This window comes from Eucalyptus grandis, chromosome 11 (assembly GCF_016545825.1).
Source record: "Eucalyptus grandis isolate ANBG69807.140 chromosome 11, ASM1654582v1, whole genome shotgun sequence".
Taxonomy (NCBI): domain Eukaryota; kingdom Viridiplantae; phylum Streptophyta; class Magnoliopsida; order Myrtales; family Myrtaceae; genus Eucalyptus; species Eucalyptus grandis.
In genome coordinates this window covers 17,221,554-17,365,732 of record NC_052622.1, presented here as the reverse complement: position 1 = coordinate 17,365,732, position 144,179 = coordinate 17,221,554, and the positions used below count along the sequence as shown (strand labels likewise).

Here is a 144,179-nt window from a genome sequence, read left to right as displayed (position 1 = left end):
GCATAACATGATAGCTCAAGGCAAGAAGTTGTGGTTTCATCAATGGGATTTCCAGCTTTGACAAGCCCAGAAGCACATAAAAGGAATTTCTTCTCTTCCTTTGAATTGATTACTGTCAATAGGGAGAAAATCTAGATAGTTGAAACGATCTGTAGCCTTTATTTAGATGATGACTTAGGGCCTAGAAACCTCACTTTGTGCTCCAGATGCATGCTCTCCCAAGAAGTGATTACCATCAAAGAATTGGAGGTTTTGATTGTCCATCTCAGATTCCATAGAAGCTTGAAGTACATGACTTTGCCCAATGCTGCTAATGGTCATATGGTCAAAGACAAAAGAAAAATTTCACAGAAGGAAGGCGTTGAAGATAAATCAACAACCATCAATCATGCACATATGGCCACAAATGAGAAAGGCCAATCGAAAAAGATGTCGAACTGAGTCAAGATGAAGAGGTTGTCATCAACATTCAGAGATCACTAGGAGTCAACAAATACAAACTACGGGGAAGAGTAATTTGGTAACGGTTCCAATACTCCCAATATTTGAACTCACTTTTGACATATTTTCTCCTATTGACAGGAAGTGTAGGATTCAAGAAACAAGCTTAATGGTTAAATTGGGCAAAATCAAGTGACCCATATCAATTTACCTAACTTGGTATAAAAGGACGTGTTGTCTAGGAGCCGGTTCGGTTAAATAAAAAAGGCAGCGCCCTACGGACACCGTTGGCACCTCTAGCTGAATGGTACTCGGGAAGAAGCGAAATGGTCCGAAGTCGGGGGTTCGAATCCCCAATGCGGCAGTTAGCCGCTTGGTAGAAAAAAGAAAAGAAAACTAATAAAAAAAAATTTGCTTCTCTTGTGCCTGCAAATTATGAGAGAGAAGGTGATCTATCGAAGTGAAAAGTGTAAGACTTCCTGTCCCACTCGCACTTCAGGTTCATCCAATCATCTGCAAACCAGGGAAGGGTAATGTTGTATCGCTTTCAAGTTATTTGACTCTTGAAATAGCTTTTGACTAACATGATCTCTTTTATCTATTGCAAGATCACTTGACCGTAAAAAAATGCGGATAACAAATCAATGAAAGACATGTCAAACTCTGATAAGTTCTCTCAAGAGAAATGGCATCCTGAGCAATCACCAAAGCAAATGATAGAAAATCTTCAGGCCTCAACTCACATTTGATTTTGGCCAGACTAATTGATCTACTTGTACATCTTCTCTTCTGCAGAGGCAAAAGCATAGATGCCCGATCAGATTCCCAATCCTTGGCTGATCATTCATGTGTCATATCCCCAATCAATAGGGACAACCATTGACACCCATTTGTGAATAACCATTTTGATATTCAAAATTAACATATTTGGAAACACCATTATGTAAACCCCTAAAGTTGTCAATAGGGTATTTTTTTGGGTCAAAACCATTCACTTGTTTTGAGAGTTCAAAACTCCATCATATTTAAAATATTGCATGCCTTTTCCAAATGGATTTTGCATGATGATTTTGTCTATCTAAATCACTGATTCCATTGAGAATTATTAGAATAGGCAGCTAATTGAAGAATACAAGATTGATTGAGCATGCTGGATGAGACGCGTTAGAATGATGAAAGGCAAGCCATATCCTACACACAGTTCCCCATCTATACACTTGTGAGATGAGTGCAAAAGATTCCATAACTGCAGGGTAAAGAGTTCTCTCACGAATGGTACGATAACCAAAACAGTGAGAGGCATATCATTGCTCACCCCTTTGAGCTCCTTACACTGGTGAAGCTTCTCTCATACCCTCGTTAAGAACCACCCTACACTAGGGTAGATTGAAGGCGAAGTAGCATCACAAGGTGAGAAGAGAGATAGAAATTTTCTTGCTCGCACTTGCATCAATCTTCAGGTGTCTTTATTGCATATGAACACTTACGTTAATTTAAGTACCCTAGAATGACGAAGAGCAATTATTTATCTATGCACTTGTATTCATTGTACAACCCAATTGAGACTGTAATTTTACCCTCACATTGAGACAAAGCAGAAGTCATTGCCATAGCCTAGAGCGCCAACTAAATATGAAGATTCAAGAGTCTAAATAACGGTGCTTCGATTGAACTTGCCTAGGCTAGTTCCTCTAACGACAAAAATGTAAAAACATGGGCATAAAAAAACAGTGTACCTGGTAAAAGCAAGGCCAATGACCATAAATGAAGAACTGGAATAAAAAATAGGGGCATGAAAAAAGCAGCGTGCCTGGTAAAAGCAAGACCAATGCCCCCCAGTAAAAAATACAGCCAAGAAAAAGTTGTTGTTGTGGTCCATAGAACCTCCATATGACAAGAAAGACCAGCGACAAATGTTGAGACAGTCACAAACTCTTACCCTCTTACATGTGAGCTAAGTCTACATTACATTCCCATTGTAAAAGTCTCTTCAGACTAGGGGCACTTCAATTAACGTAAGATTTCATATGTTTATAAGCATCACTCGAAGAAGTACGAGCAAGATTATTCTATCTCTTTTTACAGGGTTCTTGACTTGTCAACCCAAAGATGATTGTGTAACATTTTTGTCCATCAGCTTTGACCTTGATAGTCCCTTTTGATGAGCCACTAACCAAGACTCCATCACAGTTTCGACAAAAGACCTCTTACATTGGTAAAGTCGTACTGTTTGCAAGAAGACTCGGACCCCTGTTGACATGATGATAGTGAGATAGTGTGGTCCTTATAAGTTCTACATCAATGGTCAGGATAGCCTTTTCCATGAGAGTGAGCGGAAAGTCCTTTCAGACTGAAAGTCCCTCATCTGGCATGCTCAAGACATCTACATTCTAAATAAAGGTTGTCTTTCAAAATTTTCCCTAGTGGAACTCATATGCAAAATTCATAAAATTATCATGCATGAATCCCATTTGAACTCATGAATTTACAACATATATAATCATGTGTGCATATTATGCAAATAGCAAACATACTCTAAAAAAATATAGATATTGCCAAGTAAGCATATCCCAATCCCCATTTGTCTTAAAGTACCTACCATTGTCCAGGTATTCTCTTATTGACACTCGACCTCTTTATCTTGGAGTACCCACCACTTGCCGGGTACTCCCTTTTATCGACACTTGACCTGTTCGAGTTGTACCCGGGGTATTGATATTTGTGACGATCTAGGTATCCCCCTGTTTTTGAGTGCCTACCATTACTCAGGTACTCCATCTATTGACACTCAACCTATTCGAGTTGTCTTTAAAGTTTGGATGCTCGTGACTATCCAAGTATCCTCTTGTCTTTGAGTACCAGCCACCATTCAAATACTCCCTTTCTGTGACACTCGACCTGTCCGAGTTGTCCTCAAAATTGTGTTATTGAATACTAGCAGTCGCTCAAGTATTCCACCACACTATGCGCTTGCGATTACCCAGGTATGCGTTCTTACACTTAGACCAGCTGAGCGGTCCCTGATTGTATCATTAAATATTTGTGTTCATCCAAATATTCCACTACTTTGTACATTTGTGTGCCTGCGGCCATCTAGGTAAGCCTCGTGCTACATTCAAATTCTCAATTACCAAGAGGTGGGAGACCTTCATGAATATCCAAGGTACATCATCGATATTCCAATTACCAGGAGGTGAGAGACCTTCATGAATATGCGAGGCAGGCCCTCAATATTCTCAATTGCTAGGAGGTGAGAGACCTTCATGAATATGCGAGGCACACCCTCGATATTCCCAATTACTAGGAGGTGGGAGACCTTCATGAATATCCAAGGTACGTCCTTGATATTCTCATTACCAAGAGATGAGAGACCTTCGCGAATATCTAAGGTACGTCCTTGATATTCCCCATTACCAAGAGATGAGAGACCTTCACGAATATCCAAGGTAAGTCCTCGATATTCCCCATTACCAGGGGGTGAGAGACTTTCATGAATATCCAAGGTACATCCTCGATATTCCCAATTACCAAGAGGTTGATATTTCCAATTACCAGGAGGCGAGAGACCTTCATGAATATCCAATGTACGTCTTCGATATTCCCAATTACTAGGAGATGGGAGACCTTCATGAATATGTAAGGCCCATCCTCAATATTTCCAATTACCAGGAGGTGAGAGACCTTCATGAATATGCGAGGCACTTCCTCGATATTCCCACATACCAGGAGATGAGAGATCTTCACGAATATCTCAGGTACATCCTCGATATTCCATCTACCAGGTACTCTTTCAACGGCTGCGAACATCCATGCATCCTTCATAATTTGTATTTGTGATCATCCAAGTACCCATTTGATGCCTGCGAAGGTCCAGGCATCCTTCAGAGTTCGTACTTGTGACCATCCAAATACTTTTCCGATACCTGCAAGCATTCAGGTATTTTCCAGCATCTAGTACTTGTGATTATCCAAGTACCCCTTCGTTACCTGCGAATGTCTAGGTATCCTCCAAGAGTTTGTACTTGTGATCATCCAAGTACCCTTTCAATGCCTGCAAAGGCCCAAATATTCTCCAGGTTAGTACTTGTGAATATCCAGGTACTCGTTCAATGCCTGTGAATGTCCAGGTATCTTTTAGAATCGATGAACTAAGAAAGGTCGGGGCATCTCCCGAGAAAGGTCGGGTACCAACCGGTGTCCTCGACTGAGGTCAGACACCCCAACAAATCGATGCCCTGAGAAAGGTCAGCGCATCCCCCAAGAAAGGTCGGGTACCATTCGGTGTCCTCGACTGAGGTCAGACACCCCAACAAATCGATGCCTTGAGAAAGGTCGGCGCATCTCTTGAGAAAGGTCGGGTACCAACCGATGTCCTCGACTGAGGTCAGACACCCCAACAAATTGATGCCCTGAGAAAGGTTGGCACATCTCCCGAGAAAGGTCGGGAACCAATTGGTGTCCTCGACTGAGGTCAGACACCTTAACAAATCGATGCCTTGAGAAAGGTTGGCGCATCCTCCGAGAAAGGTAGGGTAAACAACTTATTGCTCTAACAAGTGACCGAAGAATGGTTTAGGTCCTACAAGAGCAATTTCCTGTCAAGGCAACCGAAGAAAGGTTCGGGTCTTGGAGGAGCAACCTCCTCATGTTACCAGGCAAGAGCATGCCCTGATACTTGCCAAGCTTGAGATTCGCACCCTTATCTCACTCGTGCTTGGTAAGTAATTACAGGTATCTTCTTATATGTCTTACTACATATAATATTATATTACTCTACTGTAGATGAACATACAAAATTTAGGCATCAGTTTGTCTTTGAATGCAACCTCTGCGAGCTCACCTTCAAAGAGGGGTACTTGTTGAAGCCTAAATTTTGATTAGGTTTTTTAAATTAGGCCTTATTCTCTTTTAATCTTTATTTTTCCTTTTTTCGGATAATAAATAATAAATAATAAAAACAACAAAAAAATAAACAAAAACAAAAGAAAACAAAACAGAAGTAGCAACCTATTGAGACTGGGCCTTGCGCCCAGCCCCCTTTTCCCTTCCGCGTTGGCCCTCAGGCCCATTCTCTTTCTTTTCCTTGGCCCGGCCCTCCCTACTTGCCTTCTTCCTGTGTTGTCTTCTTCCCTGATTAGATAAGTAGCACACATCAAAGGCCAGACGTGCGCGACATCGGGAGAGGATGGTGACGTGCGACGTTGTAGGCGGAAAAGACGCGTCTTCGATGCAAGGCGGCCTAGCTAGAGCTGCCTCGATGGATGGGATGCTGGTTCAGCCGGTGGAGGCCGTTCGGCTTGTGAAGATCGGTGGTCGAAGCTCCGTCGACCGGCCACCCTCTCGCCTATAAGTAGGCCTCTCCCGATGACGGCAAGACACACATAGAGAAGTGGCAAAGGATCAAGGACTGCAGATCTTCAAAACCTCCCACTGAGAGACTTCAGAAGGGGGGCCGAGGACGAGCAAGCCGAGATCTGAGAGCTCATGGTCAGAGAGGGAGAGGGTCGGGTCTGAGCAAGAAGGCCAGAGAAAGAGGTCATTCTGGTGCCAGATCTGGGAAATCGGCGGGCGTAAGGCCAAACCCGAGGGGAGAAGACTTGTAGTCGCTGACGCAACCACCACTTCGCCACCGTTCTGAAGCCGTTCCTGCTACTATTGCAGTTGCCACCTAAGCCGTGCCGTGTCGCTGCGCTGTCACCGCTACCGTTCGCCGCCTCGTCACAGACAGGTAATAGTAGCCATCGCCGCTGTCGATCGCATCATCGTCGTCTAACCCGTTGTCGCCGCCGTTGTGGCCACCATTGCTACCATCGTCACCAGTGACACCTCAGTCCCCCTCACTAGCGCCGCATGAAGGGGAGAGAAAGCTTGGAACATGGTCGATTCGTGGGTCCGTCTGACCCAGTTTCCCTCTTTTCGGGTAGGGTTTTGCCAGGATTGGGTTGTTAGGTCGAGCTGGGTCATCTTCAAACAGCGGGCTCTGGGCCGCGATTAAAAAAAAAAAAAAAAAAGTCAAGCTTGCGTTGCAGGCCCGTCCGCGTTCTTGGGCGAGTGACCTGGGTTGGACCCAACCTAGGGATTTGACTCGGGTTGCATTTTAATAATATAATATAATATAATATAATGTTTTAAAAAAATATAAAAAAATATAAAAAATAATTTATTTTCCAGAAAATAAAAAAATAAAAAATATCCATACTTTTCCGAAAAAGCCAAAAAGTCAGAAAAAGCCAAAAAAGACTTATATTTTCCAAAAATACCAAAAAAGAAACCCTTTTATGTCCAAAAATGAGAAAAAGACCAAAAAATGTTTTTTTCTCTACAAATGCATGGAAAGCCCCTCAAAATCCAAAAAGCCTTAGGGTTTAAACAAGATTAGGTACCGAAAGGGCATTAGTGATTAACTAGTGTAATCAAGTCCTTGATCCTAATTTCTTTGGTTGCGCAGGAGCAACTATTTCTCCCAATACTTCGCTTGGGTTTCTAATCGACCCACCCCAAACCGATTAGTGGCGACTCCATTTTAAAATTGATGTTTAGGTTAAAAAACTTGGATTATTAAGTCGTGAATTGGTGGACTTGGGAGAGTTCGGGTTAAAATAGACATAGCCGAACCATTAGCCTCTGCAGGCGCCCGCCCCTGATCGAGTGCCGAAAAAAAGAGGTCACGACACACGTAATCAAAATCCATCGGTTCTTCTGAAATCCATCAAGTGTCGTCCCAGCCCATCAGGCACAACAATGTTTCAAAATCCATCGCTGACAACATTCAAAATCCATCGAGCTTCATTCCGAAATTTATCCGCGGAAGGCATACAAAATCCATTGATGACAGCATCCGAAATCCATATAACTTTGTTCCAAAATTTATCCTCGTGATGCTGAATGGGTGCGAGATACCTAGGGGGTAACAAAACTCCCAGGATGATGATAATAATAGCATGAAATTATATTGATTATGACTTTGGTATTTCTGAATTGAGCTACTGGTTATTCGTTGGAAAAAGTTATTACATGTACTAGTCAGTCATGTATTATGATAAGATTCACAAATAAGTTGATGTGCATTCGATTACTGAATTTTCTATTGTGCCTTTCTTTATCAGTGCGGTGATTGATTTGTGTGGTATAGACCGGTTGACCTTTTGTTTGTTGGGTTGTGACTCATTGTATGTTGACTTCATCTTTTAAATCAATAGAATGTTGATCCCACCTGCCTTCTTGATGGTCCGTTATGGGGTGCTAGTTGACTTCACATAGGAGGGAAGGAGGATCTTTTGGAGTGGGAGGATTCTGAGGATGTTAGGGGCTAGGATTAGGCGACATGTGTACAACTGGGTGGGGATAGGTGATCAATGTACAGTCTAATATAATCAATAATCTTGATCTTTTGAATTTCCCAATGCACGTCACTTGTCATCTAATGTACATATATAAATAAAAAAGAAATGAAGTTGTCATAGTTATAGAAAATAATGTGTATCCCTGGATTTTTTTTAGTTCTTTACGCTTCTTCATGCTTAAGAAAAGTAAAATGAGAAAGATAATGAAGTAGCAGAGGAAGCGGTTTGGATTAAGAAGTTCATTTCATAACTTGAAGTGGTTCCTTCCATTGAAGAGCTGATTATATTGTTTTGTGACAACAATTAGGCAATAGCTTAAGCTAAGAAACCAAGGTCTCACCAGAAATCCAAGTACATTCAGAGGTGCTTCCATCTCATCAAAGAGATTGTTGGGAGAGGTGATGTCACTTTGCAGAAAACAAGCTCATTGGAAAACATGGCAGATCCCTTCACTAAAGTGTTGTCCCAATCTTCTTATGAAAAATACCTCAACAAGATGGGTTTGATGCCTAAGATAGGTTGGCTTTAATGCAAGTGGGAGATTGTTAACTAAATGCCCTAAAGCAATCATGTAATAGTTACATGTTAAGGATTATTTAATGGCAAAGAAATATTCATTCATTGTTCTATTTATATAAATGAGTCCATAAGATCAATTAGGACTGAACCTATTCTTAAAGGGTTAAGAATATGTGTGACAAGTATACAATTATACCAAATCTTTAAACATTTCCCGATCAATGGATCATTGAAATGATATTGATGATCCTGTTGAGATCAGTTTGTTCACGAGCTTCACTATTCAATATTGGATACCCGAGGGGATGATGAGTCACAAGTCATTGACTATTATCATATACAAGCTAGAACACAGGTGCTTGTCTCGAATAAGTTCACTGAACATGACATGCATAGAATGATTTGCAATGTGGAAACTTTTAGCGAGGTCAATGACTAATCGTTTATGCTTTGGTTTGGTGTAAGATTCTTGGACCTAAGGCATGATGCTGACTTGTATGTTGGATGGCTGTGGTTCATAAGTGTACATATTGACACTTTGTCGAACCATCTTTGTACTTGATGGTCATAATTTGTTCACATACAAAAGCACAAGCGTGTGCAAATACAAGATTGATGTCCTATGCGATCTAATTGAGATATTGTATTGAAATCCTCGATTGATTTTATTGAAATCCTCGGTCGGGGTTGTAACTGAGAATGAATAGTTCATGTCTTGAAGAATACATGTCAATTATATTTGGGCATATGATTGAATTGGTGGCATGACAAATAATTTAATGGCCTTTGTTCTATTGGGACATTGTATGACAAAAGGATCAAATTACACGGTTGCCAAAGCTAATAGGTTCATTATATTCATATTCACATTGTCTGGGTAGCCATGACATATTGCTAGATGTCACTCATGGTTTGTAGGAACAAGAGACTAATTTGGATAATCAGTTCTCTTAATTGTGCTAATGTATTAGTGCAAGTCATACTGCTAGCTCAATGATGAACCTAGGGATTTCACACATCATAACCAATTAAAATGACATTTGAATAAGATAGACTATATTGCAAATGAGTTTGCAATTAAGCCAATCAGATTAAATTGGGCTAAAAATAAAAGATAGAGCTTCAACCTTTACAAGATCTGAAGCGAGTTTCAAACTTTACTACTAAATAAAATATTTGAAGTAAGTTCAGATTTAATGATCGAATTAATAATTTAAAGTAAGTTCAAAATTAATAGCCACATTAATGATCAGAATCAATGACATCATTAGTGATATGAAGTGAGTTCAGAATAAATAGTCAAATTAAAAATCCAAAATGGTTTCAGACCTAACGACTAAATTAAAGATCTGAAACAATTTTAGATTTAACAGTCACATTAATGATTTGAAATGGTCTAAGAATCAATGAGCAATTTAATAATATAAAACAGTTTCAAATTCAAAAAATCAATTAATGTAATGATTTTAGATGTACCGGTCGAATTAAATATTTGTAATGGTTACAAAGTCAATGTCTAGAATAAAGTCTTATAATGTTTAGAAATTATTACCTGGAATAACATTCTATAATAGTTACATAATTAATGTTTGAATTAGTGTTTGAAATGGTGTTAGAACTTATGTCCATCAGATGTTACGGTCGAATTAATTTTATGAAATGGTTTTAGAGTTAATGAGCCGATTTAAATATGATCTAAGATTGATTATAAATAGGCAATTGAGAGAGAGCAGATCATAGGATGATCGACAATCGACAATTAAGAGTGTTGATAGTGATCAACCAAGTCATTTACACACGAGAGTAATTGCTAGCACAATTGTAGTTATAGATCTAACAATTTCTCTCTACTATTTAACGTGAGATTGGTGGTGTGTCTGAACTAGAGGCTTGACACTTGTGGGACTAAATCTGAAGAACGTCAGCACTTGCATTATGAAGAGATTAGATGTTTGTGGTCTGGATCTAAAGAACGTCAAAATCAGTATTACCAGAAGACATTAGACATTCGTGGTCAGGATTTCAAGAACGTTAGAGTCAATGTTACTAGAAGATTAGGCGTTCATACTTAGAATCTGAATAATGTTGGAACCAACACTGTGAGGATATCAAAAGTTCGTGGTCAGAATTTGCAGAACGTTGGAACCAAAAATTTTGAGCAAGGACTAAAAGTAATGTGATTAGCCTCCTTCTCATTTCTACATACTTTTATTAAAATGAACGAACAATACTTTGGAAATATGTGTATGAGTTTTTAACTTTTGCTATGAATTGTTTTATTTATTTATTCATATGTACCTATGCACTTATTCTTGTTTATTGAAACAAATCCCAACAAAATCACCAAAGTCGCAACGTATTTGGTCGACCTAGATATATAAGGTTATGGTGGCTAGGTCTGGAGGGCTGATTCCTGTTATCTCTGACGTCGATGACCTTATATGTATCTCAATTTGATGACCCAGTCCTTAAAGTGCACCACATCTAGTTCGACCTAGATCTAAGGGCATGGTGGCCCGGTGGCTCAGAGAGAGAGAGAGAGAGAGAGAGAGAGAGAGCGATGGTCAACATGGCAACATGGTGATTGGCTCTGCAACAACGATGAGCATCGAAGCCTGTAGAGGACAGCGACTTCGTGGTTGCAATGAGGCAACAAGGTGGTGGAGACATGCAAAGGCAAGGGAAACAAAGATGGAGGGGGAATGGTGTGGAGGCCGGTAGGCTAGCCCTTGTTTAAGTTAGATTTTCGTATGCTTATTGAAGTTAAGTTTAATTAGAGATTATATACATGTATGCAACGCCAACAGGAGAATGGCCAAACAGAATTTTCTCTTTATTAGAGATTGAGGAAAAAGAGCATTAAATTAAAATTCCGTATTTTTAACTGATTTGAATAGGTAGTATTTTTACTTGCACTTTTCCCTACCATTGACGGCAAGTTGCAAATGTATGAGAATCGGTCTAACACTTTGACGGTTTAGCCAATATGGCTCCAAACATCAAGGAGTTATCCAAGATAAATAAACATCTAGAAAAGGACTTTCTTGACGCATTTCTAGAATTTCATCAAAGAATAATGCTTTTTTCCAGGGCAAAGTAGTTACGTTAGTTTAGTTTCTCCGCTTTGTTGACCATTATTACATCGCAATCTATTTCTCCATAATGATTAATAAGTCTTTGCAAAATAATAAAACAAGTTGTGATGTCAGTTGTATGGACCAGTAAGTATATTATTCTTAGTTAAACATTGTTAATCAATAAGTCCATTCGCATATTCAAAGCAAGAGGGTCGGGAGACTGAATCAGTTGAGGAAGACTTGATAAAACAGCTCCATATATCCCCACTGGTCACCTTTCAATTCCCACTTGAAAGTCCAATTGTTTGGCTCCCAATCCCACAACCATGATAATAATATAAAATAATAATATAAATTTAAAGTATTCCCACGTTAGGTCGAGATAATTGATAAACAAGAGGTGGGAGCGTTATTTTATATATCACCTAACATGGCTTCTTGAGGTCCTATCCGAAAGGAAATTGTCCAATTAATCTTAAACCTATCTTGTGGATATCAATTACATCCTAAACTTTTTAATTTTACCAATTTAATCATCAACATTTGTACAAAATTTCAATATAGTCATTTCAATTAATTTTATTTGAAAATCATTGATGTGATGGTGTGTCACATAGAATAACCAGCAAATTAGACTATCACTTCAGTAATTTCTAGCGAAAATTGACCAGAGTAATTACATTAGAATTTTAGACAAAAATTTTAAAATTATATTAACAAAATTGAAAATTTTATAATCATATCATCATCCAAACAATAAATTTAAGATAGATTGGATAATTTTATCCGACAGAGGGCACTGGGACAACCTTTTTACAGATGAATTGGATACCCAGGCAATGAGGAAGGAATAACCCCAATGTTATTGACTTGGTTCTTTACTCCATGGTCTCGATTTTTTTTCTCTATAAGTACGTCTCATTTGCACTTGGTCTATTCAAACACATAAGAGCCTAAAAGCAAAGAAAAGCCGACCCTGAATAACCTAAACAAGCTGTCACGGCCTCCTTTCCAAAACAATCCTCAATCGAATTTTTGTTTCTTTCTTGAGAGTTTAATCTACCTAAACCTAAACTAAACCTGAACTACATGCATGCTATCTAAAAGAAACTAAACTGATCGAGTACCAAGATTTAACACCTAAGTAAGACCTATTTTTCTAAATATTTCCTAATTTTTCTTTTTATTTTTATTATATATTATGAAAAAAGAGGGCACAGGCCGGGGGCCCAAGGGCCCAGTCCAAATATTGATCGTACTTGGACATCGCGGGTTCCTAGGCCGTGGACACAATTGGGCTCTTATATCTGACCCTCTCAATTGAACTAAATCCAACCCACTCAAAAGCAAACTGAGCCCAAACATTTATAAACTAAGTCAAACCCAAACCGTTTCTAAACTAAATCAAGCCTAAACTCACAAAACCAAAGCAAACCCAAATTTACTAAAATTCAACTTAAGCCCATTTATTATTTTCTTTTTCTCTATTTTGCATTACTTTTTTATTCTCTTTTCTCTCTGTTTCCCCTTTTTTTCCCTTCACATATCTATACTATGTCAAGCTTAAGAAACAAAACACTAAAATTACCGATAAATCTCCACCCAAATCAAAACCGTTAATCGGGTGGGTCTAACATTAGGGCCCACATAATCAATAGTCTAGATGATGCTTAGCAGACCATGTAGTGTTAGCCCGATGACATTGAGAAGAGAATCAAGTCGAGTTATTATGCACTACTCCAATAGAAAGTCTGATTGATTAAATAGTTTGGGCTTTTCTTGTGTGCATAGGAATATCATATGGGTATGCTCTTGACTTCCACATTCAATAGTGGGTAAAGGACACCCCATGTGTTACAACTTGGCATGGGGACATATAAGTGCCAAAATTTCCAAAAAGTATAATTATGTATCAACTTTTTTGAAAATTAGACACTTATGTGCCAACTCCGGAAAGGCTTACCAAAAATCTGATGTGCCGTTATTTGACTAATAAAACTAGTCTACGTGGTTCGCCGTTGGCATTTAAGTGTACTTTTTGAAAGTTTAAAAAGAGAAAAAAAAAATTAAACTGATCAAAACAAGCTCGACCCATTGCCGTTTGCATACATAAGATTAATGATCATTGTCAGGTCCGTGAGCCTTTAATTTTTCATCCATGCGTGTTATTAAGTGGAATCTCATATATTCATTATCGGTCCGCTTCCAAAAATTTTAACTGACCCGACATTTCACAGTATAGAATTAGACACTCCTTATTTCATCTCTAAATCTTTCTATTTTGCTCGTTCCTCATACAGGTTAGACGTTGGGCATGGTCCTATCTGTGCATCTCACATTTCACATGCAACGTCTTGCTTGGATGTGAGATGAAGTATAATCTAGCTCCAACGACGGAGTCAAGCCCCAAAAGATATATCTAAAGTAACTGGACAAAATGACGACTATTTATAGTCATGGCTATCAATTCTTCTATGCCGTCTTTTGCGGAGTGGAGGAATCTTCTCCAAAAACACCATCGATTCAAGTGGATGTGAACTCTTCGGTCACTCTCTCTTTCATCAATTGGATCTCGTACGAACTTTGAGGGTAACTTTCCATAACCAATGCTAACTTTTGAGTGTCGTTGACTTGCATCCTAGTCCTTACTCTAAAGAAGACTAATGAGTCTTTGCAAATAGAGGGCGACGCATAACAGATGTTCAGTGTTACAACTTGTGATGTGAGATGTGTGAAAACAATTCACAAGAAGTATCTTTCTTTGTTGATAATTGTTGGTATTTACTAGTCAAGTCCCGTCTACATATCGCAGTGCACATGTAATGCCTTACTTAGACAAGAGATGGAGTATGATCTAGCTCAATCCACATGGCGCAAGCCCCAAATGAAATATCTGAAGTAACCAGACAAAAGGATGACTATTTATAGTCATGGGTATCAATTCTTCTACATCGTGTTTTGCGGAGTGGAGGAATTTTCTCCAAAACCACCATTGATTCAAGCGGATGTGAACTCTTGAAAAATATGAAAAAAAGAAAAAATAGTGGATGTGAACTCTTGGGTCGCTCTCTCTTCCATCACATCCGATGTCGTACGGACTTTGAAGGGAACTTTCCATAAACAATGTTAAGTTGTCAGTGTTGTTGACTTGCATCTTGGTCCTTACTCTAAAGAAGACTAATGAGTCTTTGCAAAAAGAGGGCCATGCATATAGATGTTCGGTGTTACAACTTGTGATGTGAGACGTGTCGATCACAATTCACAAGAAGTATCTTTCTTTGTTGGTAATCATTAGTTTACTAGTCAAGTCCCATCTACATCTTGCATTTCACATGTAACGACTTCGATAGATGAGAGATGGAGTATGATCTAGCTCAATCCACGTGGCTCAAGCCCCAAATGAGATATCTAAAGTCACCGGACAAAAGGACGACTATTTATAGTCATGGGTATTAATTCTTCTACACAGTGTTTTACGGAGTGGAGGAACCTTCTCAAAAACCGCCATTCATTCAAGTAGGATGTGAACTCTTGGGTAGCTTTCTCTTCCATCACATCAGATCTTGTATGAATTTCGAGAACTTTCCATAACCAATGTCTAGTTTTATGTATTGTTGACTTGCATCCCGGTCCTTATTCTAAAGAAGCCTAATGAGTCTTCGCAAATAGAGGGCCACACATATCAGAAATACGGTGTTAAAACTTGTGATGTGAGATGTGTGAAAAGAATTCACAAGAAGTATCTTCCTTTGTTGATAATTATTGGTATTTACTAGTCAAGTCCTGTCTACATATCGCAGTGCACATGTAACGCCTTACTTAGACAAGAGATGGAGTATGATCTAGCTCAATCCAGATGGCTCAAGCCCCAAATGAAATATCTGAAGTAACCAGACAAAAGGACGATTATTTATAGTCATGGGTATTAATTCTTCTACATCGTGTTTTGCGGAGTGGAGGAACCTTCTACAAAACCGCCATTCATTCAAGTGGGATGTGAACTCTTGGGTAGCTTTCTCTTCCATCACGTCAGATCTTTTATGAATTTCGAGAACTTTCCATAACCAATGTCTAGTTTTATTTATTGTTGACTTGCATCCCGGTCCTTGCTCTAAAGAAGCCTAATGAGTCTACGCAAATAGAGGGCCACACATATCAGATATATGGTGTTAAAACTTGTGATGTGAGATGTGTGAAAAGAATTCACAAGAAGTATCTTTCTTTGTTGATAATTGTTGGTATTTACTAGTCAAGTCCCGTCTACATATCGCAGTGCACATGTAATGCCTTACTTAGACAAGAGATGGAGTATGATCTAGCTCAATCCAGATGGCTCAAGCCCCAAATGAAATATCTGAAGTAACCAGACAAAAGGACGACTATTTATAGTCATGGGTTTTAATTCTTCTACATCCTGTTTTGCAGAGTGGAGTAATTTTCTCCAAAACCGCCATTGATTCAAGTGGATGTGAACTCTTGACAAAAAGAAAAAAAGAAAAAATAGTGGATGTGAACTCTTGGGTCGCTCTCTCTTCCATCATATCCGATGTCCTACGAACTTTGAAGGGAACTTTCCATAACCAATGTTAAGTTGTTAGTGTTGTTGACTTGCATCCTGGTCCTTACTCTAAAGAAGACTAATGAGTCTTTGCAAAAAGAGGGTCATGTATATAGATGTTCGGTGTTACAACTTGTGATGTGAGACGTGTCGATCACAATTCACAAGAAGTATCTTTCTTTGTTGGTAATCATTAGTTTACTAGTCAAGTCCCATCTACTTCTTGCATTTCACATGCAACGACTTCGATAGATGAGAGATGGAGTATGATCTAGCTCAATCCACATGGCTCAAGCCCCAAATGAGATATCTAAAGTCACCGGAAAAAGGACGACTATTTATAGTCATGGGTATTAATTCTTCTACACCGTGTTTTGCGGAGTGGAGAAACCTTCTCCAAAACCGCAATTCATTCAAGTGGGATGGAACTCTTGGGTGGCTTTCTTCCATCACGTCATATCTTGTATGAATTTCGAGAACTTTCCATAACCAATGTCTAGTTTTATGTATTGTTGACTTGCATTCCGGTCCTTGTTCTAAAGAAGCCTAATGAGTCTTCGCAAATAGAGGGCCACACATATCGATATATGGTGTTAAAACTTGTGATGTGAGATGTGTGAAAAGAATTCACAAGAAGTAGCTTACTTTGTTGATAATTGTTGGTATTTATTAGTCAAGTCCCCTCTACATATCGCAGTGCACATGTAATGCCTTACTTAGACAAGAGATGGAGTATGATCTAGCTCAATCCACATGGCGCAAGCCCCAAATGAAATATCTGAAGTAACCGGACAAAAGGACGACTATTTATAGTCATGGGTTTTAATTCTTCTACATCCTGTTTTGCAGAGTGGAGGAATTTTCTCCAAAACCGCCATTGATTCAAGCAGATGTGAACTCTTGACAAAAAGAAAAAAAAAAAAAATAGTGGGTGTGAACTTTTGGGTCGCTCTCTTCCATCATAGCTGATGTCGTATGAACTTTGAAGGGAACTTTCCATAACCAATGTTAAGTTGTTAGTGTTGTTGACTTGAATCCTGGTCCTTACTCTAAAGAAGACTAATGAGTCTTTGCAAAAAGAGGGTCATGTATATAGATGTTCGGTGTTACAACTTGTGATGTGAGACGTGTCGATCACAATTCACAAGAAGTATCTTTCTTTGTTGGTAATCATTAGTTTACTAGTCAAGTCCCATCTACATCTTGCATTTCACATGTAACGACTTCGATAGATGAGAGATGGAGTATGATCTAGCTCAATCCACGTGGCTCAAGCCCCAAATGAGATATCTAAAGTCACCGGACAAAAGGACGACTATTTATAGTCATGGGTATTAATTCTTCTACACAGTGTTTTACGGAGTGGAGGAACCTTCTCAAAAACCGCCATTCATTCAAGTAGGATGTGAACTCTTGGGTAGCTTTCTCTTCCATCACATCAGATCTTGTATGAATTTCGAGAACTTTCCATAACCAATGTCTAGTTTTATGTATTGTTGACTTGCATCCCGGTCCTTATTCTAAAGAAGCCTAATGAGTCTTCGCAAATAGAGGGCCACACATATCAGAAATACGGTGTTAAAACTTGTGATGTGAGATGTGTGAAAAGAATTCACAAGAAGTATCTTCCTTTGTTGATAATTATTGGTATTTACTAGTCAAGTCCTGTCTACATATCGCAGTGCACATGTAACGCCTTACTTAGACAAGAGATGGAGTATGATCTAGCTCAATCCAGATGGCTCAAGCCCCAAATGAAATATCTGAAGTAACCAGACAAAAGGACGATTATTTATAGTCATGGGTATTAATTCTTCTACATCGTGTTTTGCGGAGTGGAGGAACCTTCTACAAAACCGCCATTCATTCAAGTGGGATGTGAACTCTTGGGTAGCTTTCTCTTCCATCACGTCGATCTTTTATGAATTTCGAGAACTTTCCATAACCAATGTCTAGTTTTATTTATTGTTGACTTGCATCCCGGTCCTTGCTCTAAAGAAGCCTAATGAGTCTACGCAAATAGAGGGCCACACATATCAGATATATGGTGTTAAAACTTGTGATGTGAGATGTGTGAAAAGAATTCACAAGAAGTATCTTTCTTTGTTGATAATTGTTGGTATTTACTAGTCAAGTCCCGTCTACATATCGCAGTGCACATGTAATGCCTTACTTAGACAAGAGATGGAGTATGATCTAGCTCAATCCACATGGCGCAAGCCCCAAATGAAATATCTGAAGTAACCAGACAAAAGGACGACTATTTATAGTCATGGGTTTTAATTCTTCTACATCCTGTTTTGCAGAGTGGAGTAATTTTCTCCAAAACCGCCATTGATTCAAGTGGATGTGAACTCTTGACAAAAAGAAAAAAAGAAAAAATAGTGGATGTGAACTCTTGGGTCGCTCTCTCTTCCATCATATCCGATGTCCTACGAACTTTGAAGGGAACTTTCCATAACCAATGTTAAGTTGTTAGTGTTGTTGACTTGCATCCTGGTCCTTACTCTAAAGAAGACTAATGAGTCTTTGCAAAAAGAGGGTCATGTATATAGATGTTCGGTGTTACAACTTGTGATGTGAGACGTGTCGATCACAATTCACAAGAAGTATCTTTCTTTGTTGGTAATCATTAGTTTACTAGTCAAGTCCCATCTACTTCTTGCATTTCACATGCAACGACTTCGATAGATGAGAGATGGAGTATGATCTAGCTCAATCCACATGGCTCAAGCCCCAAATGAGATATCTAAAGTCACCGGAAAAAGGACGACTATTTATAGTCATGGGTATTAATTCTTCTACACCGTGTTTTGCGGAGTGGAGAAACCTTCTCCAAAACCGCAATTCATTCAAGTGGGATGGAACTCTTGGGTGGCTTTCTCTTCCATCACGTCATATCTTGTATGAATTTCGAGAACTTTCCATAACCAATGTCTAGTTTTATGTATTGTTGACTTGCATTCCGGTCCTTGTTCTAAAGAAGCCTAATGAGTCTTCGCAAATAGAGGGCCACACATATCAGATATATGGTGTTAAAACTTGTGATGTGAGATGTGTGAAAAGAATTCACAAGAAGTAGCTTACTTTGTTGATAATTGTTGGTATTTATTAGTCAAGTCCCCTCTACATATCGCAGTGCACATGTAATGCCTTACTTAGACAAGAGATGGAGTATGATCTAGCTCAATCCACATGGCGCAAGCCCCAAATGAAATATCTGAAGTAACCAGACAAAAGGACGACTATTTATAGTCATGGGTTTTAATTCTTCTACATCCTGTTTTGCAGAGTGGAGGAATTTTCTCCAAAACCGCCATTGATTCAAGCAGATGTGAACTCTTGACAAAAGAAAAAAAGAAAAATAGTGGGTGTGAACTTTTGGGTCGCTCTCTCTTCCATCATAGCTGATGTCGTATGAACTTTGAAGGGAACTTTCCATAACCAATGTTAAGTTGTTAGTGTTGTTGACTTGAATCCTGGTCCTTACTCTAAAGAAGACTAATGAGTCTTTGCAAAAAGAGGGTCATGTATATAGATGTTCGGTGTTACAACTTGTGATGTGAGACGTGTCGATCACAATTCACAAGAAGTATCTTTCTTTGTTGGTAATCATTAGTTTACTAGTCAAGTCCCATCTACATCTTGCATTTCACATGTAACGACTTCGATAGATGAGAGATGGATATGATCTAGCTCAATCCACATGGCTCAAGCCCCAAATGAGATATCTAAAGTCACCGGAAAAAAAGGATGACTATTTATAGTCATGGGTATTAATTCTTCTACACCGTGTTTTGCAGAGTGGAGAAACCTTCTCCAAAACCGCCATTCATTCAAGTGGGATGTGAACTCTTGGGTGGCTTTCTCTTCCATCACGTCATATCTTGTATGAATTTTGAGAACTTTCCATAACCAATGTCTAGTTCTATGTATTGTTGACTTGCATCCCGGTCCTTGTTCTAAAGAAGCCTAATGAGTCTTCGCAAATAGAGGGCCACACATATCAGATATACGGTGTTAAAACTTGTGATGTGAGATGTGTGAAAAGAATTCACAAGAAGTATCTTGCTTTGCTGATAATTGTTGGTATTTATTAGTCAAGTCCCCTCTACATATCGCAGTGCACATGTAACGCCTTACTTAGACAAGAGATGGAGTATGATCTAGCTCAATCCAGATGGCTCAAGCCCCAAATGAAATATCTGAAGTAACCAGACAAAAGGACGATTATTTATAGTCATGGGTATTAATTCTTCTACATCGTGTTTTGCGGAGTGGAGGAACCTTCTACAAAACCGCCATTCATTCAAGTGGGATGTGAACTCTTGGGTAGCTTTCTCTTCCATCACGTCGATCTTTTATGAATTTCGAGAACTTTCCATAACCAATGTCTAGTTTTATTTATTGTTGACTTGCATCCCGGTCCTTGCTCTAAAGAAGCCTAATGAGTCTACGCAAATAGAGGGCCACACATATCAGATATATGGTGTTAAAACTTGTGATGTGAGATGTGTGAAAAGAATTCACAAGAAGTATCTTTCTTTGTTGATAATTGTTGGTATTTACTAGTCAAGTCCCGTCTACATATCGCAGTGCACATGTAATGCCTTACTTAGACAAGAGATGGAGTATGATCTAGCTCAATCCACATGGCGCAAGCCCCAAATGAAATATCTGAAGTAACCCGGACAAAAGGACGACTATTTATAGTCATGGGTTTTAATTCTTCTACATCCTGTTTTGCAGAGTGGAGTAATTTTCTCCAAAACCGCCATTGATTCAAGTGGATGTGAACTCTTGACAAAAAGAAAAAAGAAAAATAGTGGATGTGAACTCTTGGGTCGCTCTCTTTCCATCATATCCGATGTCCTACGAACTTTGAAGGGAACTTTCCATAACCAATGTTAAGTTGTTAGTGTTGTTGACTTGCATCCTGGTCCTTACTCTAAAGAAGACTAATGAGTCTTTGCAAAAAGAGGGTCATGTATATAGATGTTCGGTGTTACAACTTGTGATGTGAGACGTGTCGATCACAATTCACAAGAAGTATCTTTCTTTGTTGGTAATCATTAGTTTACTAGTCAAGTCCCATCTACTTCTTGCATTTCACATGCAACGACTTCGATAGATGAGAGATGGAGTATGATCTAGCTCAATCCACATGGCTCAAGCCCCAAATGAGATATCTAAAGTCACCGGAAAAAAGGACGACTATTTATAGTCATGGGTATTAATTCTTCTACACCGTGTTTTGCGGAGTGGAGAAACCTTCTCCAAAACCGCAATTCATTCAAGTGGGATGGAACTCTTGGGTGGCTTTCTCTTCCATCACGTCATATCTTGTATGAATTTCGAGAACTTTCCATAACCAATGTCTAGTTTTATGTATTGTTGACTTGCATTCCGGTCCTTGTTCTAAAGAAGCCTAATGAGTCTTCGCAAATAGAGGGCCACACATATCAGATATATGGTGTTAAAACTTGTGATGTGAGATGTGTGAAAAGAATTCACAAGAAGTAGCTTACTTTGTTGATAATTGTTGGTATTTATTAGTCAAGTCCCCTCTACATATCGCAGTGCACATGTAATGCCTTACTTAGACAAGAGATGGAGTATGATCTAGCTCAATCCACATGGCGCAAGCCCCAAATGAAATATCTGAAGTAACCAGACAAAAGGACGACTATTTATAGTCATGGGTTTTAATTCTTCTACATCCTGTTTTGCAGAGTGGAGGAATTTTCTCCAAAACCGCCATTGATTCAAGCAGATGTGAACTCTTGACAAAAAGAAAAAAGAAAAAATAGTGGGTGTGAACTTTTGGGTCGCTCTCTCTTCCATCATAGCTGATGTCGTATGAACTTTGAAGGGAACTTTCCATAACCAATGTTAAGTTGTTAGTGTTGTTGACTTGAATCCTGGTCCTTACTCTAAAGAAGACTAATGAGTCTTTGCAAAAAGAGGGTCATGTATATAGATGTTCGGTGTTACAACTTGTGATGTGAGACGTGTCGATCACAATTCACAAGAAGTATCTTTCTTTGTTGGTAATCATTAGTTTACTAGTCAAGTCCCATCTACATCTTGCATTTCACATGTAACGACTTCGATAGATGAGAGATGGATATGATCTAGCTCAATCCACATGGCTCAAGCCCCAAATGAGATATCTAAAGTCACCGGAAAAAAGGATGACTATTTATAGTCATGGGTATTAATTCTTCTACACCGTGTTTTGCAGAGTGGAGAAACCTTCTCCAAAACCGCCATTCATTCAAGTGGGATGTGAACTCTTGGGTGGCTTTCTCTTCCATCACGTCATATCTTGTATGAATTTTGAGAACTTTCCATAACCAATGTCTAGTTCTATGTATTGTTGACTTGCATCCCGGTCCTTGTTCTAAAGAAGCCTAATGAGTCTTCGCAAATAGAGGGCCACACATATCAGATATACGGTGTTAAAACTTGTGATGTGAGATGTGTGAAAAGAATTCACAAGAAGTATCTTGCTTTGCTGATAATTGTTGGTATTTATTAGTCAAGTCCCCTCTACATATCGCAGTGCACATGTAACGCCTTACTTAGACAAGAGATGGAGTATGATCTAGCTCAATCCACATGGCGCAAGCCCCAAATGAAATATCTGAAGTAACCAGACAAAAGGACGACTATTTATAGTCATGGGTATTAATTCTTCTACATCCTGTTTGCAGAGTGGAGGAATTTTCTCCAAAACCGTCATTGATTCCAGCGGATGTGAACTCTTGACAAAAAAAAAAAGGAAAAAATAGTGGATGTGAACTCTTGGGTCGCTCTCTCTTCCATCATATCCAATGTCATACGAACTTTGAAGGGAACCTTCCATAACCAATGTTAAGTTGTCAGTGTTGTTGACTTGCATCCTGGTCCTTACTCTAAAGAAGACTAATGAGTCTTTGCAAAAAGAGGGCCATGCATATAGATGTTCGGTGTTACAACTTGTGATGTGAGACGTGTCGATCACAATTCACAAGAAGTATCTTTCTTTGTTGGTAATCATTAGTTTACTAGTCAAGTCCCATCTACATCTTGCATTTCACATGTAACGCCTTCGATAGATGAGAGATGGAGTATGATCTAGCTCAATCCACATGGCTCAAGCCCCAAATGAGATATCTAAAGTCTTTGGACAAAAGGACGACTATTTATAGTCATGGGTATTAATTCTTCTACACCGTGTTTTGCAGAGTGGAGGAACCTTCTCCAAAACCGCCATTCATTCAAGTGGGATGTGAACTCTTGGGTAGCTTTCTCTTCCATCACGTCAGATCTTGTATGAATTTCGAGAACTTTCCATAACCAATGTCTAGTTTTATGTACTGTTGACTTGCATCCCGGTCCTCATTCTAAAGAAGCCTAATGAGTCTTTGCAAATAGAGGGCCACACATATTATATATACGGTGTTAAAACTTGTGATAAGAGACGTGTGGATCACAATTCACAAGAACCACAATTTACAAGAAGTATCTTTCTTTGTTGATAATCGTTTACTTGTGAGGCAAGTCCAATATGCATCTTGCATTTCACATGTAATGCCTTACTTAGATGAGAGATGGAATATGATCTAGCTCAAGCCCCAAGCAAAGTATCTGAATTAATTGGAAAAACTTGTGACCATTTATCGTCTTAGATATCATCGATTCAAGTGGGATGTGAACTCTTGGGTCACTCAATCTTGTCACATTGGATTTCCTACGATTTTTGAGGAGAACATTCCGTAACCAATTTAAAGTTTTTAGCATTGTTTACTTACATCTTGGTCCTTGCTTTAAAGAAGACTAATGAGTATTTGCAAATAAAGGGCCACGCATATCATATGTACGGTGTTACTAGTTGTGATGTGAGATTTGTGGATCACAATTCACAAGAAGCATATCTTTCTTTATTGATAATTGTCAGTTTACTAATCAAGTCCCATTTGCATCTTGCATTTCACGTGTAACGCCCTACTTAGACGAGAGATGGAGTTTGATCCAGCTCGATCCATGTGGCTCCAGCCCCAAATGAAATATCTGAAGTAATCGGACAAATTGATGACCATTTATCGTCATAAATATCATCAATTTCAGTGGGATGTGAACTCTTGGGTCACTCTTTCTTCCGTCACATCAGATGTCCTACGATCTTTGAGGGGAACTTTCTTTAACCAATGTTAAGTTTTCAGTGTCGTTCACTTACATCCCGATCCTTGCTCTGGAAAAGACTAATGAGCCTTTGCAAATAGAGGGGCACGCATACTAGATGTACGATGTTACGAGTTGTGATGTGAGACGTGTGGATCATAATTCACAAGAAGTTATCTAATGAGAGCAAGAGGGACGGTAATCTAAATCAACGAGGCTTGCTAGTCCATTGATATATCTGAGTTATAAAAGCGAAAGACAAAAGAAGTTTTAAATCAGAAACCAAAATGAAGCAAGGCTATTCAACTTGTTCTGCGATTTCATGTTTATACTTTTATTCCTCGCATTAAGTTCAAAGCTTTGAGTGCAAATCCTGAACTTTCTATCCAGTGCGAACTTCAATTCATACGAATCTATCAAGCAATTTTGAATCCATGGATCTACAATAATGTTGTCCTTGTATCAGGCAAATTATCATGGAATGGTCCACAAGAAGGTGGGATCAATTAAGCAATTAGGACCTTTCTTGTGTGCGCAGGCATAAGAAAAGTCCTTTAGCAATGAATGCTCTTGACATCCAACAGCTCGATTTGTCGAATATGTGGGTCCCAATGCTGAACTCCCCATCAAGTGTGAACTTATATTCATACGAATCTATTGAGCAATTTTGAATTCATGGATTTACAAAAATGTCATCCTTGTATGTAATAAAGCTATGTTACCGTGAATCGATGAATGAAAACAAGGGATAAGAGACACAAGACAAATGTGGATGCCAAAAGGCCCAGAAGTCGAAAAAAGAAAGAAAAAAGGAAAAGGTAAATAATCAAGACAAAGCTCTCGATGCTTACTTGAGACCACATATGCGATAGAAGCCATTGCAGTTCGCATAAATGTTCGATCATTATTGTGTCCATCCAGCTTTAATGTCTCTCCATGCTATATATTCATATCGGTCTGATTCCAAACAGTTTTGAGTCTTTGAGAAAAGGAATTTTTTCTAACCAAATATCACAACAAAGGTCGCCATTATAGATTTGAAACTCCTTATTTTAGCTCTTGCTATTTCTGTTTCGCTTGTTTTCTTTCCGTCGATATCTATTTGACACGGTTACGCGAGACGCTACTTACATGGGAGACCAAGGAAAATGGAGTAGATGGTTAAGAAGTCCATTGACGTCAAAGTCTATCCACATTGGCAATTCGTCCAGTCTTGTCCTATGCCGTTTTTCAACGCGCGGAGAAATCTTCTCCGAAATCGCTAATGCTTCAAGTGGAATGTAAACTATTGCGTCACTTTCTCTTTCATCCCATCTTCCGTACTGCTAATAGCATGTTAAGATAGATTCTCAACTATATTTTCACATTGGTCCGTTTCCAAACTTTCCAAACAGGTCAAGTTTTTGAGAGAAGATAACTTGTCTAAACCGATACCGCATGTCATGTTTTACACGTAACACGCTACTTCCATGCGCACCGATGAAAATGGAGTAGATGGTTAAGTCCTCCATTGACGTCAAAGTCTATCCACATTGGCAATTCGTCCAGTCTTCTCCTTTGCCGTGTTTCACCGTGCGGAAAAATCTTCTCCAAATTCGCTATCGCTTCAAGTGGAATGTGTCCACATACAAGAATTCTGGTGTTCAGATTTTGATCCGATTTGCCGTCCGATGCCTAAGTAACGGGAGAGGAGAGTGTATGGCGGGAAGTACTATGTGAGGAAGGAGAAGCTTTCCTAAGTTACTTTCATAGTATTTTAAAGTGTGAATTATTTTAATTATTAAATGTTGATCTACATGTGGTAGTCTAATTATTAACGGGGCTGCAAGTCATGACAAGTAGCTAGCTCATGACATGTCATGTCAAACCGCCCTTACTTGCCAATAAGCTCTTGACCTTAGTGGTTCTAGTATCGTCTCTTTCAATGGAATAGCTTTACATGGTGTGCATCCTTTTGTCGGATTAACCCGACTCTACTTATCATCTCCATATTGTCTCACCTTGGCCATATTTGTCGGGAAACACACATGATCAATAGTCCAAACGAGCTTGGTATACCATACAATGCATCTAGAAGAGAATGAAGTCAAGTCATTATGGAATGTTCCATGAGATGGTGGAATCAATTAAAGAAATAAGACTTCCCTTGTGCCTGCAGGTGCAAGGAAAGTCCTTTAGTAATGAACACTCTCGACTTCCACGTCCAACGACTCAATTTGCAGAATACCCAAGTCCGAAAACTGAACTTTCTATCCAATGTGAACTTAAATTCATACAAATCTATCGAGCAATTTTGAATTCATGGATTTACAATAATGTCATCCTTGTATCGAGCAAGTCACTATGGAATGGCCCACAAGAACGTGGGATCAATTAAAGCAACTAGGACTTTTCTTGTGTGTGCAGGCGTAAGAAAAGTCCTTTAGCAATGGATGCTCTTGACTTCCACATCCAACAGCTCGATTTGTTGAAGATGCGGGTCCCAATGCTGAACTCTCCATCGAGTGTGAACTTATATTCATCCTAATCTATTGAGCAATTTCGAATTCATAGATTTACAATAATGACGTCCTTGTATGTAATAAAGCTACATTATCGTGAATCAATGAATGAAAACAAGGGATAAGAGACGCAAGACAAATGTGGATGCTAAAAGGCCAAAAAGTCGAGAAAAGAAAGAAAAAGGAAAAAGGTAAACTAATCAAAACAAAGCCCTCGATGCTTACTTGAGATTATATATGTGATAGAAGCCATTGCAGTTCACATAAATGTCGATCATCATCGTGTCCATCCGGCTTTAATGTTTCTCCATGCTACCTATTCATATCGGTCCGATTCCAAGCAGTCTTGTGTCTTTGAGAAAATATAATTTGTCTAACCCGATATCCCAACAAAGGTCACCATTATAGATTTGAAACTCCTTATTTTAGCTCTTTCTATTTCTATTTCGCTTGTTTTCTTTCCGTCGATGTCTATTTGACACGGTTACGTAACCCGCTACTCACGTGAGAGACCAAGGAAAATGGTGTAGACGGTTAATTCCTCCATTGACGTCGTCGGTCCATACTTGGAAATTTGTCCAGTCTTCAATACCGCGTTTCCTTTCTTTTGGTCCGAAATGCGGTCTCAGTGCGTGGAGGATTCTCCTCCAAAATCACCGTTACTTCTGGTGGGATGTGGTCTTTTTTGTCACTTTCTCTTCATCACATCTTTCATTGCAGACAGAAATTTTCTTGACCATGTTAAATACATTTTTCAACCAAAAACATGAAATGGTGATCATCTTATGATCAGGTAAGATTTACCCAATTGAGCCTATAACACACCACGCCAAAATATATTTTTCTTGATGATGTCTGATAACGATCTCTACACGAAAACAAAGAGAAAATATAGCTCAAAACACTCATTAGTATTTCTGGAAAAGAAAAAGAAAACCAAAAATAAGACTTCGTAGTGCATTTGTTGAATTCATGCTTTTTTGGCAACCGATTGATTATTTATTAAAGCGGGTTGGGATTATATTTCTGCAGTATTAAGTTATCGCTTTGTGGACTTACATCCCAATCCTTACTCTACCAAAGACTTATAAGTCTTTGCAAATAAAGGGCCATACATATTAAATATACGATGTGCATTGCGCATGTTACCGAAAAATATAAAGGAAATAGCGACCGCAAAAATGAGAATTCATAAAGTAATTGCATATATTGATAATTTAGGGAAAGATGTGTATTACCTCTCAAATTTCAAGAGAGTTTTGTGTCATATCTCCCAGAAAAGAAATTTTATATTGTCTCTCATTCACTGAGAAGCAGCGATCATTGACCTGTTTGTTGACTTGATGGTGTCGATTCTTTTATAAATACGTGGGTTATAGTTAGTCCCTTATAACACATGCGCACCTAGAAACGAAGAAAAGCCCACCCCAAAAAACCTCAAACCTCTCATGGCCTCGTCTCAGAAACAACTCTCAATGTTGTTCCTCGCTTACCTTCTTATCATATTCCCGCAACAAATGTCTTGTCTTGCTTCATCTCGAAGCTCTTCTCTAGTTGCCCTTACTGATGCTAGTAACCATACGGTAAATGAGGAAGTGGAGGCACTCCTAACATGGAAGTCTAAGTTAGACAGCGGGAGTCGCTATAATTTGTCTTCATGGAATGGAAGCAGCCCTTGCTCATGGCGCGGAATCGATTGTGATCCTCTGGGGAGCGTTGTGAGCTTCAACCTTTCATCTTCTGCCATACGTGGTACGCTTCACTCTCTCAATTTCTCCCATTTGCCCAACTTGGTCACTCTTAGCCTTCCCTACAATAAGCTCTTCGGGAACATCCCTGTGAGCATTGGCCATCTTTCCAAGCTTATTCGTCTGGAGTTAATTGGAAATAACCTTTCGGGAAACATTCCAATTGAACTTGGGTCTTTGCGATCTTTACAATATCTCGATCTTGCTAGTAATAGTTTGACTGGCCCAATTCCCATTGAGATACTTGGCTTGAGCAACTTGACAGTACTAAGCCTTGCATTTAATAAGCTTTATGGTTCCATTCCTAAAGAAATAGGAATGCCACCTTTACAATATATCAATCTTAGTCGTAATGATTTGACTGGCCCAATTCCCGTTGAGATACTTGGCTTGAGCAACTTGACATTTCTAAGCCTTGGATATAATAAGCTCTTCGGGAACATCCCTCTGAGCATTGGCCATCTTTCCAAGCTTATTCATCTGGATTTAAGTCACCATAACCTTTCGGGAAACATTCCAATTGAACTTGGGTCATTGCGATCTTTACAATATCTTGATCTTTCTTGGAACAGCATCGCTGGTCCTATTCCTTCTTCCATCGGAAACATGAGTAGCTTGAGGGAGTTTTGGCTTGGTGGTAATCAACTTGTTGGATCCATTCCAAATGAAATAAGAAGGTTGGGGTCTCTCCATATACTTGACTTATCTTCCAATTATCTCAAAGGATCCATTCCAATTGAACTCGGGTCATTGCGATCTTTACAATATCTCAATCTTTCTACGAACAGCATCGCCGGTCCTATTCCTTCTTCCATCAGAAACATGAGTAGCTTGGGGGAATTATGGCTTAATTATAATCAACTTGTCGGATCCATTCCAATTGAACTTGGGTCATTGCGATCTTTAAGAGATCTCGGTCTTATTGATAACAACATTTCCGGTCCTATTCCTTCTTTCATTGGAAACATGAGTAGCTTGGGGCGGTTATTGCTTGCTCGTAATCAACTTGTCGGATCCATTCCGAAGGAAATAGGAAGGTTGGGGTCTCTCTATGTACTCGACTTATCTTCCAATTATCTCAAAGGATCCATCCCTACAACTTTAGGAAATTTGAGTAATTTGGCATATCTTCACCTCTATGACAACCAGCTTTCTGGCTCCATACCTTCGGAAGTTGGAGGAATGAGTTCATTGATAAAAATGCAATTGGCAGACAATAATTTAACAGGTCCTATCCCGTCGTCCATAGGCAACTTGACCCACCTATCGGACCTTCATATTGCCAACAACTTATTGTCGGGCTCTCTTCCCACCGAGATGAATAATCTCACATCCATCGCAAGAGTAAGTCTGAATGAAAATCACTTTGTTGGCCAATTGCCACAAGAAATATGCAGTAGCCAAACTCTTATGAATTTTAGTGCAGGAAACAATCACCTCACTGGAATCTCAAGAAGCCTGAAAAATTGTTCAAGTTTGATTAGACTTGGGCTCAAAAACAACTTGCTCAAGGATAACATAACTGATGCACTTGGTATGTACCCCTCCTTGGATTACCTTGAGTTGAGCGACAATGAACTTTATGGTGAGCTACCCTCGACATTGAGTGAATGTAGAAAATTGACAAGCTTGACAATCTCCAACAATAAAATCTCCGGTGCCATACCACCTCAGCTTGGAAACATGACTCAATTGCGGAAACTTGACCTCTCTTCAAATTATATTGTTGGAGAAATTCCTAAAGACCTAGGAAAATTGAAGTTACTACTACAGCTTTTGTTGGACTGCAACCTTTTGGTAGGCCACATCCCTCAAGAACTTGGAGCATTGTCCAATCTAGAATCACTCAACATTGCAGGAAATAACTTGAGTGGCTCAATTCCTACCCAACTTGGGGAGGGCTCCCACCTTCTATTCTTAAATTTAAGTAGGAATAATCTAGAAAAGAGTATTCCCATCGAGATTGGGAATCTTCAATCCCTTCAGCATCTCGATTTGAGTCAAAATTTCCTCACAGGAGAAATACCTAGACAACTTGGGCTATTGCACAGATTAGAAATACTCAATCTCTCACACAATCAATTATCGGGTTCAACTATGTCAACATTTCAAGATATGATAAGCTTGACATCCATCGACATATCGTTTAATGAGTTAGAGGGTTCTTTACCAAACATTCCAGCCTTTCGTAATGCTACGATTGGAGTTGTGAGAGGGAACAAAGGCTTGTGCGGAGACATTGCTGGTCTTAGCCCCTGTACAAAACCAATGTTGAAAGGAAGAAACAAAAACAAAAAGTTGCTGCTAGTTTTGATTCCTACTTTCGGTTGCCTACTTTCTTTGCTTCTTGTTGTGGGAGCTTCAAGTATTGGATGCCGAAGAATAAGAAAAACAGAGGCTACTTCAGCTAATGGAAGCAATGAGAATCCCTGGGTAATATGGAGCTTTGATGGAAGAATGGTTTATGAGAGCATCATTGAAGCCACAGAAGAGTTTGATGCCAAATATTGCATCGGTGTGGGAGGACAGGGGAGTGTTTACAAGGCCCAATTGCAAACAGGTGAAACTTTTGCTATAAAGAAATTTAAAGAAGCAGTGGACGTAGAAATGGCCAATCAAAAAGCATTTGAACGGGAGATTCATGCTTTGACCGAAACTCGGCATCGAAATATCATCAAGCTCTATGGCTTTTGCTCGAGTTCTCGACATTCATTTTTGGTATACGAGTTCTTGGAATCGGGCAGCTTGAAGGATGTATTGAACAATGAAGAGATGATGGCAACATTTGACTGGAATAGGAGAGTGAATGTTGTCAAAGGGGTGGCTTATGCATTGTCCTACATGCACCATGAATGCTCTCCTCCTATAATTCATCGAGATGTCTCGAGCAAGAACATTTTATTGGATGAAGAATATGAAGCTCACGTCTCTGATTTTGGCATGGCTAAGGTTTTAAAATCTTATTCATCCAATTGGACTTCCTTTGCAGGCACCTTTGGATATGCAGCTCCAGGTAAGTTGGTTTCTTCAAAATTTCACCTCGCTTAATTATTATGGATAGGAAAGTGATCATACTTGGGATCCTCATCTCCAACCACCCTCCTTTCTATTTCCAAATTCCTAATACCAAGCCCAACACTATCTACGCGATTTGAAAGTTCGATTAAATATTAATTGATATGTAGGCCACTAACTTAAAAAGTGAAACTTTTTCCTAAAGCATCGGAAATTTTAAAGCCCATTGGAATCTAAAGAATGTATTAATTTATTCTTAATTATCTACACTTGATGTACTGAAAATCAATCTAAATTTATAAAGCATAGATATTGTATAAAACTTAGAAAAAAATTTGCTCTTTTCTCTATGTAGAACTCGCATACACAATGGAAGTGAACGAGAAATGCGATGTTTATAGCTTCGGAGTGGTGGCATTGGAAGTAATCATGGGAAGCCATCCGGGCGACCTCATTTCTTCACTTGCGTCCTCATCTTCATCACCATCGAACAATTCAACAACTTCTTGGCCACTGAAGGAAGTTTTAGATCAAAGAATTCCATACCCAAAAGGTAATGTTCTAGGGGAAGTGGCTTTAGTGACAAAGACGGCATTGTCATGCTTAAATCCCAAACCAGAGCATCGTCCAACCATGCAACAAGTTTCTAGGGCAATATCAACATGTAACTCCATCATGCAAAGTGCATTAGAGGACATCAAATTGGAAGAACTAGTTGATCCTACACGCTTCACTTTTTGAGATAATATGGTCTTTCAGTTGTAGCCTATGTAGCAAATCGTCTTTTGTAACTTTTTTTTTTTGGTAAAAATATTTTGTACTTTATTTATCTTAGCTAACTTCATTATCCATTTCTGTAATGGTTCGTTAGTTACTTGAAAGCTTTTGGGAATTTTTGTCATTTGCAATTCCATCCTGGAACGGTTGCAACGTCCAATCCTTAAGAATAGTTTTAATGATAACAAGATCATTAATATTTCTTATAAATATTACATTTGCTTGCTACAATTTAGCTTTTCACATCGAAAATATGATAAATTCAAATGACCACAATTGATGTACGTTGGCATCTAGTTTTGTGAATTTTGGTCCAATTATTTTTAGTTGAATGTGTACCAACGTCATAAGTTAAAGAAAACATGAGGTGCAGATTGGAGCATGATTTGCTTTGATCAAATTATGTGAGTAACTTTACATCCTTTGAAAAAGAGAGAATGAATTTTAGCAAGAATTATTTTCAGAGATTAGTGTCTTAGAATTCCTAAAACTCATCACAAAAATACAATTGAGTCATAAAATTGGGCAATCAACTTCCTTCATAAGTTCCTTCCACTTTGCCTAATGGGAAATGGTAATGTTTGATCTTTGTAATTTTTTAATGTGCGTGGCGCTAGTGTGGCACCACCTATGAGGCATGTCCTTAAGAAAAAAAAAATGAATCACAAAATGAAAAGAATTAAGGAAGAAGGATAAATTAGTAAGAGAAAAAATATTAATAAAACACCAAAGTTGCTGTGGGGCAAGTGCTGCTGCCCTTGCATGAACTTTGCCGAAGAAGTTGGGGGCATTATGTTTTGCAAAGGAATAAGTGTACTAGAAATTTTAAAACTTTCAAAAAGTGCAATTTCTAAAAATTGTTATGAATGTGCAATCAAGTCCTAAAATTTGTCACAAAAGTGTAATTGAATCCCAAAACTTTCAAATTTGACAAGTTATTAATGATAAGACTTGATTTGACAAGTTTTAGGATTTGATTGCACTTTTTAGAAGTTTTGAAACTTTATTACAATTTTGTAATAAGTTTGATGATTTAATTGCACTTTTTAAATGTTTTAGGATTCAATTGTACTTTCATGACAAGTTTTAGGACTTTCAATGTATTTATCCCTTTTTCAAACGAATGTATGTATGGGCGGGCTAGATTCCAAAACCCTTGTCTTGACTCGGCCGGTCCATTAATCGGACCCAAAAATTTTGTCCAAATCTGGCCCAATGGGCCTACATGCTACTTGGTGCCGACGTCTGTCTCTCATCTCCCTCTATGTCCCTCTGTAGAAGAAATATTGGGTGTGTTTAATATGACATGGAGGAAGATACAATTAACCATACACTAATCGATACATGGCAAATTCGGGCCCACCTATTAGTCCCACTCTCTCCGTTAACACTCTGTCTCTCACCTTTACTCTCTCTCCTCCCCTCTGTTTCTGCTTGCGACTCTCTCTCTCCCTCTTCTCTCTCTACTTCTATTTTCTTTCATCTTGTGTTTGCCATGGCTGGATCTTGAGTCGGCTTATGCCGACCTGCTCACGAGCACGCCAATGCTCGTCCATGGCCATCGCCGCCGGTGCAAGGGGCACAGAATGCAGGGACTCACTCAAGAAGATCAAACCCATCTCCCAAAAGGTCTCCGGGATGAGAACCAAACGGATGAACGGACGAGGAGAGATGAAAAGTAAAATAAAAACCCAAACTTTCTAGAAGAATCTCAGTAGGTGAGGTCAGACGCGGAGCTGGGAGGAGGAAATGGGCAGATGGGTTTTGTAAATGGATGCGTAGGCATATCGGGTCGGTTTCGGTTTCGTTATTTAATGCGATTTTATCACTTGTGTCGTCCTTGTCCGTTCTTGCTCTATTGCGCTCACTTGTCTATTCGTTCATTCGTTCGTGTATACTAGTGATCCATGGGTATCGTTTTTTCCCATCCACCATGAACGATGCCCATGGCCAGCCATGGACGACACTCATCCATGGCTGCTTTTGCCTTGAAGCTTGACCTCAAACCCGAAGCTTTGGGTAGCGCTCGAGTTTCGAGCTTGGCCTCAGGCCATCTCACCGCAAACGAAGCTCGACACAATCTCCATGTTCTTCAACCACTCGACCTCCCGCTGAATCATCCTTCATCATCGCATCCCGCGTCACTTTCTCTTTCATCCCATCTTCCGTACTGCTAATGGCATATTAAGATAGATTCTCAACTATATTTTCACATTGGTCCGTTTCCAAACAGGTCAAGTTTTTAAGAGAAGATAACTTGTCTAACCTGACACCGCATGTCATGTTTTACACATAACACGCAACTTCCGTGCACACCGATGAAAATGGAGTAGATGGTTAAGTCCTCCATTGACGTCAAAGTCTATCCACGTTGGCAATTCGTCCAGTCTTCTCCTTTGCCGTGTTTCACCGTGCGGAAAAATCTTCTCCAAAATCGCTATCGCTTCAAGTGGAATGTGTCCACATACAAAAATTCTGGTGTTCAGATTTTGATCCGATTGGCCGTCCGATGCCTAAGTAACGGGAGAGGAGAGTGTATGGCGGGAAGTACTATGTGAGGAAGGAGATGCTTACCTAAGTTGCTTTCATAGTATTTTAAAGTGTGAATTATTTTTGTTACTAAATGTTGATCTACATGTGGTAGTCTAATTATTACCAGTGGCTGCATGTCATGACAAGTAGCTAGTTCATGACATGTCATGTCAAACTGCTCTTACTGGCCAATAAGCTCTTGACCTTAGTGGTTTAAGTATCGTCTCTTTCAATGGAATAGCTTTTACATGGCATGCATCCTTTTGTCGGATTTACCCGACTCTACTTATCATCTCCATATCGTCTCGCCTTAGCCATATTTGTCGGGAAGAACACATGATTGATAGTCCAGACGAGCTTGGTATACCATGCAATGCATCTAGAAGAGAATGAAGTCAAGTCATTATGGAATGCACCGTGAGATGGAGGTATCAATTAAAGCAATACGGACTTTTCTTGTGCCTACAGGTGCAAGGAAAGTCCTTCAGTAATGAACCCTCGATTTCCACGTCCAACGACTCAATTTGCAGAATACCCAAGTCCGAATATTGAACTTTCTATCTAGTATGAACTTAATTCATACAAATCTATTGAGCAATTTCGAATTCATGAATTTACAATAATGTCGTCCTTGTATTGAGCAAGTCATTATGGAATGGTCCACAAGAAGATGGGATCAATGAAAGCAACTAGGACCTTTCTTGTGTGCACAGGCGTAAGAAAAGTCCTTTAGCAATGGATGCTCTTGACTTCCACATCCAACAGCTCGATTTGTCGAATATGCGGGTCCCAATGCTGAGCTCTCCATCAAGTGTGAACTTATATTCATACCAATCTATCGAGCAATTTCGAATCGATAGATTTACAATAATGTCATCCTTGTACGTAATAAAGCTACGTTACCGTGAATTGATGAATGAAAACAAGGGATAAGAGACGCAAGACATATGTGGATCCTAGAAGGCCGAAAAGTCGTAAAAAGAAAGAAAAAAAAAGAAAAAGATAAACTAATTAAAACAAAGCTTTCAATGCTTACTTGAGACCTTATATGTGATAGAAGCCATTACAGTTCGCATAAATGTCCGATTCCAAACAGTTTTGTGTCTTTGAGAAAAGATAATTTATCTGACCCGATATCCCAACAAAGGTCACCATTATAGATTTAAAACTCCTTATTTTAGCTCTTTCTATTTCTATTTCGCTTGTTTTCTTTCCGTCAATATCTGTTTGACGCGGTTACATATGTTATAATTATGGTTAATGGATCAACGAAAGCCAACAAATTAAGATATGTCTTTTTTGTTCACGTATTTATTGAATTCATGAATTTTCTAGACTTTTCTATTCACGTATCTATTGAATTCATGAATTTCCTAGATTTACGTATCTTTTTAATTTATGTATTTATTGAGTTCATGAATCTCTTGAATTGACGTGTCTCTGGATTCATGAATCTCTTAGATTCACGTATCCCTTGAGTCATGAATGTCTTTTATACATGTGTCTATTTAATTCATATATCTCTTATGCACATGAACTTTAAAGCTCTATAAATAGATATGATCATTGAGCTTCATGAGAAGGTTTTTTGGACTCGATTCTAAAAGGGATTTGAAATACTACTCTACTCTTTTATTGTTTTCTAAGTATGCTGGTTCAATTGAACAATTCGACTGAGTCATGTTTGCATAGTGCTAATCCAAACAAGTTTGAGGTGTTGTATCTTGAGAGGCATAGTTCGTGATTTTGCGGAGCACCATTAGCAGGAACTAATCGCCTTAAGAAGATTCGGATATCCATACCTCACCTCCATTACATTTGTGACATCCTAATTTCCAAACCCTGTTTTCAATTAAATGAAATGAGCTTTTCATTGACACACCTATAGTTCTTTTCTCTAAGTTGGACACTCACGAAATAACTAGCCTATCAGGTGAAACCGTTAAGGAATATAAACGCGACCAATTTAAGAATTCAACTAGGAATCGATTGCTTGACCGTGCTAATCTACAAGGGTCATTACGGTATAGTTAAAAATCAATTAGAGACCGGAGATAGGTCAATTCGACAGAACGACGTGATCAAGTGTGGGGTAATTCCACCTAATTGCAAAATTCTTGTCGATCGGCACTAGACCGATCTTTTGTTGTTTTGGTACCCTGTGTTCGTATTTGAAATCTTGAGATTTTCACGATAACTGAGAGTCACCAATGTATCGAAAATGTACAATGTTGTTCGAAAATAATCGACCACGGGTCAATTGCGCTAAAAATTCCTAAAAGCTACCCAATAGGTTAGGTCATGCTAAAATCGCGTCCAATTGGTGGCTTGACAAATAATTCAATGGCCTTTGTTCTATTGAGACATGGTATGACAAAAGGATCAAATTACACAGTTGCCAAAGCTAATAGGTTCATTATATTCATATTCACATTATCTGGGTAGCCATGACATATTGCTAGATGTCACTCATGGTTTGTAGGAACAAGAGACTAATCTAGATAATCAGTTCTCTTAATTGTGCTAATGTGTTAGTGCAAGTCGTACTGTCAGCTCAGTGATGAACCTAGGGATTTCACACATCATAACCAATTAGAATGACATTTGAACAAGATAGACAATATTGCAAATGAGTTTGCAATTAAGCCAATCATATTCAATTGGGCTAAAAATAAAAGATTTGAAAGGAGCTTCAACCTTTACAAAGATCTGAAGCGAGTTTCAAACTTTACTAGCGAATCAAAGATTTGAAGTAAGTTTAGATTTAATGTTGAAATTAATAATTTAAAGTAAGTTCAAAATTAATAGCCGTATTAATGATCAGAATCAATGACATCATTAGTGATCTGAAGTGAGTTCCAAATAAATAGCCAAATTAATGATCCGAAATGGTTTCAAACTTAACGGCTAAATTAAAGATCTAAAACGGTTTTAGATTTAACGGTCACATTTATGATCTGAAACAATCTTAGAATCAATGAGTAATTTAATAATATGAAACACTTTTAGATTCAAACGATCAATTATTGTTCTGAAATGATTTTAGATGTACCGGTCAAATTAAATATTTGTAATGGTTACAAAGTGTCTAGAATAAAGTCTTATAACGGTTAGAGATTATTGCCTCGAATAATATTCTATAATAGTTATAGAATAAATGTCCGAATTAGTGTTTGAAATGGTACCAAAACTTACGTCCATCAAATGTTGCGGTCGAATTAATTTTATGAAATGGTTTTAGAGTTAATGAGCCGATTTAAATATGATCTAAGAGCAATTATAAAAAAGGCAATTGAGAGAGCAGATCATAGGATGATTGACAATTGACAATTAAGAGTGTTGATAGTGATCAACCAAGTCATTCACACACAAGAGTAATTACTAGCATAATTGTAGTTGTAGATCTCTCAATTTCTCTCTACCGTTTAACGTGAGATTGGTGGTGTGTCTGAACTAGAGGCTTGACACTTGTGGGACTGGATCTGAAGAAGGTCAGCAGTTGCATTACGAAGAGATCAGATGTTTGTGGTCTGGATCTGAAGAACGTCAGAATCAGTATTATCATAAGACATCTGACGTTTGTGGTCAGGATTTCAAGAATGTCAGAGTCAACGTTACCAGAAGATCAAGCATTCATAGTCAGAATCTGAATAACGTTGGAACCGACGCTGTGAGGACATCAAAAGTTCGTGGTCAGAATTTGAAGAACGTTGGAACCAAAATTTTTGAACACGGACTAAAAGTAATGTGATTAGCCTCCTTCTTATTTCTACATGCTTTTATTAAAATGAATGAACAATACTTTGGAAATATGTGTATGAGTGTTTAAACTTCTGCTACAATTCGTTTTTTTAATTCATATTTACCCATGCGGTTATTCTTGTTTATTGAAACAAATCCCAACAAAGTCACCAAAGTCGCAACGTATTGGTTATGGTGGCCAGGTCAGCAGATCCTGTTATCTCTGACGTCGATGACCTTATATGTATCTCAATTTGATGACCCGTCCTTAAAGTGCACCACATCTAGGTCGACCTAGATCTGAAGGCATGGTGGCCCGGTGGTTCTCAGAGAGAGAGAGAGAGAGAGAGAGAGAGAGAGAGAGAGAGAGAGAGAGAGAGAGAGGCGATGGTCAACATGGTGATTGGCTCTGCAACAACGATGAGCATCGAAGCCTGTAGAGGACAGCGACTTCGTGGTTGCAATGGGGCAGAAGGTGGTGGAGGCATGCAAAGGCAAGGGAGAGAAAGATGGAGGGGAAAAGTTAGATTTTCGTATGCTTATTGAAGTTAATTATTATATACATGTATGCAACACCAACCGGAGAATGGCCAAACAGAATTTTCTCTTTATTAGAGATAGAGGAAAAAGAGCACTAAATTAAAATTCCGTATTTTTAACTGATTTGAATAGGTAGTATTTTTACTTGCATTTTTCCCTACCATTGACGGCAAGTTGCAAATGGATGAGAATCGGTCTAACACTTTGATGTGCCGTGTTTCACAAGCGGAAAGAATTTTCTTTATATTACATGATTCAACTTCGCAAAAGTAAACCTTCTTGACGGTTTAGCCAATATGGCTCCAAACATCAAGGGGTTATCCACGATAACGAAACATCTAGAAAAGGTGATTCTTGACGCATTTCTAGAATTTCATCAAAGAATAATGCTTTTTTCCAGGCAAAGTAGTTACGTTAGTTTAGTTTTTCCGCTTTGTTGACCATTATTACATCGCAATCTATTTCTCCATAATGATCAATAAGTCTTTGCAAAATAATAAAACAAGTTGTGATGTGAGTTGTATGGACCAGTAAGTATATTATTCTTAGTTAAACATTGTTAATCGATAAGTCCATTCGCATATTCAAAGCGAGAGGGTCGGTAGACTGAATCATTTGAGGAAGACTTGATAAAACAACTCCATCTATCCACTCGTCACCTTTCAATTCCCACTTGAAAGTCCAATTGTTTGGCTCCCAATCCCACAACCGTGATAATATTATAAAAATAAAAATAAAAATATAAAATATTCCCACGTTAGGTCGAGATAATTGATAAACAAGAGGTGGGAGTGTTATTTCATATATCACCTAACATGGCTTCTCGAGGTCGTATCCGCAAGGAAATTGTCCAATTAATCTTAAACCTATTTCGTAAATATCAATTCCATCCTAAATTTTTTAATTTTACCTATTTCGTCCTCAACATTTACACAAAAGAAAGAGAACAGTCATTTCGATTAATTTTCTCTAAAAATCATTGATGTGATGGTGTGTCACATAGAATAATTACCAAATTAGACTATCACTTCAGTGATTTCTGGCAAAAATTAACCGGAAAAATTACATTGGAATTTCAGACAAAAATTTTAAGATTATATTAACAAAATTGAAAATTTTATAATCATATCATCATCCAAACAATAAATTTAAGATAGATTGGATAATTTTATCCGACATAGGGCATTGGGACAACCCTTTTACAGATGAATTGAATACCTAGGCAACAGGGAAGGAATATCCCCAATGTTATTGACTTGGTTCTTTACTCCATGGTCTCAATTTTTTTTTCTTTATAAGTACGTCTCGTTTGTACTTGGTCCATTCAAACATGTAAGAGCCTAAAAGCAAAGAAAAGCCGACCCTGAATAACCTAAACAAGCTGTCATGGCCTCCTTTTCAAAACAATCCTCAACCGAATTTTTGTTTCTTTCCTGAGAGTTTAATCTGCCTAAACCTAAACTAAACCTGAACTACATGCATGCTATCTAAAAGAAACTAAACCAAATCGAGTACTAAGATTTAACACCTAAGTAAGACCTATTTTTCTAACTATTTCCAAATTTATTTTTTATTTTTATTATATATTATGAAAAAATAGGGCACGGGCCCGGGCCCTTGGGCCCAGTCCAAATATTGATCATACTTGGACATCGTGGGTTCTAGGCCGTGGACACAGTTGGGCTCTTATATCTGGCCCTCTCAATTGAACTAAATCCAACCCACTCAAAAACAAACTGAGCCCAAACATTTATAAACTAAGTCAAACCCAAACCGTTTCTGAACTAAATCAAGCCTAAACTCACTAAAACCAAAGCAAACCCGAATTTACTAAAATTCAACTTAACCCCATTTATTATTTTCCTTTTTCTCTATTTTTGTATTATTTTTTTATTCTCTTTTCTCTCTGTTTTCCCCTTTTTTTCCCCTTCACATATCTATATTATGTCAAGCTTAAGAAACAAAACACTAAAATTACCGATAAATCTCCACCCAAACCAAAACCATTAATCGGATGGGTCTAACATTAGGGGCCCACATAACCAATAGTCTAAATGATGCTTAGCAGACCATGTAGTGTGAGCCAGATGACATCGAGAAGAGAATCAAGTCTGAGTTATTGTGCACTACTCCAATAGAAAGTCTAATCAATTAAATAGTTTGGGCTTTTCTTGAGTGCATAGGAATATCAAATGGGTATGATCTTGACTTCTACATTCAATAGTGGGCAAAGAACACCCCATGTGTCACAACTTAGCATGGGGAACATATAAGTGCCAAAACTTCCAAAAAGTATAATTATGTATCACCTTTTTCGAAAATTAGACACTTATGTGCCAACTCCGGCAAGGCTTACCAAAAATCTGATGTGCGGTATCTATGTGGCTCGCCGTTGGTATTTAAGTGTACATTTTGAAAGTTTTGGCACTTATATGTACCCCCGTGCCAAGTCGTGGCACTTAGGGTGGTCTCCTACCCCAAATTAGCAGAGTACACAGGTCCCTTAAGAAATCTCTATCTTGTGTGTAGTTACATTTGTACGAATAATTTATCCCACAATTCAGAATTTGTATATTCAAATAATGTTAGCCATGTGTTTGATTAAATTTAGATTACCATGAAACAAGGCATCTAGAGACTCAAAACAAGTGTTGATGCCAAACCACCCAAAAGTCCAAAATAAAGTTTAAAAAGAGAAAAAATTAAACTGATCAAAACAAGCTCGACCCATTGCCGTTTGCATACATAAGATTAATGATCATTGTCAGGTCTGTGCGCCTTTAATTTTCATCCATGCGTGTTATTAAGTGGAATCTTATATTTTCATTATTAGTCCTTTTCCAAAAATATTAACTGACCCGACATCTCATAGTATAGAATTAGACACGCCTTATTTCATCTCTTACTCTTTCTATTTTGCTCGTTCCTCTTACAGGTTATTAGACGTTGGGCATGGTCCTATCTATGCATCTCACATTTCACATGCAACGTCTTGCTTAGATGTGAGATGACGTGTAATCTAGCTCCAACGACGGAGTCAAGCCCCAAATGATATATCTAAAGTAACTGGACTAAACGACGACTATTTATAGTCATGGGTATCAATTCTTCTACGCCGTGTTTTGCGGAGTGAACTCTTGGGTTGATCTTGAAAGACATAAAATTCATAATGCGAAAGCTAGGATCGATTATAGACAAACCTCCAGCCATTGTTCGTAATCACGTTCGTCGGAAAAACCTGAAAATTCAGTAAAACATTGGGCACACTCTACTAACCCAATTCCCTCACACACTGATGGTATATTCCAAATGAGAGGGTTTGTGTTAGACCTTGTGATCGCCCGTCAGAAATGAACATACGTTCCTTTTATACATCGTCTCCCATCAAGACGGTTACAAAATGGGTGGTTGTCACGAAAAGGTACGAAGCGTGGAAAAAATACATGTGGAACACTACCACTTTAAGAGAAAATGTGGGTCCGAAAATGTGGGATCATAAAAATAAATGACAGCTCTCTCTTTCATCACATCAGATCTTGTACGAACTTTGAGGGAAACTTTCCATAACCAATGTTAAGTTTTCAATGTTGTTGACTTGCATCCTGGTCCTTACTCTAAAGAAGACTAAGGAGTCTTTGCAAATAGAGGGCGACGCATAACAAATGTTCGGTGTTACAACTTGTGATGTGAGATGTGTGAAAATAATTCACAAGAATATCTTTCTTTGTTGATAAGTGTTGGTATTTACTCGTCAAGTCCCATCTACATCTCGCATTGCACATGTAACGCCTTACTTAGACGAGAGATGGAGTATGATCTAACTCAATCCACGTGGCTCAAGCCCCAGATGAAATACCTGAAGTAACTGGACAAAAGGATGACTATTTATAGTCATGGGTATTACTTCTTCTACACCGTGTTTTGCGGAGTGGAGGAATCTTCTCCAAAACCGCCATTGATTCAAGTGGATGTGAACTCTTGGGTTGCTCTCTCTTCCATCACATCGGATGTTGTACGAACTTTGAAGGGAACTTTCCATAACAAATGTTAAGCTGTTAGTGTTGTTGACTTGCATCCTGGTCCTTACTCTAAAGAAGACTAATGAGTCTTCGCAAAAAGAGGGCCATGCGTATCAAATGTTCAGTGTTACGACTTGTGATGTGAGACGTGGATCACAATTCACAAGAAGTATCTTTCTTTGTTGATAATCATTAGTTTACTAGTCAAGTCCCATCTACATCTTGCATTTCACATGTAACCCCTTAGTTGGACGAGAGATGGAGTATGATCTAGCTCAATCCATGTGGCTCAAGCCCCAAATGAAATATCTAAAGTCACTGGACAAAAGGACGACTATTTATAGTCATGGGTATTAATTCTTCTACACCGTGTTTTGCGGAGTGGAGGAACCTTCTCCAAAACCGCCATCCATTCAAATGGGATGTGAAGTCTTGGGCCATTCTCTCTTCCATCACGTCAGATCTTGTATGAATTTCGATAACTTTCCATAACCAATGTCTAGTTTTCTGTATTGTTGACTTGCATCCCGGTCCTTGCTCTAAAGAAGCCTAATGAGTCTTCGCAAATAGAGGGCCACACATCAGATATACGGTGTTAGAACTTGTAATATGAGACATGTGGATCACAATTCACAAGAGTCACAATTCACAAGAAATATCTTTCTTTGTTGATAATCGTTGGTTTATGAGTCAAGTCCAATATGCATCTCGCATTTCACATGTAATGCCTTACTTAGATGAGAGATGGAATATGATCTAGCTCAAGCCCCAAGCAAATTATCTGAAGTAATTGGAAAAACCGATGACCATGTATCGTCATAGATATCATCAATTCAAGTGGGATGTGAACTCTTGGGTCACTCTCTCTCGTCACATCGGATCTCCTACAATTTTTTAGGATAGGTTAAATTATGACTCGAGTTTGAGCGTTTGCAAAAATGCGATTAACTGAATTTTTTGAAGATTTACAAAAGTGGATAATCCCACGGTATGGGCTTTCTTGTTTCACCTGATGAAGATAAAATAAAAGAAAGGAAAAAAAAAGGGCCACGAAGGAAGCTTCACCGTAGAACCCATGAAGACAAAAGTGGGCCCAGGTCTCCTGTTGCGTTGCCGAATTCCTTTTGGCATGGAGACCCCGCGCGTAGACAAAAGGAAAGGTGGGGCCCAAGCGTATAAAAGCAGAATTTTGACGAAGAAAGGAGCCGCACGTCCGCCGAGAGAGAGAGAGAGCTAAGCTGGAGATTTTTCTTTTCTTTTGGCGTACGATTTGAACGCGTTAATTTTGTTCCGTGAGTTTATACCGAAGTGAGTTATTTATTTATAAATAATTAAGATTTATGGTTAAATCTAGGTGTGGGAAACACTTGAGCGTGTGAATGATTGTAAACTCTAATACTCCGATTATGGTGGATTATTTGCTGCTGGCTCTCCATGTGGATGTAGATACTGATACTTGGACTGAACCACGTAAATTTCTGGTGTTCTTATTTTTCTCGTTTATTTTCTGGTGATCCTGTTGTTTCCGCGTATTATATCCCAACAATATATACAGTGTTACTAGTTGTGACTTGAGATGTGTGGATCACAATTCACAAGAAGCATATCTTTCTTTATTCATAATTGTCACTTTACTAATCAAGTCCCATTTTGCATCTTGCATTTGACATGTAACGCCCTACTTATACGAGAGACGGAGTATGTTCCAGCTCGATCCATTTATCATCATAAATATCATCGATTCGAGTGGGATGTGAACTCTTGTGTCACTCTCTCTTCCGTCACATCAGATCTCCTACGATCTTTGAGGGGAACTTTCTTTAACCAATGTTAAGTTTTCAGCGTTGTTGACTTACATCCGATCCTTGCTCTAGAAAAGACTAATGAGTCTTTGCAAATAGAGGGGCACGGATATTAGATGCACAATGGTACAAGTTGTGATGTGAGACGTGTGGATCATAATTCACAAGAATTTATCTAATGGGAGCAAGAGGGCGGTAATCTAAATGAACGAAGCTTGCTAGTCCATTGATATATCTGAGTTATAAAAGCGAAAGACAAAAGAAGTTTTAAATCAGAAACCAAAATGAAGCAAGGCTATTCAACTTGTTCTGTGATTTCATGTCTTTACTTTTATTCCTCACATTAAGTTCAAAGCTTTGAGTGCAAATCCTGAAGTGAACTTCAATTCATATGAATCTATCGAGCAATTTCGAATTCATGGATTTAAAATAATGCCGTCCTTGTCTCGAGCAAGTCATCATGGAGTGGTCCACAAGAAGGTGGGATCAAATAAAGCAATTAGGACCTTTTTTTGTGTGCACAGGCATTAGAAAGGTCCTTTAGCAAGGGATGGTCTTGACTTCCACATCCAACAGCTCGATTTGTTGAATATGCAGGTCCCAATGCTGAACTCTCCATCGAGTGTGAACTTATATTCATATGAGTCTATTGAGCAATTTTGAATTCATGGATTTACAATAATGTCGTCCTTGTATGTAATAAAGCTATGTTACCATGAACCGATGAATGAAAACAAGGTATAAGAGACACAAGACAAATGTGGATGCTAAAAGGCCCAAAAGTCGAAAAAAGAAAGAAAAAAAGGGTAAATAATCAAAATAAAGCTCTCGATGCTTACTTGAGATCATATATGCGATAGAAGCCATTGTGGTTTGCATAAATGTTTGATCATTATCGTGTCCATCCAGCTTTAATGTCTCTCCATGCTATATATTCATATCATAAATGATGACTATACTCTGGTTATTTGACTTAGATCTCTTCATGCAAATTGTAGAGGATATCTTGATGTATAACATATCCAAATTTCAGAGGAAACGAAAGAGAATAGGTAGATGAAATGTCAATATTTCGGTGATGTGTACACTGGATGATGCTGTAATGGGTCCAGAAGCTTCATGAGGTTGTATAAAATAATATAAAAAGAATCTGGCTTGGAGTTCTTCATGAAAGTTGTACGAAAATGTCTTGGCTATAACTCTGTAAAATTTCGTAATTTTTGGAGGCCATATGGATATTTTAATTGAATTTCTTCGGAAACCGTGCATTATGGTTTCATCCGAAAATTATATGATGTTTTGTGAAAATTGGGAAATTGTGTGAAATGCTATTTGGCCTTGTATTTTGTATGCAATTATCATCCTATTGGCTTGTTTAATACTTGCTGTGATTTTTATAATTTTGGGAATTTGTTGATATTAAATTTATGGAAATGACAAAAGTTGGAATTTAAATAAAATAATAATAATAATAATAATAATTAATAAATAAAAAGAAAAGAAAAAGAAAAGAAAATAGATTATTTTATTAGCCATAAGTTCCATTAAATTTATCTTGTTGCATGTATGATAAAGTCTTGGTATATGTATGACATTGAATCGAGATGCATATGATAAAGTCTTGGTATATGTGTGACATTGAATTGTGATGCATGTGTGAATCCTATGCCAAGTATGACTTGTTTGATGTCACGCTATATGCCATGTTAAATCGAGATCAAAATAATGGAAAATGTGGATAATGATAAGTGAGGAAGTGGTTGTGGTAGAGGATGAGACCGGAATGTATAGAGATGCATTGCCGGATTTCCCTGGGAGATTCAGGATGCCCGGAATGTGGGGGGCCGGAAGCCCTGTCGGAGATCTTTGCCCGAAGGGAATGCCTCACGATGCCAGGATTGGGGTGCAAGATGCCCGGCCAGGGAGTGTAAATGCCAGAAGCCCTGTCGGAGGTTTCTGCCCGAAGGGAATGCCTCGTGATGCTAGTTGAGATGCGAGATGCCCTAATGTGGGGGCGGATGCCGTGGCACGGGAGGCTGAATGCCGGAAGCCTCGGAGGTCTTTGCCCGAGGGGATAATGAAATTGATGAATTGAGAAATGGGTTATGTGGTGATCAAATTGAAAGCTAAAAGTGGAAATTAAACCATGATGATGATGATGATGATATGTGATGTGAAATAATGATGATCACCCATGATATAATATGCATGATGATATGCATGATGATGATGATGATGATATGTAATGTGAAATAATGATGATCACCCATGATATGATATGCATGATGATGATGATGATGATATGTGATGTGAAATAATGATGATCACCCATGATATGATATGCATGATGATGATGATGATGATATGTGATGTGAAATAATGATGATCACCCATGATATGATATGCATGATGATATGCATGATGATGATGATGATGATGATATGTGATGTGAAATAATGATGATCACCCATGATATGATATGCATGATGATAATGATGATGATATGTGATGTGAAATAATGATGATCACCCATGATATGATATGCATGATGATATGCATGGTGATGATAATGATGATGATATATGATATGGCACGATGACATGTGTAATGTGATGATGCCATGATGATGATGACATGTGTAATGTAATGATGTCATGATGATGATGACATATATGATACGATGATGATATACATGTATGTGTTATAAATTGATATGATGATGCATGATAGTATGCGCATGGCTTCAAGGTAAGTAACCCCTGCAATGCATGTATGATTGCATGATGCATTAAGTTGTTATTGGATTTCTTATCTACCAAGTGGTTGTACTCACCCATTTGGGGACCAACATTTCAGATTAACAATATGCCGCTTCCTGCCGTCACGCGTGGTGCATTTTATAGGTTACCGTCCGACGTTGAGGTAGAGTGTGAGGAGTTCAGCTGTCCTTCTGTACCTGAACTCACCTACATACGTGTGCGCTATTTTGTCTCGTACGACATAGGCTTGGCTGGGGGCCCGATTGTCCAAGAGTTTGTTTCTATCCACGTTCGCTGCGATGGGGTGATGAGAGGGATGCTACCACCGCCGCCGCCTGACGCATCGGACTGGGTGTGAGGCCTGTGCGTGATGAGTAGGGGTTGTTTCTTTTTGGATAGTTAGTCGACACTTATGATGGGGGTTGTACACATGCGATGTAGAGGGTCGAGGGTTCTTTTTGAGGTTTTAGGCTGGACATGGCTGAGTCCTAGCTTTTCCTTTTGATGTACCGACCCAAAAAAAGTCCCATCTTGAAAATATATGTAAATAAAGTGTCGTGGCTGGTCTATAAATTATGGTGATTAGTGGTGCGTATTTGTATCATGGTTGGTAGGGGGAGAGATGGTGATGTTTTAAATTGCTTCCGCTAATGAGTCGTGCTGGGACCGTTTTGTTTTGAAAAAAAAATGTGTCTATGAATTAGGACGCTTCTTCAAAGCAGAAAGGTAATAAGGTGTAACATTGGCGCTGGTGACGACCTGCGAAGGGTTCGGGGTGTCACAGAAACGATGGAATTTTTTCTCTTTTGGCCTAAATTTTTTTAACCTTCAAATCAAGAGAAAAACCCCCCTTTAATCAACCTCCGTACACACCCTTTTATATGCTAAACAAATGTAATCTTTTGTTTGATATTTCATCCCACGAAGATTGCCTATAACCTCCCGATCACAAAATCCTTTTATTTTCCTCATCTCTCGAATATTCTCCAGCAATCTTATCGCCTATTGCTAAAGATAAAATTGCAATGCGATTTTCTCAAATTCCAAAAATCCACTATAATATCCTATCAAATCTGAATTTCTCACAAGATAATAGATTAAAAAAATGGGCTTGGGCTAATTTTCTCCCTTCGTGGGCTTAGTCCAACTCGTCAAATTAAAGTTTAGAACTGCCAATTCAAATCTATTGTCACCAGCCCAATGCAAATTAAAAATAAATGCATCTAAAACTATATGCTATGCATTCTAATATTTTTTTTTAGGGATAAAATTAATCCCTAAGTTTTATGCAATAAATAAATAAACAAGTTGCCAAAATTTAGGTGTCAACAAATCCCAAGACATGAAGTGAGGCATGACCACAGGTAGAATCTTCAGAATATTTCCGTTCTAGGCTAGATAATGTTGTTATTATGTTGTTATTATGGTCGAGCAATCGATTTTCGATTGAATTCTCTAGTCTGCTATGTTTATATCCCTTAACGGCATCACCTAATATATTAGTTACTCGAAAGTGATCAATTCCGAGTAAAATGACCATAGGCACGTCGACAAAACAACCATTTCATATATTTAAGATGGGGTCCAATTTCTGAATGTCACACAAAGTTTGACCTGGTTTATACATAAACCTGAGATTCAGTAGGAGGTTTAGATGTAAAATATGACCAAATTTAGACGAGGATCTCAAATTCAATAGGAGCTTCTAATACACAAAATCAAATCATTTGAATATTGTGTATACAAAAAGGTCAGTGAGAGTGCAATTGTGTTTCTTATTTTGTATGTGGATGACATACTATTAACCATGAATCAAGATACTGTTGTCACAAAAGTTCTCCATGAAAGGTTTATGTGAGGCAATCGATATTCTAGGTATCAAAATCTATAGAGATAGATCAAGATGAATGATTGGCCTCTCACAATCTATATACATAGGCAAAGTGGCAAAGTGTTGACATATTTCAACATGCAATATTCCGAAAGAGAATTATTGCTTTTTAGGCATGGAATCTATCTTTCCAAGAATATGTGTCCAAATACTCATGAAGAAAGAGAGCATATGACAAAGGTGCATGGCATCTACTATTGGTAGCATAATGTATGTTATGCTATGTGCAAGACCTAATATTGCGCATGTTATAGGTATCACCAACAGATATCAATCTAATTCAAATGAAGAACATTGGATAGCAATCAAGACTATCCTTAAGTGCTTGAGAAGGACTAAGGATATGTTCTTGATATATGGAGAATGAGACTTTAAAGTTGAAGCATATACCGATTCTAATTTTTAATCAGATTCTAATTACTATAAGTCAATGTCCGAGTTTGTCTTTATGCTTAATGGACGTGCAATTATTGGAAAAGTTCCAAACGAAGCATAACTACTGATTCCACCACTAAGGCAATGTAGCTGCTTCTAAAGTAGCGAAGGAAGCGGTTTGGATGAAGAAATTTATTTCATAACTTGGAGTGGTTCCTTCCATTGAAGAGCCGATTATATTGTTTTGTGACAACAATTGGGCAATAGCTCAAGCTAAGAAACCAAGATCTCACCAGAATTCCAAGTACATTTAGAGGTGCTTCCATCTCATCAAAGAGATTGTTAGGAGAGGTGATGCCACTTTGCAGAAAATAGGCTCATCAGAAAACATGGTAGATCCCTTCACTAAAGTGTTGTCCCAATCTTCTTTTGAAAAATACTTAACAAGTTGGGTTTGATGCCTAAGATAGGTTGGCTTTAATGCAAGTGGGAGATTGTTAACTAAATGCCCTAAAGCAATCATGTGATAGTTACATATTAAGGATTATTTAATGGCAAAGAAATATTCATTCATCGTTCTATTTATATAATTGAGTCCATAAGATCAGTTAGGACTGGACTTATTCTTAAGGGGTTAAGAATATGTGTGACATGTATACAATTATACTGAATCTTTAAACATTTCCCGATCTATGGATCATTCATGTTCTTGAGCTTCACCATTCAATCTTTCATACTTGAGGGGATGATAAGTCACAAGTCATTGAGTATTATCAACATCAGCATTTCCGACTTCTTAAAAGACTTATATTAGACAAGTAGAATATTCACTTTTGTCTCCTTTACACAATCTGTTCCTTCGTAAATCACATCAAGTCTATCCTAGACTTCTTTAGCCGTTTCACATTAAGAGATTCCATGACACTCAGTGGAGACAAGGCACAATATAAAAAATAAATAGCTTTTGCATCAAGGGCTTCTCTTTTGGACATCTCAGTCCGAGGCATAGGAGTAGGGAATTCATTTTCTTTGTCTTTGCCATTCTTATTTAATGTAGACATAGCAGTGGGAATGATTCCTTTTTCCACGACATTCCATTACAAGGGATCTTTGGATCGTAGGAATGCCTTCATTCTCTTCTTCTAAACATTGTATTCTTTTCCATAAAAATATGATGGCCTTGTGTTGCTCTATCCATCCACAAGCCTTAGTGCCAAGATATTAGCCATAGAAGATCTTTAGCTCAGAAGTAAAAACACTTCATAAAACGAGCGCTTGGCTCTAATACCAACTGATAATGCTAGTACAAACACCTAGAGTGGGGAATAGGTGTTTAAAAGAAATATCGATAAATAAATGCGGAATAAAACAAGTTGCAAGGAAAATCTGAATAAATATCATAGTATGATAAACAAGCTACCAGACTTCTAGTAAATGTTCAAAATTTATTATACGATGGAACAGACTTTTGAAATAACCTATAAATGTGCAACGGACTTAAATAAGGAGAATTAAGGGAAGACAAGATTGCACACGAAATTTATAGTGATTCGGCTTATATCAAGCCTATGCCCACTCTTCCACATTAACAACCTTCTGGCTGGATTCCACTATATGATCAATAAGAGATCACAACTTTGAGTATAAAAACTTAGTCGTAGATCACACTATCTCACTAAACCACTCTTTTGGTATTTCTCTTGTGATCACAAACGTTTAACCTCACAAAAGATAAGTATATGATCAAAGTTCGCTCAAACTTTGGAATCCTAGATTCTACACTCCGTTTGTTTTTTGCTCCTCAGTTCTTTGTCTCCTTAAGGGTGCGTTTGATTGGACTTTTGGGGAAAGCCATTGGGAAAATGCAAAGGACTTTAGGTTGAAGGTACTTTCATAATGCAAATTGTGTTTGGTAAATTACAATTTAAAAGTCCATCGGGAAGTACGTTTGAGCAAAATCGTGTTTGGGGGAATTACATTTACAAAGGACTTTTGTGATAAAAAAATTATCAAAAGAAAAAAAAAATTGACTGGCAAGGGTAGGCGGCCGTTGGTGACCTCTGATGACCCTAGATCTGGGGTGGCAAGGTAGTGTGACGTCGCCGTAACCTCCGGCGACCCCAGATCTGGGGTGGCGAGGTAGCGCGACGCCGCCGTAACCTCCGGCGACCCCGCCGCGACTTAGTTTCAGGGCGTCGAGGTTGCAGGAGGACCTCGTCGCCCCGGATCTGGTCGCGGCGGTCGCGCGACCTCGCCACCCTAGTCGCGCAACCTCATCACCGCCGGATCTGGGGCGGCTAGGTCGTACAATGCCACCGCGTCACAGATCCGGGGGCGGCGAGGTCGCGCGACCCAGATCGAGGGCAGGAAGGTCCTCCTGCGACAATGTCACCCCAAATCTGCATCGCGACAAGGTCGCACGACCTCGCTGCCCCAGTCGCTTAACCTCACTACCCTCGGATCTGGGACGGCGAGGTTGCGGGAGGTTGCACGATGCCACCACCACCTAGATCTGGGGCAACGAGGTCGCACGACCCTGATCGGGGGTGGCAAGGTCCTCATGTGACCTTGTCGCCCTAAATCTAGGCCTTGGCGACCCAGATGGCACATCAGTTACGCCACCCCTTGGCGTCGGTTGTCTAGGCGTCATTCGCCGGCCACTGCCTACCCACGATTGCTTGCCCTTTGTCGGTGACCGCTCGAGAAGAAGAAGAAGATGATGAATAGTGAGGACAAAACCAAAAAAACGAAAAATCAACAAGAATAATTTGGGAAGAAATTTTTTTTAAGCCCCTTAGCTCAACATTCTCGACGTGCTGAAAGCCCAAGGCAGCCCCCAACCGGCCTTGGGCTTTCAGCCTTGTGAAGGTTGACATTTTGCAAAGGGGGTTTGAATTTTTTTTGCCAAACACCCCATCATTGGCCCAAGGATCTTTAGGGCTTCAAAGTAGCTTCTCAAGGCTATTCCTAAACGCACCCTAAATACCCCACTACTTCCAAACTAGCCGTTGGACAATTCTAGAGGATCATCTTCTAATTTACCTGTTGTACAGACTTGTATCAAGAAGACCATTGAGTGACAGAAGTAGAATCTCAAGTTGATTATGATGGCCCATACAAACAAAATCTTAGTTTCCATAAGTAAAGCTTCCTCATCTAAAAAGTTCTTGTCTTCAGAATCCAATTATCAATCAATTAGATTGAGTTAATCAAATTTATCTTGATGTATAATCCAAACCAGATTACTAGTCATTACATGTTTTGGGGCTTATATAACATTCTGTCAAGTTGAGTTACAAAAAGATAATGCGGATATATAGAATCTCGGTCTGAACATGCTTCGTTTTGAACTTGTCACATTCTGGACATGTGTCTTGTTCTGGATCTTGTCACGTTCTAGACTTATGTCTCGTTCTGTATATAAAGTCTGAGAGTGTTCCGTCTGTATTCCATCTCAAGTAGACTTTACAATCTAGACGTAAGTCTGAACGTATTTTGCTTTTAAACATATTTGGCCTTAATGTTTGGACACTGTCTAAATAAGTTTAGCTTCAGCATAAAATCTATCTTTTGGTTTTTCCAAGTATAATCCTTGATAATGTCATTTACATATTCTATCATCAGCATAGTCTATTACTCAATTATTAAGCATGTTAGTAACATTTGATTTATTTTGTTATATTCGAAACATCATAAGGAATTTCCCTAACAACGATCCCCAGGCCTTGCCCAAAGCCTTGCCGGCCACTGTGCGGAAGAAGGAAAGGGAGGAAGAAAAGGAAAAGAAATAATAGAAAAAAAAATAAATAAAAAAAAATAAAATAATATAAAAAAATTATTCACGTTAGTGTTGGCCAAATGGCCTGTGCCGACTAGCATCCATGTCACCAAGTGTCGATCGGCGTCCACCTCAACACCGCCCTACCAAAATTAGTTGGATTGACTGAATTGTCACAATTGCAAAAGGTTTATGACTAAATTGACAAAAAAAAATATTTATAACTAAATTTGCACAATTACAATAGGCTTAAGACTTTTAGTAATTCTCCTGTACTTTGAGTGGAGGTATTTTCAATGTATTGCTCATTGGATTTATCCAATTCATGACCTATATATATATTGTATACCTTTAGCCATTCCTGTTGAGAACCAGATATGATCAACTGCCCAGATAAGCTTGGTGTGCTACATACAACATCAAAGAAGAGAATCAAGTCAAGTCATTGTGGAATGATCAATCAAAAAGTGGGATCAATTAAAGCAGATCAAACTTTCCTTATGCACACAAGTATAATGATAAAAGTCCTTTGAAAATGCTAGACTTCTACATCCAACAACTCAATCAACGGAATACCCCAGTCCATAGTGGTGAATTCTTTATCGAGTGATTTAGAATTCATATTTTAGGATAATGTCATTCATGTATCTAATAAAGCTACATTACCATGAATTAATCAATGAAAACAAGGGACCTAAACATGCAAAATAGACATTGACCCCAGAAGACCCAAAAATCTAACAAAAAAGAAAATAAAAAAAAGGTAACGACCTACTGATGGAAAATCAAGTCAAGTCAACCACTTTTCTAGTAGCTTTGGAATTGTGTTTCATGCAATTTGTACATTCGTAAGTCACATGAAGTCTATCCCAGACTTTTTTAGCTATTTCACATGAAGTGATTCTATTACACTTGGTAGGAGACATAGCGCAATATAAAAAATAAATAGCTTTTGCATCAGGATTTTCTCTTTAGGACATCTCGGTCTGAGGTATAGGAGTAGGGCATTTAGTTTCTTTGTCTTTGCCATTATTGTTTGATGTAGACATAATAATAGCAATGATTCTTTTTTCCCCAACATTCCATTGCAAGGGATCTATGGATCATAGGAATGCCTTCATTCTCTTCTTCCAAACATTGTATTATTTTCCATCAAAATATGGTAGCCTTGTGTTGCTCTGTCCTTCCACAAGCCCTGGTGCTAAGATACAAGCCATAGAAGATCTTTAGCTCAGAAGTAAAAACACTCTAATAAAACAAGCATTTGGCTCTGATACCAATTGATAATGCTAGTACAAACACCTAGAAGATGGTGAATAGGTGTTTAAAAAAAGTCTCAACAAATAAATGCAAAAAAAATAAGTTGCGAGCAAAGTTTGAATAGGATCAGAGTCTGATAAACGAGCTACGAGACTTCTATTAGATGTTCAAAATCTGTTATGCGATTGAACATATTTCTGAAATAACCTGTAAATGTGCAACAGACTTAAATAAAAAGAGTTAAGGGAAGAGAATATTGCACATGAAATTTATAGTAATTCAGCTTAAATCATGCCTACATCCACTCTCCCACATTAACAACCTTCTGGTTGGATTCCACTATATGATCAACAAGAGATCACAATTTTGAGTGCAAATACTTAGTGGTAGATCACACTATCTCACTAAATCACTCTTTTGGTATTTCTCTCGTGATCACAAACGTTTAAACTCACGAAAGAAAAGTATATAATTGAAATTCACTTAGACTTTAGAATTCTAGATTCTATGCTCCATCTATTTTTCGCTCCTCGATCCTTGGTCTCCTTAAATACCCTCTACTTCCAAACTAGCCATTAGATAGTATCTAGAGGATCGTCTTCCAATCTACCCATTGTACAAACCTGTATCAAGAAGATTTAGTAGCTATTGAGTGACAGAAGTAGAATCCCAATTTGATCCTAATTGCCAATACAAATAGAATCTTGGTTTCCATAAGTAAAGCTTCTTCATTTAAAAATTTCTTGTCTTCAAGATCCAATTGTCAATCAATTAGATTAAATAAATGAAATCTATCTTGATGTAGAATCCAAATCAGATTACTAGCCGTTATAAATTTTGGGGCTTGTATCATGTTCTGTCAAGTTGTCTCAGTCTGAAATGCTTCGTTTTGAACTTGTGACATTCTGGACATGTGTCCCATTTTGAACTTTGTCATGTTCTGGAATTATGTCTCGTTCTGTATGTAAAGTTTGAGAGTGTTCCATCTGTATTCCGTCTAAAGTAAACTTTACAATCTAGACGTAAGTTTGAACATATTCTGCTTCTAAACATAGTTGGCCTTAATGTCTAAGTACAATCTGAATAAGTTCAGCTTCAGCTTCAGCATAAAGTCTATCTTTTGATTTTTCCAAGTACAATCCTTGATAATGTCAATTACATATTTTATCATCAACATAGTTTATTACTCAATTATTAAGCACGTTAGTAGCTTTTGATTTATTTTGTCATCTTCAAAATATCATAAGGAATTTCCCTAACAAAGGTCCCTAGGCCTTACCAACCACTATGGGGAAGAAAGAAAAGGAGGAAGAAAAGGAAAATGAAAAATAAAATAAAATAAAATATAACAAAATAAAATATTATAAAAAAATTGTTCATGTTAGTGTCGACCAAATGGCTTGTACTGGCTAGCATCCATGTCACTAGGTGTTGGTTGGCGTCCATCTCAGCACTGCTCGGCCAAAATTGGTTGGATTGGTTGAATTGTCACAATTGTAAATGGTTTATGACTAAATTGACCAAAAAAAATGTTTAGAACTAAATTTGCACAATTACAATAGGTTTAAGATTTTTAGTAATTCTCTCGTAGTTCCATTGTTACCTCTTCCAATAGAATCACTTTTGAGTGGAGGTATTTTCAATGTATTGCCCATTGGAATTATCCAATTCATATATATATATATATATATATATATATATATATATCATATACCTTTAGCCGTTCCTGTTGATAACCACATATGATCAACTGCCCATGTGACATCCTAGATTTTCGACTCTACTTTCAATTCAATAAATCGGGCATTTCATCGACGCGCCTATAGGGCTGTTCTCAGAATTGATCACTCTTGAGATAACTCAATTATTTGAGGAAGCCATTAAGGATTTTAAGGCAAATAGACTTGAGGATTCGATCAGGAATCGGCTACTCGACCGTGTTCATATGTCGAGATCATTACAACACAGACGTAAATTGATTAGAAATTAGAGATAGCTCGATTCGACTGAGATGTGTGGCCGATCGTGGGTGACTCCACTAAATTGGAAAATTTTCGTCGACCGACACTAATTTATTTTTCTGTTATTTTGGTACTCTATGTCTGTATTTGAATCATCGAGATTTTCACGACAACTGAGAGTTGCCAATGAGTCGAATAGGTTTATTGTGGCTCGAAGAAAATCGACCACAAATCATTTGCTCTAAAAAGTTCTGAAAACTACCCGATAGCCTAGGTCACGCTAGAAATGCGCCGAAGTGAAATTAAACGTAAATTTGAGTCCAATTTCAGAAATTGAAGATTCTGTTATGTCACAATAAATTATAGGAACGTCGACTCGGTCTTAGAAAATTTTTCTGCAACCCGAGACTTTTTGGGAAAAAGTTGGCATAGGACCATTTTTTTCAAAAAAGCCAGGGATCATTTTTGATAGCAAAATTGGGATGCAAGATGGTTCAATTGGTGAGGAAAAATACCAATTTGATTGTTGACTCGATAATGGAATTTATTGAGGCCAAATTAGATTGAATCAAGCAAGAACAAGAGTCCAATTGAAGAAGAAACCTTGGAAATTCGTTGCTCCCCCACCACCATGACTCATGGACCATCTAAGAAGGGTTTCTAGAAGGATTTGTGCCGGAAAATTGCTGGGCAAGCCAGCCGAGCTTGGTGGACAAGTTCAAGGGGACAACTGGGTGGAAAACTTGGCCATGGTGGCCCCCTACTTGCCTTCCTTCCTCCTTAAGCCAAGCAGCCAGCCTTTCCCTTCCATTTTCCTCCTCCATTGTGTGCCATTGGAACCCTCAGCTAGCAAGGAGACCGCTGGAAGTAGCCACGCCACCACCGCCACACGCCATCGTTGTCCATCGCCCACGTAAGTACCCGCGCACCTCCACCAGCCCGTCACGCCTCTTGCCATCCTAGCCATCATCTGCCTCTATCCATGTACCTAGGTGGCTGTCCAACCACCTTGAGTGGTCGTGGAAGCCCGCCGGAGTCACTGTTCAGCAGCCGAGTGACCGTGCAACCTTCCCCAAGCCTTGCCGCTCCCAAATCGCTCTACTTTTCCTATTTTGCAGCTCAAAATAGAGAAGTTGGTGGGTTTCTAGTCATCTTCAAGGACCATTTTGAGGCGGTTTTGAGCCTCGAAACTTAGGCCCGCTTTAGAGAAAGTTGACTCCCGTTGCGTCCCCGTTGAATTAAACTGAACCGTTTGATAAACGGGTGAGTTTTGTTCACTAAGCCTTACTTAGTATGTTAATTATGCTTAAAGGTTATTTAGGTTTGTTTAAGTATGGATTAGTGATAAGCGAGGATGTTTATATTAGCCTTAGAATGGATTAGTATAACTTGATTAGTGAGATTTGTACAATTGATAATGGACTAGTCGAATCCAGTGAAGTTCCTACAATTTCAGATTTCTGCACCCTCATTGTTTGCCATTTTTATGGATCGAAACTGATTGCAAATTTAAGATTGATGTCTTCTTGAGAAATGTTTTAGACATCCTCCGCTATAACATATATTTTTTCTAAGGTTTTTAGGAACTTAAAATAATGAGATATCAGCTCCGTCATTTTTAAACAGAGCCTTAGTTTTCGCTAGAATTGGTGACCTTTCAGGATTCTATGGGTTTTTATTAACTCTTAGGGTTCGAATTTCAAAATGTTTTCTTTAGAAAAGTTATTTATCATATTTTCTAGTTTAACATAGTCAAATTTCATATCAAATGGACATGTTTTGGGCCTCAAACCAAACTGATTTCAGAAAATAGACTTTCTGGAAACAGACCCAGTTTTGGTGCTGGATTGAGCGATTTACTGGGCCAAAGTTAGAAGGAATTGGGTTAAGGTGTCTTCATAAAAAATGTTTGTTTATGTGTCTATTACAACATATTAAAATTTGGAAACTTTCTGAACTCGTTTGATTATATTTTTGGATTTAAACTTGGAGATGCGCGAGTAGGCATTTTCTGCCAATTAGGGCCAGTTATGCTTTTATGGTGTTCTTAGTGTAATGCTTGCTAGTTTGTGCATATTTGATGATATGTTGGTTTGTGACATGCCTAGAGCTTATGCATGATGTTGCACGAATGGTTGTGCTATGGTAAGGGTTTATGGTCATGGCAAAGAACGGCCATTGATGGGGAATGTGTGTTATTAGTTGCTTAATTGTGCAATTGGTTGATAATTTATGCAATTGAGTGTATTGGTGAGTATGAAGATTTATTCAAAGAATTGATTATTGTGGGTATAAATCTAAGAATTGCCGAGTGGGGCAGTAATACCACTAAATCTCACAAAATATAAGAAATTTTTCGAGTGGGGCCGTAATGCCACTAAGTCTAGAAAATATGTTGAGTGGGCCATGATGCCACCAAACATCAAGAATTGCTAAGTAGGGCCGTGATGCCACTAAATAAAGAAAATAACCGAGTGGGGCGATGATGCCACTAAATAAAGAAAATTGCCGAGTGGAGCCATGATACGACTAAATCTTTAAAATTGCTCAGTGAGGCCATGATTACCACTAAACCTAGAAAATTGCCAAGTGGGGCCGTGATAACCACCAAACATAGCAAAGATGCTAGTGGGACCATGATGACCACTTAATCTAGGTTGAGCCTATTAGGTTGTGGCTAAGAGTTGAGAATAAATAATCGAAATGACCGAGTGATTGTCTCGATAACATGTAATCGATTGAGTCGATCTATTTGATTGGATGATGTGATGGTTAATATTTATGAATTGAACTGACTTGCAGGAAGGAACTAAGGCCAAGGTAAGCCCTTTGACTCATGTTGTACTTAGATGGCCTTTAGGTCCTTAGAGAAAGTTAGTGGAGGACTGGAAGCCCCGAAGTCTGGGAAGGTGAAGATCGAAGAATCAGTGAACTTGTTTGATTTGGGAGTCATAGAATAGTTCCCTTTTGTTAAGCCAATATTTTTGTAAACAACCTGGCATTGTATAGAAACCCGTTCATTTATAAAAAGGCTTGTTTTGGCTTGAAAAAATTGGTCCTACTTTTCTATCCCATTGAATTGTTGTCTGGGGATTTTATATATGCTTCCGCATGCGTATTTAAATGAATGAGTTGGTGATACATTCTGGGACATTGCTATTTAATCGACCAATGAGGGATGGACACGTGCTCAGAGGATCGGGGTGTGATAGCCCAGATAAGCTTGGCATGCTACATATGACATGAAAGAAGAGAATCAAGTTAAGTCATTGTGGAATGATCAATCAAAAAGTGGGATTAATTAAAGCAGATCAAACTTTCCTTATGCACACAACTATAATGAGAAAAGTCCTTTGAAAATGCTAGACTTCCACATCCAACAACTCAATCAACGGAATACCCTGGTCCATAGTGGTGAATTCTTTATCAAGTGATTTAGAATTCAAATTTTAGGATAATGTCGTCCATGTATCTAATAAAGCTACATTACCATGAATCAATCAATGAAAACAAGGGACCTAAACACGCAAAACAGACATTGACGCTAGAAGACCCAAAAATCTAACAAAAAAGAAAAAAAAAAAAAAAGGAAACAACCTACTGATGGAAAATAAAGTCGAGTCGACCACTTTTCTAGTAGCTTTGGAATCGTGTTTCATGCAATATGTACACGAGGAATTCGTCCAGTCTTCTTACGTTGCCATGTTTCACCTGAGTGGAGTAATCTTTTCATAAATCACTATCATTTCAAGTGGGGATGGGAACTTCAATGTCACTTTTTCTTCCATCCCATCTCCCAGTCTTGATGGATGTCATACAATCCTTTAGAGAAAATTTCTTGATGATGGCTTATTGATTTATGATAACAATTTCTACATAAAAGCATAAATGAAATATAGCTCTAAACAACATCAGCATTTCCGAATTCTTAAAAGACTCGTATTGGCCAAGCAAAATATTCACTTTTGTCTCCTTTAACACAATATGTACCTTCGTAAGTCATATGAAGTCTATCCCAGACTTTTTTTAATTGTTTTACATGAAGAGATTCTATTATACTCTATTGGAGACAATGCACAATATAAAGAATAAATAGATTTTCCATCAAGAGCTTCTATTTTGGACATCTCAATCTAAGGCATAGGAGTAGGGGATTGAGTTTCTTTGTCATTGCCATTCTTGTTTGATGTAGACATAACGGTGGGAATGATTCCTTTTTCCATGACATTCCATTGCAAGGGATCTCTGGATCGTAGGAATGCCTTCATTCTCTTTTTGCAAACATTGTATTCTTTTCCATCAAAATATGGTGGCCTTGTGTTGCTTTGTCCTTCCACAAGCCCTGGTGCCAAGATACGAGACATAGAAGATCTTTAGCTCAGAAGTAAAAACACTTCAATAAACACAAGCGCTTGGATTTGATACTAATTGATAATGCTAGTACAAACACCTAGAGAGGGGAATAGGTGTTTCAAAAAAGTCTTGACAAATAAATGCGAAATAAAATAAGTTGCGAGTAAAGTCTGAATAAGGATCAAAGTCTAATAAATGAGCTACCATAGATGTTCAAAATCTGTTATACGATGGAACAGACTTCTGGAAATAACCTATAAATGTGCAACAAACTTAAATAATGAGAGTTAAGCGAAGAGAATGTTGCACACAAAATTTATAGTGGTTCGGCTTAGATCAAGCCTACGTCAACTTTCCCACACTAACAGTCTTCTAGTTGGATTCCACTATATGATCAACAAGATATCACAACTTTGAGTTCAAATACTTAACGATAGATCACACTATCTCACTAAATCACTTTTTTGGTACTTCTCTCGTGATCACAAATGTTTAAACTCATGAAGGACAAGTATATGATCGAAGTTCGCTCAAACTTTGGAATTTTAGATTCTATGCTCCGTCTGTTTGTTCTCCTTGGTCCTTGATGTCCTTAAATATCCCTCTACTTCCAAACTAGCCGTTGGGCACTATCTAGAGGACCGTCTTCCAATCTATCCAATGTACTGTATCAAGAAGATTTAGTAGCCATTAAGTGACAAAAGTAGAATCCCAAATTAATTCTAATCGCCTGTACAAACATAATATTGGTTTCATTAAGTAGATTTTCTTCATTTAGAAGTCCTTATCTTCAAGATCCAATTGTCAATTAGATTGAGTCAATCAAATATATCTTGATGTAGAATTCAAACCAGATTACTAGTCATTATACGTTTTAGGGCTTGTATCACATTATGTCAAGTTGTCTCAATCTAAACATGCTTCGTTCTAAACTTGACACGTTCAGGACTTTGTCACGTTCTATACTTATGTCTCATTTTGTATGTAAGTCTGACAGCATTCTATATGTATTCTGTCTAAAGTAGACTTTACAATATGAATGTAAGTCTGAACATATTTTGCTTCTAAACATATTTGGCCTTAATGTCTGGACACAGTCTGAATAAGTTCAGCTTCAACATAAGGTCTATCTTTTGGTTTTTCCAAGTATAATTCTTGATAATGTCATTTACATATTCTATCATCAGCATGGTTTATTACTCAATTATTAAGCACGTTAGTAGCCTTTGATTGATTTTGTCATCTTCATAACATCATAAGGAATTTCCTTAACAGCGGTCCCCAGGCCTTGCCTAGAGCCTTAGCAGCCACTGTGGGGAAGAAGGAAAAGACGGAAGAAAAGGAAAAGGAAAAATAAAATAAAATAAAATAAATAGAACAAAATAAAAAAGTTGTTCACGTTAGTGTCAGCCAAATGGCCTATGCCGGTTAGTGTCCATGTCACCAAGTATTAGCCGATGTCCACCTTAGTACCGGCCAGCCAAAATTGGTTGGATTGACTAAATTGTCACAATTGCAAAAGGTTTATGACTAAATTGACCAAAAAAAATAATTTGTTGAGAACTAAATTTGCACATTTATAATAGGTTTCAAACTTTTTAGTAATTCTCCCATAGTTCCATTGTTGCCTCTTCCGATAGGATCACTTTTGAGTGGAGGTATTTTCAATGTATTGCTCAATGGATTTATCCAATTCATCACCTATATATGTGTGTGTGTGTGTGTGTGTGTGTGTGTGTGTGTGTGTGTGTGTGTGTGTGTGTGTGTATCGTATACCTTTAGCCTTTCATGTTGAGAACCACATATGATCAACTGCCCAGATGAGCTTGGTGTGCTACGTACCACATAAAAGAAGAGAATCAAGTTAAGCCATTGTGGAATGATCAATCAAAAAGTGGGATCAATTAAAGCTAATCACACTTTCCTTGTGCACACAAGTATAATGAGAAAAGTCCTTTGAAAATGCTAGACTTCTACATCCAACAACTCAATCAATGGAATACCCCGGTCCATAGTGGTGAATTTTATATTAAGTGATTTAGAATTCAAATTTTAGGATAATGTCATCCATGTATCTTATAAAGCTGCATTACCATGAATCAATTAATGGAAACAAGGGACTTATTACCATGAATCAATCAATGAAAACAAGGGACCTAAAGATGCAAAACAGACATTGATGCCAGAAGACCCATAAATCAAACAAAAAAGAAAATAAAAAAAGGTAATGACCTACTGCTGAAAAATCAAGTCAAGTCGACCACTTTTCTAAAATCGAGTAAAGTCTGTTGGAGAAAACTTCCTTATTATTTTGAAGTTGACAAAACGTTTCCATTATTCTAGTCTAAAAACTTGTAGACTCTATCGTCAATGTTTGAAGACTTCCAGACTCAAAATTTAAAGTCTATCCTCACTAATAGTTTCTAGACGGACGAAGAGAAGACGTATTCAACAAATAGAAAACTTATCTAGATATGAGTTTATCGTTACGGTTGGAGAAGATGTCACGGCCGGAGATAGTATCCCGTGGTCAATTATACTTATTGAAATTAATTCGGATAATTAGATCTGCTGATTGACGAAGTATACTTGGAAGATTCTATTTATGAAAACCTAGATCCTGATTGTATAGGCAAACAAGATTGATAAGCTATCATCACATTCCTTAAATAACTAGAAGATCTCCTTAATTGATTATGTCCAACGAGTAGATTGGAAGAACTCATTTGGAAAGTGCCAACTGTTATAAAAGCATGGAGGAGTAAGGAAGACGCTCAAGTTATTCAAGGTGTACATGAAAGAAAAATTCCAAAGTCTAAAATTCCTAGTTCTTTGCTATTTCAATAGTTGAGCTTAAGCTATACTCAAAAGAAAGATTAAACACTTGTGAGACCTTAAGGAAGTGTGGTAGAGTTTCTACATTGTGGAATCAAGGACGTGAGACTGTAAAATCTCTTTTGATTCTTAGTAAAATATAGCCAGTGGGCTGTCAATGCGAGAAAGTGGAAGTAGGTTTGGTCTAAGTTGAACTACTATAAACCTTGTGTTTCAATTCTCTTTCCCTAAACTCTTTACTTTAATTTGTAGCTTTATATAATTATTTATAGTCTTTTACAACTTCAGTTTATTATCTTCAAAAGACGAATTAATTTGTTAAGTCTTGCAATACTTCTTTTTACACCTATTCACCCCCCCTTTAGGTGCTCGTACTAGCATTTTCAATTGGTATCAGAGCCTGTGTGCTCATTTAATTGAAGTGTTTTTTACTTCAGAGTTAAAGATCTATGGCTAGTATGTTGACTCCAGGTTTGGTTGAAGGTCAAAGCAACATTAAACCTCCTTAGTTTGATGGAAATGAATACAGTGTATGGAAAAACAAGATGAAGGCATTCATAAGATCGAAAGATCCTCTAGAATGGAATGTGGTAGAAAAAGAAATCATTCCTAAGGCTGCATCAATTTTAGAAAAAGGAAAAAAAGAAATTGTAGACGCTAGCAAGATGACACAAGGAGAAATAACCAAGAGACAAGCTATTGATACTAAAGCAATTTACTCTTTATATTGTGCTTTATCTCCTACTGAGTATAACAAAATTTCTTCTTATGAAACAGCCAAATAAGTCTGAGATAGGCTGCACATTACCTATAAAGGAACTGATTGAGTGAAAGAAACATAGATCGATATTTTACTCGGACAGTATGAAGCCTTCAAGATAAAACCAGGAGAATCTATTACTAGAGTATCAGGGACAGCCAATCTCAGGACCAATGAAAGTTAACAAATTGCTGCGTGGACTCTCCAAAGACTGGAATCACGTGAAAACTTCAATAAGAAAAACTCAAAGGATCATGCCACTTTTTTGTAGACGAACTGGTTGGCACACTTTAGTCTTATGAAGTGGAGCAAATCAACGAGGGGGAAGATCCCAAAGGTAAGAAGCCAATTGCTTTAAAATCTAACAATGATTCTAATGTTACAAACTCTAAAGATGATATGGACAATGAAGAGCTAGCACTTATGATAAGAGGTTCAGGAAACTGAACAAAAATGGAAGAAAATTCAATTGGAAGAAACAAAGCACTCAAAAGTTTCAAAACAAATCAATTGAGGATGATGAAGTCAACAAAGATGTGATCTGTTTTGAATGTAAGAAAAAGAGACACATCAGACTCAACTGTCATCTATTGAAGAAAAAGAAGGGAAAAACTGAGAAATACAGAAAGGCTCTCAAAACAGAGACATGGTGTCACGCCTCGAACCTCGAGCGCGCCAACATCCCACCATGGTCATGCAAATGTGACCTTCCTAGGTAGTGTCGCCAACCCCATACATTTATTAATGCGCAAGCGGAACGTATTATAAAACCCCTAACAATAAAACACGGGATAGAAAAGCAGGAAGCAAAACCACAACATAACACTTCCCTAATTCAACAGAATTACAAACAGAGGTCTACGGCCAAAAGTCTACAAAAGACTGGCTCTTAAAAAGAGGTTATCCTATGACCTACAAGTCGTACACAATCTCTAATCCTTATGACTTCACCTCTCCAACTCCTCAATGCCAACCAAAGCTATCCGGCCGCTCCGTCCACCAGGGACCTGAAATGGTTATTCAATAACCACTGAGACAACGTCTCAACAAGTTTAACCCCCTAAACCCCTATTAGAAAGAAAATATGCCCAAGGGTGGCCTAGCCACATCACATAGAAGACTTACCTCGCCTCAGCCTTCATCTGCAGGTTAGCACAATTTATATAATTCAATCACGTACAATTATGATAACCAAACAACCATGGCTCAATCACATTATCAAAACAATTCAACCACTTGGATCGTCTCAGCGATCAATCGACTCGGCCGATTACAGGTCATTCCAACAAATCAATTACTACTACCCATCTCGACCTGATAGGAAGATTTAGCAACCAAAGGGCAATCATGGCCCCACTCGGCACGACACATGTAATCAGGTGGTAATTCACGGCCTCATCAGGCACGACCTCTAATAGGTGGTATTTCACGGCCTCATCAGGCACAACCTCTAACAGGTGGTATTTCACGGCCTCATCGGGCACGACCTCTAAGAGGTGGTATTTCACGGCCTTATCGGGCACGACCTCTAATAGGTGGTATATCACGGCCTCATCGGGCACGACCTCTAATAGATGGTATTTCACGGCCTCATCGGGCACGACCTCTAATAGGTGGTATATCACGGCCTCATCGGGCACGACCTCTAATAGGTGGTATATCACGGCCAATCGCCCATTCATTTCCACACTTAGGATTTTATAAAGAGTCCATATTTATCACAATCAACACTCAATTCGCCACATCCATTCATCAAATTCAAATTCTAAATGCACAACAGCGATCGGCACGAAATTCTGAGCAAATAAGGTCCCAATGAAAATTTTCGGAATTTAATAGATAATTAAATTTATTCCGAAAATTAATTAAATAATAATATCCATAGTTTTCGAAATCCACACTCAATTTATAATATCCAATCCTCAATTTCAAAATCCGAATGTACCGTAGCGACCGGCACGAAATTCTGAGCAACCGGGGTCAAAAATAATTTTTCCGTTTTTTTTTAAATAATAATATTTTAATAATTTCGGATTATAATATAATATAATATTTTCCAGAATTTCGAAGCACTTAAATAATTCAAAACTAAAATCATTTTGTGTCACATCAAGGCTTAACTTTAAATAACTTCTTTTAACCTTTAATTTAAACACACTTTAACATAAACCAACATCTTAATCCAATTTATAATTAAATGCACTAATCCACACACCTAAACTTACTTTATTTAAACTAAGCACACCTAGGGCATCATTAACACTCTAATCAAGATTTAGTGAGTTAAACTCATCGGATTAGCGAGCTGAGCGGACCAAAACGACGAGGACGACGCGAGGATCGACTTTCCCCAAGGCGGGCCAAGCATCCGGGCTCAGGAAGGCGGCCAAAACGGGCCAAAACCCCGCTGCAATACCTATTTTTGCAGCTACTGAGCAAGCTCGGAGGAGGGCTGATCCGGCGTCGGTTGGGGCGAGCAAGGGCGGCAAGGACTAGGCGGAGGTCCGGCGGGCTAAGGCGGGGGCGCACGGTGGCCGAGGCGGCTGAGCCGTGGCCTAAACGGCGAACAGCCTCCCCGGAGGCGAAGACGAGCGAGGACGATGGTGAGGGAGGCGGCTCGGGGACAGCAGCGGCGTGCGAGGCAGCGGACGGCGTGAGAGGGGTGCGCGACGGCGACGGGTTCCGGCGACGACGAACGGGCGGTCGAGCGGTGGACGAAGGGGGTGGTCGGGGCTGTTAGTTTCGTTCGGTTCTCCCTCTCTTCCCTCCAAGTTCCAACACAACTCCTTGATTCAAGGAAGAAGAAAGGCTTGATGTGACACCCCCACTTTTGGTGAGCTAATGGGTTTGCAACACTTGTCAACACCCCATTTGCTAGGCTTCAATCATCATGACATCACCAGCATGATGTCATCTTCCACTATCTCCTCTCCCACAACATTCTTCAATGGGTGCAATTTCATTTTCCGCCGAGGCATAAAATCTTGTACCTTAAATTCCTCAATTCCAATCAATTCTCTTCGAATTGAGTCCAATTAAAATCCATAAAATTAATCCATGATCCTCATAAGATATGTGACACCCCAGACTTCTAATTTCTAAATTCAATCTCAATTCCACGGTTAATTTCACTTTGGCACGATACTAGCGCGGCCCAACCTACTGGGTAGCTTTTAGAAATTTTCCCTGCATTTGACCTGTGGTTGATTATCTCAAGCCACAATCTACATCTTTGAAACATTGGCAACTTTCGGTTGTCGGGGTAATCTCAAGGTTTCAAATACGAACACAGGGTACCCAATCGATAGAAAAGTCGGTCCAGTGCCGATCGACAAGAATTGTGCGATCTAGTGGAATCACCCACACCTGATCACATGCCTCTGTCGAGTCAACCTATCTCCGGTCTCTAATCGATTTTTATTTATGCTGTAATGACCCTTGCAGATGAGCTCGGTCGAAAGATCGCTTCCTGGTCAAATTCTTGAGTATGATACATTAGAAACTCTTAACAGCTTCACCCGATAGACTAGTTTCCATATGAGTGGCCAACTCAAGGAAAAGAACTATATGCATGCCAACGAAATGCCCGTCTCAACTTATTGAAAATAGAATCGAAAAAATCGGGATGTCACACATGGAGTGATACTGAATGCAAAAAAAGTGATGAACATTATGCCAATATATGTTTAATGGCAAAATCAGAATCAGACTCAAACTTAGACAGTGAAATCGAGGTAAGTAATTTAAAAATTCCCACTAAAGTCTCAAAATACATTGATGAACTTTGTCTTAAAAGGATTTTCAAACTAAAAAGGGAGAATCCTACACTTAAGCAAACGGAAAATTCTTGGAAAGAAAAGTTTGAAAATCTTGACAAAAGTTTTGTTGTTTTAAAAGAAAATGCAGATTCTCTTTCAAAAGAAAATACATTTTTAAAAAATGATATTTCAAATATCTCAAAAAGGTTTTCAATGGGATCTGAGAAATTGGAAAAGATTTTTTCAATATAAAGACCTTATTATAACAAATCAGGTTTGGGAATGATTTCATAAACTATTCCTCTAATTGATTTTCCAAAAGTAAAGATAAGAATCAAACAAAGACCTACAAAAACTTTTTACAGAAATCATTTTCAAAAAGTCTTTGTAAAACCTGTTGGCCGAAGTGCTCTCAAATGTTATAAGTGTAATAGTTCAGAACACTTTGAGAAAGAATTTCCTATGGTTTAGACACCTGTTAAGAAGGAATGGGCAAAGACAGTATACTGCACTAACTCCCCTAGACCCAAGAAAATGTGGATACCAAAGAAAGCTTGAGTTTTTTTTTTTTAATTGCAGATCACTATCAAGAAAAATGTTATATGGTATTTGGATAGTGGCTGTTTGAGATACATGACTGGAGATTCAAGTTATTTTATAAAACTTGTTCAAACAAAAGGTGGAAAAGTCTCTTTTGGTGGAAACAACAAAGGAAGAATTGTTGGGTATGGAACTGTAAAGATTGGAAGTCTCATAATCAACAATGTCTCATTGGAAGAATGACTAAATTACAATCTACTCAGCATTAGCCAATTGTGCAACACTAGATTCAAAATCAATTTCCAAGAAGGAATATGCTCGGGAACTAGTAAAGATCTTTCTCAATTTTTTACTAGACAAAGACATGGGAACATTTATCTTCTGGATATAAAACCAAAAAGATCTCAATGTCTAATATCAATTCAAGATGAAGCAAATTTTTAGCATCGAAAGCTTGGCCATGTCAACATGAAGCAAATTGCCAAGATCTCATCCAAGAAACTTGTTCATGGATTGCCCAACCTAAAGTATCAAAAATCCGACTTATACACACCATGTGTGTTGGGAAAATAGGTTAGAAGTTCTTTTAAACTAATAAATCCGGTTCTTTTACTAATCGTGTTTTGCAACTCCTACATATGGATCTCTTTGGACTAACCAAAACTCAAAGCATTGGTGGAAAGAGATATTGCCTAGTAATTGTAGATGATTATTCTCGATTTACCTAGGTTTACTTTCTGGCAAGTAAGTCTGAAACTTTTTTCTCACTTTTCAAAGTTTGCCAAGAAAGTTCATAATGAAAAATGATATGATATCTCAAGCATACGGATAGACCATGGATGTGAGTTTGAAAATCAAGATTTTGCCAAATTCTGTGATGAATCTAGTTTTCAACATGTTTTCTCATCTCCATACACTCCAGAATAGAATGGAGTTGTAGAAAGAAAGAATAGATCTTTGCAAGAAATGGCAAGAACTCTTTTAATAGAAAGTAATATATATATATATATATATTTTTTTTTTTCAGGTTGAAACAGTTTCTACAGCTTGTTACATTATTAACAGAGTATTTTTAAGGCATATTCTAGAGAAAACTCCTATGAGTTATTCAAAGGAAAGAAGCCAATTGTTTCTTATTTTCATATATTTGGTTGCAAATGTTTTATCTTAAAAAATGTAAATGATCGAATTGGTAAGTTTGAAGAAAAATCAGACGAATGAATTTTCCTTGACTATCCAACTTCAAGCAAAGCCTATAGAGTATTCAAGAAGAAGAGTCAATTTGTGGAAGAATCTATGAACATCAAATTCCAAGACTCTATGCAGAATTAATTGATTCAGACTCAACCTGAAAAATCTAAACCTGCTTCAGACCTTGCAAAATCTACCTCCCCTAAAGTGACTCAGACTTCTGAAGATCAACAACGAAAAGAAGTTAAAGAATCAACTAAAGTAGAAGATCCGCAAACTGTCAGATCAACCAGTAACTGGAAGTACAAGTCTAGTCATCCCAAAGAACTCATCATCGGTAACATCGATAAATGAATTTGCACCAGATCCAAAAGACATGAAGAGTCTAGTGCTTTAGCACTTGTTTCTGAAATTGAACCCAAGACCGTAGATGAAGCCTTGAGTGATGAAAGATGAATTGAAGCTATTTAAGAAGAGCTTAGACAGTTCAGCATTAATGATGTTTGGGAACTTGTTCCTAAACCTAAAGGTAAGTCTATTATTGGAACTAAATGAATTTTGAGGAACAAAATGAGCGAAAAAAGGAAAAGTGGTTAGAAACAAAGCAAGACTCATGGCCAAAGGATATACGCAAGAAGAATGGATAGATTATGATGAGACCCACGCACCAGTAGCGAGGTTAGAAGCAATTAGATTATTACTGGCTTTTGCTTGCTATAAAAATTTCAAGTTATTCCAAATGGACGTCAAAAGTGCATTCCTAAATGGATTTATCCAAGAAGAAGTTTATGTGGAACAATCACCTGGATTTGAAGACCCAAAAAGACCAAACTCAGTTTTCAGATTGAAAAATGCTCTATATGGATTAAAGCAAACGCCTCAAGCATGGTACAACAAGTTAAGTAAGTTTCTAATTCAAAGTGGTTTTGTCAAAGGAAAAGTGGATACTACCTTGTTTATTAAAAGAGAAGGTAAACACTTTTTACTTGTCCAAATCTATATTGATACACTTAACGAAAACCTATGCAAGAAGTTTTCTAAGTCTATGCTGAATGAATCTGAGATGAGCATGATGGGTAAACTATCATTCTTTCTCAGATTACAAGTGAAATAAATGAAGGAATGAATTTTCATTCATCAAGAGAAATATGCAAAAGATCTCATTAAAAAATTCAGATTGGAGAATTGCAAAAAGACTAAGATACCAATGTCAAGTTCTTCGAAGCTGGACAAAGATGAAAGAGGAAAGAAAGTTGACCAGAAGCTCTACAAGAGTATTATTGGTTCAATTATTTATCTTACTGCCTCTAGACCTGGCATTTTGTTTAGTGTTTGCATTTGTGCTAGATTTCAATCCGATCCCAAAGAATCTCATCTAAGTGCTACAAAACGCATCATCAAATACATTGCAACTACTTCAAAGTTAGGTTTTTGGTATCCCAAAAAGGGTGACTTTACTCTCATTGGATATTCAAACGCAAATTTAGCAGGTTGCAGAGTTGATAGAAAGAGTACTTCCAGTATTTGTCAATTGCTGGGAAACAGGACAGTATCATGGTTCTCAAGAAAGCAGAGTACTGTAGCACTTTTAACAACAAAAACAAAGCATGTGGCTCTTGGAAGTTGTTGTTCTCAAATTTTGTGGATAAAGCAACAACTGAGAGACTTTAGAATTGAAGATTCATGCACCGAGATCAAATGTGACAACACCAGCGCAATCAATCTTACAAAGAATCCAATCCTTTATTCAAGAGCAAAACACATAGAAATTCCACATCATTTCATTAGAGGTCATGTTTAGAATGGAGAAGTTTTGATACAATTCATTGACTCAAAAAATTAGTTGGCGGATATATTTACAAAGCCACAAGAGAAAAGTCTAGTTGAGTCTATTCGCACCAGACTAAACATAACATCTTTTATCAAGTAAAGTGTAGAAGTGCTCAAAACTTAAAGGTAAAGTCTGAAGTTGTTCAGACTCAAAATAACTAAAAGTTATGACTGTAAGTTATTTCGATTACAGTAATTTAAATTTTTAAGGTACGGTTACTCTTTAATTGCTAATTGATTGTTATAATTATCTTTTCCGAGTTTTTGAATTTATGGCAATTTTTCATTTTCAAAAAGGCAGTTATTCATTTTCGAAAAGGCAGTTTTATTTATTCCTTGTGACGATTCATATACCTCGTTTCATTTGTTGTATATATTGTTGTTTTCTTCTTAGTTTTCACTTACAAACCCTAGATCACAAAACTTCACTTTCTTAAATTTTCTCTCTAGTTTAATCAATAAAGTTCTCATTTTTTTTTTGCAAATCGAGCTTGAGAAATCTCTCAAAGACTGTGATAATGTCTTCCCAAAGAAAATCCTCGAGGATCGCAAGCAAGGGATCACAACATATGCATGAGGGTCCTACGCACTATGATCTGATTGAGGAAGAAGACTCTCTAAGGAAGCAGCATAGTCAACAACAACATTCTCAACCGTGCCACTCTTCTCAGGCTAGAACACAAGTGCCCTCGCAACAACAAGCAAAGGAAGAAATCATTGAGAATGTGGAACCTATATGGTCTCTTAAGCCCACATTTCTTTTCAAACTCTACACCGCTTTGAAGGAAGGTGGTTCTGCAATGACCTTTATTGATGAGTTTTTGAGCAAGAAAGGATACAAAAATAAAACTCATTTTTTAAGGATGATGGAGAGTTTGGGCATTGCTCTTGCTGGTTCGGCAGAAAAGGCTTTCGCAAATTTCCCAAGTGATCCACGGTTTGGATCATTTAATCAATCTGAAGGAAAAGATGACGATGAGAGGATGTTCACTCACTTTAAGCCTAGGATAGGTGTTGCTGCGAACATTCGTGGTGAAAGAATGGATCTTTTTTGTTCTAAGGAGCACCGGAAAGTTTATTCTAAATTGTTGAAGTGAGGGGTGATGAACCCGAGGAGTGTTGATTTTGACTTTCTTGATTCATTGAACGTGAATTTGCGAGAAAATTTTACATTACTTCAACTCGAACGCTTTTGCTCTGAGACAACTGTTGCTCATCCAGAACTTACAGCTTATTTCTATTCCAATCTATCCTTTTTAGATGTGAATAGTTTTTCTTTTAGTGTGAGAAATCAGGATTTCGTGGTCAATATGGACACTTTGGCTGATGTGATTGGGGGTGGAAAGAGGGTGTTTCTAACCAATCAGTATGTCTAATGCTCATGCTGCCGTGGAGCTTGTTCGAGATAGGATTGCTAAAGGCTGGATTTCTTACTCTAGAATGAATGCCTTCAATATCTTGCTCTACAAGATTGTCATTAACTGTCTCAGACTCAAATCCACATCAAAGACTAATGTCTCAGACTCTAAAGTGAAGTTAATGTATGCCATTAACATTGGTTATAAGTTCTCTCTACTTCACATTATCCTTATGCACATGTATCGAACAGTGATAAAGGACAATGGACAACTCCCTTATTCTGCTCTTGTCACTTGTTTGTTTAGACACCTTAACATTCAACCTCCCAAAATTATGTGTGTTTGAACCATTTATCCAATAGTAGTGGGACTGAAGATGGTTTCTAAGATACGTCTGAAGGAGCTAAATAAGGCTTTGGAAAGATTTAAGATGAAGACCCCAGTCAAGGCACGTCAAAACTCTGCGGGTGGAAAAAGGAAAGGCAATGACCCCTTAACAGCACCAACTAAGAAGAGGAGAGAACTCATCTGGTAGGATGAAGAAGATGAGGATGACATGACTATCTCCGTTGTTGCCTTGAAGAACTTACAGAGGATCAAGAGAACCAAGACGTGGTAGAAGAGACAGAGCAAAGAGACGAAGAGAGAGAAACGATGAGGAAAGAAGAAGAAGAAAGAAAGAACAAAAATAAGAAAAGGGAAAAAGAGATCAAGAAGAGGATCATGGTGATTCTTATGCAGAGGAGGAAGGACAAGATCATCATGATGCTAAAGAAGAGCAAGAGCAAGAAGAGTACTTTTCTCCACTCAAAGGCACTGAAATAGGGGGAGCTGCTGATAAAAGAGATAGTTCTTCACTTGCTTTTACTAGTGATGATGTTAGTCGTTCTCTTGCCAATCCAAAGGATGTGTATGTCTCTCACTTTCCTGAAGGTGGTAATGAGCTTTCATCTCCAAGTTTAGATGTTCGTGTTGAAGTTCCATCATCAGCCAACACTCCACAAACCGATTATGCTGAAGCAAGTACTCAAACCGACAACTGAGCAGACTTTAAAAGATTGATGGAGCTTCTTCTAGAAATCAAAGCTCAGGTTTATGGATTGGGATGTGAATTTCAGACCATGCAAAATGCTCATAAAGCCACTTCAGTTTCTTTGCACGACTAAGTATAAGCCCTCAATCTTCAAGTTCAAGCAACTGCAAAGGGTGAGGATATAGAGCAACTGAAGGAGGATCTGAGGAAGCTGAAGGAGATTGTCAAGTCTATGGGAGATTTCTCGCCCATTCGCATCCCTAAGCAACCTTGAATTTATCCAATATATATATATATATATATATTATATTCTCCACTTTTTGCTGTTGACAAAAAGGGGGAGAAAGTTTGTGCAGATTTGACTTGGCTTAACTTTGGTTTGGACCTTTGTCACGTCCCGATCCTCGGGCACGTACACATCCTTCTACTTAGTCGATTTTATTATGCGATATCCCAGGACTATGTATCGCCGACCCTTTCATTTTCAATAGTGCATGTGGAAGCAATTATTAATCCCCAGCCAATAAAATGATGGGATAGAAAAGTAAGGCCATATTTTTCATATTCAAATCCACAACCATACTTTTATAGAGGGCATAACTCAAAGTACTTCACAAAACTATTCACAACCTTGTGGTCTTACTCTATTCACATATAAACAGGGTTCACAAAAGAGGATGGGACCTCAGTCCTCATCCGGGTCGTACTTAGGATCATCATGATCCTCTTCTGACTCTTCTGTCTTGTTTTCCTCCTCCTCAGACTTCTCGTCTTCTTCAGGCTCTTATTCTACCGACTCCTCCTCAACATTCCCCCAATCCTCGTCCTCCTCTAGACCTTCCACTTATTGTTCCACGATCTCACCTTCCTCAAAATTTTCATCCTCTACAATGTATACTGAGGACAACGACTCACTCCCAAGCGCAGGGTCTCTAGCATCGTCTACGCCTCCATCTTCGAGGTCTGCAGTCCCCTCACCAAAAGCTTTCTTCAAGACGTAGTGAGGTATTTCATCTTCAGGGATGGGACCTATTCTTCACCCATCATGATAGTAGTGATACCAACACTGATACTCATGGGGCCTTAGGCCATCCTAGCCGACTTCAACCCACACCGTCAACTCAATCAAAACGTATGCTAATCCTTCTGGATGACCATGAACATGCAAGTGAGTTTCTTTCTCGGTAATGTCCACTGGAATGCCAAACTGCTCTGGAGGAGGGGGAGGTACCGGTGCTGCCATCTAGGGGCCTGAAATGGTTATACAATAACCATTGAGACTACATCTCAACAAGCTCTAGCCCACTAAGACTCGATTAGGAAATTAATACACCATATGGTTGCCTAAGCACAGCATGAATCAGAAGACTTACCTTGGCATTAGTCCCAACCTACAATTCAGGGTTATATACAGATGCTTCATATATATTGCACCAAACAATCAATCAATTCCCAACAATCGGATCAAATCATTGATCAATCGACCTAGTCGATTATATATCAATTGGACCATTTCTAGGTCATTTCCAATCTTCAAATCACACGTACACTCTCGAGCGTCTTTTTCGCCAATGTGATGTATGCAATGGACAGCACTCGTGCGTTCTTTAAGATGCCGTTTTCACCAGTGATATCCTTAATCACTGAACCACGTATGTCCATAATAACGCATGCGATAGACAGCACTCGTGCGTTCTTTAAGGCACCGTTTTCACTAGTGATTTCCTTATCACCGAATCATGCATGTCTATACTGATGCAGGTAATAGACAGCACTCATGCGTTCTTTAAGGCGCTGTTTTCACCAAGTGATTTCCTTATCATCGAACCACGTATGTATATACCTCATATCCGATCGCTCTCAGCCAAGAGTATTCTCAATTCAATCTCACGATTCTCTCCACTTTACAACTCATCAAGGCATTAACAATGCTAAATAACCATACTCAGCCGTCTACCAATCAATCATTCAATTTCACTCAATTTCAATCAATTTAAGAATAATTCCTCAATTTGCATAATTAATTCAATTCAGCACAATGAAGAGCCCATATAAATAAACGGACTACACCACGACAATCAGCACAAAATTTCAGTGGACTTCGGAGGCCGTCGAGAGGAGAGAATTCGCCAGCAAGAAGGCGAAGCTTGCCGCTGCCGAGCTCGCGAAGTTATCGCGACGCATGAACGGTAAGCTGAGTCTGTCTCCCATTTTCTTTCTTTCCGTGCTGTACTTAGCGCATGCTTTTCACTTCTAGTACAGTTTGGTGAGGGGGAAGATATTACTTGGCCTCTCATTGAACACGGTACAAGTGTAGTTTTTCATTTTTGTGGCCTTAGACATCGGATAAGCTGCTGCTCTTCACTTCTAGTACCAACTATGGATCTGCCTTGCCCGTTTATGGACGTTATAGTATTGTTTTCCTGACTTAAGTAGACATAGTCGGAATATATGTATCTATGAATGCATGAATAAAGTTGCTGCTGGGCTTCATTTTGGGACAATGTTGGCTGCATTTCCGATGTGTATGTACATGATTTTGTTGTGCTGATTTCTTTTTGGAGTTCGTGGCAGATAATGAGGCTGGGCAGTCGTTTATTTCCTACATTAGTGCAAAGGTAATTTAATGAGGTTTATTATTAGTTTGCCGCTTGTACATTAGGCTCCAAGAACCCCAAGGGTGCTTTGAGGGAGTGTCATCCTAATACACGTTGGTTATTTTTTGGTTTTTTCACCATAGATACTTGACAGCATTCAAGTCTCCATCAGAAATGTTCATATTCTATACCAAGCTAATCAGAACAACTTGCAGAGTACTTCTGTAAGTTCTACTCTTTACCGCATCCATCATACTGCATTTTATGCCATATGGATAGTTCTTATTCATTTCATTGCATTTTAATGTCTACCAAATTGATGAGCAACCCGGGGCCTAGCATTTTCCCTTGTTGATTGACGCTCGTTTAGTATTTTGTCTTATTAGCAGATGATGAAACACATGATATTTTAATCCATCAAAAGCCCCAAATACTGGGATATGGTGATTAGCAGGTGTTTCACATTAACATTATATGGCTATGGAATTTAGAATCTTTTTTATTTTTATTTTTTTTGCCAATTAATAATGAATATATTGATGTAAGACGCAATGGAATGAGATCGCAACTGCACATTGGCAGCCCCTAGGAAGTTGCAGTTTACTTGCAGACTGATATTTCTTTGTTGTTAGAGCTTGAGGTACCACTGGTGTATCAATATTGGATTACAAAAGATAGAGAAAGCACCTTCCTTTTTTGACTTAACCCCTTATTGTCCTAGTTTCCTCTCCCTCGAAAAATTAATATGGTACACAGTAATTCTAGTTCTGGTATAGGCGTTCATTCTTCTCTAACACAATAATACCCACCCGTTGTTGTGGGCATGATGTCCCCAATTCATGATGGAGTCTTTAGATTTTAATTTCTCTGGAAAATTTATTGCTTAGAAGAAGATATACTTGTTTTCATCCTTATATTTCTGTGGTATATTGCTCTTTTGATAACCGTATGACCTTGTTTCAAGTTGCTGTCCAGTCTGACCAGAAAAAAGATAGTTGCTATCTAGGCAATGATTTTCATCTTCAAAATTTTCTTCGCTTTACAGATTTCTTCTGATTACATTATTTCTCTCTGTTTGTTTTATTCCCTGCACTTACAGGCATGACGCCTTCTGTATTCCCTACACTTACAGGCGTAACCCTTTTAAATAAGTGGCCACTTGAAATGTGAATTCAGTTTCTCCGCTGTATCTGCTAGTGTTTTATCTATAAGTCCACCGGACATCCATTCTGACAACTTTTTATATTTCACAGGCGCAGATGATTTTTGGTTTGAAGTTATCCAGCTTAAAAATTATGAAGCAGATGTCTGTTAGGTAATATTTATATCGACTGTTGATTAGGTCTCATCCTCATTTTCTTAAATGGTTTTATGGGAATTGATTGGATCTGTGATGTCAGTAGAGGGTGAATTAGGGCTTGGCAGTATATGTGTTGCTGTTCTGAGGAAACTTCATAAGTCAACTTGATCCCTCTCTTTATCTTCTATTTGTCATAAGAAAGGCATTTGGAGCTTTTGAAAGAGAGAAACTTCCTTAGCGGTTTTCACTTATGGTTGAGATAACTTTATGGAGAAACATAGTGAAAATGTCGGATTGCATTTACAAGTTCTTGCAGATAGTGTACATTAACTAGCCTTGTATTTTATGTCCTCTTTTAAAAACTGTGTGTACATGTTGGCACCCCTTCGTGTCCTCTGTTGAAACATTTAGCTTATTTGCTTATAAAAAAGGAGAGAAAAGCCAGCATTTGCATCAACTCGAGATGGAATTGGGGAATTAGATCATCTATGGAAGAGTGGGAGGGGAGGAATAGGAGACAGGAAAAATATGGAGGTATTTTAATAGTCCCTTCTTCAGGAAATATGTACAAAATGAATTGAACGAAAAATAAATAAATTATAGGGTCAGCTTTTTAGCAATCACTTAAAGATGGAGTGAAAAAGGTAGAAATTAACAGATTTTCCTTTTTTCCCTTGAAATAGGTTGTAACTTTCCACTTTCAGGGTCATAAAAGGAATTTCACTGATCAAATATTTTCTCTCTTCAATTTTTGCTCTATTTGAAACAAGTTACTCTATCTTAACTTTCATTATCATGCTTCCAAACAACATGGAAGAAAGTAGTACTCTTCTCATCAAAATTCATATCATCCAATTTTTTTTCTTTTATTTTCTCCTCTCCCTCCCAAACCCAGCATTAAGAAAGTTCAGTATATTGCTTTTCCAATTTTGAGCAAATCACAGGTATTTTTGTGGTTAACTTACAACTCTCTAATACTTTTGATCATTAAGTTGTGCACAACTTTTGTAATTTACAATGCAAAGAAGATTTCTTATAATGGTGAACTGAGTAAGCGTGCTAAATTTTTAAAGTGTTTCTCTGGGAGGTATTCTATAGGTAGTGCAAGTCCAGCTGCACAGTATTGATCTGTAGTAAGACATATTGCTAAATGTCTCTCCCAGTATCAATATGCTTTTTCTTTGACTTGGTTTTAGACATGGTTTAGTTGCTGGTGAGTTAAAGAGTAATTGCTTATTAGTGGTAAGTTGCAACATACAATGCCTGGGAGCTTAAACTTCATAAAATGCAAGCCTGTATGATGATGTTTCTATGCGCTTCTGTGAGTGAAGGAATGACTATAGAGGGCCTATCTTGGCATAGCTGCGGCTTTTGGCTTTAGCTTTGGCTTTTGGCCTTTGCTTCAGTTGCGCTATATTTTAATGTCCGCCGCATGATCATTATCATTCTTCCACAATCCTGCTAATGAGGTGGGCTTATAATCTTACCATTTTCTGCAACCCTTCTAATTGGGCGAGATGTCTGAAATATGTGCATTACTGCTCAATATAGTGAGGCATGCTCATTTTCCCGCCTGAGATGTGGGAAGAGCCAAACTCACTGTATTTCAACAAATAGAAGGCCCATTATTTGATGATCTGGTTTTGAACTCATTTGGAAGTGAGGATACTTACATGCCTATTGACTTCTTTCTATTACTTGCCTTTACAGCTTTATGGTTCTTGTTTTATTGATTTTCGTCTTAGCGAGAGACCTGAAGTTCTCTTTTCTCCTTTGCCTAGCACAAAAGGCCAAGTCCACAAAGTTGTAGAGATCATGGGTTTAGAAGTCTACTGCAACACCTCCAATGGAGGTTCGAGTTTCAGGGACAATGTTCGGGATAGTCAATGCCTGAGCAATGCTAGTTGTGAAAGCAATCACTTTCACCCTATTCTAGCACCACTGAATGTGTCCGTGTCACTTTCGGTATGAGTTATCATCATCTTACCTATCCTTCCTTCTACAGACGCAGGAGTATATTTGTGGTCGATCCTGTAACTTATGCAGAAATTTGGTTTTCCTTGATGCTCGTGGCATTCAATGACCCGAATGACCCGCGAGCTGTTAATGGACACAGTTTTTCTTTCATCATTGGCCTCACTTTTTTTTTTTTTTTTTACCATTCTCGAAATAATTGATTTTCTAAACCATATGGCATCCCAGTTTCTGGTAGTTATGCTTATTTGTCAATTAAAAAAAAATCTTGTTCATGTGTGCATCTTGGATAAGGATGTAAGTATGAAATCAATAGTTGACCTCAATAATCAATCCATGATGCAACTCATCTTATGTAATGTTATTTGTATGGTCTCACTATCTTCTTTTGTCATCATTGTTATGCTCTTTCTTTTCCTTTTACAGTTCCTTTTGTACTTACCATAGGATCCAGTGGCTATCGTTAAGAATAATATTTTCGATGTGATACTTGTCTTTAATGTGGCATTATTTTCATTAAGTGCATGATGATTATAGGGTGGTAGATAGGTAGATGTATTCATCATTTGACTAGCTGTGTCAGGAGGTGCTGCTTCTTTTGTATTGAGGAACTCCTGAAGATTTTTTGTAGATCATTCCTAAAAGTGAACCCGGTTTCATCATAGATTAATTATTAAAGCTCATTTCAAAGAGATTGGTGTTGTTTCACTGAAGAGCAAAGATAATGGGTAATTTTCCTTTCCATGGGAAACAATGAAAAAGGTTTGACTGGCTAGTTGAACAACCCGGGAGAGGGATTTGGATTTACTCTGACATGTTATATGTAAGCTAAATGGATAGAGCATCAATTCCATTTTACATTGATCTGTCAGACCCATTTTTGGCCTGGAACTCTAGACTCAGTTGTGTATATTGTGGTATTGTTTTCATGAAGTGCATGGAGATTTATGGGGCAGTAGATTGGTAGATGTATTCATCCTTTGATCAGCTATGTCATTTGTAGCGAGGTTTTCCTGAAGGTTTTTTGTAGATCACTCCTAAGGGGGTAGTCAGTTTCCTTACAGATTAGTTATTTGAAGCTCATTTCTTCTTAAAGGGATTGATGTCGTTTCACTGAAGAGCAAAGATCATGAATATTTTTCATTTCCATTTGAAACACTGAAAATAGTTTGACTGGCTAGTTGAACAACTTGGGAGGGATTTGGATTTATTCCAACATGTTATATGTAAGTTGAACGAAGAGAGCATTGGTTCCATTTTACAATGATCTATCAGATCCTTTTGTTTTGTTTGGAACTCTATACTCTAGACTCAATTGCGTGTATTGTTGGACAGTTCCTCTGGGGATCTCTAAAATTTTCTCAAAGGCACAGAGAAATGAAGGGAAAAGAGAAGTTGTTCTTTTGGGGATGGGAAGTCAAATGTCTTTGAAAGTGTTCAAATACGAAGGTTGTAAACAAAGGAAATCCTATCTCAAAAGAATGGGAAAGCTGGTTGGGACTAAAAATGGAGGGTTGTTATTCAGTAAGCTTCTAGATTCTATTGACTAAATAGTTGGTTTGACTAATAGAGTTAGGAAATTTTTTTTCCTGTTGTAATCCCTAAATTCCTTTTCATAGAAGTGATTGAAGCGTTGCCTAACAGGGAAGGTGCCTCTAGGGCTGCTTTGTCGTGCTTCCTGTGATATTTCACAATGAGTCAAAATAATGTATTTGTCTATTTCCACTGGAGTTTTGTTCTACTGGTTTTCATCATTAACAGTTGTTCATTATAAGTTCTGAGTTCCTGTGTATGTCTTTGTTTAGGGGGCCTTCTTATGTTTGCTTGCAAAGTTGAACTTAGTTAATCATGCTTGTGCTGCTTTTGGTTTGATCTGTCTTAAATACGTGCTTTATGTTGTTAATAGTGGTTTCTACTATTCACTGGTGGTACCACAGCATTGATCCTAACGTGAATTTCAGATATTTTGTTGCCCCAATATTTGTTTGTTTTTGAAGATGTAGAAGTGATACTGATAAAACTCTGAATGTATTCTTCTTTTGGCCAAAATAATTCTGTTTGTATTTTCAGCTGACTGTTGAAGTTATTTCCATTGTAGGTCAATCGACCTGGGAAGCTTGATATAGACACTCCACAGTGGTCTGTCTGGGCTGAAATAACCAGCTTGGTTGGTTTGTGATCTAAAAATCTTTAGCATGTGATCTTTTAAATGATCGTATTAATTGTAGATGACATACTTGACGCATCTTTGACGCATCTTTGTTCTCTCAACTTGTATTAGGTAATATGTCTTGACGATTTTCAGCTTCGACAGATCTTGATGTTGTTGGACAACTTGACTATATGTCAACTAAGAGAACAGTATGTTTGAACTTTAATGTTTGTTTCTTATATTTTATCTTGTTCCTATGATTTAGATGCTCCTATAGTATTATGTGTACATTACATCTTTGTCAGTTCATGACTTTGCTTGGTGTTGCTTTTTGTGCTTACCTATTGCATTTTCTAGTCATGAAGTGTAGTTTCATGATTTTGTTCATTGTCCTGATTTGTGGAGCATATTAATCAACAATGGCTAGTTGTTTGCTGTGAGATAGATGATAACCACTTTTCAGATGGCTAGGGTCATGCTTCTGGTGAACTACTTACGCCCTGTCCTGTCTAATGTTATTTTGGCCAGAGAACATGTATGTTGAGTGTAGTAGTTGACAGACCTGAGCTCTAGAATCTCTACTCATTTATTTATTGCGGTGTTCTTTTTTAAAGAAAGAAAACCATATGGCTAGCATGTTGAGGATAGTTGATTGTTTATTCTCCAATCTCGTTGAGGGCTTAGGACAGCCAATGCCCATAATTAGATTTTGAGGAAGTTTTTATTTATAAATAGTTCTTGAGACAGATTATTTCCACGGAAGATTGAGAAAGTCCATCTACTGTGGTGCAGTGACAAAATGCTATATGTCAAACATGATGATGGAGGGATTGTCAATTTCTTAATTGATTGTCGCTTTCTTTATGAATCCTTTTTCCTTGTTGATCGTTTCATTAAAGTTTCATATTTTCTTTATCACTTAATTAGATTGGGAATATATCCAGGCCAATCTTCTAATGACATACAGTATTAATGGTACTTCACTGTTGATGAATTTTTTTCAGTGATAAATAAATCCTACCGACTTATTAAAAGCAAGAAAATCCTTTTCATGCTCAAATTTAATACGTGTAAATGTAGGTATGGACGTTACCGTCCATGGTCCAGTCCATTGCAAAGAAAGCTCAAAAACTGGCAGAAGCTGTGGTGGCACTATGCACAAGAATCTGTCCTGTCAGATGTTCGAAAGAAATTAAGGAAGACTTCATGGAGATACTTTGGTCAGCGAATGTGAGTTTCAGTATTTGATATTCAATTGCATTGTGGTTTTACTGGTTTGTATCCCTTTGGTGCTCTAATTGGGTAAAAGTAGATATTAAAAGAACTGTTGGTTCTACTGGCGGGAGATCTGGCCATATTTTGAAATTGTTCTTATGGAAAAGGGGTCAAATCGCTATAAACTCAACATGATGCACAGAGATCACTGGGCTTATACAATGGAATCAAAGAACATGTTTAAGAATCTGCTTATTAATGGAAGACCATTCTTACATGCTCGTATACTGACATCGCAACTTGCACTTGATGCTCTCTCTCTCTCTCTCTCTCTCTCATGGTGCAAGATAATTTGTCTATTGATTCATCTAATGTTTGCCGTAAGCAGTAACTTCTCAAAGCAATTGGCTTGTGGTTACCAAAGATATCGAATGAGAGATTTTTATTTTTATTTTTTTATATTTGACAAAACATGTAGAAGGTAGAAAGTTTTATGAACAAAATGGGTAGCCTACCTCTCTCCCAGATAAAGTCTTGGAAATGTGGCTATTTGTCTTGATAACTAATTTGCTTATGTGGATCTCAATTCATCTTATACTGTTCTTCTTTATCTTTTCTTTTTCTTGCTTTTAGAATGTTTATTTTATCATGTATTTTGGTTTTTCCAGATCTTGAAGCGTTGTCCTCAATTTTAAGTTTTTTTTATGTATACTCATCAGCCTGTAGTGGGCTGATCTTTGTTGTTGTTCCTTGGTTCTTTTGCCGGTTGTTTGGCTGTCCTTGCCTTTTCTTTGGCTGTCCTGCTGCCTTGTTGTTGCGGCTGTTGTTGTTTCTGTTGGCACCCTTCCACTCGTTTCGACTAGTGTGTCTTTATGAGTTCAAGGTTTTTGGTGCCAGACCTTTTGTGTAGTTTTGGTTAAAGCTCAATATATTCTTACCTTACCAAAAAAAAAAAAAAAAACTCATCGTCTTGAGAAGTTGATCTTTACTGGCATCACAGTATCTAATCTTACAGTTGACAAACTAAATTCTACTTGTCAAAATTAAGATTGATAAATATGATGGCAAGCTTTATGTTTTCCTTCTCACCTCAAGCAACGATGCATACATGGATACATGCACATCTGTAAGCTTGTCTGTTTGTACAGTTTCTTTTCGGGAAAAAGGTGCTGTTAAGGAAACATAAGGTTAAGAATCTGAAACTCTTTGTTTTTTCATTATGATGGCAGCATTAATCTTTGTACTAAAACCAAAAGCCATCCTCTCATCAGATAACTTGCACATACCTAAGCAGGAAGTTGATTAATACTCTATGGCTCGCCTTTCTTGAGCATTTCCTACTTGTGTAGCATCTTCCTGAGTTGGCAAGATGATCTCAAAATGTATTATTGATATGTAAAAGTCAACTACCTGTAAAATCGAAATCCCTTTAGATCTGGACAGTATTTTGCCCTCCCAAATCTCAAAAGCCGATGTTGGTGCTTCACTATGATCATGGTAATTGTTGACAACTTCAGCGTGAATGCGCGGAGTTTCTTCTTTTATGTTTAATTTGACAAGGAAGACCGAGGAGCTGAAAATTTATTTAAACTGGGCTGTGGATAATGATTGCTGCAACTAAAGGGCATCTTTTTCAATGGTTGTCATTGATGTGCGTTGCTATCTTCAAACATGCCAAATAATGCCAAATTTTACTCTGTTGCAGGAGCAATCGTCGGGAATATGTTAGCCTGTACAAAAAGAAATTAGTTTTTCTTCGGCAGGAGCAGGTGTGTTCCTCAACATGGATGAACAATTTATTTTTATATTTTATTGTAACTGTCACAAAACTGATTAGAGAACCCGCAGCAAGTAGAAAGAGAGAAAGAAGGAAGAGAGAAGAAATAGAGAGGAGGAGAAAGAGAACGTAAAAAGAAAGAAAGAGGGCTGTGGTTTTCTGTAATCACAGAAACCCTACACCCATTGTATTTATATTGAATATAAATTGTATATAACAATAATATCCTTATGTAAGTAAAAAAGGAAATAAAACTCTAATAATAAAGGAAACTTAATAAAGTAACTTAACACTCCCCCTCAAGCTGGAGCATATAGGTCGCCTATGCCCAGCTTGGAACAACCGGCAACAAAAAAGCAAGACGAAATAATGCTTTGGTAAACATATCAGCAAACTGATCTCTAGAGGCAACCTAAGAAAGTAGCAACCAGCTTCTGCGTCACATCATATGCTTAGTTTGCTCTTGAAAAACATGATTCCTAGCAATATAAATAGCTGCTTGATTATCACACATCATATCAATAGGTTGATTAATCGAAAATCCAAGCTCCCGGAGAAGAGATTTCAACCACAACAATTTGGCCACAGCATGTGCCATAGCACGATATTCAGCCTCTTAGTTTGTTCCTTCCTATAGATAGTAGAGCCCAATCAGTAATTGTAGTAGTTGTAGTAGTCGCAGTAGTAGCAGCAGCAATGATAGTAGTAGCAGCAGCAGTAGCAGCAACAGTAACAACCGCAGTAGTAGCGGTAACGGTAATAGCAGTAGCAACGGCAGTAGCAGCAGCAACGGTAGTAGTAGCAGTAGCAGCAATAATAGCAGCAACAGTAGTAGTGGTAGTAGCAGTAGTAGCAACAGCAACAACGGTAGTGGTAGTAGCAGCCGTAGCAGCAGCAACAACGGTAGTAGTAGTAGCAGTAGCCGCAATAGCAGCAGTAGTAGGAGCAATGGTAGTAGTAGGAGCAGCAGTAGCAACAATAGTAGCAGCAACGGTAGTAGTAGCAGCATTAGCAGCAACGGTAGTAGTGGTAGTAGCAGCAGTAGCAGCAGCAACAACGGTAGTAGTAGCAGCAGTAGTAATAGCAATAACAGTAGCAAGAGCAGCAATAGCAGCAGGAGGAGTCGTAGTAGTATCACTCATGATGATAATCTCAATATAAATATATCTACCACAGAAATCTCGATTCAAATAATTATATGCTTGATGGAAACCAGCAAGACCAGTCAACCATAATCAATAAAGTACTCCGATTCTTGAATCCGCTGATTAGTAAGTATTGTAATCCATGTTCACAAACCAAACCTGATGGATTTGATATCTTCCGATCTCATATGTATCAAAACTTGAAGAGAAAACCGATAAAAATTACAGCTTTAGGTGGCTGTGCACCAACCCTAGGGGACTCTCAAACCAGCAATAGGATCAAGTAATCAGGTAATTAGACCTGCTCTGATACCATGTCACAAAACTGATTAGAGAACCCGCAGCAAGTAGAAAGAGAGAAAGAAGGAAGAGAGAAGAAATAGAGAGGAGGAGAAAGAGAACGTAAAAGAAAGAAAGAGAGGGCTGTGGTTTTCTGTAATCACAGAAACCCTACACCCATTGTATTTATATTGAATATAAATTGTATATAACAATAATATCCTTATGTAAGTAAAAAAGGAAATAAAACTCTGATAATAAAGGAAACTTAATAAAGTAACTTAACAGTAACGATTCTCCTTTCTTACTACCTCTAGGATTTTCATCTTTTGTGTGTTGAATAAGGTCCTATAGATGTTTTTGGAGCTTTTTTGGCTTGTGATGCCTGAAATTTCTCCTGTTTCTCTTGGGATGCTAGGTGGTCATTTAGATGTCTGAGGTCCATACTTCATATGATTCTGGATATTGACATTTTGCTTGATGGAATAAAAAACATCCTTATACCTCAGAAGATGCAGATATATAATTGCCATACCTTATCGCCTAATGTTCACCCAACTAATTTTTTGAAACAGATAACTGCTTTCTTATGTCTTTGAACAAAATAAATTTCCAATTAAATCATCATATAGACAAAGTTAGTTAAAGAGATTCAAGTCCTTGGCATTCACGAAATCACTATCCAAACCCTCAAACATCTCTCGGGTTCCACTCTCTTTCCACGCTGTCAAAGATCTGAATTGTCTCTGGGACATGAATTTATTCTCTTTTGTTTGTTCTCTTCCATGCATACATCTCCTAACCCATTTGTAGCACAAAGCCTTGTTGGAATGCAATAAAAACTTGATAGCCAAACTGCCTTCAGAATGGGGAGTTTACTTATTCCCCATTACACAAGGCTGAAATGGTAACCTTCTCAACTACCTTCTCCCTGTGAAATCTCCTCTCAATGTTCTCAAGTGTCTTGGCTACTGCACTTGGTAGGGTGAACAATGATAGAAAAACCAGTAGAGGAACATGGCTTGATGTGTTAAGACGTATTGAGTATCATTTCCATTGGATTTGGCATCGGCATTTACTAGGTGCCATTACATTGAAATTGTGTTTTTGTAATTTAAATTGTAGAATGCCGTTTGCTTTGTTGGTCTTTGGTCAGTTTTGTGGGGCTTTCTGCTTCTCATTAATTCAATCAATGAATTATATGGCTTAGTGAGGGGATGAGAACTCATCTATCTCATTGTGTTGTAGATCTTCAGAGAAACTAATACTGGGTCAGATTCATAATGATAGATGGTTTGATGATATATGTGAAATTAACTTCAGAAATTTCCTAATAAAGATTTTTGTTCTCTTTGGAATCCTTTTTTATGGACCATATGCAATCTATCTACAATTTCCTCATGTCATTTCTTATCAAAACTGGGAAATATGTTTCATCATCTTATGAAATTCTACCTTCCTTAATATGATTAAGGACACGAAGAGAAGTATACACTAGTTAGACAGCTCTTAGTTGGAGGATAAGCATAATGCTCTCCTGTACCTGTTAAAAGTTTCTTTTGTGATAAAAAGATACTGAAGCATCTTGGACTTTGTTTTGTCACCTAAAGAGTTACATAAATTGGGGGCCAATCCTGAATACACCTAATCCTGTCTTCTTAGATGTTTTAACATCAAGTTATTTTGTTCATAGATGTTCAATTTCACCTTTTTTTAATCTTACGGAAAATCGTAGGTGCGATTTTGTTGTTAAGTGATAATACATGACTTCTTATCTAGTTTAAACTATATGGAGGTACCTGTTCCAGCCTTCTGCGAAATCCCTAATGTAGAACATTGTAAATCATCGCAGATTTTTCTAAAAGCTTCTTAAACCGCTAGATGAGATACATCCTGAATTTGGACCATGGAAAGTGAAGTTGTAATCATAGGAAATGGGGGGCCTGGAGATTTGACTTCAAAACATCCTACTTGGACCATATAATTAGAAATGAGAGAGACTTATAAGAATATAGGACCTGTTAACTCACACATTCTCAATTTATAATAGATGTTGTGCCACTAGCAAGTCTTTAATAGATCTCTTTTCCAATTAAATCCTCATTGTGGAGTCTGATTTTCTCAGTCTGTTGACGAACAAATTCTTGAAAAGTTGGAGCAAATGGAAAGAGCATCTGATATAGAAGATATTTTAAGTTATCGCTCGGTTGCTGAACGTGAACTCCAGGTACGATAGTGGTTTTGTCTCACAATCTGCTCCATTTATTTTTTAGTACTCAATAATATTGATGATTGCAGTGTGTGTTATAGTGACTAGTTTTCTGATGTTCTGATGGATTTTTATTTTATTTATTTTTTTCATGTGACTGGTCAAGCAAATATATTATTAGGTTCTTATCTAGTAATTCTATTTCTAGGAACTTTTATGTGAGTCTACCAATAATCATGTGGAACCGAGTCTTGAGAAGTCACGGAATGATGAGCGGTCATCAGGCAGGTCGCGTGGATGGTTAAATTGGCTGTCTCGTGGCATGCTTGGTGCTGGAGGTACTGACGACTCTGGTCAGTTTTCTGGCGTGGTTTCGGATGAAGTTATCAAGGTAACTTTCTCATGAGCAACTTATATTTCTGCTTCCATTTAATTGAAAAGGAAGATCATAAACAAAGATCTTTGAATGAGTTAAAATGCAAGTAATTTGATATTCCTTTACTCTGCCAGTGTCAAATTAGCGAAAGGTGTAACTAAGGCCAATTTAGTGACAACGATTACTCCAAATTGTCATGATAATTTTCGTCTTTGAAACTCTTTGACACTTATGCAGGATATATATGAAGCGACAGAATTCCATCCTCCATTATTAAGCAATGGGGACACTATTGCAAGTGATAACGTGTGTAGATGCAAAGTCAAGTTCTTAATTCATCGAATTTCTGCAACACTTCAAAGCATGTAAGGTTTCTATTGTTGATATGTTTAATTATTGTTCATCCGGATGCATGGCAGACAGGTTGATTTTACTGACTATTTAGGCTGTATTTACTTTTCTGACAAGCTCTTTATATATTTGTGATCATTGTTAAGCATCGGATCTTCTGCTTCCTCGTGTTTTTGGTGCTTAACTAGTTTTTTATTTTTTTACCTTTTGATTCTGGTGTCGTGTTAAGTTAGTATTTATTTTTCCACTTGAGTGTCTAAGTTCTATGGACAAGCTTGGGCAAGACTCTTAAGAGGCGCCTTTGGAACTTAATTTACATGTTGACTGGGATCTTTGCCTTATGAAGCTAGTTCATGTTATTGGAAGACCTGTGACTTTACAGGAAAATTGCCTAGTGTGGGATTGTGTTTGATTTGGAGGTGGTATGATAGGGCATAGTTTCAGTCCCAAAGTGTGTAAGTAGGATGCGAAAGAACCTAATTTGGACAAGTGCAGAACCAGAGACTGGTGGGTCTGCTTAGAAATTGATTGGAAAAAGCTCTAATCCCAGCAGGAAAAACCTCAACCTGGTAGTATTTTTATTAATGGATCTGTTCGGCAAAAGATGCCCGTGTTATATATTATTTAAAAATTTTTTTTGGGGGGTGTTTCAAAATGGGAAAATAAAGTAGATCAACGGAGTTAGAGGCACATATAATGTAATTATGTGAAAACATGAGTGTCGATTACATTTTCTCAAGAATGAAGATGGTGACTACTGTGCCAAAGGCGATGCAGAAAAGGTAGTTCTCTTGGATCCTTAAGAATGTAGCTCACATTGAGTGACTTGAGAATATGTGCACTAGGAGTCCTGAAACTTGTGTACATGTGCAGTTTAGTCGTACAACTTTGGATGGAGCAATAATTTTATTAGGTGATCAAAAAGTTATTATTGACGTCCTTTTGTTAGTTCTTGAATTAAATTATAACGTAATTCAATGTGGTAGTGCCACCTGGGGGTGTATGAGACTGCCGCACATAGGTTTCCATGAAAAGTTATTGTGGGACTGGATAGACTAGTAGTTGAAACTTTTTTGGGGTTAATTGTTCAACCGAAAAGTTTTAGGGCTGAATATTCAGTAGACGAGTGTTACCAATTCTGGTGTACCTAATGTTGAAAAAAAATTATGGCAGTATTTTCTAGGGGGAGATAATTTTATTGTCATGTTTAATAGGTGCACATGCACATTTGAATAAGGTGATGTTGGATTCATTTTATGTAATTCCCAATACCTCAAGGACCTTAATGTTTGATCACCTGGTCAAAGAGCTTTCTTATTTGTGTGACAAATCTTGTGCTTTTTGTTTGTTCCTTCTTTTGAGCTGTAGGAATTTTTTTGTACTTACCTTTCTTGGTTTGAACCTTTAAACGTGGTTAGATAGTTTCGATATGATTACCACTCCCATGGAATGTTATGCATCTTGTTAGTATTGTTAAATTATATGCTTTGGCCCAGGAAATCTGGGAAAGACGTGGCAGAGCTCCTTGTTGACAAAGCTTCTGTTGAATTTACAATGTGGGAAGAATCTGCTCTTGCTATTGCTGGCGTCAACACATTCAGGATTATCTACCCACAGAACAAAAATGTTGTTGTACAAATGAGGCAGGTTGGTGCTTTTTTCTATGAAGTGTATGGCATGTAGCATGCTGGTTGAATCAAGTTCGCAATCTAGATTAGAAATGTAGATGTGACTACTTCTTGGATCTTTAATTCCAAGAGAATTTTCAAAATAATATTAAAGGAATGAGTGAAAAATTTTGGAAAAGCCAGGGGGGTTGTGGAAGGGAGATTTTAGGGAGAATAGATTACTACCTGGAGGAAGGGAGGGAGGCAGGGATCTATGTGAATAACCAAATGTGAAAACAGAAAATACCATATTATTTTTGCAATTGAAGTATGAATACATTTAACTGAAGGCCTAACCAGTCTACCTTTATGGATTCTTTGACAATAATTGATATCTATTTTTAAATCAATAGAAAGACAATAAATTATCTAGACGATGAAACTTTTTGATGTATGGTAATAGCCACTTGATAGCTTTACTGGCAACCGAAGAAGAAATTAGACAAGCTGTTTCTGGCTGCAATGGTACAAGGCTTTCTGAAATGCAGAAACATTTTTAAAGAGGATTTCGTGTGTCTTCACTGACTTTTAGAGATATTTGGATTTTGTTGTTAGATTTGATGCCACTTTGTGTTGATTCCAAATAGATTTTGGATCAGTTTGTTTGGTGGGAAGTCTTTACTGCTGTGATAATGCTCGCAGCTTGGCCAAAAAGATTGTTAATTGAAGTTGCAGTATATTTTCAAAATACCTTTCTTGAGGGGAGATGAATCATGGATTGGTTCCTGATAGCAAATGGAGTGGTCAGTTCTATAAGAAGTTGGACTGAAGGTGTAATTTGGCATGGAAAAATGGTACACTTCTTGGCAATACAACATGCTATAAAAAATGGGTTTTTTGTGTGGTGGTGGTGCGGGATTGTAAGCATAACCCTTGCTGCTGGCTCTGTCATGATAAATGGCTCCAACTTAGGTTTCTTCAGTTCTCCAGCCTTTTGCCTCACATGGGCAGGGAGCTCTAAACTAAGTCGAGACAAAATATGTTTATTTAATTGGCCATCATAATGTGTTCAGACGATTTGGTGAGGATGAGGAAGGTAAGATCTCATTGAGCTAACCTTTAGAACTGCCTTGCCAGAGGCACAGATGGCTGATTTGGAAGACCTTGGTTCATGTTGAGGCGGTGGCTGAACTCCATAGAATCTGACCAAAGTAGCGAGACTCCATTGATTGACCTCTTAGAGAATGGTCAAAGAATTGGTATAATTTCAGTGGATCTTTGAGCCTGTACCATGAGGTGCAGTTTTATTAGAGGAATGGGTGGCCATTCAAGGTAGAGTAGCCTTAGTTTTTCATAGTACTGATAACCAATAATGGATTACTTGGGGGGTGGAAGGAATCATCAGGAGAACCAATGAAGGTTTCATAACCAATTTTGGCATGAAGACAACCAAGTAATTCTAACCGGAAGTTTCCCATCTTTCATTTGCTGATGATAATGTTTATCCTGTGGCATTGAGCCAGTAAATTGTCAATCCTAGATGCAAGTGACTCTGCTTTAAAGTTGTGACAGGTTTGAAGGTGAATCTTGAAAAATTGGAATAGGTTTGTTTCAGGTAATTTGCCAGACCAGAGAATATTAATGAGAGTAATGGATTGCGAGCTAGGTAGTCTCCAATACGAACCTTGGGACAACACATTCAATGTATAAGCTGGTATCAGAGCCATTCACTATGTCTCCTAGTTGCAACCGTACGAAGTGCATGTTGGTGGTGCCATATTGCTGTGTTTTCCTTGAAATAGTGAAAATAATAGTGCACAGGCAGCCTGTTTGTGCGCCCTGATTGCGGAAGCATGGCGTATTATCATGATCTTGATTGCAAGTTATGAGACTTGGATCTGATATTGGAGTTGTGACTTCCTTAATATACGTCGTTGGGCTTTTCCAATTTTTTTGAAGGCTTTTCCATTTCAAAGGCTAGCTTTGGTGGTGTGGTTTTTTCTGAGGTTTTGTATCAGTCCCCTATCACTTATCTGTGACTAACCTGTTACAGCTTCACTGGCACCAAATGAAGGGCTTATAACTGGACTCGGTGTGTCCAAATGTTGTTCTAACCTGGAAGTAACCTTCTTTGTTTGGAGTTGATAATTATTTTCTGTGAAAGTGAGCACAGCTAAATTGTCATAAGTAAGATGGATTTCACTTCATTCCGAAGCTGTGACAGATTTGAAAGTGAATCTGGAGAAACTGGAGTTGATTGATCTACCCTGTGTGCCAGACGAGGGAATGTTGGCGATAGTAATGTGGTGCAAGCTAGTTAGTCTTCCTATCACATTTTTGGGAAACTACCTCTAGGAGCTAAATTTGAAGTCAGAGAATGTTGAATTCAGTCATTGAGAAGTTGGAAAGAAGATTGGCTAGGTGGAAGAGGTCATATATTTGTAGAGTAGGCACATTAAATTGGTTTGACTATTATGAAGCACCCTGTTGGTCTTATGAAGCTATGGCTTTGAGGGTTTTTAAGACAATTTTTCTTGATGAAAAATGACTCCAGTATTTAAGGCACTCTTCCCAATTGTTTTGGAGGACGTATAAAACCTTCTAGAATGTTTTTCCCTTTAATTAGTGGCTGCTGGACTATACAACATCTACAGCGCCAAAAGCTACTGCAGGAAGTTACTACTGCCAAACACATTTACTTGGCTGCCAAACATGCATCCTAATGAGTGTCGGTTAAATTTTTGTTACTTTCCCCTCCATCAACTATATAAGTTAGACACTCAAGATTATAGAGAAGAAATTGGAGGCAACCAAGAAGCTTGCCGTATTAGAGTAGTTTGATTGATAATCAATAAAATCCCTTTGGACTTTTGGGGGTGTTTTTTATTTTTTTTGGGGGGTTGGGGGAGGAAAAAGGGGGGTTGTAGGGTATAAAATTTCTATTAGATTCCAATAAGGTTCGGTGCAGAGTGGCTGGGGATGTTGAGGACTAATATGACCTTTCTTGGAGAGTTCAATCATTGAGATATATGGAACGGACCATTTTGGATGCGTGAAATATATTGGTAAAGATGGATTGTCTAATTTCAGCTCCAATCCTGCTTTAATGGCTATCTTTAATGGCTATCGAGTGTGTCTCCTGTGAGTTGTGTGAAGTTAGCATTGTGCAATGCGGGTATGAGGGATAGTGAAGAAAAGAATCTGTCTTCTTATTTTTCATAGAGTGATTACAATGTGTGTAAATACATGAACAGAGAACCTAAATTAGGTAACAAACCTATTTAGGTAAAGATCCTAATTAGCCTCTAATCTCTATCAATAGCTAATTTACAGCTAACAAAATCAAATCAAATCACATAATATCACATAATATAGTCATGTAATATAATTAGGGAGAAAATATAGAAGATTTTCCAATACATTCCAACACTCACCCTCAAGCTGGCTTGAAGATATCTTCCATAGACAGCTTGTTCACTAGACGAACAAATTGTTTTTTATGTAATCCCTTGGTTAGAATGTCAGCAGCCTGATCATCACTTGAAATATACGGCATACAAATTAGTCCACTATCAAGTTTTTATTTGATGAAGTGTTTATCAACTTCCACATGCTTTGTCCGTTCATGTAACACGGGATTATGAGCAATTGTGATTGCTGCTTTATTATCGCAATACACTTTCATTGGTATGGAACTTGGGATCCGTAGTTCATCCAAGATACCTTTAATCCACATAACTTGCATACATCATGTGCTACTGACCAAAGTTCAGCTTCAACACTGCTTCTTGCCACCACTCTGCTTTTTACTCTTACAAGTGACTAGGTTACCACCAACAAATGTGCAATAGCCTGAAGTAGATCTCCTATCTACATTGCTTCTAGCTCAATCTGCATCAGTGAACACCTCAATTTCCAGGTCCATGTTTTTCAAACATTAGACCCTTATCGGGACTTCCCTTCAAGTAGCGTAGTACTGCTTCAAAATGCCTTGGCCGTGGTGAGTGCATGAACTGGCTCACCATATTTACAGCAAACGATATATCAGATCGCATATGAGATAAGTAAATAAGTTGATTGACAAGCCTTTGATACCTTTCTCGGTCTATCACTTCTTCAGCCTTCGCAAGTTCAAGCTTCATATTTGGTTTCACGTGTCTCTACCGCTTTACAACCTAATAGACCTGTCTCTTTGAGCAGATCAAGAACATATTTGCGTTGGTTTATAAAAATTCCCTTCTTGGATCTCGCAAATTCTATTCCAAGAAAATATTTCAAGACAACCAAATTCTTAACCTCAAACCCCTCAGCCAGCTTCTCTTGCAAGCTTTCCAACTCAACTTTGTCATCACCAGTCTATCATATCATCAACATAGACGATTAGAATTGCACGCTTACCTTCCTTTGAGTGTTTATTGAATAGAATGTGATTTTCTTGACTTTAGTGATAGCTGAACCTTTTAACCACATTCCCAAACCATTCAAACTACGCTCTTGGAGATTGTTTAAGTCCATATAGCGACTTTTTTAATCTGCAGACTTTGCCTTAAGTTTCTACAAAACCTGGTGGTAAACTCATAAACACTTCCTCCTCAAGTCACCATTCAAGAATGCATTCTTCACGTCTAATTGGTGCAAGGCCAATCAAATGCAACAGCCAAAGACGGTAAAATCCGAACATAATTTATCTTGGCAACTGGGGCACAAGTCTGAGTGAAACCCTTCGTCACTAACCTTGCTTTATACTGCTCAACACTCTCATCAGGTTTACATTTTACAGTAAATACCCATTTACAACTAACAATTTTTTTTCCTTCTAGTGCATCAATCAATTCTCATGTGCCATTCTTCTTAAGTGCAAGCATTTCATCCTCAATTGCCATCTTTCACTTTGGATCCTTCAAAGCTTCTTAGATATTTCTAGGAATAGATATGTGAGACAGGTTTGACACAAATGCTTTATGATGATGAGACAACTTTTGAAATGACACATGTTTTGATATAGGATACTGAGTACATGATCTAACTCCTTTTCTAAGAGTTATAGGCATATCAAGATTAGAAGTATTAGTATCGGAATTTGAGACAAGAATGGAGGGAAAATGAGTACTACTAGGATCACCTGATGATGAAGGCAAGAGATCATCTCTTGGGGCTGCAGACAGATGAGACTCCAAGATAAAGTTCTGATCTACAACTTTTTGAAGAGTTTTTCTTCTAGTAGAAACCTAAAGCTCGGGCCCGTTGATCACATTGTGATCTTGAACTTTTTCTCCCCCTATCCTTGACACATCAAGATTCGGCAGAGGTGTTTTCAAAGATTCAAATAAAGGAGTAGGAAAGACAGGAGAGTTAATCTCTTCACTAACTTCGGCATTCTCCCCCTGAAGAGATTTGTTAGAAAAAAACGGTTGTGACTATAAAGGTTACATCCATAGTGATATGAGTTTTGCTAGTATGTGGATTGTAACACTTGTAACCTCTTTGATTAGGTGCATACCCTATAAACACACTTTTCAGCCCCAGGATCTAATTTGGATCGACACTAAATTGGGAGATGGACAAATGTAGTGCAACCAAACACCCTTAGAAGAATATCAGAAAAAATACGAGATGTGGGGTACACTTTTTTGAAACAATCTAAGGGAGTAATGTAGTTTAATACCCGAGTAGGCAACTTATTAATTAGATAAGATGCTGTTAGCACAACTTCCCCTCATAAGTATCTAGGTACATGCATTGGAAAACAAAGGGCACACGATATTTCAAGGAGATGGCGATTTTTGCGTTCCGCAATGCCATTTTGTTGGAGTGTAGTTCGGTAAGTTGACCGGTGAAGGATGCCTTTTTCTTTCAAAAAACTTCCCAAAAACTGGTTATAATATTCAGTACCATTATCAGTACGAAGAATATTAATAGTAGTATGGAATTGAGTCAACCATTTGATAAAAAAGTTTGAACAAGGACTCAACTTCAGATTTGGCACTCATCAAGTATGTTCGGCATAAATAGGTATGATCATCTATAAAGGTAACAAACCATCATTTCCTGGTTTTTGTTGGCACGGGTGAAGGACCCCAAACATCACTATGGATTAAGTAAAAAGGTGATGATGAACGATACTGTTTTGGACTATAATGAGTATGATGACTTTTAGAAAAATGGCAATTGTCACAATATAGTGAAGAAACATCCACATCTTTAAACAAATGAGAAAACAAATGTTTCAAATATCCAAACCTAGGATGGCTTAATCTATGGTGCCAAACCATTATTTTTTCTTGAATAGGGGAAGAACTGAAAGTTCCACATGCTTGAGCTTTTTTTTTTTTTATCAAAGATAAACTCTTCAAAATAGTAAAGACCATCCCTCATCCTAGCACTGCTAATCGTCTTCCCTGAGATCTGATCTTGAAACTCACAATGGGAAGCAAAAAAGACAACACGACAATTAGATTCTTTAGAAAGTTTATTAACAGACAATAGGCTGCAGGCTAACTTAGGAACATGCAATCAAAAAGTGGTACTGATCCTTTGCTTGCAATAGATGAAAAACTCCCATTGGCAATCTGATTTTTTGGTTGCTGGGACAAGAAATATAGGATTTGAACAAATATGGAATATTAGTCATATGATTGGATGCCCCTGAATCAATGATCCAAGGTACAGATTGTGAACAACACGAGAGCATTTAGATTTCTACCTTGGTGGGCAATTGAAGCAGTAGGATTACCCGATACGGACCCGGCCTGAAGTAGCTGCAGAAGATGGTTTAGTTGTTCTTTGCTGAAAGGGAATGGAGTGGCCTCATTAGCTGTAGGAGGCATACGTTGAGATGACTTATTATCACGACCCTTCTTGTCTTTGAAGATAGTCAATGCTAAACCTTCCAATGATCCATCTTTTCCGCCGGTAGCTGCCTTGCCCAGCATTATTCCCCGTCTACTTTCTTCTCTCCGAATCTCTGAGAAGACTTCTCCAATAGGTGGAAGAGGCTGCTTCCCATGTATTCTGCCGCATACCTCATCAAACTTAGCTCTAAGCCCTGCTAGGAAAGCGTAGATACGTTCTGCTTCTACAATATTCTTGTACCGATTACCATCTTCAATACATGTCCACTTATGATTATTGAACACATCCAACTCCTGCCTCAAATGTTTCAAAGAGTGAAAGTATTTTGTGACAGTTTCTTCTCCTTGTCAAATCTTCCCCAGCTTCAAGGTTAACTCGTAGATTTGAGATTGATTACCCAAATCTGAATACATCTCACACACCACATCCCAGAGTTCCTTTGTGGTATAATGGCCCAGATAATTTGCACCAATATCTTCTTCCATGGAGTTGGTCTGCCACGTCATAATCGCTGAATTCTCTTCATCCCTGACAGCCCAGGTGGGGTCACTTGTCTCTAGTTCTGCGTTATCTCCAGTTAGATAGCCAATTTTTCCTCTACCCCGTATATACATTCGAACGGATTGAGACCACCGAAAAAAATTATCACCATTCAACTTTATGGAAATGATCTGAATGGGATGAGGTTCGGTGGACTTTGTGAGAAGTGATGGGGGGTTAGACTGGGTAGTTGATGATTCGTCCGACATAGTGATCGAACGATCAAAGAAAAAAAAATTACTCTGAGGTAAATGGATAAAGGACTTTTGGGCTTTGATACCATGAAGAAAATAATCTGTCTTCTTATTTTTCATAGAGTGATTACAATGTGTATAAATACATGAACAAAGAACCTAAATTAGGTAACAAACCTATTTAGGTAAAGATCCTAATTAGCCTCTAATCTCTATCAATAGCTAATTTACAGCTAACAAAATCAAATCAAATGACATAATATCACGTAATGTAATCACATAATGTAATCAGGGAGAAAATATAGAAGATTTTCCAATACATTCCAAGAGATAGTCTTAGTGTCCGCCTGAGACATTTGCCATCATATGGGGCTTGTGGCTTTAATATCAAGAGATCCATGAATTACATCATATTGAGCTATCTGCTTCTCTGAAAGTCTATATGAATGGCTTATAGGCTTATTCTCTATCTTCTACTCTAGCCAGACTTTGTCATTCTATATGTTTCCTCTACTACATCATGCTTGGCATTCTATGGTCAAAGTAAAATATTGTTGCTGAAGAACTTGGTAATAGTAGCGTGGCATACCAGCATGATTGATTTCTTTTTTTTGCCTTATATGGAATTGTATTGTGACTATTATCTGAACTAAATAAAATATTTTCGAATTATGAAACCTTTCCCTGACACGTTTTTAGTTTATATTCTTTTTGAATTGCAAAACCTTAGACTATTGTTTCTTTATGTGAATTTGAGGCTTATACAGCAGCAGCAACGGCAACAACATGGAAGCCTTATCCCACTAAGTAGGGTCAGCTGTGTGAATCCTTTCACGTTATTGGTCTTGATTTTGACTCGAATTTTTTGTAAGACGATGTTTTAGAATCTGAACTAGAATGGCCAGTTCAACCAGTTGGGGTGGGAACTGGACCACAGTCTGCTCCTGCTTTACTCAATTACTGGGTCTGGACAAGTGGTCAAAGCCAGTATTGACCTGGTTTAACCAGGAAGCTAGCAAGCATGTCACTAGTTTGACCGATCTTTCTGTAAAAAAATTAGAGAGTGGAGGCAAGGGGAATAGGCCCCCTTGTCTTCTAGAAAGTGGAATGATTGTCTCAGCCGTCTGAGCTGTGCTCTCATGTTGGGTTGGATCCGTAAGATTAATATCATTGCATGCTTACATTAGTATACTGTGCGACTGATTAACCTGTGGTTAAACCTGTTCAACTGCAAACTGGAAACTAGACTAGTTCTTGGTTTTGAAAACAACCTGTAAGATGAAGGTATTACTTATCCTTTTGTTTTGTCTCCTCCATGCCCTTTTAGGTCTCTTTTTTGGCCTCTTTCTATGTGGATTTTTTTTTTTTTTTTATCATCTCATATTAGATCGCAATCCATTTCTTTATGGAAAATTAAGCCCGATGCCATGCTAATATTCTGTCTTTTTCTTTTTTTTGCTAGCATGTCATTTGTTTTGTTGATGCATCGATTGAGCTGCTGTTTCCTTGAAAGTAAGATCTGCAAAGTGCACAATAATATAGATCATGTGACAAGGTTCTTCTTATGCAGCTTAATGCATATTCTTCACTCTCATCTAGAGAGATTAATAGCCTCCATTTGCATCTGCTAAAATTACTGCAGGTTCTTCTAGGGGAAAGTTTGCAGGATGCTGACAATCCTTCCTGTAGGATACAAGTGGATATTTTACCAAGACAAGAAGTTGCATTGTCAATAAAGGTACGGCCTGTTGCTTCAGTTCTCCATGTGGAGAGTACCTTCTATGCTAGTCATCAGTTGTTTAGCTATTCATACTAGACTCAAGTCTGAGTTATTTGCTTAAGTAATTTCTCTGTTGCTTCTCTGGTTAGGTTGCAATTCAACCCCTCACAGTGGTGATTGATACTGAATTTTCCCTCGACTGCACTGAATTTCTTGATATATTGGGGTCTTTTGAGTTTCAACATGAACGGGTGAGTTCTAGCATTCGTTTGCACTGCTTTTGTCTTGCTAAATGCTGTTAATGTCTTGCCTTATTCCCTTATGACAGGGCTCAATTTATATATTTCCCTGTTTAATATGCATTGCTTAATTTCTTAGATTAGTTGCTTTTTTGTTTATTCCTTCTGTGTATATGGTATGCACAAATTTCTCAAGCAGGCAGTACACTTCCCCAGACCTCAAGCAAGTACCGGATCACTCTGTATGCGCGCATTCGTGTGTGTGTTTTGGGTTGTCGGAGCTGGCTGTGTTTGCTGCTGCTCACTTGGCAGTGATTAATTTCTTGACCCCCTGATCAGCAGAAATGGTGATTGCCTCCTGCATTCTCTGCCACCATCACGGACCTCCCAAGCCTCACACCCTCTCTCTTAAATCAACATCATCAGAATCTATTGCTGAACAACCCTCCCCGGTTCTTTTTCCTCTTCTCCTCCCTTCCCAACAACACACACACATTGCAATCAGGCCACCCAGACGCACATACCACATCTGTCTCATAGATTGTTGCATTACCATCTATCAAAATTGAGAGTCGAGTGGAACACCAGCTAGTAGTCTTTCTTTTAGAATTTGATTTTTATTGGAATTTGAAGTGTCCCTTTTTTATTACATAGGGTATTGTTTACTTTAGAGGTTTTTTAGTTGAATTAATTTCTTGTTTAGAGGTTTTGCTAATTCAACCAGCAGTAGAAATTTTGAACAGTCTATGTATATGGTTGTGTGTTTTTTTTTTTTTTCCTTAATAGAGTCGAAGAATAATTCAATATCGGTGAATCTTTGATTTGGAATTTCTAATACAATTCTTTTGTTAAATATGATGCTTAAGAAACCCTAGATGTGATGCCTAAAGAAAACAACTCATTGTCATTTGTTGCGGTTCTGTTATAGTTCTCAATCAATGGGGCTCACTACTTAGAACTCATTCTCCTACATTAGGTAATGGGTTCATGGATTTGTCATTTGTGATGAGGGACAATACATGCCACATGATAATTTTTGATTGGCTGAGGCAATCAAAGACTAGTAGGGTATTTGCGTTAATTAACAAAAAAAATATGTCCTGTCTATATTGATCATTAAATTCATTTTATAAATTATGACATAGAGGATCTTAGTGTTTTATTTTGGTCTTATTGGGTCATCTGATTATGAGGCAAGTATACTGGCCTCTTTAATGTTCATTTCAAGTATTTTTCCTTTTATTGTCCTTGGACGAGAATGATTGGGCAGCTTCTTATACATGTACTGAATTTCCACTATTCCTATATCTTATCTTTGCTGATCTGGAGAGAACAGAATGAGAAAGCCTTCGAAGGAGGGAAATCTTGTGGTTTTGTATTTTAAATCTCAGGGTTTTGCTATGAACGGAAATTACATGTGGACGTAATTGTATTGATTGGCATTGTATGTTCTTTCTTGTAAATGTGCTCTCTATCTGTGGTTCTTTGAGTTCTTTGACTGCCAGATGGTGATTTTTCGATATCCATGAAATGAAAATTTTTAAGCCACCTATCTCCAATATCTCCATCTCCATCTCCATCTCCATCTCCAATTCACCTATAATGCTGACAAAAAACTGAATATAAGATTTTCGAATGTCTGGTCTCTGTTCTGTAAAATCACATGCTATTATGGAAGTCATAAGGCGATTTGCTAGCTATCTCATTTGGTACTGACATCCAGCTCGATGACTCTGCATCAGTGCATATTCATTGAAACTTGTTACAGAGTTAATGCTTAATAAGTGACCGGCTGGGAATGGGCCTGTTGCAGGTCTGATTCTTCTGTTTAGATTGTTTATGATGAAAAATGGTTTAAGCCAAATTTGACCTGTTTGAACCGGTGAACTGGTCAATGCTGATTGGGCTTTAGAAAAATTAATTTTCTGAGCACAAAGAGATTGAAATCCTATTGGAAGCTGCTGACGTGTCAAAAGGGTGCATAAGGATACTGAACTCAGCTTTACTCCTCGCAGTATAAAACTTACTCTGCTACCAAGGCTAAGAATTTGTTTATAAATATGGTGATGTAATTCTAATGTCTTACTCGCATGAGCTTTATAAACCTAACTGCATGCGAAATTCAACTTTTAAATTGTTCTCTTATGGATTTTAATCGGTATCTACCCGGAACTGAATGTGGCTGTGCCAAGGGGGTATCGCCCCTATAGAAGATGGCTTCAGGTAAAAGCCATCCATGCACAAAATTATGCAGAAAAGACTATTTCTAACATTTCCAACAATCTAGATTTATGAAATTGAACTTCCTGTTATATCAGAAGTGAAGAGCGTATGGCCAATTATCCCTAAAAGAATTCTAAGAAGGTTCAAATCCTTGCAATGTCCTTTTGTTCCTGTCTCTCTCTCTCTCTCTCTCTCTAAATGGACCATAAAACAAGGAGAGGAATCATCTTACAATCTGTTCTTCTCCAAGCCCAAAGCATGTGTGGCATTGTGCCTGAGGTCACCTAATTACATCTAAAATTGCAAAACTTGTAGGTCACATCTCTTTGGTCCTGCTAATTTTTAAAGTAAATGAGTCACACTCTTTAGTCTTGCGAAAAAACACCTCTTAGCTAGTATTTTTCCTTTAGTAGTGATCCCCAAGACTTCACTGATCCTTTTGATATTGATAAGAACCCATTGCGAAGCTTCCTCATGAGACCACTCTATTGCAAAAGCATCCCCCAACTTGGTTCTATCTTGTGCCTTTGCCCCTTGAGAAAGTGTCTGAGCATGTATGATTGCGAGACTTCCTTCCCTTTTAGATTTCCGAATCTGAAGAGAAGGTGTCTGAGTAGCAAAAATCTTCTTCATCAGATATCCTTTGGCCAAGAACATTATCAACAGGCACATCACTGCTATTAATAGACACATAGGCATCGACAGCAGCTAGGAAAGAGAATTCCACGGTTTTGCCCTAACCAAGGAAATGAGTCTGACCCATCCTCAAAAGCTGAGCTAGTTTATTACTAGCTAGGATGTCCCACTACACAGCCACCGTGACTCCTTTTGTTTTACAATTGCATTTGCCTTGTATTCCTCCTTAGAGATCCTTGAAACATTATACCTAAGCATACTAGGTTTTTCCTTTTCAACCAAATTTTCAGTAAAGCTTTGGTTTGGTGGTTTGGCTGAAACATCCCAGTCAAACAATGCCACAATTTGGGCAATTTCCAGAATAAAGTAGTCTTAGTGGGGTCAAATGAAGAAGTCTTTGTGGCTCTTGCACTGATTTGTCTGAAGTCACTCTTGGGAGCATAACCTGTCCTAACTTGAGGAAATTCATGTAAATTCCACCACCATTTAGCACTGTAGGCATCTGGAAACAGTATTGTCCTAGAACCACCCTGGTCGATCTTAGACGAAAGCAGCGTTTGACCATTGAAATTTTGTCTCAAGGACAAATGAAGAACCCTATCTTCACTTTGGAACTTCTTCATCCAAGGCCTTCCTCATTGTTCCCACCAGGATTGATGCAAGGAGTCAAGCAATATTAGTACAAATAATGCAACACTCATTAGGGTCCTTAGATAGTTTTTGCTTTTTCATAAATAAAGATTATTCATGCTAATTAAAAGTGTGCTCTATTAGTGCATTCAGGTTATGTAATCAGTTTTGGTTCAAGTGTTTTTAGTTGTTGGTCCTTGCGAAGTAGCTTGTAAATATGCAGCTGCCTAATAATTTAATTGGAGATGGCCATTGTTTTATCGAGTTTTTTCTGTTCCAAGCTTTCTGCTCCAACAAAGTAAAAAATTTTCATAATGGAATATAATCCATTAAATCATGAAAATATTATTTTCCTGATGCAGATACTCTCTTCACTTGATGGCATTGAAGATGACAGAGCTCGAATACTTTCTAAAGCTGAGTGAGTTCTCTATAGCATTTCGCTTGTGCTATTGTCTTTTCAAAGGAATTTGTATTGTCAGCTGTAAAGTGATTCTTTCCAAAAGCCATTTGAACGTACCTCATAAGTTTCTTTTACTGATTTATCTTTCTTTTTGCAGATATGTATTGTCAAGTCACAGAAAAGTGTCATGGAATGTCAATATCATTGATGTCATCTTAAATGTGCCGTGGACTGGTGCAGACTCAGAACTACGGGAAATGGTTAGTCTTGGATATGAAATATAGAACATGATGTTCATGGCAGAAACTGCACTTCATTAATCATCTTTCCGTCAGCTCCATTTTGGTTCTTGTCTTTTTGTTCTTTTCCTTGTATGCATGGTTTTAGATTCAACTCACTCTTTCACATTTTAGTGCTGTTAGATTTGTTAAAATACAAAATATAAATGGCATCTGAGTCGGTTTTTTGAATTTGAACGTATCAGAAAGTCCAATTTGAAAGTGTAAGCTATTAGCTAGATCAATGATGAACCTGTAAGTAATTGCTGTGGGAATTCTTTAAGGGAGGTACCATCATGCTGTCCTGACCCTTGATCTAAAGCTCTGATAGTATGTTGAATAACCATTTCTCTCAAGAGTTCAAGCTGTGAGGAAATGGGTCCACAGTGACTGTTATACCTATATCTTAGCAGAATTAATAACTAATAGAACTTATTTATGCAAGTCATTACTCATTTGAACTTCTTTCTTGTCGTATCCAACTACAAAATGATTGTGCAATCTATCTCTTCCTTTGCTGGTGCTGGATGTTAAACTCCTTACGTCCTGATATAACATCCTCAGCTCCCAATTGTTATTCAGTGTTACCGAGACATACTTACTTGGTGATCTGAATTGCCAAACCTGGTGTTCCAAACGATCTGCACAAGTCAAGATATAACATTCTGAGTAGAGATTGCCAGAGACCTGCACTTGTTATCTATGGCCATCTGGACACAAGCGCTTAAGTTGCGTGTGTTCAAGGAGCTGAGGGGAGGGAGGGAGATACTTATTAAATATTCTGGATTATTTATTTTGATCTTCAAAATTGTTCCTGTTCAGAATTAGTGGTTTTGTTTGGCATTTGAAGTTACCATCTTCGTTCAGCATAATGGAGTGATCCGCATATTGGGTAAACCTGTAACTATCCATCATGGCAATTGCCTGGTATTTATTGGAGCATTTTATAACTATCATAGGGACGTCGAAATTTATGAAGACATTTGTGAAATATTTTAGCAGAATTAGTTGTGTTTTCGTTCGTGGGTCTTTTTTGTTCTGCTTAATGAGAATGTGAGTGTAATTTCCTTTTCCTTTATATATGAAGACCTTTTAGTTCTGTCCATGGTAGATTGGCATCTTCATTGAGTGTGCTTACATGATTGTTAAGCATGGCATTGAATCTGACTTGTCTTGTGCTTAAACTTTCTCGCCATGGTGATTCAGTCATTGAAGGTAGGAGCCTTTCTTATCAAATCGAAGTGCCTTTTGGATGAAGACCACAATTATGCACCTAAGGGGATGTCATCTTCTCTTCCAAACTTCTTGGAGCTTCAATCTTCAGATCTATGTGATTATTTTGAGGTCCAGCTGGATGATTGTGAGGTCTGTCTTTCAGCACCCTTTGGATGCCTTTAGCATTTTTCTTTATTGCTATTTCTTAATCAGAAGAAGGAACGTTTCATCTTCCTACCGTTATCTAAACATTAGTATTAACAGAGTAAGTTTTTCCTGTTTCAGGTGAAACTAGTCTCATCTTCTCAATCTAAACCAGTCACAGTTTTGGAGAATCTCTCTGCTTCTAATTTCCTGGCATCCTGTGCCATTATGGATAAGCTAATATCAAAAAGACTAGAGGTAATCTTATCCTCTTATAATCTGTGTGCATGCTTTTCACATATGAAAGCTTGTGTCTTTGAAGTTCCCCTTTTGGTATGTAGGTGGGTAGGTGAGATTAGTGCTTGTGTGTGATTATGCTTACATGTGTCTGTGCATGTAGTTAACTTAATCAGCACACTGTGCTTTTGCCATGAATGTCTTAGATTGTGGGTCTATTTCACAGCTTGTGGAGAGGCTAGAATTGTTTTGTAATTTGTAGAACTTTAGAATGGCAACTTACCTTCAACAGCTGCATTTTAAGGAATGGTACTGTGATCCTCAACAATGTAGTTTTGTCAATGTTATTAGACTGCAGCATGAACTTAGCTGTCTAAATCGAAGGATTAGAGTAGGTGCTTCAGTCTTCCATAGCCATATTTCCACTTTGCAGCGAACTCCAGAGATATGTCTCATTCCAACTGAAGGTCCAAGAGGAATCCCCCAAGCGAGAAAAGAGAATAGAGGAATTAGCTTGATCAACTAGAAATACAGTTTCACATATTAATTCATCATATGATGTGTGTAGTATGTAGAATGAGGACACAAACAAATCAGGTAACATGACAAGTAGCTCTAGGACATCATCAGTGTAAAGAAAAGAGAGCATCCTAATTCAAGTAAAAAGATATATACACTATTGTACTTTTCAATGTTCGATGTCTTTCCATCAGTTAAAACAAAATGTCACTGAAGTGGCACCAAGGGGGTTGCTAGCCCTTGAACAAAAATCATTTGCAAGAGAAGTATCAGGTAGGCCTAAATTATGCACTATCTCCAACCTTATAAGTATTTTAAAAAAAAAATCGATGGTGATCTTTTATGCTCACTGGATCTCTTTCTTCACCTTCTGTAACTCTCATTATCCCTTCCATCCACACTAGCCAAATCAAAGGGTGGTAAGACAAATCTCTTTCTTCACATTCAGTAAAACAGGCTTCACTCAAAATGGTTTTTCACTGAAGTGGTGGTATGATTATAAGTTTCTTGGAGCCTTTGGAGCCTCTTAAGCTTCAAGCAACATGATGCTGAACAAGGCAGATGTACATGCACAGTTTACATGGTCGGTTATTGACGTGAGAATAACTTGTACTTAAACATTTGAAGGCCAAAAAAGGGAAACCTCCCTGAAAAGTCATACAAAACCTTCTGTAAACTGTAATTTCTCAATTGATAGGCTTAAGATATGCTTCTTGTCTCCTTTTTGCTATCAGTTACTGGGTTCTGTCTCGTTGGAGTTTTAATGCAAAATTTAATTTCAGTGAGACAATGGGAAAGGAAAAGCAAATCCCAAATGACCTGTTCTATAATTTCCCATATAAAACCTCAATGAGTTCTATGCTAAGAGCTCTGCATGCAAATCACTGGCCTTATGTTTTAGAAGTCAATCTTTCATTTTTTTTTATTTTTTATTTTATTTTGCTCATCACCACTGGCAATAGGCGATTGCTGAATACTGTATCCTTATAGGTATATAAGTGTTATTTGCACCTTTGAGCATCATCATCAGTTTATGTGCATGGTTGCCAGAGACATGTTTCTGTTTTTTTTTTCCCCCCGGGGTTCTCATAGATATCATAATTCACATTCTTCTCTATTGTATAATTTCAGGTTTGTATGAGAGTCTCCAGGTTTGACGCACATTTTTCACCTTCTCTATACGTTGCAGCAATGGAACTGGTTGAATATGTAAATAGTGTGCATCATCAATATGAACTTTCACCAGTCAGGCGCCTTAGTCCATATGCCAACAAATCAAACAATATGAAAAGTTTAATCTTTGGTTTCTCAATTGCTGCCAATTTGAAGGAATTCAGTCTACATGTCAACCTTGAGAATGAAGGGGAGAACAACTCTGCATGCACTCTCTCTCTCATTGAATTAGATATCAGGTACTGGCTTATATGTGAAAGTTAAGTTTCTTTAGGGGGCTTTATATTCATGTCATACTTTTGATCATTAATCATTGGATGTTTGTAATTCATACCTTTGGCTAGAAACTAATATTTACTTAGGTTATCATTATTCAGTCATAGATTTTGAGTGTTGCTTGATTGTAATTTTTTTCTCTTTTCTTTCATGTGCCCTTTTTGGTTTGTTCTTTTAGTATTTCTTTTCATATTTTTTTTGGCCATTGGGTACCTTGTTTCTTTATTGCAACTTTGGTCATCACTTCTGGAATTAGATTTTGACTCTTCTCACATGTGGTTGCTGATGCCAAGGACAATTCTTCTCCCGTTTCATTTCTGGAAGTTGGTCAATGGATTTCATCCTCCTAAGAGAAGTGGCTGCCACTTTATGTCTTGTGAGGTGCATTGCATGAGAAAACAAGATTGTTAGAAGAATTTTGATGTCTATCTTATGTTTTTCTATCTTCCGATCACCTTTGATGGTCTCTTCTGAGTTCTCAACACATTAGAGTGCTTTTTCTTTTTGTTTTTGACTTTTTTTTTGGTTCTTATATACTCCTAGTGTGCCGCAACAGCCTTTTTATTGTTAAGGCTTGTTTCTTTACTTGGAGAAAGTTTCGTTCATAAATAAAGAGGTTTCATCCCCTTGATGCCTCTTCCATGAATTGTGTTGCTTTATACAGATTGTGGAAAGTAAAAATTTCTGGAATTTTCCCCAAAATAAGGGTGAATGAAAAAACATAGGTGTAGGAATCTGTGCATAGCTTTTCCTTTATTATCATAAGTAACTGTTTTCATAGTTCTCTTTATAGCTATAGTTGATCAAAAGAAAAGAATTGAAGGCAATGTACTTTGAGTTAAAAATGGTGATATGGAATTAGATACCCATTGTAGGGTGGCTATGTTCTCTGTTTTATTCTGATTGTAAACCTGAGAATAGAACCCCCAGGGTCTCATAAAATTGAGAATGCTATTTGATTGTTTTGCTGGCCAGAATTTTTCCTTTTTATCTTTTAGGAAAGCTAAGTTCATGCAATTTTCGACAGGTATGATTGTACAGAGAATTTGAAGTGTCAGATTTGTGCGAATGCTTTGAACATTGTTCTTTATTCATTGAGGGATGAAAGAAAAAGCCACACTGTCTGCTCATTTGGCGGTATGTCTGCTACCGGTGCTCGTCAACAGGGTTTCGGTATTGGGGCCAGCAACATGGACAAAATCGACGACAGTACAGTCACATCTGCCGATTTTCGTTTTTCTTTAGATTATGAAGCTTCTAGAAAGGAAACCACTGGTTTCCATAATTTTTTCATACACTTGAATAATGGTGATCTGCATTGTCACCCTTTCATATTTGCTATGATGGAAGAATTTTTTGACAGACTATCTGGGTATGGTATGTCTAATAACACTGAAATCTTGTCTCCCCTCATTGAGGATAAAAGAGTTTCAATAGCACCACCTGGTTCTGGGAGTCAAAGGTTTGGTTTTTCGAACTTCATTGAAGCTGGATGCCCTGATCATACCAGCATTATGTTAAGTCACTTTCCATTTGTCACCATCCATCCTTCTGGTTATCTGGGTAGCCTTGAGAATTCTCTTCTCTATGATGTTGCTGATTGGCGGAATAATTTCTCTATAAGAACTAGAAAATCAAGAAATCCTAAGTCCATACCAAGAAAGAGATCCAACATTAGTCTTACATCATCATTGAAGTCCCTGCGTGGTCTGGATGCTCGTTCTCTACTTGCTGAATCCTCTACTGATCAGTTTGTCCTTAATCTGAACCTCTGTGGTGTTAAAGTGCATTTTCATGATTCGTCATGCATTGTTGGGACGGTTTCACTATCTACAGTTAACTCGGCAATTGTCCTCTCTGAAGATTCCATGGATATCCTGTGTTCAGCTGAGGAATTGGTTCTCACATCATCATGGTGGAGTCAAAGGTTAAATGAATTTTTGTGGGGTTCCTCTTCTGAGAATCATTCTCCTGTTTTAAATGTGCGTGTGAAGAAAGGAAACTCTCGTTTAAGCTCCCAACTTGAAGTGAGCATTGGCATTCAGCATGTGTGCTGCATTCTACCTCCTGAATATTTGGCCATAATAATTGGTTACTTTTTATTGCCTGAGTGGACTTCATATTCAAGTAAGCAGCTCAATCTTGAAAATAGTGGCGAACAGTGTGCAGAAAGTGAGAGTACACTTGTGTGTAAATTCGAGATATTGGACTCCACAGTAATTTTAATTGAGAGAGAGAGAGGCTCTCAATCTTTAAAATTTGAAATCCCACAGTTGTACTGTAGTTTTGTGGATGGAAGATATCTGAATGGTTTACTGAAGGACATTCCTTCTGAATGTTTGATCCCAGAGCACAAAATCTCAAAGGAAAGTGACTGTTTAAATATGTTTGGACGGCAATTATCGCTTTCGGTTTTGTTATGTAATGATGATGGAGATTGCAGGTTAAGCCTAGATGAACATGGTCGGAAATGTACTCACACCTTGATCGAGACACTCGATGCTGATGTATGGCTGAGAATACCACAGGAGAATGTTTCGACTTCTGATGCTTCTATGTGCATCATGGGAAAGATATATAAATGTGAACTTATGGCCGATGGTAAGCTGGTTCTATCTTTTTGTGAACATTCTATAGGTCTTCTGAATTTGGCATGTCACTCTCTTTTTGTCTGTTCAATTTACTGATGGTTTTTACCTTCTATGTGAACAGACAATTTGCTTATTGATGGATTCAATGTACTGTTGAGTGTCATAAATCAGTTGTCTTCAGTCCAAGATGAGTCTAAGCTTTTCACTTCAGATGTACTACAGTTTCTTCAGTCAAGGAGATCCATAAACAAATATAACACTTCCTTACCTGTAGTCCCGAGCACGCTGTTAGCGGAAGTTGTGCTCTTTATTGACTCATTGTCAGCAAAGTTTCATCACTCAACAAAAGACTCAATCCTTTCGGAGCCAGTGGCTAGGGCTGAGATGCAGTTTAAGTGCTCTGCATCACTGAGAAATGAGACAACTGAATTCTTGAACTTTAGCTTCTCTTCAATGGTCTTGTACTCTTTACATAGTGACGTAATCTTAGCAAGATGTACTGCCTCTCATTCAGCTTCATTAGTTCTTGGCATTACTTACTCCAGATTTGATCAGGTCAAAGATGAACTATCTATTTTTCTTCCTTCTCTTGATATTTGGTTGGAGCTGTCAAAGTGGATGAAGGTCGTTGACACGATCAGTTCTATTATTGGAGAAATGACTGATGCAGATCATTGGAAAGCATCATTAGCAAATGCAGATGATGGTCCTCATGTTGTTGAGAATACAGTGCTTATAGTTCCTGAAAGTCCTCCAAATTTGGCTTCTTCTGATTGTGTTGTATCAGATAATATCAAGCAGGACACATTTTTCCTGATTGTGAAATTAAAAAACATCGGAGTTGCATTTCATTTTCCCATCGATGTGTGCAATTTCTGCTGCAAGTATGGGAAATTGGAATGCAGACCTGCTGAGGATCATAATGTGTCGTCTTCCATGTTGGGGAAGAAACAATGCAAATTCGCTGTGCTCACTATCAAAAGCAAAAGCACTGAATTGTTCATTAGTGAGAGGAATTCCAACTTGAGATCCGTTGTGGAGAAAATAAGCTTGAGCGTTGAGATAATGGAAGACGGTGACCTTCACTCGTCTCCATTCATCCAGATTTTTAAGATTGGTCTTGAGGCAGAAATTCTTAGTGGCGAGACTGATAATAGACATGTCTCTGCAGATGTTAAGTGCGACCATATAGATCTGGTGCTTTCACATCAAGTATTCTACTTTTGGCATGATGTTGCCCTAAGTATTCCTGATGGAGGATCTTCTCAGTTTGCAATAGGTTGTTTTGAGTGGAAGCTCCATGTGCGGAAGGTATCTCTACTGCTGACTGATGGAAGGGTATGTTGAAAAATCTGAACTTGTATTTACTGTCTGTTTCCTTGGTATATCTATTGTAGGTTTGATTATGGGAATGATGAATGATTCTGTTTTTGCACCGAATCTGGCTATCAGGTCCCTCTAAATGCTTGCCAGGGAGAAACTTAATCAATGATGGCCTCAGATACATATTTATTGAGAATGTCATTCAGTTGGAGGCATCACAATTAGAATGAAAAAAGGGGAATTTGCGACCAATTAAAGGGATTACAGTCCAGAGAAGCAACGATACCGTTGAGATTAGATTGGCTTTGAGAGTGCATTAAACATGTGTAAACCTTAACAGTAAGAATCAGATGCATTTACAAGTATCTGCATAATCTGGCATAATGGCATGATGAGATCTGTTGAAGATGACCTTAAGGTACATGATCTTTTGTTGTCAAACACATATGGGTTCAAATAGTTTCACATGGCAATAGGATCTGATGAAGCTTCATGTCTGGCTACGCTTAGTTATTGCCTCATAATACTTGCAATGATTGATGTAAATGTTATTGCCATATTTGCATTCATCCATGTGAGAATTTTGTGGGACCATTGCCAATTGTTCTAAAAGCTCGAAGTCGTGATTTACTGTTTAATATTATAACACTATCCCTCACACTTAGCCTAGTCGTTTTTGCCTAGTACTAAAAAGTATGGAAATTTAATTTGGGAGGCAAATGGGGCCTGGAAATATTCGAACTTAGGACCTCCAGCTCTGAGATTATGTGAGATTTTGTGGACCACCGTCAACTATTCTAAAAGCTTTAGCAATTAGAAGGCGTGGATTAATATTGTATATTCTAACAATCCATTAGTAAAAGTTTTAGATAATTGTTGTGTCTTATGAATCGTTTTTTTTTTCGGCTTTCTCATTATATTTAATCACATATTACGTGTCTCTAGGGTTTTCCTGATTCATTTATAGTCTTAAATCTCATTCTGATTTAATGCAGTGGAGTTGCAGTGGACCTCTCCTGGAAATTCTTATGAGGAACTTGGTCTTCCATGCTAATGTGGGTAGAACTACAGTAGAGTGCTCAATTGTGAGCGACCTTGAAGCCAACTATAACAACATTCACAAGGTAAATAGTTTAGTAAATGCAAACTTGTCATAAAAAGTTTTGAGTGAACATATGGTAAAAATTCGTTGCAGGTCATGTGGGAGCCATTCATTGAACCTTGGAAGTTTCAAATTAGCATTAGTAGGAAACGTGAGATCAGTATTCTTCTGAATAGTTCCATCATCACGGATATCCATCTTGACTCTGTCGCTCAGCTTAACTTGAACTTTACAGAATCCTTTCTTGAGGTATGCAATGATCTTATTTCGGGTGGTTGTTAAATTTCTTTCCATTTCACTAGTGTGTATTAACTCTTTAGTAGAATGTATTACTTCAAGTACGATTTGCTGATATGTCTTAAACCGTTGGAAATCTAGTGTAGGAGGGAAGCTTCAGACTAGTTGCTGATTTCTTATTACTAATTGAGATATATTTTCTTAGGTGAAGAATATAGTTTTAATTTTAAAAAATTAAAAATGCTACCAAAAAAAAAAAAAAAAAGAGAGGAAAAAGAACACAAGGTCATTTTACTTGCAGAAAGAGACTAAAATTGAAACATGCAAAATGGTGTGGTAATCAGTCAATGACAGTGGCAATAGTGTAGCTAAGATGGTAGGAACTGTTCTTACCTCAATCAACGGGATGCATGTTTTGTTCTTCATATGGGGAGCTCTCTGATCCTCTCAAATTCAGTAATAATTTGATGCCAGGAGCTTATGTACTTCTTCCGAATACTGTATAACTTTGCCACTTGGGGCTGTAGTATGTTCCAAGGGTTGGGCTTGATGGTTTTCATGAGTAATTAACATCTTGGTTTATTACGGTTGTCTGTTGCAGTCTGTTTGCAGGGCTCTTGAGATGATCAAGGATGCTTGGAATGAAAAGAAACCAACTGATCTCTCAGAAACACGGACATTCTTGAACTCTCCTTATATGGAAGATGCCTCTATAGGAAGATATGCTCCATATATTCTTCAGAACTTAACTTCTTTGCCCCTATCATATTGTATTTTTCAAGGATCTGGAAATTCTGTAAAGCTTGATGCCAAAGAAGCAAAGGGTTGGAGTCTTCTGCAATCTGGCAGTTCTGTCCCAATATATAGTAATGAGACTCCTGAGGAACAGTTGCTTCGTTTTAGACCCACTCGTTCTTCTGGTCAACTAAATGAGAAGCAATCAAGTGGAGTGGCTCACCACTTTATTTCAGTCAAGCTTGACGGAACCTCTGTTCCTTCTGTGCCAATTTCCATGGATCTTGTTGGATTTAGCTATTTTGAGGTTGATTTTTCTAAGGCATCAAATAAATTAGAACTTGAGAAAACTGTGGATATTCCAAGGTACGCAAATCTGGAAGAGGACATTAAAACTAATGTGGGAGAAGGTTTTATTGTCCCAGTTGTCTTTGATGTTTCAGTACAGCGCTTCAGTAAGTTGATTCGGTTATACTCAACGGTATGTGAGAAATTGCTTGTGTACTTTTTTAAGGGTTTGATTATTTGCTTCCTTCTTATAATTACAAATTTCAGGTCATATTATACAATGAAACTTCTGTGCCATTGGAGTTGCGGTTTGACATTCCATTGGGTGTATCTCCAAAGGTATGGAACTTAGACGCATTTCTATAAAGGAGAAGATTTTTATCTGCGTAATAATAAAAAATCTGTACAATCTGTATTTTCTTCCCATAATTTAATCTATCTTTTATGTTCCACTATTTCAGATTATGGATCCTATCTATCCTGGGCAGAAGTTTCCACTCCCTTTGCACTTAGCTGAAGCTGGTCGTATAAGGTGGCGACCTTTGGGAAATTCTTATGTATGGAGTGAACCTCATAATCTCCCAAATATTCTCTCCCTAGAAAGCAAGATTGGATCCCTTCGTTCTTTTGTTTGCTATCCTTCTCATCCAAGTAGTGATCCATTCCGCTGTTGTTTGTCATTAAAGAAGATCTATTTGCCTCCATCTGTGAAACCAAAGAAGGTTTCTGATCTTCTAAAAGATATTTCTAAGGAACCTGCTGGGGAACATGATGAGGATTTATTACTTGGCCTTGGTAAATCAAGTAAACACTTCATTTACCAGCTTAGTTTGAGTACTCCTTTGGTGGTTCACAATTATCTTCCACAAGTGGTGTCATTGACCATTGAAAGTGGAGGAGTTAGTCGCACAGCACTGCTTTCAGAGGTTTGAATTCCACCTACTAAAACTGACATGTTTAAGTTGCATGTAGTGCTCTGTTCTTCTCTATAGATGACAGCATATTGTTGAAGCTTCATCTAGAAAGTTATTAATTTCTTAGTTTCAGGTGCAAACAAACTTCCATCACGTTGACCCTTCACATGAACTAGGGATTGAATTTCATATGGAGGAATTTAAACCTTCAGTCTCAAGATTTTCTCATGCAGAATCATTCACTACCCTAGCCAAGTTCAGTGGAACCAAATTTACAGCATCAGAGACCTTGACTTTTGATCCTTTTATCAACAATGGTAACTCATATCTATGGCATATTTCGGCAGTGCTTTTACATAATTGTATATTAATAAGCTATTAATGTTCTGTTCAATAAATTAGGTCCTATATATGTTACTGTCGAGAAGACCTTGGACGCATTTTCTGGGGCCCGGGAGCTTTTTATCTTTGTTCCCTATTTGATCTATAATTGTGTTGGTTTTCCACTCAGCATATCAAACTCTGCTGATGAACTGAAAGAAAGTTTATTCACTGTTCCATCATGCTATGAGTTGGTTGAACAAGAACGAGTTCATATCAAGAAGGAGGGCCTCAGCCTTTTATCTTGTAATCATGATCACGATTCAGAATCTCCACCATCACGAACTGATTGCCTTTGGCACGACTCTTCAGAAAATTCTATTTTTCCAACTTGGAATGACACGGTTACTGATGGTAAGAAGATGGCCAGAAAACCTCTGATCAAATCGGGACATTCCACTGAGGAAAAGGATGGTAAGGAAAATCAAAGAAGAATCTCTCTGTTCAATCCAAATAAGGGAACACATTGGAGCAACCATTCAAGCTCCAGTAACTTGAATATTGTAGATGATGGCCATGGGAAGGCAAAGGGGTATGCATATTCCCCTCACCCCAGTTCAAGTCTGGGTAGTAATATGGTTAGGCTATGTAGATCTCTGCCTAAACATGTCAAAGAAAAATTGTCTAGCAACTTATGGTCAAATCCATTTCCTCTTGTTCCTGCTAGTGGATTCACCAGTGTTCTTGTTCCTCAACCATTGCAAAATGCTGCATATGTGATATCTGCAACTTCATCAGTTCTTTCTGAACCATTTGCTGGGAAGACAAGGGCCATCACTTTTCAGCCCAGGTATGGCAGCTTCACGAAAAAGGAATGGTCATGGATGTGCACTATATCCTGCTAGCTTGTTCATCTCTTCTCTATTTGCAGATATGTCATTAGTAATGCTTGCAGCAAGGAGTTGTACTATAAGCAAAAGGGAACTGACTTCATCTTCCATTTGGGCAAAGGGCAACATTCTCATCTTCACTGGGCAGATACTGCAAGGTATTCTGACCATGTTGAGTTAAATTGTACAAAGTTATGTTTTTTCCTCATGCTTGAATTGTATTTAATTCTTGGTTTTGTGGTGCTCAAAATTGCCAGCTGCACAGAATAGGGGATTTGTTATGACATACATTGGGTGGCATGAATGCCATTTTTCTCTGATGTCAAATTCCAAAGATTGTTCTTGTGTGCTTCCGTCGGTTCTTATTTCACTCTGAAGTTGGTAACAGTATCTATGGCACATTTGGTTGCACTAATAGATAAGGTGTCATGGTTCTAGTAGTACAGACTGTAATAGCTATTACACCATTTGGTTTTAGTGATGGAATAACTATTGCTTTCCCTTGTTTGGCACTGTAATAGCAAAGGAATAGGGATAATATATCCAAAATTCCTAATTACATGATTACAATGTAAAATACTATAATCAAATTATAGTAGTGTATAGATGCATTACCCATCAAGCATAGATAATATGATTATTATTAGTTATATTATCAATTGTAAATAGTGTTATAGTTAAATAAATTATTATACACTCAACATAATACTAATTACATCATCGTGTGATAATGTTGAGTTACAATCTCAATTTCAGTCATCATGTAATTCATCATTGAAAATTGATATCATCTCGCCACTGGTATAGGGAGGACCAGGAAAGAGATGGGGCTTTTGCAGAATCCGTATTGCATATAGGTTGAAAGTAAGCACGCAATAGCTCCATAGGAGGCTGCACTCTAGAATGTTACAGTTTTGGCTTTAATATGAATTTTAAGAAATAGTATTGCTACAAGCAGACAGTGTATGCATTACTGCAATTAATCATCCAGCTAGAAGAATGATTTCCGTCTCTTCAGTCTCTTAGCCAATGTTGGACTGCCTTGCTGATACTAACTGTAGCTAGTTATTTCTCTCTTGTGTACACCACAAAAACTTATGCTAGTAGTTGAGAACATGGAATAGTATTGGAATGTTGTTGTGCTCCCCTCTTAGTGTAAGATGGGATTTGGCCTAGAACGGAATTATGGAATTGATAGTAATTGCAGAGGCAAATGAAGGTCTTGGAGAGGTTAAAATATGATATTATGTGGTGAAGCTTTCTTGAGGTAGCTCAATCGTTTGTTTAGTCATCTCCCGGTTCTATATGGTTTCCAAGTAAGATGTCTCAAGTTCATTTTTTGTTGCATTTATTTTATTTGTTTGTAAGTTTCCATCCTTTATGTGATTTGGACTTCAATAATTCATTAACCCCTATGTGTGTTTCTCATACTTGAGTTGTTTAGCCATCTTACTAGCTTCCTTGTCTGAGTGGGGTTAAATTGAAGTCATCATTACATGCTCTAGCAGCATTGCTCTTTGTGCATTTTAGCCATCGGATCGAGGCAATATTCATTTTAGTGCATAGGAACCTCATGTATCCAGTGGCTGAGGTACAATTGACTAACGCTTTCGGAGAACCTAAAATTTAATATAGCATGGAATTGGCACCATTCTCTAACAATTGAAGTTTTCAGAATAAGTGGTTGCTCAATGAGAAAATCTTTGCTTGCTGATGATTGCAATAGCTAAATCTATTTTTGCTTTTGCTACTTATTGCAGGGACTTGCTGGTTTGCATATGTTATGATGAACCTGGATGGCAATGGTCTGGCAGTTTCTTGCCAGAAATTTTAGGTGACACCCAAGTGAAAATGCGAAACGATATCTCTGGTGCAGTAAATATGATACGCGTTGAAGTGCAGAATGCTGATATCTCCATGTGGGATGACAATGTTGTTGTTAGTCTTCATAAAAATCCAGGGACACACCTGATTTTGTTGTCGGATGATGATTCAGGTTATATCCCTTATCGCATAGAGAATTTCTCGAAGGAGGTTTGTTATTGTCTCAATATTATATAACTTATATTAATAAATCAATATCTCTTTCTTTTTTTGGAGTGCACTGCAAATTGTTTTTGCCAAGTCAGAATCTTAACTATATATATTTTTTTCCTTTTCCTCCAGCGATTACGTGTTTATCAACAGAAATGCGAAAGCTTTGAAACTACGATTCCTTCTTACCATTCTTGCCCGTATGCATGGGATGAACCCTGTTATCCACGCCGTCTTATAGTTGAGGTACCCTTGGTTTTTTCTGTGTGCTGTACTTTTTCAGAGAAGTTTTTTTTTTTTTTTGAAGATGTTTGATACTCAACTTTCGTTTGTATATTCAAGGTACCTGGGGAACGTGTGCTAGGATCATATGCTCTTGATGATATAAGGGAGAGCACGGCTGTCCATTTGCCTGCAACTTCTGAGGTCTGATGTTCTACCGATGGAAACCAAAAGAAAAAACTTTCTTACTGTTCCTTTTTTTAACTGGAGGGACCAATATTTATTCTGATCTTTGCCAAGTTGGGTCTTATTTTTCGTTTGGCATGTAAATGAAATATGAAACACTGATTGGTTTCTTAGGAGGGATAGTTGCTATAAGTCTTGGGTAGAATTGGCAATAGAAATAAAGGTGCAAAAGAATTGGGACTTTGATATGATTCTGATAATGTAATAACCCAAACCAGAGATTCATCAATAATGAACCCCGAGAGCAGGTCTATTCTTTTACCTAACCTTCCTGTCGAAAGGATTTAGGGAAAACTTCCACGTGAATAGTGTTTCTCCCAAACAATGTGCAACCTAAAGTAATACCACAAATAGCTCACGAATCTGTATTACAAACATAGGAAGTATAGACATATTGAGCACACTTGGCCTTGCTAGCATAAAAATTGTGTAACACATAAACCTGTTGATACTAACATGTACAACGCAGGCAACACATAAACCTGGCAATCAAGCATGCACATATGAACATTGGAAAGATATTTACCTCAAATGGAATCTAATTCCTCATAGTAGCTTCATCTACCACCTTAGAACTTCATGTACTTGAGTATTGCTGCATAAAAGTGGAAAGTTCAACTAAATGGGGCCTCTGAATTTAGCTCATCCTTTCCTGGTTTCCTTCACCCTCATATTTCTCATTTTTCTTTGTTTCTTCCATTTTTCCTTTCTTTGGTCATTACCTATCCTTTGCTTCTTCTTGCACGTTTGTCATGAATAATAATGAAGAGTGAATAATGTCATGGCTAAAACCTTAACTTAATTGCCATTTAACTCATTAATCCTTCTTAAGTCCACTCACCTTTCATGCACTCTTACATTTTTCTTTATGAGCCATTAGGTAAATACGGTAGGGTTTCCATTGTAGTCTTTTGTAGGATGAAATTGCACCACATGCTAGCATTTTGGAGCCTTGTATAATCCCATAAAATATATGGGTCACTTACGAAGTTTTCTGAATGATTTTATTTAGATCTTACATTGACCAAACTTAATTTTTGTCTCATGCAAGCGCATACTCGTGCACCTATCATCACAGCCATGTAACACCTTGAAATAACATCAATGTGCAATTAGGTGCAAAATTTTAAGATATTGCAGATAAAGCCTCTAGTGGTGGATGCCATAGCAGTACTTAAATCAATTTATATGTGTAATTCTGCACAAGTATATTTTTTTCTGATGTATCCGCTTGATGTGGAATATCTTGCAAAATTGGTAAATTAATTCGAGTGGACAGACAATGCTATGAACATGACATGATGTTAAGCATGCACTGGCATAAAACATGTACTCATTCAAGATGTTTTTTTTTTGCGTGACTAAAATTTCTATCCTTTTTTTTGTCATTTTGCTAGTGTAGGTAAACCCTGTCCTAGAAGCACATTGACAAAAAGTTGGTTCTGTTTATTAAGCAAGGAATATATGACTCATCTGTATAATGAACAAGAAAAGAATGCCAGTAGAAAGTGTCGAGTGCATAAAGAACTGCTTTTAGATGGTTCAATGAGGGGGGGGGTGTGGGCTAGTACTTGATTCGTGTGATCCATGTTGTTTATTTTAGAGTTATATAGATTAAAAGAAATTATATAACATTTGGCAGAATCACTATGTGAGCTGTCTGATTGGGTCTTATTTTGGAGTATTTGACTCACATTAAGGTTTTCTTTGACTTCAGAAACCGGAGAGAATATTGCTCATTTGTACTCTAGCTGAGGGAGCAACAAAGGTGCACATTCTCAATGATTCAACTAATGATGGATCTTTTTTGCTTAATTTTGTTAGACCATTATTTTTGTGTCCCTACTGCAGGTTCTTCGCATTATCGATTCAAGTTACCATGTAAATCCATCCATTGAGAACCAGAAACATGAGCAAAGACAAGAAACCTTTTCTGAGTACCAGGAAAAGGTCTCAATTGATATACCTTATATTGGTATTTCTTTGATTAACTCTTCGCCACAGGTATGTATGAAGAAGCTTATTGAGATGGCATGATTTATGTGGTGGTTTTCTGTCCCTTCACTTCTCATTTTCTTTGTAGGAATTGCTTTTTGCCTGTGCAAAGGGCATCAGGGTTCATTTGCTTCAGAGCATGGATCAACAGAAGGTTTCTTTGAAGGTCTTATCATTGCAAATAGACAACCAAGTTCGCGCTGCCACTTATCCTGTCATCTTGTCCTTCGATCGAGGATACAGAATTAGTTCGTCTAACCACGATGATGGTGCCCAGAAGAGTGAGAATTTACAACTTCACTCTGATCACCCCTGCAAATCGGTGATTCATGTAGCTGTTTCAAAGTGGAGAAAGAAAGATATATCATTGATTTCATTTGAATATATAACGCTAAGGTATTAATCACTAGCATCAGTTTCTTTGTTATTCTTTTATCTTCAAGATCAAGAACTTATTGGATACTCTGGCAGAGTGGCAGAGTTTCATCTTGAGCTTGAGCAGGAAGTGGTCTTGGGCTTGTCTGAGTTTGTTAAATCTGTTTACTTGAGATTCCAGAATGGAGCAATGCCCTTTTCTGATCCGACATTGCTACCACTTCTGCATGATACCCCTCTGTTAGGGAACTCGCACTCCCATATTCCTATCGGTAGTGCTCAAAACAAAAATCAAAGAATCAGTGTATTATTTCCCTCAGTAATTCCAGTTGGAGCACCTTGGCAGCAAATTTATCAGTTGGCCAGAAGACAGAGAAAAATATATGTTGAAATGTTCAATGTAGGAGCTATTAAATTCACTCTAAGGTAGGTGACAGGTTGCCTCGCTTTCCTTTTTTTGGGGGTTATTGCCATCACTTTCTGAGTTCTGTTGTGATATAATTTGGTGGTGCAGTTTTTCCAGTGACCCATGGATGCTCAGAATGGGGATTCCTATGTCAGGAGATTCTCTTGTGCATGTGAGTAGCTTATCTTATGTTGGCTAGCTGTAACAGCTTTAATGCAAGGGATTCCTGCTTGGACTCATGATGCATGCTTTGATTTTTTATCTGTGCCTGAGCTAGAAATATGACATGTGTGAGTCTGTTCATGCTGTGCGCATATACATGATTTTCCATGTTTCTAGATAAATGCATGTTTAGCTAACCATTATGGTTGTTTGGATAGTCTGTGCTTCACATAAAGTTAATTGATTCTGTGCTATTTTGATGCTGATAGATTGCCTACACTACTTATTTGCATGTCTGGATATGCTCTGTCTGGGGTCATTATTTCTTGATCAAAGTTGTTATTTTTACTATCAATATCTGGTGAAGTTGTAGACTGCTAAGTGCTGGTTTGAGTTTTATCTGGAATCCTGTGCATATATCTATAAAAAAAGATTTATTAGTATTTGTAAAATTTGAGGTATCAATTGTTAAAAAGTTGAACCTGACTTTGGGTCATCTGAGATTTTCTAGGATTTACTGTCTATCTTTATGGTGCACTTCACATCCCTGGACAGTTATTAGGCAGGGTTTATGGTCAGTCATCTTTGGATAGTTTTTAGGCAGGGTTTTAACTCAATGTAGTTGGATAGGCAAACCATCTAATTATTAATGTAGGACGGTAAAATATCATGTCAATTTGAATGGGTTTGTTTGAATTTCCCTAATTAGCTTCTTTTGAGCCAGGACTTTTGAAGCAAGCTGCTGCGCTGTTCTTTTTTATATTATTTTGAACTCTAATCAGTTACCACTGAATTTTTATAGCTAAATTCCACTGGGTACATGTGATTCGTGATTGTCTTTTTTGGGTCAAACATGTGGAAAGTAGACATCTTATAGCTGCAGATCAGAATGGCTTGGTCAACTCTGCAAGTCAGATATCCATAACTATAATAGAAACATTTGAAGCGAAACGCTTGGATTTAAGTACTAAAAATGCAGGATATATGGTCCTGTGTTGGCAGATAATATCTGGTGACTTTTGCTTTTTATTATCTAAATGAATGTGACATATGTTAACCAGTTCTTCCCCTGTGACCAAGAAAAAAAATAGTAATTTGATCTCTCTTCTGCATGAGGTAAAACAATAGTTTCAATTCTTTTAGCTAGCAGTTATTTGCACTGGCTGGCTCATTACATCCTAAGTGCATCATTGGATGTTGAATTTCAGAGTTTTCCTCCCTGGTGGCATATATTTGATATTTTAACTCATGCCCTCCTAAAGGTTTTGCTGACATAAGACAATGAATGGTTACAGAGAAGCCTTATGGCTCTTGCTGATATTGAAGGGGCAAGAATATATCTCAGAGAGCTGAAAATAGTACATCACATGGCTGGGTGGGAGTCCATTCAGGAGATCCTCCTGAGGCATTACATAAGGCAACTTCTGCATGAGATGTATAAGGTAATTGGTTGATATTTTTTTATTATTGTCATAATGCTTAGAAGCATATTCTGGTAACGAGGAAGTTTTATTATGGTCAATTCGATTTGGCATTTATCAAGTTGTAGATTTTATAGTGTTCTAGTTTCTTTTTACTCCATCTGATTTTATTGACATTGTCTTATGCATTTCTTTACTATCTCAAGAAAGGTTGTCATGTTTTCTTTTTATGTTTTGCAAGTCTGAAATTCACGAAAGTTTGTAGAACTTAAAACCCACGTCATGTTCCAAGGTACTGTTGTGTAAATGAATAAAAGAGTCTTAAAGCTTCTCTGTTGTATGACATTTTGGGCAAATGCAGGTTGTTGCTAGATTATCTAGGGGATAATTTGGCAAAATCTTGTGGAATATAAAGAGTTTGCTTTCACATTTTTGACTTATGGAACAGGCAGAGTGGTGTAACAACTGGCAAATCCGTTGGTGAAAATTTTCTTTTTACCCTCCCCTTCATTAATTACTAATTATATGGTGGGCATCGTCTGCTTGTTACATTTAGTTAGTGCATAATAAAAAAGGATGTAAATTTTTGTGAGATGATAAACAACTATTTTTAAAGCTTAAGTTGTTAGAAAAAGACATGATTTAATTTTTTAATATATTTTAACACTTCCCTTTGCATGTCGGCTTTGATTTGGCATAAGATTAATTGTTGGAATTGGTAATAGGGGAGGCAAATAAGAGGATTGTTTCAATTCATGACTTTCTATTCTCGTACCGTGAAATTCTGTGAGATTACTTCGGCTGCTCTTTTAGCTGTAAGACAAAAGTGTGGTTTGTGTCACAAAACTGATTAGAGAACCCGCAGCAAGTAGAAAGAGAGAAAGAAGAGAAAGAAGGAAGAGAGAAGAAATAGAGAGGAGGAGAAAGAGAACGTAAAAGAAAGAAAGAGAGGGCTATATTTTCTGTAATCACAGAAACCCTACATCCATTGTATTTATATTGAATATAAATTGTATATAACAATAATATCCTTATGTAAGTAAAAAAGGAAATAAAACTCTGATAATAAAGGAAACTTAATAAAGTAACTTAACACTCCCCCTCAAGCTGGAGCATATAGGTCGCCTATGCCCAGCTTGGAACAACCAGCAACAAAAAAGCAAGACGAAATAATGCTTTGGTAAACATATCAGCAAACTGATCTCTAGAGGCAACGTAAGAAAGTAGCAACCAGCTTCTGCTTCACATCATATGCTTAGTTCGCTCTTGAAAAACATGATTCCTAGCAATATAAATAGCTGCTTGATTATCACACATCATATCAATAGGTTGATTAATCGAAAATCCAAGCTCCTGGAGAAAGATTTCAACCACAACAATTTGGCCACAGTATGTGCCATAGTACGATATTCAGCCTCTTAGTTTGTTTCTTCCTATAGATAGTAGAGCCCAATCAGCAATCGTAGTAGTAGTTGTAGTAGTCGCAGTAGTAGTAGTAATGATAGTAGTAGCAGCAGCAGTAGCAGCAACAGTAGCAACCGCAGTAGTAGCGGTAAAGGTAGTAGCAATAGCAGTAGCAACGGCAGTAGCAGCAGCAACGGTAGTAGTAGCAGTAGCAGTAGCAGCAATAATAGCAGCAACGATAGTAGTGGTAGTAGCAGCAGTAGCAACAACAACGGTAGTAGTAGCCGCAATAGCAGCAATAGCAGCAGTAGTAGGAGCAACGGTAGTAGTAGGAGCGGCAGTAGCAGCAATAGTAGCAGCAGCGGTAGTAGTAGCAGCGGTAGCAGCAATGGTAGTAGTAGCAGCAACGGTAGTAGTTGTAGTAGCAGCAGTAGCAGCAACAACGGTAGTAGTAGTAGCAGTAGCCGCAATAGCAACAGTAGTAGAAGCAACGGTAGTAGTAGGAGCAGCAGAAGTAATAGCAGCAGCAATAGCCGCAATAGCAGCAATAGCAATAACAGTAGCAAGAGCAGCAATAGCAGCAGGAGGAGTCGTAGTAGTATCACTCATGATGATAATCTCAATATAAATATATCTACCACAGAAATCTCGATTCAAATAATTATATGCTTGATGGAAACCAGCAAGACCAGTCAACCATAATCAATAAAGTACTCCGATTCTTGAATCCGCTGATTAGTAAGTATTGTAATCCATGTTCACAAACCAAACCTGATGGATTTGATATCTTCCGATCTCATATGTATCAAAACTTGAAGAGAAAACCGATAAAAATTACAGCTTTAGGTGGCTGTGCACCAACCCTAGGGGACTCTCAAACCAGCAATAGGATCAAGTAATCAGGTAATTAGACCTGCTCCGATACCATGTCACAAAACTGATTAGAGAACCCGCAGCAAGTAGAAAGAGAGAAAGAAGGAAGAGAGAAGAAATAGAGAGGAGGAGAAAGAGAACATAAAAGAAAGAAAGAGAGGGCTGTGGTTTTCTGTAATCACAGAAACCCTACACCCATTGTATTTATATTGAATATAAATTGTATATAACAATAATATCCTTATGTAAGTAAAAAAGGAAATAAAACTCTGATAATAAAGGAAACTTAATAAAGTAACTTAACAGTTTGATATATGAGTATTCTAACAAATCTCTGCACCTACATAGTTGAGAAGAAATCTCTAACAAGCTTCAGCATTCCTTCAAATATCTAGAGGGAATGCGGAATTATATTTAAATACTTTTATGTACTATGGAAATGCAAAAGGCATTAATGTATATGCCTTTTCTGTTACTTATAATTTATGTTGCTTATAATTTATGTCCTTGAAGGTGCTCGGTTCAGCTGGTGTTATAGGTAACCCCATGGGATTTGCCAGGAGCTTGGGGCTTGGCATCAGGGATTTCCTGTCTGTTCCTGCAAGGAACCTTAATCAGGTATATTGGGTTCTTGTATTTGAAGTTTTACTATCCATCATTGTATTTAATAGTACAATTTGCTTCTACAGAGTCCTGCTGGACTTGTCAGAGGTATGGCACAAGGAACAACTAGTCTATTAAGCAACACAGTCTATGCCTTGACTGATGCCGCCACACAGTTCAGTAGAGCTGCTCAAAAGGTAGATTGATGAGTAATGGCTTCTGAGAAATTTCATGCCCATACAACTCTTGACTTTTCTTGTTTTTTCGTTTTAGGGTATAGTTGCACTGACGTTTGATGAGCAAGTTTTTTCTAGAATCGAGAAGCAACAAAGGGGTGCAATTTCACATAGCGAAGGGGTTATAAATGAAGTTTTGGAGGTATGCAGCTGTCTATCCACTTGGTGTCAGATCAATATTTTTCATCTGAACGTGCATAGTTGTAAATGAGTTCCTTGGAGAGTGAGAACAAGGACAGTGACAACATCTAAGACTTCTCTCAGTGTGCATGTTTTGAAGTATGTAACTCTCATCATTATTGTACCCTATCCAGCGTTTAATTCTCGAAGTTCGTTTTTCTCTTTTTACATGAGGATTTTATGTCTTCCTAGGGCTGCTGCACCCTTATGACTTTTTTTTTTTTGTTCTCTTTTAAGGCTCTGTTCGTTTTGCGGAAAACAATTTCTAGAAAAACCTTTTCCGGATTTTCTAGCATTTATTTCATGGAAAATGAATTGCTTGGAGAAAACATTTTAGGAAAAAAAGTCTTACAAAATGGGGGAAATGTTTTCCACTTTTGAAAAGTGAAAAACGTTTTCCTAACTTTCTCTCTTATCTCAAACCCCCACAATCCCCCTTCTTTCTTTTTAAAAAAATTCGAATTACTTTTTTTTTTTCCTTTCTTTTCTTTTTTTTTTCTTTTCTCTGTTTTCCTCATCTTCTTCAGCCGGTCACTGACCAAGGCGATGGCCAGCAGCTGACCACAAGTGACCTCGAGCTTGTCCAACTCCGGCGATCTCAAGCTCGCCACTCACCAGGCGAGCTCTGAGCTCATCGGCCTTGAGCCTTGACGAGTTGGCGAGCCCCGAGCTTGCTGGCCTTGGGCGTTACTAGATCGGTGAGCTAGAGTCTTGCTCGCTGATCAGGAGAGGCTCAAGCTTGACCTGAGCTCACTAGAGGTGGGCGACCGGCTGAAGAAGGAGAGGAAAACAAAGAAAAGAAAAAGAAAAATAATCTAATAATCGATTTTTTTAAAATAAAAATAATTAAAAATTGATTTTTTTAATGAAAAATAATGTAAAATCGATTTTAAAAAAATAAAATAATAATAAAGTTATTGAAAAAAAGTGTATGGAGGAAAAGATTTTCCTTACCGAACAGCGGAAAATATTTTCCACTTCTTTTTTAGGTTTTACCCGAACGCCAGAAAATAATAACATTTTCCTAGAAAATGGCTTCCTGGAAATTTTTTTCCGGAAACGCCATATTTTTCTACGAAACGAATGGAGCCTAAGTTGGGACATCTTTTTCTAAAGAACCATAAGTGAGTTTTTCCATCTAAATCTCTAATGGTGGAGGAACATTTTGCAGTGTCGATTCCTCTCTTTACTTTGTTCCATGAGTCCACTAAAGTATCTTTGCCTCATTATTGATTTTGGTGGCAATGTCGATATTAAACTACTAAACTGTTAGATCTACGAAAAAATGGCCTGTTATGTTGCAATTCCTTGAAATCCTTCCCTTGATTTGGGTGGCACTTATGCAAATAGGATTTGGAATCCATTTTCAGAGTGTTCTCCATTGATTTGGTTCTACTGGTGGGATAGAGTAAGGTACCAAAAACTGTCCTTATTATCAGCAGATAAATATTTGCCAAAGTTTCTGCCTCCTTTTCTGACCAGCCTCAATAAAACCCAAATTCCTCCCTCAAGCGTCAATTCTCTCTGGTCTCATATGCTACATTTTGCATAGACAGAGGTAAAACCTCCAGAATGCCTAGTTATTACCCTGGGAAATTGGATAGAACTTTTTTTTAGGAACTCTGTCTTGGCTGCGGTATCGTCCATTATATCAAAATAGTGATTTCTTCAAATAGCTTCTTGGAAAATTGTCTTGCTGCATGTAGTTTTTTCCCCTAGGAAACTGTTTCTTTCCCGGTAATTTGTTTGTCCATTTTTTGACACCCATTGGTCAAACTTTATTGCTATAGGGGCTTACTGGGCTTCTACAATCCCCTATACGAGGAGCAGAGAAGCACGGTCTTCCGGGTGTCCTATCAGGTAACAATAGGAGCTTAGATTGCTAGTTAAAATACATTGACACCAACCATGTTACTTAATGGATATTGTTTGCTATTCTCCTTTGCAGGGGCAGCATTAGGACTTACTGGACTAGTGGCAAGACCGGCTGCTAGTATTCTTGAAGTAACTGGGAGAACGGCTCAGAGCATCAGAAACAGAAGCAAGCACTACCAAACTGGCACACGTCGAAGGATCCGTCTCCCGAGGCCTCTAAGCAAAGAATTTCCCCTGAGACCCTATTCTTGGGAAGAAGCAATTGGAACATCTGTACTCACTGAAGCCGGTGATGGCTTAAAATTCAAGGATGAAGCATTAGTCATGTGCAGGGCTCTTAAGCAAGCTGGTAAATTTGTTATCGTGACTGAAAGGTTGATACTTCTTGTTAGCTGCCCTAGCTTAGGGGATTATGCTAACCCTGACTTTCAAGGCATTGAGGCTGATTCAGACTGGGATATAGAATCCGAGATCTTTCTCGACAGTGTGATCCACGTCAATGCAAATGATGGGATTTTGCACGTTGTTGGATGTGGTTCAGAAGCTTTCTTGAGGCAAAACCAGCACCAGGCGAAGCGAAGTGGAATGAGGGTGCTCTGTGGCAATCCAACTCTTCCACTATATCAGACTGATTTGGAACTGGCGCCTGGAAAAAGTGCAGAAGAGCTATTACAGATTTTGCAGTCTGTAATAGAACATGGAAAAGAACGACGATGGGGTGGCGGGTCCGTGGTGCATCGAGGTAATATCAAATGCAAGTCAACTGGTTACTAACGGGGCAAAATATGCTGGATCATAGCATCATATCTATGAGTTCCTCCACATGGCGGTTTAGGCAAGGAAGGAGATTAGAATCAATATGGCTGAAGGATCAAATGTATATACAGACTGTAGAAGAGGGATTCCTGGTGCCACAATGGAGGTGTACCTTTCATTTGTAAATATCATCATGTACAGCGTAGATATGACACAAGTATAGTTTCTCCAACATTAATTGCTTTCTAGAAGATGGCATCAAATGTACATACACGTTAATTATAGCAATTTCATTAATTCGTGTATCATGTACGGTCATTTATATACTAAAATGAAGCATAGAATTAATCAAAACTTTCATCCGTGCTGGTTGGAATCGAGATCTGTAATAACCAAGTGATGCGTCTTATTAGACGAGAATATGCTTTAATGGAAACTACAACTAAATTAATTCTCTTTTGTTGCCACATGCATGGATATAAGTCATATTTGCAAATTGGCCTGCTAGATTAATACATCTATTCTGTGTGAATACGTTGTTAAAACAAGTGTTGAGAAAACTTCATGTATATTTAGAAATTGACTATGAAACCATCAATGGTTTATTGAGAAAAGCTCCCCTATATTTTGAAAATGATAAAAATGGTCATGAACTTTTAATTTGTTCAATGTGATCTATAAACTTTTGATAAATGTTTGTACTAATTTCTAAATTATAAGAAAATATCAAATATTATCTTTTAATTAATTTAAGTTTATGGACAATATTTATATTTTCATATAATTTGAGGATTAATTTAAATATATATCAAAAGTTCAAGAATTGTATTAAACAAATTAAAATTTAAAAATGATATTGTACACTTGACTAAAATTCAGAGAGTATATACATTGGGTCAAAGCTTAAATTTTTTTTTTTTTTTTATCATTTTTCCTTTTAAAGTTTCTACTTTACATTATCCGAAAGGCTCATTCGCCAAGTCTTGAGAACGATACCGAAAGTCATAAGCTTTGGCGGGGGTTTTCTATCTCACTTCATCTAGAGAACATTGGAATCAGCCATAATTCTTATAGATGTCGTGGGTAATCAAATGAAACGGACTTCAGTGCGAGGCTAAAGTACACCGATGGTAGCTGATCTTTACTTGAATTCTGCAGAATTATTTAGGGCGCGTTTGATAACGTTTCTATTCAAAAATTGTTCCAGGGAATAGAAATAAAAAAAATGTTTCTGTTCCAGGGAACAATTTTTTACCGAAAGATGCGTTTGGTAAATTTGTTCCGGGAATAAAAATGAATAGAAACACGTTTCGTAAATTTTATTCTTTTTTTGTTTCTTTTAATTTTTTAATATTTTAATATTATTTTTCATTTTTCCTTTCTTTTTTATTGTTTCTTCTTTCGGCGGGTCGCTCAGCCTCGCGCTCGGCCACGGCGAGGCTTGTCGGCCCGCGAGGCCAAGCCTCGCCGTGGTTGGGCGAGCTTGAGCTCACCCGGCCATGGCGAGGCTCGCCTTGCTTGATCTGGGCAAGCCGAGCTTGCCCACTCGCGCGAGGGCGAGGCCGAGCCTCGCCTTGGCCGGGTGAGCTCGGCCTCGCCGGGGGCCGGCAATGCTCCGGTGAGGTCGCCGACCCTCGACGACGTCGCCGGCCCTCGACGGCCGAGGCCGACGACCGATCAAAGAAAAAAAGAAAAAGAAAAAAGAAGAAAAAAAAGAAGAAAGAAAAAGAGAGAGAGAGAAGAAGAAGCGTTTCTTCAAAATCGTTTCTAACAAGAAACAATTTTTTTGTTTATCATTTCTGTTCTTTTTGTGTTTTGTGAAGAAAAAAAAATAAAAAAAATAAAAACGTAATCAAACGCGTTTTATCATTTTTTTTGTTCCCGGAAACACAAAAACAAAATATCTGTTCCAAGAACACTTTTCAAAAACGAAAACATGCAGGGCCTTAAATACCGATTGAAAGCCCTCTTTCCTTTTTTTCCTTTTCTTGTCAATATTATAATCACTGCTGAATATTTAATTCAAGCCTTAATCCCAATAAATCAGTGGGCTTAGGTGGTGGTAATCAAAGCAGCAAAAAGCCAAAACCCCCCAGAAGAAGTCAACGGTCAAACCTCTCACCTCACCTGATTCTGCATCCCGTGCCCAGTAATCTCCAACGGTATTTCCCGACCCAGTGGGCTTCTCCTCCACCTTATCTCCACATCTCTCTCTCTCTCTCTCTCTCTCTCTAAAACGGCCTCCATGAGATCTCCACAATCGCTATAAGCAGCAACCATCGCCATCGCCATCGCCATCGCCGTCGCCGTCGCCCGTCCCGCTCGCGGAAGCGAAGATGCCACCGATGGCCGCTCTCTCCTGCCCCGCCGCCGCCTCCTCTCCCTCCCTCTCCTCCATCGCCTCCCCCTCCCCTTCCTCCGACCGAGCCAAAGCGCCGACGTTTTCGCTCGCCTTCGGTCTCCGGGCCAAACCCGCGATACCCGCCACGACCTTCTGGCGACCCGGCGGCATTGCCGCCCCACGTTCCCCGATCCGCTGCGCCGTCTCGATCGAGAAGGAGACCCCCGAGACGGAGCGCCCCGAGACGTTCCTCCGCGAGGCGGACGGCGGCGGAAACGGCGCGGCGGCCGCGGCGGCCGCAGCGGCGCCGTCCTCCGTGAGGGCGAGGTTCGAGAGGATGATCAGGGACGCGCAGGACCGGGTGTGCGAGGCGATCGAGGCGGCGGACGGGGGAGGGAAGTTCAAGGAGGACGTGTGGTCGAGGCCCGGCGGGGGCGGCGGGATCAGCAGGGTGCTGCAGGACGGCGCCGTCTGGGAGAAGGCGGGGGTGAACGTCTCGGTGGTGTACGGGGTGATGCCGCCCGAGGCTTATAGGGCTGCGAAAGGCGCTGCTTCCGATCACAAGCCTGGTCCGGTTCCCTTTTTCGCGGCTGGCATCAGCTCGGTGAGTGAATTTGGTTTTACTTTGATGATGACTCTGAGAAATGGGGATTCTTCAGCTGTGGTGACTTGGTTTATGGTTCTTTCCCCCAATTTTGATCAAGTCGATTTTGGTTCTTGATGATGAGAGAAACTTGTGGTGGTGAAATGTAGGATGAATACGGGTGTCTTAGACTCTCAAGTCGTTATTTCCTTATAGCGGTTGAAAGTTGAGTTCTGTTGTCAACTGATGGATGCATTGTGCTGTGTTAAACGGGCCTAGTGGAAAAATGATGGGTCGAGTTTGAATTAGGCTGATAGCAGACAAAATGCTTTTTGCGACCAGCAAAAATTCTCTTTCTTTTTCAGCTCACTAGAGAATTGTATCTTTCCAAAACAATTTGCAGAAATGACTTTGTATTGCTAAAAAACCCGGTTTCAATGATTTAAGGTTATTGGAATGAGGTTGTTCAATCATTAAACTGTTCGAGTTGTGGAGGAATTACTGAGGTTTTTCCATGTCCATACCCTCCATCACTTGCTCACTGTTTTGTTTCATTTGTTTCAGGTCTTACATCCTAAGAATCCTTTTGCTCCAACGTTGCACTTCAACTATAGATATTTTGAGACTGATGCTCCTAAAGGTACCAACCTCTTCTTAGATTTTTAATGTCCTCTTTTCCATTATTGTTCCAGCATCCCGATTTAATTTTTTTCCAGGTGGAGATTTACATGTGACATTCGCATATCTTCACTGTTCTATGGTCTGCAGTTCCACATTGTCACAGTTTAAGAACTGAAAAGCAGTTTTAGCTTTTGATGTCTATGGCCTGTTGGCATAATCGGTGGGAAAGTACATTTCTCACACAAGCCATTCACTACCTTCATAATGTGGCTGCAATCACTTGCTTCATAGAATTGCTAACTTGACATATTTATGTCTATTGAACTTCTTCATTGAAACTCATGCTGGAATATTGTGAAGGTCCTGGTAATAAAGAATTGTTGATCGAGAATAACTATGCTGTTAGGATCTCTGTCGGGATAGATTGAGAAATGTCCTGATACATGTGCATTTTTTTGCTTTAGCAGTTGAAATCTAGTAAATAGTGGCCAATGTATTGTTGTAGATGCACCTGGAGCTCCGAGACAATGGTGGTTTGGTGGTGGAACTGATCTTACTCCTTCTTACATCTTTGAGGAGGATGTCAAGCACTTTCATTCGGTAGATTGTTCTTTTAACTTGGCCAAATTATTCAATCCAAATATTATGCATGGCTTGCAATTCAGTGACTGATTATGTCTTACGAAAGCCCAGGCCTAGTGACTGGCTGTAACTGCTTTGTTTGTATACTCTAACTTGGTTTGACATAGGCATGGTAGAAGTGGCATGAAAAAAGAAGTGCATTTTCTAGAACTCTTTACTGTGAAAACTGACCACTGTGTTGACTTATTCTTGACCAGATTTAGGTGGCTCAGTCATTGGTACATAGCCAGAGTTTTTTTCTACACACTTCTTCCCCTCACTGAATCTCCTTTTTAGTGTTTGCCCCATTGTGTTCCTACTGCGACTTATACTGACTTCAAGTTTTCACCTGCACAATAGATGTAGTCACCTTGATGTGTCGTGTCGATGAAATAGGTGTGCTTATAGTTGCTAATAAGTCGTTTTGGTAGATAGTCCCACTTGATCTTACTAGAAAGAAACTCACTTCTGCTTAATTTTTCAATCATGAGTTTGCTGAAAGGACCTTTTTTATTTTTCTCTGTAGGTTCAAAAGAATGCTTGTGACAAATTCGATTCTTCCTTCTATCCTCGATTCAAGAAATGGTGTGACGATTATTTTTACATCAAGGTACACTTTTCTCAAAGCTTCTCATTGTTAAATTTGTGACTCTGTGCCTTCTCTGACATTCTGGCACCTATTTGTGCATTGAGCTTCAGCTGTATCATATATAAGTCTAACCTTCTTAGTCCCTTCTCAATTGATCCAGCAGGGATTCATTCCCATACTGGGATCTTCAGTGAATTCCTGCATTAAATGGAGTTGATTAAATAGGTTGGGGTACTTGATGCTGCACAGAAAGTTATTTAATGTCATACGCATTTACCATGACTTTGTTTAAAGGTTTTCTTTTGCTAGATACCATTACTTCTGTAGGAATATTCATATCTCCTGATTGTCCTCAGGGTTGCATATTATGGTGATCAGTTGTCAAAGGTGGTCTCAATTTTTCTCCATCTCAATTGACATTTGTTGATATGCAGCACCGAGGTGAAAGGAGAGGACTCGGAGGAATCTTTTTTGATGATCTCAATGACTATGATCAGGAGATGCTTCTTGCTTTTGCAACTGGTAATGCACTTGAATGTGGGAAGGAAGCTTTTTTGGTTTCACTGTGGAATTTCTCTTAATGTCTCCATTGGACGGAGTAACAATTTTTACCCCGCTTTCAGAATGTGCCAACAGTGTGATCCCTGCTTATATACCAATCATAGAAAAGAGGAAAGACACACCGTTTACAGAGGAGCACAAGGCATGGCAACAGCTGCGTAGAGGACGCTATGTAGAATTTAACCTGGTATGAAATGAAGGAGAAAACATAACAGAAAAGCAAAGCTGATAAAATTTAACAAGTTTTCAGTTCTTCCCCTCTAAGCCTCATAAAAATTTTCCTTTCTGAAAATGTAGGTTTATGATCGGGGCACAACATTTGGACTGAAGACAGGAGGGCGAATTGAGAGTATCCTTGTTTCTCTTCCATTAACTGCTCGGTGGGAGTATGACCATGTAAGGTTTTTTAACTGGTCTGTGCGGATATATTTTGGATCCAGAAAACACTCTCTTGAACCCATCAACTCAAATCTGGATATCCTTTGTTTCTGTGCAGAAACCAGAGGAAGGAAGTGAGGAGTGGAAGCTACTAGATGCTTGCATAAACCCAAAAGAATGGCTCTAGTAATTCTTGGAAAAGCTTGAAGCGTGTTAATTTGCTGTGTAGTCATTACCATTTCTCCTTCTTCATCAGTTTGTTTTGCTTGATGGCTGAGTTAGTAGGCGCATCCCAGAATTTGTTTACTGGCTATAGGTAGGAGATATCGGCGGATCTCTTGTAAATCGTTGTTGTGTACTCTTGTGTTAATCGGCGGTGAATGATAATTGCTCAATGGAAGCACTTGAGATATTTCTACTGGTTCTTTGGTGATGGTTGATGGTCTTGTGGCATCTCTAGTTCTCTCATTTCCCATTTTCAGTTGAGTTTGGTTGCATCATGGAGTAATTCTCAAAAGAGATACCCTACTTACTGCTTTTTCTTTATCCGCCTTCGGCCAAGGACATCGCGGTAGAACTTGAGAGGTTGCTTTATTGCAAATCCAGACTTCCCTGTTTAATCCCATCTTTGTATGGGGGACGATTCTTCTGTAGTCTTTGCATTTGTGTGGCTTAATTTATGGAGGCAATAATATATTTGATTTATTGATGGTAAAAACGAAAAGTGACCTGTAAAGTTGCTTAATCTGTGATTTGGTAAAAACTTTTCATTTGTTTGTTTATGGATTACAAACTCTTTGAACAGGGTTGCTGACTCTCACGCGCGCTACTGTTCATCTCTTTTCTCTCTAGCTGAAACGCGCGCTACTGTTCACCGGAACTAGTTGTTGTTGGCTCCGGCCAGCTTAGCCATCCGTTTGAGCTCGTTTTTGGAGACGAACCCCGCCCAGACCCGATCTACATCTTCACCGAAGGATTTCGCCTGGTATGGCCTCCTCTTTCGGATTTCATGGGCTATGTGATTAGGTTTTCGGGTTCTGGTATACGCCTGCTGTAATGGCGTCGTCCTCCTCGATCCCGGATGGAATCCTGGGTAAGCCTCTTCCTGAGGCTTTGAAGGAAGCCTCCGGCCCTCCCCCTTCTTCTCGCATCCCTCATGGCCGTCAATTTTCTGCATTGAGGGATGCCGGTGGCCAGAAAGGCCGATCGCAAAGCAGAGGTCGAAGCAGGGCAAGGAAAGCTCGATTTCAGCTTGGTGGGCCTCCTTTCTCTCAACCTAGTGGTGCGAGCCCCTCCACCTCCATGGCTCCGAATGGAAAGATTAAAGGTTCAGCCACGAGTGGTACTCCCTTGCCTTCTTATCGTCTTCCTCAGGCTCAGCGCACTGCTGTTCACCAAGGATCGACTTCTACTTCTGGTAAGGCTTTTGTCACTCAACAGGGCCCTTCTACGGAAGCTCCTCAACCACCCCCCACCCGTTCTTGGGCGGCGGTTACTCGGTTGAGTACAAAAGGATATAGCTTATCCTATTTTCCTCCCGCTGTTATTGATAATAAAATTGTTGTGCAAATCTTTGAGGAGATTATGCAAGCTGCTCACCCAATAGGGGTGTCAGGAACCGAACCGGAAACCGAACCGAATCAGAAACCGAACCGAACCGAACCGAAAAATTCGGTTTTTTCGGTTCGGTTCGGTTCCCGTTAAAAACCAATATTCTTTTATTGGTTCGGCTTTTATCGGTTAACCGAACCGATCCGAACCATAAACCGATAAAATCCACAAACCGTTTTTATCTCTCCCGACTCCCGTCTCCTCTGGCTCTGAGTCCTCCTCTGGCAGTAGGGGCTCGGCGAGGAAGGCTGCAGATCACTCAGGTGCGGCGGAGGGGAAGCTGCTGTGGTGCCATCGCTCGGAGGGGGGAGCTGCAGGGGACGAGTGAGCGGTGGCGCGACTGCAGGCGTCGGGCTCGCGGGTCGCTGGCGGAGCGGCGGTGCGAGCTCGCAGGTGAGGGGTGACCGGCCCGAGATCTGCTGGCGTCAGGTTGCAGGTGGAGACGCTCGGAGGCGGCGAGCGTTCCGGCACGGCTGAGCGGGCAGTGGCGGAGGCGATCGGGCGACAGGGCTGCACGTCGCGGGCGAGACCGGCGGAGCGGCGGTGACCGGCCGCTAGGCCGCTTGTGCTGGGCTCGCGAACGGCGGACACGGGCAGCGAGTGCGGGGGAAGAAGATGAACAGTGCCCACTTTTTCCTTCTGCTGGCCTGTCCTTCACGTTCACGTCTCTTCCCTCTCTGTCTCCTCTCTGCAGAGTGCAGTTACTGCTACTGTACAGCTTTTCCTTTTAACTTTTCCCTGTAAAGCTTTTGTTTTTGTGTTTTTAGAAGAACGAAGAGAAGCCCCCGATTTCCCCCGTCTATTCTCTCTAGCCTGTTCTCCCTCAATTTCGAAAAAAAAGAAAACCGAAAACCGAAAAACCGAAAATCGAAAACCGAAAACCGAAAACCGAAAAACCGAACCGAACCGGAACCGAACCGAAAGTTCCGGTTCGGGTTCGTATTCGGTTCGGGTCTTATTCGGGTTCGGTTCGGAAGATTTTTTTTACCGGTTCGGTTCGGGTTTTCTAAAACCGAACCGAACCGAACCGCTGACACCCCTATCACCCAAAATGGGAGGAATGCCTTGTTGACCATTATATTGGGAAGAGACTCCCCCTTGATATGACAAAGGCTGCTCTCGCTTTGCTTGGGGTCACCAACTAGTTGAAGTAATACCTCTGATCCGGGTTACTACTTCTTCCATATACCGGATCGTGCTTTTAGGCGGAAGGTTCTTGAAGGAGAACCGATTATGGTTTCCAAGATTCCCTTGGTCTTCCAACAATGGTATCCATCGATGGAACTCAAGAAGGCCACCACGCTCGGTCCCTATTTGGGTCCGACTCGAAATGTTCCGGTCTCTCTTGGTCGGCCTCGGTATTAGTGCTCTTACTAGTGCTCTAGGTAAGCCTCTCTATGTGGATAGTCGAACTGAAGAAATGACTGTTGTGGCTTTTGCCCGTATATGTGTGGAGATTGATGCTTTGAGCACTCTCCCTGAAGTGATTGAATTCACGTTAAATGATGAGCCCCGCTCTGTGTCTGTTTATTACGAATGGGTTCCTTCCCTTTGCCCATCCTGTGTTTGTTTTGGCCATCGATGTGCTGATCCTGCTATCCCAGTCTCTCCTAAAGCTGGCAATACACCCGCTAGAAGGCCTATTCCTCTGCCTGCTAATGAATGGCGTGAAGTTCGTGGTAAAAGAAGCTTTCGAAATCCTGCAATTCATCAAGACTCGCTGGTTCATAATATTATCCCTCCCTCTCGTGGCAAGCAACCTCAAGATATGGTTCCGGTCGAGCCTGTTCCTAAGGTAATTGCTCCTCTAAAGAAAAGAATTGATGATAACCCCAAGCCGGTATTATTGGAGCACCGGGCGATGCTATGGTGGATCCCGCATCCCCCTCGAATGTTGAAGTCCCAGATGAGATCAGTTCTAGTGGAAGTGAATCGGATTCTCCCGAGGTAGTTGCTTCATCCATCCCTGCGGATCCTGACCCTCCCCATCTTCCTCCTGAACCGACCCTTGCAGCCCTTGTGAGGCATAAAGGAAATCTTCGACCTGCGTCAGCTGATGTGCGTTTCCCTTTGAATTCTAAACTGATGCCACCCTCGGCGAAAAAGCGAGGTGGCAAGAAAAAGTAACTTTCTCTTCTTTTTGGGTCCCATGTTTTTTTGTGTTTGGAATATTAGGGGTCTCGGCACCCCCCTTAAATAGGCCAAAATTAGGAATTTTGTGAGAACCAATAACATTTGCTGTATTGGTATCTTGGAGACTAAGATCTCGCCTAATGTTTTTCATGCTGTCTCTGCTGCTTTGCTTCCTGGTTGGAATTGGTGCTTCAATTATGTGCATTCGGCAAGAGGTAGAGTTTGGATGGGTTGGAACCCTGCTTATGCCCTGTTTGTTATGTCCGACTGCTCCTCTCAGGCCATTCATGGCCACTTGAGATCTATCACTAATGGCATTTCCTTCTACTTATCGGTGGTTTATGCGGAGCACTCATTTATTTTGAGAAGACCGTTGTGGGCTGAGTTGAATCACTACAGCCTTTTGTACCCGAATGAGCCTTAGATTGTTGCAGGAGACTTCAATGCTATCCGGTATGCCTCTGATAGGGTGGATAGATCAAACTACTGGATTCCAGCCTTTGAAGATTTTGGCAATTGTCTCATTCAAGCTGGCTTGGAGGATCTTAGGTTTGTTGGTAATCGCTTTACTTGGGCAGCTTCCTCTGGACCTAATCGCAAGCAAAGGAAGATCGACAGGGTTGTTGTAAACTCGGCTTGGAACTCTACATTCTCTTATTCTGAAGCCTCATTCTTGGCGCCGGGTGTATCGGACCATTCCCCAATGGTTGTTAGGATCTTCCCTACTCCAAACAATCGTAAGCCTTTTAAGTTTTTCAACTTTTGGATGGCTCATCCGACCTTCTTTGAGCTGGTAGCACATATATGGGATTCTTCCTTCGTTGGCTCACCCATGTATACGCTTTGCTGCAAATTGCGTGCTCTGAAGTATAGACTTAAAGGCCTAAACAGGACAACCTACTCGGATATCTCAACTCGTACGGAGGAAGCTAGAAGTCTGCTGTTGATTGCCCAAAATGCAATTCAATTAGACCCACTCAACCAGTCTTTAGCTGATACAGAGAAAGAACGCCTACAGGCTTTCTCGGATCTTCGCATCCAAGAAGAGTCCTTCTTCAGACAAAAGTCTAGAGTGCGCTGGCTTAAAGAAGGCGATCGAAACACGAAATATTTCCATCACTCGGTCAAGCGGAGCCAACTCCGAATAGAATATTATCAATTATTGATGGAGATCTCCAGTTCACCCCTCCGGTTCGGCAGCTCTTTATCTCCCATTTTCGTAACCTTTTGGCGGCTTCCCCCCCCCCCTCGGGGCTGTAAAGCCTTCGTCTGATGATATTCGTGCTCATTTGAATCATACTATTAGCGATGCTCATTTTCTTAGCCTCTCTCGGCCTGTTACGGATGAGGAGATTCGGGAAACCATGTTCTCCCTTGCAAATGGTAAAGCCCTTGGCTTGGATGGATTCAACGCAGATTTCTTTAAGCAGTTGTGGGACATAGTTGGTCCTTCGGTGATTTTGGTGGTTCGAGATTTCTTCAACTCGGGCCACTTCCTTCGACAGATTAATGCCACTATCATCACCTTGGTTCCTAAAATCCCGAATGCCTCGACAGTCAATGACTTTCGCCCCATAGCCTGTTGCAACACTATTTATAAATGCATTACCAAGATTCTTGCTAATAGGTTAGCTTCCATTCTTCCTTCCATCATCAGCCCTCCCCAAAACGCCTTTGTTAAAGGCAGAAGGATTAGCGATAATATCCTGCTAGCTTAGGAATTATTCTGTGAATTCCATCATGAACCGTACCGGCCTAAATGCATCATTAAGTTGATTTTTCTAAAGCTTTTGACTCGGTGGATTGGAATTTCATCGAGCTAACCCTAAAAGCTTTTTGCTTCCCTGGTGTGTTTATTGACCGCATCATGGCTTGTATCCAGTCCCCCATGTTCTCCATCTCCCTAAATGGTGAGCTTCATGGTTTTTTCTCAAGCGGAAGGGGAATTCGTTAGGGTGACCCGTTGTCTCCTTACATCTTCACTCTCATTATGGAAGTATTCACTGGTATCCTTAACTGCCAATCCAATAAGCCAGGCTTCGATTATTTTTGGAGATGCAAAGCCACTAAGCTCTCCCATCTCTTCTTTGCGGATGATGTCTTATTGTTCTCGAAGGCCAGCTTGACCTCGGTGCGAATCTTAATGGATGGGATCCATCTCTTTGCCGACTGGTCAGGCCTATTACCCAATCTTTACAAGAGTGATATATTTATCTTTGGAGGGCCTACTTCTCTTACAGATGCCCTGGTAAGTGCCTCAGGCTTCCGATTAGGATCTCTTCCTTTTAGGTACCTTGGTGTGCCTATTATTTCTACTAGACTTAGGAAAGTAGATTGTGCTGCGTTGGTGAACGCTATCACCTTGAGAGTCCAATCTTGGACCAACCGATTCTTGTCCATGGCAGGCAGGTTGCAATTGATAAAATCGGTCCTCCACTCTATCCAGGTATATTGGTCGAGTGTCTTTATATTGCCTTCTTTGGTTATTAAGCGCATTGAACAAATCTTTCGACAATTCCTTTGGAAAGGACCTACCTTGAGTTCGGGTGGGGCTAAGGTGGCTTGGGATGATGTTTGCCTACCTAAGGAGGAAGGTGAGTTGGGGATTCGATCCATTCGAGTAAGTAACTTGGCGGCAATGATCAAGCACTTATGGATCCTCTTTACTGATAAAGAGTCCCTATGGTGTAAATGGATCCACTCAAACTTCTTAAAGCATAAGAATTTTTGGATTGTGCCTAAGCCAACGTCCTGTTCATGGGCTTGGAAGAAATTACTTGGTCTTCGTGACTTGATCCAGTTTCAGTTTAGATGGAATGTTGGCGATGGCTCTTCAACCTCCTTCTGGTTCGACTATTGGCATCCACGTGGCCCTTTTCTATAAGATCTTCTCTAATCGTGATATCTATTGCTCCGGTATACCACGTCTTGCTACAATCAGAATTGGTTTGGCAGCCCTGTCCACCCCTTCCTCATTTGCAGGTGTTATTGCGACTTGGGAGGAGCCCCTTCCGAACCTTAATGGGGAAAATGACCGAATTGTTTGGCTAGGTCACCCGTCTGGAACCTACTCTTCAGCTTCTGCTTGGAATCTCCTGAGGACGAGGAAGCCATTAAGTCACTGGTACAAGTTTATTTGGAGCCCCTCTCTCCCTCCTCGTTATCAAACTCACCTGTGGTTGATTACTCGCAATCGCCTACCAACTCAGGTGAAGTTACTCGCCCATGGAAGAATCCCAGATGTGTCCTGTGCATTTTGTTCAATTAGACCGGATTCAATCGATCACATTTTCTTTGGCTGCTCCATTACTCACGGCCTTGCGGCCTTTTGGGCAGCGAAGTTTAATCTTCCTTGGAGAAACCAGACCTGGAAAGTGAAACTTTTGTGGGCTATTAATCACTTATCGATCCAGGGGTTCCACCAATCAATGGCTAGGTTTTCCTTTGGTGCCTTATGTTATCTTGTCTGGAAGGAGAGAAACAATATTATCTTCCGCAACCAACAACTCTCTCTCCCAGCCATGAAAGCCCATCTAATCAAAGCTGTTAAAGACAAGGCCCTTACATTCTCCAAGGTCCCGGATATCCCCCGCAACAAACGTCTTTAGCTTGGTTGGGGTATCCACCCTTCTATCTTTGAGTAAACGTTTCGGTCTCCTCCTGAAGTGATCATTTGGCCGTCTCCGTTCGTGTTTTTCTTTGCATTGATGATGCTCGTGGGTAGCCCCCTCTCCCCCCTTGTTTGGGTGGTTCTCTATTTTCGTCTTTCCCTAGGTCTTTCAATCGCTGTTGTTGCTGGTTCCGGTTCACCCATTTCTTTTGCTTCATTTGGTTGTATCCTGGTGTTGTGGGTTGTATTTCTGCCCTTCCTCTTCGTTTATTATTGGCCTGCTTTCTGCCCTGGCTGCGCTGTTCGTCAGCCTTCTTTTAGCTGCATGTTATTCTGTTTCCTATATCTTTCTCTGTAGCTCGGGTTGGCACCCTTCCACTAGGGTGGTACTTTGACATTCTGAGTGCAAGTGGTGCCGGCTCCTCCCTGCTGTTCTTTGTATGGCCTCCTGGTTCTCTAGTCTATCTATAATACTTACCTTTTTACCAAAAAAAACTCTTTGAACAGTTTAAGAGCTTTTATCAATGAGCTTCCTAACTTGTTGAATTTAACATCTACACGAATTAGCAACCTTAATTTTATTAAATAGTAATAAATAATGACTTTTATTTTGAGTCAGTTTATCAATATATATATTCGATTGATTAGAATTACCATTATTTTTAATGATTAACTGATTTTTATTGAAATTGCCGACTCTAATATCGAATTATCAATTCTATTTGAGTTATTTATTAATTTTTTTAATGAAATTACCAAGAATTTTTTGGATTGTTAATTTTTATTTGAGTCGCTAATTAAATGTTTATCTCAGTAATTTCAAATTGTCATCTCTAATAACTTATCCATTTATATTGAAGTTACTTGGTTTGTACAAATTGAGAACTTTTTTGGTAAGAAAATGGGGTTAAGCCCGAGTCTTATATTAATACTATCTTAATAAAATTTGATCAAATCTAACCTCCTATCAACAAAGGAAGTAAACTTCTCAGTGACCTATTTAATATTAAAGTACCATTTACATTATAGGTTTGAAGTACTCAATTTGTTGACCAATCTACATATAGGTTTATCTCATTTCTTCCTCTGAAAATGCAATCTATTTTCGATCATACTAGCCAAAAAGATGTCTTTAACATATCTTACGATCAGATCCACTGGTGTATTGCAAAAAGAAAAGTTTGTCTGAAATAATCTCTTGCACCTCCAATTCCAAAAAT

The 144,179-nt window shown here is 38.6% G+C and overlaps 3 protein-coding genes across 3 annotated transcripts; all 3 read left to right on the top strand.

Moving 5' to 3' along the window:
• The first annotated feature begins 28,014 nt into the window (after positions 1–28,014).
• On the top strand, positions 28,015–32,293 carry LOC104434194 (probable leucine-rich repeat receptor-like protein kinase At1g35710). The gene is made up of 2 exons (XM_039304636.1): positions 28,015–31,366; positions 31,724–32,293. Exons 1-2 carry the CDS (start codon positions 28,054–28,056, stop codon positions 32,107–32,109), a joined length of 3,699 nt encoding a protein of 1,232 aa, XP_039160570.1. The 5' UTR covers positions 28,015–28,053; the 3' UTR covers positions 32,110–32,293.
• A 44,267-nt stretch (positions 32,294–76,560) lies between these two features.
• Positions 76,561–130,265, top strand: LOC104425177. Its single transcript, XM_010037784.3, has 44 exons — positions 76,561–76,650; positions 77,036–77,079; positions 77,202–77,282; positions 78,312–78,373; positions 80,140–80,323; positions 82,431–82,499; positions 82,614–82,693; positions 83,565–83,714; positions 85,405–85,468; positions 89,026–89,127; positions 89,318–89,500; positions 89,723–89,850; positions 91,333–91,483; positions 100,672–100,767; positions 100,899–101,000; positions 104,840–104,898; positions 105,038–105,140; positions 106,365–106,523; positions 106,659–106,775; positions 108,405–108,685; positions 109,750–111,323; positions 111,435–112,651; positions 113,632–113,760; positions 113,832–113,987; positions 114,577–115,191; positions 115,266–115,337; positions 115,460–115,924; positions 116,040–116,229; positions 116,315–117,083; positions 117,165–117,281; positions 118,884–119,157; positions 119,290–119,403; positions 119,500–119,583; positions 121,343–121,393; positions 121,477–121,629; positions 121,709–122,016; positions 122,092–122,421; positions 122,510–122,573; positions 123,859–124,005; positions 126,775–126,879; positions 126,951–127,061; positions 127,138–127,242; positions 129,071–129,140; positions 129,229–130,265. The coding sequence occupies exons 1-44, from the start codon at positions 76,644–76,646 to the stop codon at positions 129,927–129,929; spliced, it is 10,143 nt and encodes a 3,380-aa protein (XP_010036086.2). The 5' UTR covers positions 76,561–76,643; the 3' UTR covers positions 129,930–130,265.
• A 1,813-nt stretch (positions 130,266–132,078) lies between these two features.
• Positions 132,079–136,030, top strand: LOC104425176 (oxygen-dependent coproporphyrinogen-III oxidase, chloroplastic). Its single transcript, XM_010037783.3, has 8 exons — positions 132,079–132,856; positions 133,400–133,475; positions 133,962–134,056; positions 134,604–134,687; positions 135,101–135,188; positions 135,290–135,414; positions 135,525–135,623; positions 135,724–136,030. Exons 1-8 carry the CDS (start codon positions 132,248–132,250, stop codon positions 135,790–135,792), a joined length of 1,245 nt encoding a protein of 414 aa, XP_010036085.1. The 5' UTR covers positions 132,079–132,247; the 3' UTR covers positions 135,793–136,030.
• Positions 136,031–144,179: the final 8,149 nt, after the last annotated feature.

What these genes read in the sequence shown, in the direction of transcription:
- LOC104434194 (XM_039304636.1), top strand. Translation starts at nt 28,054, where the DNA reads ATGGCCTCGTCTCAGAAACAACTCTCAATGTTGTTCCTCGCTTACCTT. An exon ending in CTTTGGATATGCAGCTCCAG is followed by an intron (nt 31,367 to 31,723) that starts GTAAGTTGGTTT and finishes TTCTCTATGTAG; the next exon opens with AACTCGCATACACAATGGAA.
- LOC104425177 (XM_010037784.3), top strand. An exon ending in TGATCCTTTTATCAACAATG is followed by an intron (nt 116,230 to 116,314) that starts GTAACTCATATC and finishes TCAATAAATTAG; the next exon opens with GTCCTATATATGTTACTGTC. An exon ending in TCTTCCGGGTGTCCTATCAG is followed by an intron (nt 129,141 to 129,228) that starts GTAACAATAGGA and finishes TCTCCTTTGCAG; the next exon opens with GGGCAGCATTAGGACTTACT.
- LOC104425176 (XM_010037783.3), top strand. Translation starts at nt 132,248, where the DNA reads ATGCCACCGATGGCCGCTCTCTCCTGCCCCGCCGCCGCCTCCTCTCCC. An exon ending in ACGATTATTTTTACATCAAG is followed by an intron (nt 134,688 to 135,100) that starts GTACACTTTTCT and finishes GTTGATATGCAG; the next exon opens with CACCGAGGTGAAAGGAGAGG. An exon ending in CTCGGTGGGAGTATGACCAT is followed by an intron (nt 135,624 to 135,723) that starts GTAAGGTTTTTT and finishes GTTTCTGTGCAG; the next exon opens with AAACCAGAGGAAGGAAGTGA.